The sequence below is a fragment of the Mya arenaria genome, chromosome 14, assembly GCF_026914265.1.
Source record: "Mya arenaria isolate MELC-2E11 chromosome 14, ASM2691426v1".
Taxonomy (NCBI): domain Eukaryota; kingdom Metazoa; phylum Mollusca; class Bivalvia; order Myida; family Myidae; genus Mya; species Mya arenaria.
In genome coordinates this window covers 33200921-33324236 of record NC_069135.1, presented here as the reverse complement: position 1 = coordinate 33324236, position 123316 = coordinate 33200921, and the positions used below count along the sequence as shown (strand labels likewise).

The 123316-nt window shown below is 34.1% G+C and overlaps 5 protein-coding genes across 21 annotated transcripts; 4 read left to right on the top strand and 1 right to left on the bottom strand.

Moving 5' to 3' along the window:
- Positions 1 to 18279: 18279 nt before the first annotated feature.
- On the top strand, positions 18280 to 24649 carry LOC128217971 (uncharacterized). 2 transcript variants are annotated; one of them, XM_052925453.1, is made up of 5 exons: positions 18280 to 18942; positions 19233 to 19321; positions 19761 to 19996; positions 21710 to 21874; positions 22218 to 24649. In XM_052925453.1, the coding sequence occupies exons 4-5, from the start codon at positions 21750 to 21752 to the stop codon at positions 22813 to 22815; spliced, it is 723 nt and encodes a 240-aa protein (XP_052781413.1). In that variant the 5' UTR covers positions 18280 to 18942; positions 19233 to 19321; positions 19761 to 19996; positions 21710 to 21749; the 3' UTR covers positions 22816 to 24649. The 2 variants fall into 2 exon arrangements, with proteins under 2 accessions (XP_052781413.1, XP_052781412.1); XM_052925452.1 differs by lacking the exons at positions 18280 to 18942; positions 19233 to 19321; positions 19761 to 19996 and having other exon boundaries at positions 21647 to 21874.
- Positions 24650 to 35254: 10605 nt separating this feature from the next.
- LOC128218283 (uncharacterized) lies at positions 35255 to 46336 on the top strand. Of its 3 annotated transcripts, none has more exons than XM_052925917.1 (4): positions 35255 to 35376; positions 37909 to 38494; positions 40497 to 40553; positions 41812 to 46336. In XM_052925917.1, the coding sequence occupies exons 3-4, from the start codon at positions 40511 to 40513 to the stop codon at positions 45645 to 45647; spliced, it is 3879 nt and encodes a 1292-aa protein (XP_052781877.1). In that variant the 5' UTR covers positions 35255 to 35376; positions 37909 to 38494; positions 40497 to 40510; the 3' UTR covers positions 45648 to 46336. The 3 variants fall into 3 exon arrangements, with proteins under 3 accessions (XP_052781877.1, XP_052781879.1, XP_052781878.1); XM_052925918.1 differs by having other exon boundaries at positions 35267 to 35314; XM_052925919.1 differs by lacking the exon at positions 40497 to 40553.
- Positions 46337 to 48347: 2011 nt separating this feature from the next.
- LOC128216928 (6-phosphofructo-2-kinase/fructose-2,6-bisphosphatase-like) lies at positions 48348 to 87586 on the bottom strand. 14 transcript variants are annotated; one of them, XR_008258156.1, is made up of 15 exons: positions 78125 to 78315; positions 76288 to 76413; positions 73515 to 73611; positions 70378 to 70441; positions 69712 to 69846; positions 69315 to 69498; positions 68636 to 68709; positions 67228 to 67299; positions 66655 to 66801; positions 65674 to 65778; positions 65160 to 65201; positions 64502 to 64589; positions 58766 to 58893; positions 51740 to 53857; positions 48348 to 51307 (listed from the first exon to the last, which is right to left on the bottom strand). XR_008258156.1 is itself a non-coding variant. In XM_052923645.1 (15 exons), the coding sequence occupies exons 2-15, from the start codon at positions 78171 to 78173 to the stop codon at positions 53744 to 53746; spliced, it is 1425 nt and encodes a 474-aa protein (XP_052779605.1). In that variant the 5' UTR covers positions 78174 to 78236; positions 79925 to 80041; the 3' UTR covers positions 51346 to 53743. The 14 variants fall into 14 exon arrangements, 13 of the variants coding, with proteins under 13 accessions (XP_052779610.1, XP_052779615.1, XP_052779611.1 ...); XM_052923645.1 differs by lacking the exon at positions 48348 to 51307 and adding an exon at positions 79925 to 80041 and having other exon boundaries at positions 51346 to 53857; positions 78125 to 78236; XM_052923647.1 differs by lacking the exon at positions 48348 to 51307 and adding an exon at positions 79966 to 80035 and having other exon boundaries at positions 51346 to 53857; positions 78125 to 78236.
- Positions 87587 to 100103: 12517 nt separating this feature from the next.
- On the top strand, positions 100104 to 105967 carry LOC128218500 (TM2 domain-containing protein DDB_G0277895-like). The gene is made up of 4 exons (XM_052926173.1): positions 100104 to 100208; positions 102559 to 102699; positions 103847 to 104032; positions 104966 to 105967. Exons 2-4 carry the CDS (start codon positions 102567 to 102569, stop codon positions 105292 to 105294), a joined length of 648 nt encoding a protein of 215 aa, XP_052782133.1. The 5' UTR covers positions 100104 to 100208; positions 102559 to 102566; the 3' UTR covers positions 105295 to 105967.
- Positions 105968 to 111112: 5145 nt separating this feature from the next.
- On the top strand, positions 111113 to 121491 carry LOC128218165 (neurogenic locus notch homolog protein 1-like). The gene is made up of 13 exons (XM_052925738.1): positions 111113 to 111269; positions 112714 to 112935; positions 113340 to 113428; positions 113827 to 113949; positions 114854 to 114952; positions 115280 to 115390; positions 115803 to 116011; positions 116414 to 116525; positions 116804 to 116946; positions 117174 to 117306; positions 118295 to 118525; positions 119660 to 119737; positions 119852 to 121491. Exons 1-13 carry the CDS (start codon positions 111184 to 111186, stop codon positions 120274 to 120276), a joined length of 2061 nt encoding a protein of 686 aa, XP_052781698.1. The 5' UTR covers positions 111113 to 111183; the 3' UTR covers positions 120277 to 121491.
- Positions 121492 to 123316: the final 1825 nt, after the last annotated feature.

The following is a 123316-nucleotide window of genomic DNA, read 5'->3' as shown; positions in this document are numbered from 1 at the left end:
CTAAACTATCAATCAAACTCTGGTAAAAGACCGATTGTTAGGCTTTGTAAGCGGCATGGCCTGTACTATTTCATTTGATAAGGTGAATAACTAGTTAAGTTATCTTTGTTTGAAGTCTTCATTCAAGGCAAAATATTGCCTTCCGACTGAGCATAAATGACACAATTTATCACATGGTATATTTTGGGGGAAACGTTTAGCTTTTGTTCATAGAATTTTGGAGCAATTTTTAGCTTTTGTTCATATGATTTTGGAGCAATAACTGGCTTCTGCTCATATTATTTGTACGGAATGTTTAGCTTTTGCTCATATGATTTGTGGAGAATGTTTAGCTTTTGCTCATATGATTTGTGGAGAATGTTTAGCTTTTGCTCATATGATTTGGGGTAAATGTTTAGCTTTTGCTCATATGATTTGTGGAGAATGTTTAGCTTTTGCTCATAGGATTTGGGGGAAATGTTTAGCATTTGCTCATATGATTTGTGGAGAATGTTTAGGTTTTTCTCATATGATTTGTGGAGAATGTTTAACTTTTACTCATATGATTTGGGGTAAATGTTAAACTTTTGTTCGTATGATTTAGCATGAATATTTAGCTTTTGTTCATATGATTTGGGAGCAGTAATCAGCTTTTGCTCATATGAATTAGGGGAAACGTTTAGCCTTTGTTCAATAGTTACTTTGCCCATGGAAGAGTTTCATGACACCTTGCTTAACACATGTTGGAAATTTGCAATGTCAGGGTCAAAAAGATAACGCAGAGGGATCTGTTTATCATGCATCTATTGAAGGTATATTATGAATATCAAATGTTAAATTATACTCATAATTGCAATGTTCAGAAGATAAGCAATATAATATCCCGCTTGTCTGCATATGTATACGCTGTTTCTTTTCTTATTTAATTTCAAGGATTGATAATAATTATTCTGTGTTTGACATAAATGAGATGAAATATTTGATAACATCCCATGCATTCGCTTGCTGGGCTGTTTCCTGTGTTTCCAATTCTCAAAATTACTTTGAAAGCGACATATTTCATTATCTTATTTTAACATTGGAGTTTATTTGACGAGTAAGGTTTTAACATAATAAGTGCTTCCATGCTTCTTTATTTGTGAAACACCATCAACAGTGTGTGTATACCACGTGATAAATTACGTCATATATGCTATGTCGGAAGGCAATATTTTGCTTAAAATGAAGACTTAAATCAAAGATAACTCTTCTTTTACAACACTATTTTAAATGAAACAAAATGCAGTCTATGCCGCTTAAATAGCCCCGCGTTTGGTGTATTACCAAAAATTGATAAAGTCATTTGATTCAACAAACACTTCGACAAACCTGTTTCCAAAATCATGTTTTGACAGTGCTCCGTCGGACGGCCGTATTGTGAAAAGGTTTTTCGAAGTGTTTAAAGAAACTAAACTCTCAATCAAACTCTGGTAAAAACAACGAAGGAAGGGCTCCGTAAGCTGCTTAGACTGTTTAATTTAAAATGGTGAAGAAAAAGTGAAGATATCTTTGTTTAAAGTATTTTTCAAATCAAAATATTGCCTTCCGACGTAGCATTTATAACGCAATTTATCACGTGGTAAACGCACACTGATCAACAAAATATAAGTCAAACTCGAGAAAGTATAGGTTTCTAGCTACTCGCCCAAATGTATTAATCCACTTCTAAAATGCCGCCCCTGAGCCTGTTTCAGCCTTAATGGCGCTTCTCCGGTCGCATTCGGAACTTCTCGGCAATATTATCGAAAACAACCTCGGATGTATGTGGACGGTTTACATACTCCTAAATCGGTATGCAAGTAGATCGCGTAGAAATTTAATTTAGCAGTTAAACTTAATGACTTAACTCTTGGGAATCTTAATTTTGTTTGCAAAAATACACTTCACTGGCAATCAATTTAAAAACTTAGATCAATATATACAAGCTGAAACACTACATTTAATTAATGATATAAATGAAAAAAAAAAACACAAAAAAACATACCAATTCATGAGTGTGTAAACCGTCAATATACATCCGAGGTTGTTTTCCAAAGAAATGGCCGAGGAGTTCCGACTGAGTTATGGTAAGGTAGTGCAGGAGCGACAACTGGGTTGCTTCTTAAATTTGGTCTGGATTCGTTCGATATCATCCTGTTTAAACTGTCTGCACCAATGGAAGAGTTTCGATGAAACATTGGATATATATTTTACCCGTCAATGCAACATTGCATAACACATGTTTGGTGTGTATACACCACGTGATACATTGCGTCATAAATACTACGTCGGAAGGCAACATTTTGCTTCGAATGAAGACTTTAAACAAAGATAACTTCAACATTTCTTCACCATTTAAAATGAAACATAGCGCAGTCTATGCCGCTTTATGGAGCCCCGCCTTCGGTCCTTGACTAGAGTTTGGTTGAGAGTTTAGTTTCTTAAAACACTTCGACAAACCTTTTCACAATACGGCCGTCTGACGGAGCACTGTCAAAATTTTATTTTGGAGACAGGTTTGTCGAAGTGTTTGTGGAAACTAATCACCTAATCAAACTCCGGTAATGAAACGAATGCGGGGCTCCGTAAGCGGCATAGACTGCATTTTGTTTCATTTAAAATGGTGTAGTAAAAGAAAAGATATCTTTGATTTAAGCCTTCATTTTAAGCAAAATATTGCCTTCCGACGTAGCATATATGACGTAATTTATCACGTGGTATACAAACACTGATGTTGGAGAGTCAAATTTACAATGCAAAGGGATGGCCGCGGACTATTTTTCATACATCAATCGAAAGGTATTGCACAAATTATTCTCTATAGCATAACCAGTGTTGAACAAGGTGTCCTTGCCATACTTCCATGAACACACTAAACGATGCGCAAATCCCAATCACGCAATCGTGTCCTTGTAAATATATTGTTTGACAGATTATGTCTAAAATCTTTAATCCATTAGAAATAGGTCCATAATTATGAATTGTGTTCGTAGGCTTTTTTAATGGTTAACGTGTTGATAATGTTAATTTTAGACAAAAGATTTGTTTTAAGATTTTCTGAATAACAGTTCTCTTTGGCGGCGGCTACTGCGACTTGCTGCTGCGACTTGCTGCTGCTGCTTCTGATGCTGCTACCGCTGCTGCTGCTGCTCAAATTAGTCTGTGGCGCATTACATAGATACCGTTGGACCGTCGTTTTGACTATCAAGTTGATACATGACCATGGCCTACATTGAAATATATTTATAGATATGAGGTATAAAAATAATAAGCGGCATCATATGGTTTTATTATAAACTCATCAAAAAGCCGGCTTCGCTTCATGCTCATCAGGGCAAATAGGAATCCTTGAACCGGTGCACTATTTCACTTTTTGATAGATGCGGTGATATGGGCTTCTTGACATGACATTGATTGCAAAGAAAATTTAATGTATTGTCGAAAACAACCTTTGTTATCTACGTAAACAGTATTGTAGTTGAAACATTCAGAAACTTGATACATGATATGCTTAACAAAAGTCCACCCGAACGTCTATAATTTCAATTATAACCAGAGATAAGTGTTATTTTACTGAGTTGTAATTTTAATAGAATTGTGAAGGATTGTTCCATAGCTGCGTCGGAATAAGCACAAAGAATTAGGGGTAGTGTTTCAAAACCTCATAACTTCGCTATGATTAATATATGAAACTTTCCATGAATAAGATATCAATGCTTATTTCATTTCCGATAGCTACCTGGATATTTATATACATGGCTTATTATGTAAGGTTCTTTATCCCCCTATTGTAATACAGGGGCGCGTCCGGAAATTTGTCGTTTGAGGGGGCCTAACTTTTTGACTTGCGCCCTTCCCTCCGAACCGATACCATTTGGTTGAAAATGTTGAAAGGGGGGTTGGGTGTATTCCCTCGAGAAAATTTTAACAATATCTAGTCTGAAAATGGTGCATTTTGAGCGTATTTTACTAACTTTGTCTCTTATATTGAACTTAAAAGTAAACTTGGACGATTTTAGTAGGGGCGAGCGTTCCATTGCGCCCCCACCCCACCCCTGTATCCGCTAGTGTAATTTACGTTCAGTCTATTACTACTGTAACTCTGTTTAATTACAGTATTGAAATAAATGATGAGAAGAATGTTAAGGTTAATTGATTTATTTGAACAAATCTTTAATAATGTATAATAGTGCATAAACGTTAACAAATAATATAACACTGATGTTCATGTATAAAAACATCAATCATTTCACAGCACAACCGGCATATAACACACAATGCACGTGAATATGGACCTGCATGTGCACGATATCACAAAGTTCTAGATATATCTTCATAAAGAAGGTACATAATAATGTAACTTAGGAATTACAGTACGTCCCTCTAATGCATGAATTCAATATATTCTCGTATTGTTATGCAGTTATTGATTTCTTGCACTTGGGTGACATATAATTTACTGTGGCATATGAAAAATGTGTGGTGTTTTAATTTTAGTACAATGAATATAATCACAACTGAACAGAAGTGAACAGATTATTTAGATACAAGCATATACAGATTATGGTCATCAAAACAATAATCATAGCATGCACAAAAGCATAGATGAATTAACGTATCCGATTCATTGTTTTGTGTAGATTTGTTTTATTGACAATTTAAGTACATGGCTTTCAACAATTAAATATACAACTATTTTAATACGTGTCTTGTTGCTTGGGATACTGGCCCCAATTTCTCAAAAATTATTAGGCATAACTCTCTTATTTCAATAAGCAAAATTACTAACTTAAATATGATTTTATAAAACAAAAAGTGGTTAATCTAAATGATCCCAAATATTATTTCCTTTACAAGCCTCTGAACTCTTTAAAGAACGAAAATTACATCATTCAAACAAACTAAAAGACAGTGAGCTTAGCGTAATCGTGTTATAAGGGGTTTGGGATGTTTCGAGTAATTGGTGCCTGACCATTACAGTTTGCACACCATTTAAACATTCCGGGGGATGGGGGTATTCTAAAAGTACGTCAATTATTTCTTTTTAAGACTAATCACATAAAAAACAACTGAAAAACGTCATACAAAACTGAGTCATAGCCGAAATTGGTATGTTGGGGCACTACCCATAATCATACAACAATCTGCATATAATTGCATACCATTGTGCAGTGAAATTGAACATAAAAACAATTATTTGAAACCAGCCAAAGGAAACGCATACGTAATTTATTTAATAATCTGTCTTACAATATTACGCCCAAATAACAATATGGCTGCAAACATCCGTCAACAAAGTTCGGCTAACATGGCTTTCTAATTCATTTACTGTTTATTTTAATTTTTGTATATTGATCAATTATGACTAAGCATACAATCTATCTTTTCTGAAATTGATGTTTGGTGCGATTTGAATCAGCGTTCTTTGATGGATATTTTGTGTATTAATGTGACAAAATGGCGTATCAAATGACTGCAAAAATGTAAACACGTATTCAATACCCCGAAGAAACACGATTAAGTGGTTACATCAATTTGAAAGGCAATGAATAAATTACATTTATACACATCGTTGCCTTATTTTCTTTGCAAATATAGACATCAAGGAAACTATTTCTAAAGATAACTCGTCTACGACCTTAAACAAAGTCAACAGTCTATATAGAATTAATTATTTTATATTCATGTCTATCTAAGTTTCAAATCATATACAGCATCGTAATATAAATCAACAAATATCGTCTATTGAAAGCATTGATTTTCATTAAGATAGCGCCAAATAAGCATTCTTCGCAGTGTATATAAGTAATTTGAATAAGAACTACATGTCCAAGAATATGTTATAATAGCTCAAAGTATAACAAATAAACGAACATCTGAATATTTCATTGTATGCTGAGTTGCAACTTTGTTTTACTTGTAAATTTAAGCTGTTTTTTAAAAGAAGTGAAATAGCTTAAAAATATAACTTGTTGTATACATCACATTCTTAACCATTCAGCCTGGTTATTATTATTATACGTTGTATTTTTGAATTACATGTTTATATTCACCACTTAGTACAATTAATTTTCTGGGGCGGTATTCATGAAACTTCTTAAGTAATTTCCTAACTTAAGTTAAATTCTTAAAATTTTCAAGGTCAAATGAAAAGAAATGTATGAGTGTTTTTAACATTAAATTATGTTTTTGGTTGTTTTTTTGCAATAAAGTCAATAGAAATAATGTATTTTGGAAATTCTTTGTTAGGAAACTTAAGTGACTTTAGTGACTTAAGTTAGGAAATGCTTTAAGAAGTTTCTGAATATAGCCCCTGATACCTCTAAGCTCTTGTAATATGTGAATAGAGTTGAATTCAAACTGTGATTACGATACATCAAATATATCTATGGTTAATTGTAAAACGTAAATAATTGCTTAAATTTACAAACCAAACATATTTAAAACGTCTTTACAATTATTTTTTTAAACAAATAGCTGTAACAATTGTCTACATAGAGTACATGTTGTCCTTAAAATGTTTTAAATCAGTTTAACACGACGGAATAGCATTTATACCAATACAAGGAACTTGGCACTTGTACCCAAACATGTTTACATCTAGCTTAAGACACGTGGTAATGTATATATGTACAGTGAACAAAGAGTTAAAAGGAACAGGATAAATGAAGAACAAGTACAAACATTCAGTGTTTAAATTGCTTTGTAGATTTTAAGGGAAAAGGTTTCCGTTTCAAACATTTGTATATAACAAGATGTATTTAAACTTGACTGAAATAAATTATGATCAATTTTGTTTGATTAAAATAAATCGCTCATTTGAATATTGAGCTCAATTTAATTGTTGGAAATGTTTACATTAAACAAATGATTAAAATACTAGAAACCTCAGAAATGACTGTTATATTTATTAATAGAATGGATACCTAAGCACAATTATTACCCTTAATGCACCAGTCAATTGTAACCACGCCCCCCAGCCCCGGGGAATAGCGGGGACTTTGAAAGCGGTCAAGCCAACCCCGAGTAAAATCCCCACCCTGCAGGGACGAACTGATGGTAAAATCCCTGCCAAATGCCCCCGCAACCCAGGGACCCTACATAAGGCCCATTCCCCGCTATTTTTTTCGCGAAGACAAAACCATCGCATTCACCCGGCTCTGCGGGGCCACCTGGAAGGTAAAAACACGGCCCATTTACCTCGGCTATCCCCGGTTTACCCCCGGACCGGGGGGGGGGGGGGATGTGTGTGGTTACAATTGACTAGTGCATAATTAAGATGTTGCATAAAAACGAAAAAAAACATGTCATACATAAACATAGTTCTAAATTGTTGTCATATTTATTTCTATACAGGTCAACTGATATTAAAAAAAATGATATTAACGATGTGTTCTAGTTTCGCGAAAATGTCAATAACAATAACAGAGGTTAATAGATATTAAATTTATGCAGACGTCGTAAAATGGATTCAAATGCATAGAGGAATTTAAATTATCCGAGGGTATACTATTCAAATTATTTATTTTGTTGTAAACCAGCGGAGCATAAGTTTCGAATGAGGAAAAATAGTTGTGGTGGCGGCTTTTAAAAAGGTTCGTACTTGACAACTGGTCGCGTATTATATACCGCGTGCTTACGGAAAACCACGTGACAACAAAAGAAACCATTGAGGAACTAGATAGGCGTTCTTTATATCACTCCTCAAAATATATTTTTTGCACTATCATCAATAAACCGAGAATGACATGATAATTACTGGGGTAATTATATGAAATCGGATACATCTGTTTTCGTTTATTAATGAAACTGTCTTGCGTGACGTTTTTCGTTGAAGGAATTAATATTCGTTTCAGTGTTTTTCTTCCAAGATAATGTTTTCTGCTAAAACAGAGCATTTCTCTTTTCTTAATACTGCGTAAAAGCAGGCTTTATTTCGACAGCGTTCCGTTCTGTAATTATGAATAGAATTGCCTGTTATTGTGAGTATCCAGCAAAGTCACCCTAATAAACGGTCACGTGACAACATCGTGTCAGCTTTTCCTATATTATGTCAGTAGCAAAGACATTAAAACATTTAAAAATGAAAGAACATTTTTACGAATACTTTCTTTACGATCGCAGTAGGGACTCGACACTCTATTTTCATAAATCTTGTCAAAACATTGTCAAAAACACGTGCCCTTTTTACCAAGTTCTTGAACAAAAACTAAAGTTTGGCAAGAAATAAGGGTTAAACAATCTCTTATGCAATATCACGAACATGTGTGCTACTTAATACACTTGAATGTACTATTTAACTATAAAATATTCCCGTACAATAAATAAATAAATTTTGAGTTGACATTATGTGTAGAATGACTTAGACTTTCATGAGTCCTAAAGCATACTTTGTAAATATTATCTTTGAAATGATTATTCATCAACTTTCTAATGTTTTACCAATGCACATTTGTGCTTATCTAAAAAATAAACCATGGATTAAAACTATGAGCATTTTGCATATAATGTCACTGTTAATGAGATTAACATTGTGTTAGTCGTAGCTACGATGACATTATGTGTTAGAATGACTTCGACTTTCATGAGTCCTATAGGCATATTTTGTAAAATATTATCTTTGAAATGATCATCTATACAATTTTCAAAAGATTTTCCAATGCCATTTATGCTGATGTAAAAAAACAACACATGAGATTAAAACTATGAGCATAATTTGCATATAATGTCATTGTTAATGAGATTAACATTGTGTTAGTCGTAGCTACGGTGACATTATGTGTTAGAATGACTTAGACTTTCGTAGTCCTATAGGCATATTTTGTAAAATATTATCTTTGAAATGATCATCTATACAATTTTCAAAAGATTTTCCAATGCACATTTGTGCTAATGTAAAAAAAAAACATTAGATTAAAACTATTAGCATTTTGCATATAATGTCATTGTTAATGAGATTAACATTGTGTTAGTCATAGCTACGGTGACATTATTGTAGAATGACTTAGACTTTCATGAGTCCTAAAGCATATTTTGTAAATATTATCTTTGAAATGATTATCCATACAATTTTCAAATGATGTATAAATGCACAATTGTGCTTAGCGGTTATGTAAAAAAAACATGGATTAAAATATGAGCATTTTGCATATAATGTCATTGTTAATGAGATTAACATTGTGTTAGTCGTAGCTACGGTGACATTACGTGTTAGAATGACTTAGACTTTCATGAGTCCTATAGGCATATTTTGTAAAATATTATCTTTGAATGATCATCTATACAATTTTAAAAAGATTTTCCAATGCACATTTGTCCTTATGTAAAAAAACAAACCATTAGATTAAAACTATGAGCATTTTGCATATAATGTCATTGTTAATGAGATTAACATTGTGTTAGTCGTAGCTACGGTGACATTACGTGTTAGAATGACTTAGACTTTCATGAGTCCTATAGGCATATTTTGTAAAATATTATCTTTAAATGATCATCTATACAATTTAAAAGATTTTCCAATGCACATTTGTCCTTATGTAAAAAAACAAACCATTAGATTAAAACTATGAGCATTTTGCATATAATGTCATTGTTAAGAGATTAACATTGTGTTAGTCGTAGCTACGGTGACATTATGTGTAGAATGACTTAGACTTTCATGAGTCCTTAAGCATATTTTGTAAATATATCTTTAAAATGATTATTCATACAACTTTCAAATGTTTTACCAATGCACATTTGTGCTTATCTCAAAAATAAACACATGGATTAAAACTATGAGCATTTTGCATATAATGTCACTGTTATGAGATTAACATTGTGTTAGTCGTAGCTACGGTGAAATTATGTGTTAGAATGACTTAGATTTTCATGAGTCCTATAGGCATATTTTGTAAAATATTATCTTTTAAATGATTATTCATACAACTTTCAAATGTTTTACCAATGCACATTTGCTTATCTAAAAAATAAACACATGGATTAAACTATTAGCATTTTGCATATAATGTCACTGTTAATGAGATTAACATTGTGTTAGTCGTAGCTACGGTGACATTACGTGTTAGAATGACTTAGACTTTCATGAGTCCTATAGGCATATTTTGTAAAATATTATCTTTGAAATGATCATCTATACAATTTTCAAAAGATTTTCCAATGCACATTTGTGCTTATGTAAAAAAAACACATTAGATTAAAACTATGAGCATTTTGCATATAATGTCATTGTTAATGAGATTAACATTGTGTTAGTCGTAGCTACGGTGACATTATGTGTTGAATGACTTAGACTTTCATGAGTTCTAAAGCATATTTTGTAAATTTTATCTTTGAAATGATATCCATACAACTTTCAAATGATGTATAAATGCACAATGTGCTTAGCGGTTATGTAAAAAAAATATGGATTAAAATATGAGCATTTTGCATATAATGTCATTGTTAATGAGATTAACCTTGTGTTAGTCGTAGCTACGGTGACATTACGTGTTAGAATGACTTAGACTTTCATGAGTCCTATAGGCATATTTTGTAAAATATTATCTTTGAAATGATCATCTATATAATTTTAAAAAGATTTTCCAATGCACATTTGTCCTTATGTAAAAAAAACAACCATTAGATTAAAACTATGAGCATTTTGCATATAATGTCATTGTTAATGAGATTAACATTGTGTTAGTCGTAGCTACGGTGACATTATGTGTTAGAATGACTTAGACTTTCATGATCCTATAGGCATATTTTGTAAACTATTATCTTTGAAATGATCATCTATACAATTTTAAAAAGATTTTCCAATGCACATTTGTCTTATGTAAAAAAAAAACCATTAGATTAAAACTATGAGCATTTTGCATATAATGTCATTGTTAATGAGATTAACATTGTGTTAGTCGTAGCTACGGTGACATTATGTGTTAGAATGACTTAGACTTTCATGAGTCCTAAAGCATATTTTGTAAATATTATCTTTAAAATGATCATCTATCAATTTTAAAAAGATTTTCCAATGCACATTTGTCCTTATGTAAAAAAAACAAACCATTAGATTAAAAATATGAGCATTTTGCATATAATGTCATTGTTAATGAGATTAACATTGTGTTAGTCGTAGCTACGGTGACATTATGTGTAGAATGACTTAGACTTTCATGAGTCCTTAAGCATATTTTGTAAATATTATCTTTAAAATGATTATTCATACAACTTTCAAATGTTTTACCAATGCACATTTGTGCTTATCTCAAAAATAAACACATGGATTAAAACTATGAGCATTTTGCATATAATGTCACTGTTAATGAGATTAACATTGTGTTAGTCGTAGCTACGGTGAAATTATGTGTTAGAATGACTTAGACTTTCATGAGTCCTATAGGCATATTTTGTAAAATATTATCTTTTAAATGATATTCTACAACTTTCAAATGTTTTACCAATGCACATTTGTGCTTATCTAAAAAAAAAACACATGGATTAAAACTATTAGCATTTTGCATATAATGTCACTGTTAATGAGATTAACATTGTGTTAGTCGTAGCTACGGTGACATTATGTGTTAGAATGACTTAGACTTTCATGAGTCCTATAGGCATATTTTGTAAAATATTATCTTTGAAATGATCATCTATACAATTTTCAAAAGATTTTCCAATGCACATTTGTGCTAATGTAAAAAAAAACACATTAGATTAAAACTATTAGCATTTTGCATATAATGTCATTGTTAATGAGATTAACATTGTGTTAGTCGTAGCTACGGTGACATTATGTGTTGAATGACTTAGACTTTCATGAGTTCTAAAGCATATTTTGTAAATTTTATCTTTGAAATGATTATCCATACAACTTTCAAATGATGTATAAATGCACAATTGTGCTTAGCGGTGATGTAAAAAAAACATGGATTAAAATATGAGCATTTGCATATAATGTCATTGTTAATGAGATTAACCTTGTGTTAGTCGTAGCTACGGTGACATTACGTGTTAGAATGACTTAGACTTTCATGAGTCCTATAGGTATATTTTGTAAAATATTATCTTTGAAATGATCATCTATACAATTTTAAAAAGATTTTCCAATGCACATTTGTCCTTATTAAAAAAAACAAACCATTAGATTAAAACTATGAGCATTTTGCATATAATGTCATTGTTAATGAGATTAACATTGTGTTAGTCGTAGCTACGGTGACATTATGTGTAGAATGACTTAGACTTTCATGAGTCCTAAAGCATATTTTGTAAATATTATCTTTGAAATGATTATTCATACAACTTTCAAATGTTTTACCAATGCACATTTGTGCTTATCTAAAAAAATAAACACATGGATTAAAACTATGAGCATTTTGCATATAATGTCACCGTTAATGAGATTAACATTGTGTTAGTCGTAGCTACGATGACATTATGTGTTAGAATGACTTAGACTTTCATGAGTCCTAAAGCATATTTTGTAAATATTATCTTTAAATGATCATCTATACAATTTTAAAAAGATTTTCCAATGCACATTTTCCTTATGTAAAAACAAACCATTAGATTAAAATATGAGCATTTTGCATATAATGTCATTGTTAATGAGATTAACATTGTGTTAGTCGTAGCTACGGTGACATTATGTGTAGAATGACTTAGACTTTCATGAGTCCTTAAGCATATTTTGTAAATATTATCTTTAAATGATTATTCATACAACTTTCAAATGTTTTACCAATGCACATTTGTGCTTATCTCAAAAATAAACACATGGATTAAAACTATGAGCATTTTGCATATAATGTCACTGTTAATGAGATTAACATTGTGTTAGTCGTAGCTACGGTGAAATTATGTGTTAGAATGACTTAGACTTTCATGAGTCCTATAGGCATATATTGTAAAATATTATCTTTGAAATTATCATCTAACAATTTTCAAAAGATTTTCCAATGCACATTTATGCTGATGTAAAAAAAACACATGAGATTAAAACTATGAGCATAATTTGCATATAATGTCATTGTTAATGAGATTAACATTGTGTTAGTCGTAGCTACGGTGACATTATGTGTTAGAATGACTTAGACTTTCATAGTCCTATAGGCATATTTTGTAAAATATTGTCTTTGAAATGATCATCTATACAATTTTCAAAAGATTTTCCAATGCACATTTGTGCTAATGTAAAAAAACAAACCATTAGATTAAAACTATGAGCATTTTGCATATAATGTCATTGTTAATGAGATTAACATTGTGTTAGTCGTAGCTACGGTGACATTATGTGTAGAATGACTTAGACTTTCATGAGTCCTAAAGCATATTTTGTAAATTTTATCTTTGAAATGATTATCCATACAATTTTCAAATGATGTATAAATGCACAATTGTGCTTAGCGGTTATGTAAAAAAAAAACATGGATTAAAATATGAGCATTTTGCATATAATGTCATTGTTAATGAGATTAACATTGTGTTAGTCGTAGCTACGGTGAAATTATGTGTTAGAATGACTTAGACTTTCATGAGTCCTATAGGCATATTTTGTAAAATATTATCTTTGAAATGATCATCTATACAATTTTAAAAAGATTTTCCAATGCACATTTGTCCTTATGTAAAAAAACAACCATTAGATTAAAACTATGAGCATTTTGCATATAATGTCATTGTTAATGAGATTAACATTGTGTTAGTCGTAGCTACGGTGACATTATGTGTAGAATGACTTAGACTTTCATGAGTCCTAAAGCATATTTTTTAAATTTTATCTTTGAAATGATTATCCATACAATTTTCAAATGATGTATAATGCACAATTGTGCTTAGCGGTTATGTAAAAAAAAAACATGGATTAAAATATGAGCATTTTGCATATAATGTCATTGTTAATGAGATTAACATTGTGTTAGTCGTAGCTATGGTGACATTATGTGTTAGAATGACTTAGACTTTCATGAGTCCTATAGGCATATTTTGTAAAATATTATCTTTGAAATGATCATCTATACAATTTTAAAAAGATTTTCCAATGCACATTTATGCTGATGTAAAAAATAACCCACATGAGATTAAAACTATGAGCATAATTTCCATATAATGTCATTGTTAATGAGATTAACATTGTGTTAGTCGTAGCTACGGTGACATTATGTGTTAGAATGACTTAGACTTTCGTAGTCCTATAGGCATATTTTGTAAAATATTGTCTTTGAAATGATCATCTATACAATTTCAAAGATTTTCCAATGCACATTTGTGCTAATGTAAAAAAACAACACATTAGATTAAAACTATTAGCATTTTGCATATAATGTCATTGTTAATGAGATTAACATTGTGTTAGTCGTAGCTACGGTGACATTATGTGTAGAATGACTTAGACTTTCATGAGTTCTAAAGCATATTTTTTAAATTTTATCTTTGAAATGATTATCCATACAACTTTCAAATGATGTATAAATGCACAATTGTGCTTAGCATTTATGTAAAAAAAAACCATGGATTAAATATGAGCATTTTGCATATAATGTCATTGTTAATGAGATTAACATTGTGTTAGTCGTAGCTACGGTGACATTACGTGTTAGAATGACTTAGACTTTCATGAGTCCTATAGGCATATTTTGTAAAATATTATCTTTGAAATGATCATCTATACAATTTTAAAAAGATTTTCCAATGCACATTTGTCCTTAGTAAAAAAAAACCATTAGATTAAAACTATGAGCATTTTGCATATAATGTCATTGTTAATGAGATTAACATTGTGTTAGTCGTAGCTACGGTGGCATTATGTGTAGAATGACTTAGACTTTCATGAGTCCTATAGGCATATTTTGTAAATATTATCTTTGAAATGATTATTCATACAACTTTCTAATGTTTTACCAATGCACATTTGTGCTTATCTAAAAAATAAACACATGGATTAAAACTATGAGCATTTTGCATATAATGTCACTGTTAATGAGATTAACATTGTGTTAGTCGTAGCTACAATGACATTATGTTTTAGAATGACTTAGACTTTCATGAGTCCTATAGGCATATTTTGTAAAATATATCTTTGAAATGATCATCTATACAATTTTCAAAATTTTTCCAATGCACATTTATGCTGATGTAAAAAAACAACACATGAGATTAAAACTATGAGCATAATTTGCATATGATGTCATTGTTAATGAGATTAACATTGTGTTAGTCGTAGCTACGGTGACATTATGTGTTAGAATGACTTAGACTTTCATAGTCCTATAGGCATATTTTGTAGAATATTGTCTTTGAAATGATCATCTATACAATTTTCAAAAGATTTTCCAATGCACATTTGTGCTAATGTAAAAAAACCCACATTAGATTAAAACTATTAGCATTTTGCATATAATGTCATTGTTAATGAGATTAACATTGTGTTAGTCGTAGCTACGGTGACATTATGTGTAGAATGACTTAGACTTTCATGAGTCCTAAGCATATTTTGTAAATTTTATCTTTGAAATGATTATCCATACAATTTTCAAATGATGTATAAATGCACAATTGTGCTTAGCGGTTATGTAAAAAAAAACATGGATTAAAATATGAGCATTTTGCATATAATGTCATTGTTAATGAGATTAACATTGTGTTAGTCGTAGCTACGGTGACATTATGTGTTAGAATGACTTAGTCATGAGTCCTATAGGCATATTTTGTAAAATATTATTTTTGAAATGATCATCTATACAATTTTAAAAAGATTTTCCAATGCACATTTGTCCTTATGTAAAAAACAAACCATTAGATTAAAACTATGAGCATTTTGCATATAATGTCATTGTTAATGAGATTAACATTGTGTTAGTCGTAGCTACGGTGACATTATGTGTAGAATGACTTAGACTTTCATGAGTCCTAAAGCATATTTTGTAAATATTATCTTTGAAATGATTATTCATACAACTTTCAAATGTTTTACCAATGCACATTTGTGCTTATCTAAAAAATAAACACATGGATTAAAACTATTAGCATTTTGCATATAATGTCACTGTTAATGAGATTAACATTGTTTAGTCGTAGCTACGGTGACATTACGTGTTAGAATGACTTAGACTTTCATGAGTCCTATAGGCATATTTGTAAAATATTATCTTTGAAATGATCATCTATACAATTTTCAAAAGATTTTCCAATGCACATTTGTGCTAATGTAAAAAAAAAACGCATTAGATTAAAACTATGAGCATTTTGCATATAATGTCATTGTTAATGAGATTAACATTGTGTTAGTTGTAGCTACGGTGACATTATGTGTAGAATGACTTAGACTTTCATGAGTCCTAAAGCATATTTTTTAAATTTTATCTTTGAAATGATTATCCATACAATTTTCAAATGATGTATAAATGCACAATTGTGTTTAGCGGTTATGTAAAAAAAAAACATGGATTAAAATATGAGCATTTTGCATATAATGTCATTGTTAATGAGATTAACATTGTGTTAGTCGTAGCTACGGTGAAATTATGTGTTAGAATGACTTAGACTTTCATGAGTCCTATAGGCATATTTTGTAAAATATTATCTTTGAAATGATCATCTATACAATTTTAAAAAGATTTTCCAATGCACATTTGTCCTTATGTAAAAAAACAAACCATTAGATTAAAACTATGAGCATTTTGCATATAATGTCATTGTTAATGAGATTAACGTTGTGTTAGTTGTAGCTACGGTGACATTATGTGTAGAATGACTTAGACTTTCATGAGTCCTATAGGCATATTTTGTAAATATTATCTTTGAAATGATTATTCATACAACTTTAATGTTTTACCAATGCACATTTGTGCTTACAAAAAAACCCACATGGATTAAAACTATGAGCATTTTGCATATAATGTCACTGTTAATGAGATTAACATTGTGTTAGTCGTTGCTACGGTGACATTATGTGTTAGAATGACTTAGACTGTCATGAGTCCTATAAGCATATATTGTAAAATATTATCTTTGAAATGATCATCTATACAATTTTCAAAAGATTTTCCAATGCATATTTGTGCTGATGTAAAAAAACAACACATGCGATTAAAACTATGAGCATTTTGCATATAATGTCATTGTTAATGAGATTAACATTGTGTTAGTCGTCGCTACAGTGACATTATGTGTAGAATGACTTAGACTTTCATGAGTCCTATAGGCATATTGTATAAAGATTATCTTTGAAATGATTATTCATACAACTTTCAAATGATTTACCAATGCACGTATGTGCTTATTTAAAAAACAACACATGCGATTAAAATGTAGAATGACTTAGACTTTCATGAGTTGTATTTGAAATGATTATTCACACAATTTTTGAATGTTTTACCAATGCACATTTATGCAGACTGGGTATGCAAAAAAACATGGTTTGAAACTATGAACATTTAGCATAGAATGTCACTGTTAATGAGATTAACATTTGTGTTAGTCGTAGCTATTGTGACACTGTGTGGAGAATTACTTAGTAGCTTACATTTTTACAGAAGTTCATTTGTTAAACAGGAATTTAATTCATTTCTATATATTGATATTAGCTTTTGAAGATTTCATTACAGGCCTGGCTGATGTAGGTGTTTGGGAATTTCAAACTCATTTTTTCATAGATATTTCTAGAACTTGTTGATTTTGCTTTTAAACTTTGATGTCCCAATTGTAACATGGTCAAAACAGTAAGTTAAAATTGTAACCCATATATATGGCTATTTCAGTACAGTTTCATTATATTTGTTGATGATGTGTTTAATAGTGTATTATTTCTTACAGCAAATATGTTTCATGTTACTATGAAATTATTTTTTACCAAAATGATGAAAAATTAGTTAAATAAAGGATCTCGGGTGAAAAAAATCTGAAATCGGAGATGGGTATTTCAAGTTCAAATAAAATTTCATTTAATTTGTGTTTATGTTTCCAGTATAAGATTCAAATTAAGAAATTATCAATCAAATCATAGTTTGAAATATGCTGCTTTTGCCCATTAGGGTCTTACTACCTTAATTCAGTTGTCTCCCCTTAACCATTTTTTTCAGATTAGTGTTTGTTCAGGCCATATCTTGGACATAACTAAAAGAATGGAAATGAAACTTCAAATGTAGATAGATGGCATTGAGAGAAAGTACAGTGCACAAGAACCATAATCATACCCTGCATATTTTTAGTTACCTCCTATTTACCTGATATTTTTCATAAATTTATGTGTACTTGTCCAAGCCATATTGTTGGAAATATTTAAAATTTATTGAACTGAAATGTAGATAGATGCTAAAATGAACTGCATTACCAAAGACACATAATCCTGCCCTGGATTTTTTTCAGTTATCTCCCCTTATCTGATAGTTTTTTAAAATCTTACAAAATGTAGTTTGTCCAGGCCATGTCTTCGGATATTTGTGAATTTCAATTGCTGCTTTTTCATTTCTTGAAAAATACTAAATTTTATTCTAAAACCTGCCCATTTCTTACCATGTTATGAATTCTCCCAACTGTTTGTAATAATACTACAACAATTTACCTTTCACCAGCACATTGTATAACAATTTCTGCCTTTTAATAGAAAATGGGCGTATGGCTTCTAGCGATATTCTTGCTTATAAACTAGGAAATTTTGGTCGTTGATAATGTTTGATCAATTCATATATTTTGGTTTTTAGATTTCGAATAACTCACCGAAGATGAATGTCCATTACTTCACCATTACCAGAAGACTTCCATGTTCCCACATGATAGAACTGTGTAGGCGATTCATCTGCTGGTCAGAAGGAGCACAACCTTCCTTAAATGTCACCAGGGCGGCAACTCACCTGACCACATATAATCATGACCACCTCATCTACTTGCTGCCTGACCTAAAGACCTTACCTACCTTACATCAACCCTTCTTGCACTGGCTTGATGTTGACAACTCCACTAACGGTAATTGAGAGAGGATGAATTCGCCAACTTTTCTGTATATTGCAATTTGTTGTTAATATGGCGAGCATTGTGAATATGATTATATGGTGCATTTTGTTAATGATGAGCATTGTAATTTTAAAGGATCATGTGCATTTTGCATATTATGAATACGATGTGAATGTCAGATATATATGCATTTTGAAAACAACAGGATGTCACTCTCAGTTACTGGTGACCATTGATGAGCATTTTGAGTATGTTGATGAATACATGGGTAAATGATTTCTTTGAAAATGATTCTATTGTAGTATCCCTGCAGCATCATGCATATCACAGACATCATTTAAATAGATGGAAAGCGTTGAAAATTCAAATGGAATGGGAAATGGACAGCGAGGTAGCAAAACATTCTTTGCAGTATAGGTTTGTGTTTAAACAGTTGTAACTTTAATAGTTTAATGCAAAGGTTATGTAAACCTTAGCAAGTTATTTATTTAGGGCTATCTTTCGACAAACTTTATTTATTTTTTTCAAGGATCTGCTGTTTTTTACGTCAATGCCTTCATTTGTGTCAAATAAGATAACTCACCATAGAACAATTCTCAATCGCTTGGAAAACTGCAAATCTCCTTAGCCATACAATATCAATTTTAGAATGTAAATATAAATGACTGCACTTCCCTGTGTGGTCAGCAGTCTTATTTCACTGGTTCCCAGATTTAAACTTGGCTAATGAATTCCAACATAAAAAAAAGAAAAGTTGTTTACACAGTCAATAGGTGAGAATGCAGCTTTAAAAATCATAAACACGGAGGTAAAAAATGTTCTTATTTTAGGGCATCTTGACTGCTCTCCTCCATCATGTGACGGATGAGCGTGAGTGACTTCTCCTGATTCAGGATGGATATTACAAGTGAAGTCATGGGCCCCAGAATCCAGAGAAGAGGAACAAACCGCTTAACAAGAAAAACAACAGTAGTACCCTTAAAGTCCTCACAGTCATTGTCCTTGACAAGCACCATCTATCGAAGATTGCATACTTTCTAGACTTCAGATAAATAAATTTAATGTAGTAAGCTTTGACTCTTTCAAAATCCAATATTAGTCAAAGTTTGAAGTCATACCCTGAATTTGTATTTTTATACTTAAAGTATTCAAAACAGGGAATTCAGGCTATTTATGTAGGAAAGCTGGAATAAGCATTTCATAAAGTAACTGCATCATAATTCATCAAAAGATTTGAATTTGGTCCCATCTTTGAGACATTAAGTCTGGGGCTCCAGCAAACTTTTTTTATTTCGTTCAGTGTGTGGAAATATTTATTTAGGTTTCTATTTCATCTTATCATTGTGTCAGTACGCTTAAACTATTTACCGGTACTCACAGTTAAAACCTGTGTTTACTTGCCAGTTGAAATCTGTTTTATTGACATAAATTTCAAGGTTGTGCACAATTATTACTTAATAAACACAGATAATGCTCATTTCTATACGCCCGAAGGGTCATATTATGTTATGGCCTCCATCGTCTGTCCGTCTGTCTGTCTGTCCGTTCGTTAGCAATTCCGTGTCCGGGCCATAACTTGGTAACTAATAAAGCGATTTTCAAATAACTTTATACAAATCATCAATACATTAAAAGGATGTGTCGCGCGCAATTTCCAGGTCCATACCTCAAAGACTGGAATCACTATGGGGTGCGTTAGCAAGTCCTGTCCGGGCCGCAACTTGGTCACTAATAAAGTCATTTTCAAATAACTTTATACAAAGCATCATTACATTAAAAGGATGTGTCGCGCGCAATTTCTAGGTCCATACCTCAAACACTAGAATCACCATGGGGGGGCGTTAGCAATTCTGTGTCCGGGCCACATCTTTGTTACTAATAAGTGATTTTCAAATAACTTTATGCAAATCATCACTACATTAAAAGGATGTGTCGCGCGCAATTTTCAGGTCCATACCTCAAAGACTGGAATCACTATGGGGGTGCGTTAGCAAGTCCGTGTCCGGGCCACAACTTGGTCACTAATAAAGTCATTTTCAAATAACTTTATGCAAATCATCACTACATTAAAAGGATGTGTCGCATGCAATTTCCAGGTCCATACCTCAAAGTCTAGAATCACCATGGGGGGGACGTTAGCAATTCCATGTCCAGGCCATAACTCAAAGGCTAGAATCACCAATGGGGGGCGTTAGCAATTCTGTGTCCAGGCCACATCTTTGTTACTCGTCCGTTAGCAATTCCGTGTCCGGGCCATAACTTGGTAACTAATAAAGCGATTTTCAAATAACTTTATAGAAATCATCACTACATTAAAAGGATGTGTCACGCACAATTTCCAGGTCCATACCTCAAAGACTAGAATCACCATGGGGGGGCGTTAGCAATTCTGTTTCCGGGCCACATCTTGTTACTCGTCCGTTAGCAATTCCGTGTCCGGGCCATAACTTGGTAACTAATAAAGCGATTTTCAAATAACTTTATACAAATCATCACTACATTAAAAGGACCTCAAGCCGAATCTTCTTCGGGCGTATAATGCTCCGTTTCGCGGTGCTCTTGTTCTAATTAATGTTAAGCTTGTGTGTATTTGCATGGGTGTGTGTGTGCGCGCACAGATGTGGGTTTGTGTGATCTTGTAAAATGTTTGGCCGGACGGCTATGTGTCATTAAACATGGTTTTATGTTTAGTTGTGACATTTCCTGGCAATTTTAGTTATATAAATGTGTAAGTTTATTAATTTATTTTAATTGCTAGTATAATGTATACTTCTTTCAGAAGTACAGCTGACCTGGAAGGCTTCAACCAGCACATCCTAATGTATTGTTTGAAGCGATTCTCCTACTCGCCACCAGTGTACCGCATGATGAACCTCATAGCAGCCATTGACCAGAACAATCATTTGGAAAGGGAAATTCAGCATAACAAAGATGTCTCTGTCAGGTAAGAACATGGGAGATTTGTCATACACCATGCTCTGAAGCACCACGATGTCAGGAATTTGATTAAGGTTGTTAAGAATATGCATAACTGAAACATGTGACCTCGACCGTAATCAACAAAGAAAGAGGAGGGGATAGAATTGTTTATCTTTATATAACCTTTCAGCTTTTGTTTTTAAGACTTCATGAAGTGCATTGATCAGATCTCATTTTGTAAAAAAATATTTTTTGTTTTGTTTGCAGACTACAGGTAAACTGTGTAATGAACAATAAAATTTTAGTTATATAAAGGGTTAAGGTTATTAATTTATTTTAATTGCTAGTATAATGTATACTTCTTTCAGAAGTACAGCTGACCTGGAAGACTTCAACCAGCACATCCTAATGTATTGTTCGAAGCGGTTCTCCTACTCACCACCAGTGTACTGCATGATAACCCTGATATCCCCAGTATACCCAGTGAAAGAGAAGAAGACCTATCCATACTTAGAGACGCTGAAGAAAGAGATCTTGATGTGTCACTTGATCGACGATGTTGGTATGAGTGGAAAGGATGTTATGAAGAAGCACAACCCTCGACGAATCTCTAGCCACCTTGGACCGTTATCTCCTAACCAAAGCCACGAATTATCATATACAGCGAGCAAGAATCTAGGTTTAAGAAGTGACATTTCTAGAGACTATGCAGCGAGCAAGAATCTAGGTTTAAGAAGTGACATTTCTAGAGGCTATACAGCGAGCAAGAATCTAAGTTTAAGAAGTGACATTTCTAAAGGCTATACAGCGAGCAAGAATCTTGGTTTAAGAAGTGACATTTCTAAAGGCTATACAGCGAGCAAGAATCTCGGTTTAAGAAGTGACATTTCTAAAGGCTATACAGCGAGCAAGAATCTTGGTTTAAGAAGTGACATTTCTAGAGGCGCCAATATTCATGAAACTTAATGACAGTGGTTTAACTGATGAAATTGTTGACTAGTTTGAAACTGGGTTACATGCGGTCAGAATGGACGTCACTATGTTGTATTTTCAAAACATTATGGAATCAAACCTTGGTATTGCTTGGCCAGATTACATGTGTTCAAACTTAATCAGAATTTTCACCTTGATAAAATGTTTGGGAGATTCAGTTTGTCACATACAGTCAAAAACAATGTCACTTACCGGGTAGTCAAATCCTAAAGATGCATTCTTACTCCCAGATAAGATTTACCACAATTAATAATATTGTTTAAATATTCCAAAAAGGATGAATAAATGTCGAAAACAATGGTTCTTATGAAGGATACCAAGTTAAACTTGAATGAATTGAGCATAAAACACAGTATTTCTACCTTTTGAAACTATAGTAGACCACAGTAAATCTTTTAGCATTAACCAATCATTTAACATATTTGCGCTTTCTGCGATTAAATACACAGTTACAATCTTGTTATAAATATAATTAATATTTTCCATAAATGCATTATTATGTCTCCCCATTGTTGGGGAGACATATTGTTTTTGCCCTGTCCGTCAGTCGGTCCGCCAGTCAGTCTGTATGTCACACTTCGTGTCCGCTCAATAACTATAGAACACTTAGACCAAGGAACTTCATACATGGTATGCTAGTTGGTCATGACAAGCAGATGACCCCTTTTGATTTTGAGATCAAGAGGTCAAAGGTCAAGGTTATCTTCAGGTAATAAGCAATATGTTGGCAGTGACCTTCAACTTAAAAATGGTTTCTGCTCAATAACTAAGGAACGCTTGTACCCAGGAACTTCATACTTAGTATGCTAGTTGGTCATGACTAGTAGATGACCCCTATAGATTTTGAGATCAAAAGGTCAAAGGCCAAGGTTACCTTCAGATAAAAAGCGATATGTTGGCAGTGACCTTCAGCTTAAAAATGGTTTCTGCTCATTAACTAAGGAACGCTTGCACCCAGGAACTTCATACTTAGTATTCTAGTTGGTCATGACTAGTAGATGACCCCTATTGATTTTGAGATCAAAAGGTCAAAGGTCAAGGTTACTTTCAGGTAAAAAACAATATGTTGGCAGTGACCTTCAGCTTAAAATGGTTTCTGCTCAATAACTAAGGAACGCTTGTACCCAGGAACATCATACTTAGTATGCTAGTTGGTCATGACTAGTAGATGAACCCTATTGGTTTTTAGATCACTAGGTCAAAGGTCAAGGTCGCCGTGACCTTGAGGTAAAGAAATGGTTACGCTCAGTATCTAAAGAACACTTTCACACTGGAACTTCGTACTTGGTATGTAAGTTGGTCATGACTAGTAGATGACCCCAATTGATTTTGTGATCGGTCCGTTAGTCAGTCAGTCAGTCCGTCAGTCTGTACGTCACACTTTGTTTCCGCTCATTAAATAAAGAACGCTTGCATCCAGGAACTTCATACTTGGTATGCTAGTCGGTCATGACTAGTAGATGACCCCTGTTGATTTTGAGATCAGTAGGTCAAAGGTCAAGGTTGCCTTGACCTTGAGGTGAAGAAACGGTTACTGCTCAGTAACTAAAGAACACTTGCACCCAAAAACTTAATACTTGGTATGCAAATTGGTCATGTAGATGATCCCTATTGATTTTGTGATCAGTAGGTCAAAGGTCAAGGTCATAATGACCTTGAGCTGAAAAAAGGTTTTCCGATAAATAATTGAATAACGCTTGCGCCCAGGAACTTCATACAATGCAAACTTCGTTTACATTTTCCAAGATTAATCAACAACACGTTTTTCTCTTCACTATTAAATAAGGGTGAATAAACCAAACTTCACTATTGGTTCGTCTCAAGTCCAAAATTACCATTTTTTATGTCCATCATTTATTTTTTCTCAGCTACAACCACACAATAGGGGAGACAAGCGCTTTTTCAAAAAAGCAATCTCTAGTTTAGTATAAAGTAGTTAAAGGTTTATCAGTCAAAATTGATGTTTGTTATACATGTGTATGTATTGATTTTTAATGTATTGATTTTGAATAAGAGTGTCCTTTTAAGAAATACTTGGGTTCTATAAGCAATATATGTACTCCAATCATGTAAATGTGTCTATATTTGTTCTCTTCAGCTTATTTAGGCATTCTACCTTCTAAATGTGAACACTTTTGAAGTATATATAAAGAATGGTTTGATTTTGTATTAAAGTGGATTGTTCTTTCCCAAAGCCCTTGGCAAATAGCGTATATTGAAAGCAAATCAGATACTTTGACTGTTGTACATTTTATTTTGATTTATATTTGATGATAATGATGACAATCATGGTGAAGTTCTCCAAAAATAAAGAAATGTCAAATTAAATAGTTGTTTTTCATGAAATAAATAATCTTTCTTTAAAAGAAAAAATAACCGCAACGCTAAGGCCTAACAAAGAAGTGTTTGTTTCAGGTAACCCAGCCGATCCATGTATTTTTTTTTAAAAAGAAACGAAATGGCTTCTGACCGTAAAAACTATTTTTTGTATGCATTAACTGTCATTAATTTTTGACATTCAATCATATAGCTCAATAACAACGTCAATATATAAGTGACACTTGCAAGAAAAGCATGTTGGTTTTTTTTAATAAAATCCCTACCTAACCTGCCTTATAATTCTGGGGATGTTAGCCTGAACAAACATTTTTAGACCATTTCAGTACAGTGTTGTGGTTGGTTCTTTTGTGGTGTAGCAAATTGAGTAGTGTTGTCAAGAAATGTCTTGTCCACAATTTTACAGTAGCCATACTATACATCTGTTTACATTTACCACTGATTTCAAAACATAATAAGCACTTCAGGAGCAATTGTCCCATACCAGCAAATCATACTTGCTGACCAACCCGAACAACTCTTCAGGAGCATACAGTGGCAGCTCTTCTTGGACTATCATGCTTGCACAATATATCATAACATCAATTTTGAGGTTTAATTCAAGAAGAAGTAAACAAACTGTGGGATCTTCATGGTTTTATTTCAGTTATTTACCTGTTGTTCTGGTGGGAAAGCTGTTTATTGCAAAAATTTGTTTTATAGTTCAGTAATGGCCTGGCTGTATCAAATTGAGCCTGCCATAAGTACATTGGATTGTTTCTAAACAAGGTTGACAAAGGTGTCAGGCACATTATAAACACAAATATTTTAAGTTGGATACAAATGGACAAATCACTTAAAGTATCATTTGAAAGAGCTTTTGAACAGAAAAGAAAATGTTAACAATAACATGAATATACATAATAGGCAGGTTTCCTGGCCTTCAAATTGAAATAAGGATAATAAGTTAATGACATTTTAGCAACCAAAGACATTACAAATATGAATTTAGAAAACAAGTCATTTACAATAATATACAAAAAATGACATGGTCATTAGCTCGACTATTCGAAGAATAGGTGGGCTATACTACTCGTCCCAGCGTCGGCGTCCGGTTAAAGTTTTAGGGCAAGTTGGGATTTTCACTTATAAGTCCAATACCCTACATTCAATGGACTTAATACTTCACGCAGTTGTTCAGGGCCATCACATGATGAGGTTAGATAACTCAATATTATTCTTTACACAGATTATGGCCCCTGATTGACTATGGAACTTAGGTTAAAGTTTTAGGGCAAGTTGGAATATTTATTAATAACTTCTATATCCATTGTTCAATTGACTTAATACTTCACACAGTTGTTCAGGACCATCACACAATGAGGTTACATAACTCCATATTATCCTAAATACAAGTTATGGCCCCTGATTGACTTAGGTTAAAGTTTTAGGGCAAGTTAAAGTTTTAGGGCAAGTTGGGATTTTCACTTAAAACTCCAATACCATTCATTCAATTGACTTAATACTTCACACAGATGTTCAGAGCCATCACATAATGAGGTTAGATAACTCCATATTATCTTTTATACAAATTATGTCCCCTGATTGACTATGGAACTTAGGTTAAAGTTTTAGGGCAGGTTGGGATATTGTTTAATAACTTCTATACCCTTCATTCAATTGACTTAATACTTCACAAAAATTGTTCAGGACCATCACCCAATGAGGTAACATAACTCCATATCCTTAATACAAGTTATGGCCCCTGATTGACTTAGGTTAAAGTTTTAGGCAAGTAAAAGTTAAGGGCAAGTTGGGATTTTAATAAAAAAACTTCTATACCGTTCATTAAATGCACTTAATAAAATTCAAAATTATTTACGACCATCTTACAACAAGAAACATAACCCCATTTTAACGCTAAATACAAATTATGGCCCTTGATTTTTTTTTGATTTTTTTTAAATATTTCATTTGAAAGGCATATTTGTATATTCTTAACCACATTTTCATAATGGGAAATCAAGTTATTTGAATGACTTGCGTTATTGTTTGGGCGGGCTGGTGGGAGGGCAGCATCAAAGTCACCTAATGTATCAAATAATTTTAGTTAGGTTTGACATAAAGAGACCAAACTTGGTATTATTACATCGTTATTGTATTCTAAGTCAAAGCGGCGTAGTCGAGCGCGCTGTCTTACGACGGCTCTTGTTTATATGGACAATACCCCTTGGCTCCATACATTATCAAAGTGGCCCAATTCTGGCAACGTCACCGACTGGTTGTTGGATATCACTTTGCGGACACACACTTAAAGGTTTCACAGTTTGTTCTGTCTGTAAGGAAAAGATACCAATCATATTGTATATGCCATAATTTAAACAAGAGGTCCACCAGGGACTTTTTTGATAATATATTGAACTCACATTCACCATACGTTTCATATAGGGCAAGAACTACTAAAATAATACACAACTCTCTGTAAAGCGTTGTTTTCCTTAGTGAGAAAATTATTTGGCATTTTAAGGTATCCAGTCATCCAAAGGCGAATCTGGCTGGTTTTAAAAAGGAACTGAGCTTTCATTGATATCTCACTACTGCATAAGAGCACATGCAGACCATAAAAAAACTTTGAAAACAAGAAGAGCTATTAATCAGTATGAAATTGCAGTACAAATTTCCAGAATGTCATGATTCTGTAAAAATACTGTTTTTGGTACAACTCTTACCAGCAATGTAAAAGTCAGTATGGCACCTCCTGCAGGTATGTATAGAGGTTGTCATGGCCGGTCCTGAGATCATCGATTCCTACTAAACAGTACGGAGCTACTCCTCTACTACAGCTACCTTTTTATTAAGATTGTCTAAGTATGTACTTACACTAGTAAATGATTTGATGCGACACATGTTGCGATGTCGCATAACCCTTTAATTTGTGCACATGCTAACAATCCAAAAAAAATAAATGTAAAAGTAAGAGCCGATTTAGGCTATTTTAAACAAAAAAATGATTATAGGATAAAACGAAGTATTATTTTTTTTATTTAAGCATTTTGGTTTGATCTTATGCCAATTATCAATGAGCATTTAATTGCATCTTCAATACGATACATATTTTTTTCTGAGTTTATAAGAGTTCTCCAGGTTGATTACCATGAAATAAACCTGTCCGAATCCGATGACCCAGATTCTATTTTAACCGATACTATCTAGCTCCCAAGCCGCGGCCAAAATGTAAACACAGATACAAAGATGTTTTTATTTTGATTCAGTACGCGCTAATTTTGAAATTATTTGCGTATTCTTCTTTTTATAATGCATTTAGCAAGCTACTTGATATGCAAAGCGCAGCTCCGTATCTATTAAAGCAGATTAATTGGTAACTAGGTAATTTAGATGTAAATGTAAATTAGGTCGTTTATCACTGCAGTTTTAACATCGCTTGGGTTGTTAAAATGTTATGTTGATCTGCCGATGGTAGATTCCGAATTACAGTCATAAAAATATGCAGGCCTTGCGGCCTAGAGCTTAAATATTATCTTGATATTGAAATTGATATGGTCAAAGGTAATATATTAAAATTAAATACAAAAAACATATATACATAAAAAACACTCATATAAATCATCGTATCTGTGACAATTCAGTACATCTGTACTAAAATACCTTCAAATAACCTTATTATAACTGATACTCAACAATTTGGATAGAACTGACTTTTATATATTGTAGTTCAAATAAATATATATTAGGTCAACAAGTTTTAGTTGTACAACTGGTATTGCTGCATCTATTACTACTACTACTACAACAACTATTGGTGATAATGATGATATTGATATTGCTGCTGCTGCTGCTGCTGCTGCTGCTACTGCTACTACTACTACTACTATTGCTGCTGCTGCTGCTACTACTACCCTTGCTATCGCTGTTACTGCTGCTGCTGCTGCTGCTACTGCTACTGCTACTGCTACTGCTACTACTACTACAACTACATAAATAATATTTATATATATCGAATCCTGGGCTGCGTCATAACATAATGACTCTTCTACACGAAGTAAAATGATACCGGGGAGTCGTTTTCTATGTGGGTCACCTTTTCTAAAGAATAATGATCGGAGTCGTGATTAAATAGGGGTCAAAATACTTCCTTGCACCGCTGAATGTAACTTTGCATGGTTTGGAAAGGCTGGAATATATGATGTTGATTTTAAATGTACGGCCATACAAACTACGAACAGAAATAACATTGACATAGAAACAATAACCTACAAAAGTATCTGATTTGCAAACCAGAAGACGCATGGAAAACCAAAAAATACATTCACCCAGAACAGCTGTAAAGGCATCCGTGACACAGATGGCGGTGATTGTTGTTGGCAATTTCTTCCAATCTCTATCAGTTCGAGGGACTAATGGACTAGTGATTGACAGATGATTTCGCTTCATACCTTTACCCTTGTTCTGTAGGGTAGGTTTCCTCGGTTGATATAAACTTCCTGATATGCAACTGCATGACAAGGACCTGTACACAACAGGTAAGGAATGTTTGGCAATAGCCTGTTTTCGATCTATACAGACAGTGACCAAACAGTGGAAAAAAGGTCCGTGATTCAGGAAGACATTGGATGGTTGTTTTGTAAATGCGATGGTAGTTATTTTGTGTGTGTGTTTTCCTCAAAGTTTACGACGTTTATTAAAAAATATTGATCTACGTTTTATTTGTGGTACTTATTGAGATGTGTGACATTTAGAAGCTAGCAGCCGGAGAGCCGGAAGAGTTTTCCGGTCGAAGAATAGATTTTCCGGTCGGATTCTATATTCTCCGGTCGGATAAAATATATTATCCGTCCGGATATTGTTTATCATAAGAACGCCCATAGATGTTCTTTGTGCGGTTGTGGATACGCACATAGGCTTCCCAATTAAAGAAGCACTCTTACTCCCAAATAAGATTTATCACAATTAATAATACAAAAAGGATCAATAAATGTCGAAAACAATGGTTCTTATGAAGGATACCGAGTTTAATTTGAAAGAAATGAGCATAAAACAGGCATTTTTACAGTAGACCACAGTAAATCTTTTAGCATTCACCAATCATTTAATATTTTTGCACTTTCTGCTATTAAATACACGGTTACAATCTTGTTCTTGTTCAGAATTGATGTTTGTTATACATGTGTATGCATTGATTTTGAATAAGAGTGTCACTTTAAAGTCATTACTCTAGTAACTAATGCGCACGCAAAATTTCCATAAAATCGACACAAAAACCGTCGGTCTGGTACTCTCTAGAGTGAAGTTTGCGGAGCACAACCTTGTAGGTGTTGTAGGGGACACATACACCTACCACCCCATATAGGCCACCACACTGGGAAAACTCGTTAACTCGTTTTAATCGTTTTCAAATATGCCCAAATTCCACAAAAAATCGACACAAAAACCGTTTTCGGTTGGGTTTTGTACTCACTAGAGTGAAGTAGGCGGAGTACCTCCTTGAAGCTCCTGTAGGGGACCGTGACATACACCTACCAGCCCATATAGGTTTCCATACTGGTAAAATTCGTTGTATCGGGGGAGATGGTTTCATAGCAATATTTTAAGCGGCAAACTTTACTAATATCTTGAGCGGATAACTTTACTAATATCTTGAGCGGCTATCTTACTAATATATTTAACGGCTATCTTTACTAATATCTTTAGCGGCTACTTTTTACAAATATCTTGAGCGGCTAACTTTACTAATATCTTGAGCGACTACTTTTAACTAATATATTTAGCGGCTACCTTTACTAATATCTTGAGCGGCTATCTTTACTATATCTTTAGCGGCTATCTTTACTAATATCGTGAGCGGATAACTTTAATAATATCTTTACTAATATATTTAGCGGCTATCTTTACTAATATCTTGAGCGGCTATCTTTACTAATATCTTGAGCGGCTATCTTTACTAATATCTTGAGCTGCTATCTTTACTCATTAGCAGTAGTCTACAGTTTAGATTTTGCTGGGTTTAATTTTTGCAGAGTCGTGATTTAAGACACTTGCACGCTATTAATTCGGGAATTTTAAATTCAAAAGAAATCGAATTTCTTTCAAATAAAGAAAAGGATTGCATACCGCATGTAACACTATCATGAAGATTTCCTTAAAAACTTCCTAAAGGTAATACTACTACTATGTTTTTAACTATCTAGATTTACCTTTATAGATTGCTCTAGAGCGTTTGTATAATAACAGTGATTTGAATGACCATTGAAGCCACATGTGACATATATAAAACATGATAAAAGACAGAAGTTAGAACCAGCTCCAGAAAAGGTCAAAGAACAGCTGTATTAACTTTTTTATGTACGCGGTTTATTTTTAAAATAGATGTTTAACATTTAATTGTTGCCACTGAAGAACGGTACGAAAAATAGTTCATGTCTTAAATAATTGATAAAAAAAATCATATACTTTTTAATATATACTGAACTGAATTTGTTAAAAATCGGTTAACATTTTAATTTATTAAATATAGCCGCACAGCTTTTCCCGATATTGACATGTTTTGCTTCGTTCGAAAGTTCATTTGAGGCTTCACGAAAATATAAATATGCTCGAACAAAATAAGACCATAATTCTTCATAACGGCCTCAAAAAATGAAATATTTCAATGTGAACCAAGCAATCCGTGACCAAGAATGTTTGTCGTCGGGTGTCTTGGCTCGTTATGTATATATTCACTTTACAAAACTTGACATCTGTGATTTATTGTTAACATTTACACTCAATTTCAATTCTCTTTAACAGCTTTCATAGAAGGTTATTTTTAGAAAATGAGGTTTCTGCTAAGTCATGACAAGTTTATGACATAATGAAATAATATATATTCTGCAAAACGATATCCAAAAATCTGCATAATTATCATTTAAAAAGCAAAATCCGGTTAATAGGACGTGTGTATTGCGTCTCGTGGTACTTGTGCAATACGATACATATCATTTATGGGCATATCTTGCATTTAGGCAGGATATATACAAGAAGAAGCAGATTTTATTAACTTTAAGCTTACAGCCCATGAGTTACATATAATAACAGATATGATATCTGATATGCTAATTCCTGTTGTGTTATAGAGGTGTACTTTACTTAATATTGTATCATATTGAGCCTTGCCTTTGTATACATATTTTGTATTTAACCATTAAATCAATTTGTTGTTTTTAAATATGATAGAATCTAAACGCAAATTTAAATATGATAGAATCTAAACGCAAAGCGCACTTCATTATTATGCTGCATAGTTTTGTAAATTGAACTTTAGGCATTATTAAAAATGATCGCAAAGACTAATTTGAAGAATAAAAAGAGGAAATGCCTTGCCATTTGTGATACAAGTGTTAATAGATTTAAGATTATTGAAGTTGACTTGCATGTATATCCTTTATTGAAACGGTCCCCTGGGCTTTAAGCACTATGCGTTTTACATGCTACTAATGCACCAGTCAATTGTAACCACGCCCCCCCCCCAGGTCCGGGGAATAGCGGGGACTTTGACTTTCGGTTCAGCCAACCCCGGGTAAAATCACCGCCCTGCGGGGACGAACTGATGGTAAAATCCCCGCCAAATGCCCCCGCACCCAAGGGACCCTAGGTAAGGCCCATTCCCCGCTATATTTTGCGCGAAACTAAAACCACCGCATTCAGGTAAAAACACGGCCCATTTCCCCGGCTATCCCCGGTATACCCCCAGACCTGGGGGGGGGGCGTGGTTACAATTGACTGGTGCATAAATAGGGATTACTTTTTTCAATCGCCGGTTTTGTGAAATTTAAGAGTCTTGGTTCTTTAAACCCCTGTCATACAAGGCCGCGTTCCCACTGCGTCCAAGAAAAAATCAGAACGACGATCTCTGCGCGCATTCGAAATTTAATATTTTTGTATCAAGGGCTTGAGTTTGAAATTGTGAATAAATTTACTTATCTAGGAAAAGTATTTAGAACTGGTGGGTCATTTAACACAACGTTTGACACTTGGTCAGGACAAGCTATGAAAACCTTTTACAAGCTTAATTCAGACCTAGTGAAATTTCCTTCTATAAGAACATGCCATTATTTATCTTTGTTTCATCAATAAATATATTATTATTATTATACTTACGATGTCTGGTTAGCGATATATACTATTCTATGGCGTAAAAGCCCCCCCCCCCCCCCCCCCTAAATAAAAGATAAAAAAATACCCTTAATGAACTCTTCTATTGACATCACAAAATTGCCTCCCTTGTTGAAGACCGTCTACTAGGTTCGGGTTGGGATGAACCTTTCTTACACGGAAGGCCATGCAAGATACAAATTATCATCTTACGTGGGAAGGTCATTTTCATGGTAGTCAATTTCTTTGTCAGTGCTTCTTATTATGCCCCCTTCAAAGAAGAGGGGTATATTGCTTTGAACTTGTCGGTCGGTCTGTCGGTCTGTCGGTAGACCAAAGCTTGTCCGAGTGATAACTTAACAATTCCTGGATGTATGGTCACCAAACTTGACATGAAGGTGATGCATGACCAGTAGATGACCCCTATTAATTAAAAAGGGTCATCGGGGCAAAGGTCAAGGTCAAAGCTTGTCCGAGTGATAACATAATTAACAATGTCTTGACCGATGGTCATCAAACTTGACATGGAGGCTGGGCCTGACCAGTAAATGACCCCTATAGATTTTGAGGGTAATGGGGCCAAAGGTCAAGGTCACGATGACCTTGAATGATAATAGGCTGTCTGAGTAATAACTCGACAATGCCTGCACATATGGCCCTCAAACTTGACTTAGAGGTTGGGCCTGACCAGTAGATGACCCCAATTGATTTTGGGTTCCTCGGGTCAAAGGTCAACGTCACAGTGACCTTAAAGGCAAACTTAACAATTCATTGACCTATGGTCACATGAATGTAGGCCCTGACTAGTAGTTGAACCTTTGGATTCTGGGGTCATAGGGCCAAAGTTCAAGGTCATGGTGACCTTTAACGCAAAAATGGCGCTCAGTTGGGGCATAATGTTTGACAAACATCTCTCGTTATTTCCTGGGTTTTTTTCTGGATAAAGATATTTTGACCATTTTCGAAGCAGGGGATTTAAGTGTGGGCAGTTTAATGGTTAAGCTTTGGAATGGCGATTTTGTTATTGAATGTAATCATTTCTTGGCTGTTGAATTTCTTTCACTTTGGAACATACAAGGAACGGGTTTGGATGAAGTGTATCTTGCCTTCCATTTATCTTTGTAAACATTTGGTGAAACAACAGAGGAACAATGAGTATTTGGAAGTCTCACTTTTATGGCATTCTGGCAACATAAATTTAACTTTTTCAAATCGATCAAATTGATGTTAATTCATACCATGAATAAGAGTTTTGGGTTGTATACATTCTCGTCACAATTACGAGAGCAACACAAAGTATACAATAGAAAAAATAAGCATGTTATGATACGTTTGTTAAGCATACCGATTAAACATAGTCGGCTTTATTTAGATGAGAAGAAGTTTACGTTAACGGCAGCACATATAACATTCACGTTTACAACATCATTTCTTGAAAATCTATATTAATTGAAAAAACTATAAAAACATTTAACGAACAACTTGTTTTATGACAGTAATGAGCAAAACCAACTTTTTAACGCATGTCTGATTTATTAACTATTACTAATAACTAAGAAATATGTACGAACAACGAATCACGGCAAACACAGCGTTGCATCGTTCAACAAATTTCCGTCGAGTTGAAATTTCGGCTAAGTATTGCATCGTTAAAATACAAGCAAATCTAAAATATTTTACACGTCTAAAAGCAGAAAATATCAAAGTCTTTTATAGGCTAAGAAATATTTTCCTATCTTTTCTCTAGAAAAAGGTATTTAGGAAATCCTATCTCTTACTGGCTTGTTTACATCGGTTTTGATCCGTGGTGACACATGTGAGAACCCCGTTGAAGTCAGGTGATTCCTCACTCTGTAACATGAGATAAGCATTTCAAAATCGTCTTACCTAATGCAATTGTTATTCAACGAACCATGTTATCTACCGCTTATATATTCAACATGCCCGTGTACATTCGTCACTGAAGTGCAAAAGAGGACCACAGCTGTCTAGGTTCTAACGACAAACGGTGCGTAAATGTGAAACATGTTGGAATACTTGTTAATGATTGGCGAAACACTGCATGATGAAGTAAGTTTACAGATTTGTTTGCGTTCTTTCAATGAAAGTGCAAAAAAACAATTAATGTCTGTTTGCAGAAATGTACTACTGCTTAGACTATCTTAAAACTACTTAATTACTTCTTTTTCAACCTAAATCAGATATTTTTAAAAAGGTAAAAGGGTACATAATTCATGCTATGTTGACAGTTTGCTAAAGCGCTTTGTAAGACCTTTTTTTTCCTCAGATCATATTCTTACCACCTAGGATCCGTTTCTTCACAGCTGGAAAAAATAAGTTCTCATTTGTCACACATTTCGAACATATATATATGTCACAGTTCCTGGGAATTTTATGATCGAAGCCGGGTTTTTTATGTACCATGAAATCACATTCCTCACGGGTCATAAGAAGTTTTTTTAGAACTGAGTCACATTTGTCACAGATTGCTTTTGTCAGTATTGCTGATATATTTTGTTGATATACATCAATGTGTGTATACCACGTGATAAATTACGTCATATATATATGCTACGTCGGACGGCAATATTTTGCTTAAAGTAAAGACTTAAATCAAAGATAACTTTTCGCTTACTTCACCATTTTAAATGAAACAAAGACCAGTCTATGCAGCTTAAAGAGCCCCACCTTTGTTTTATAACCGGAGTTTGGTAAGGTGATTATAGTTTCATCAAACACTTCGACAAACCTGATTCCCAAACAATGTTTTGAGAGTGCTCCGTTAGACGGCCGCATCGTGAACAGGTTTGTTGAAGTGTTATAAGAAACTAAACTCTCAACCAAAATTTGGTAAAAGACCGAAGGCGGGGCTCCATGAGCTGCATAGACTGAGCTATGTTTCATTTAAAATGGTAAAGAAAATGAAAAGCTATCATTCGAAGCAAAATATTGCCTTCCGACGTAGCATTTATGACGCAATTTATCACTTGGTAAACACACACTGTACATGTAATGCGTTTACTAGTCTAGTTATAAGAAATCGTTGATTATTTTGATGTTGTTATCTATTTTTGTTGTTGTTGTTGCTATTCTCGACTTAGCTGCAGTTGTGTGCGCATTTAACGTTGTTGTAGAGATAATTGTTTTGTATTTCTGTTGTTGTTGTTTTTAATGTTGTTGTTCTTCGGATATTATAGGTATAAATATGAATAGTATTGGTTCGTGTTGGCACCGTAATAGTAGGTGTATGCGTAAGAATGGTAGAAGGCATTGTGGTTTTTGTTGGGAATTGTGTTGGCATAGACAGATGCACTGGAAAAGTATTCCCAAAGCTTTCAACGGCGATTTTCGTGCAAGCAGTGAATATCGCAGTGCCAGCAGAGTTTTGGTTTAAATACAGCTTTGGTTTAAATACACTTCGGTTCCGAGCTTGGCTGATATGGTCGAGCATCTACGATAGTGTAACAATTCACCCTCGGGGACACAATCCGACCAAGACAAATATAGAGAAAACTTTCGTTTTAAGAATTGGTGTTGTTGTAAATTTATCATACTTTTATTATTATTATTATTGTTATTTTATTATTATTTATTTATTTTTATTATTACATTATTATTACCCTGTGAAGAACATGATCTGGGAATAATTAGGTCCTAACAGCGCTTCGTGGTATTGAAAAATCGCGCCAGTGCCCTTTTCTAACATGAACGCATCGTTATAACCTTAACTGTATACATTGACTGGATGAGAGCCGCCACGTGATGTTTAATTAGAACAGATGAAAAATATTTTTAAAAAACAACTTTATTGATAATTCGTTTGTCATTCATTGTTGGATTCATTTCCAACGAATTTGTTAACTTAACAAACTAATTCATGGCGCCCTTTGATGCTTTGCATCGATTGTCTATCTTCTTGAACATTTTGGAGGCATGTGATAAACTAAGGATTGGTTCGTAGTTTTCCTGCGTTCATGTTGGAAATGGGCGTGATTAATCAATTTTGGTCCATTTTTGGACTAGGGCACTTGTGGAAGATCTTTAATAGAAAGTTGCAAGCATTAATTAGTGGGAACCAAATGGGACATCACCTTCACAATATGTGAGAAGTAATATTGGAACAAATAAACAGGTCACTATGTACGCTGTGTTTCTGGTCCATGTATTGTCTATTGTAAACCTCACTTTATCCGAAACATAATATATACATATCGTAACGTAAAGATTTAATAAAACCTTGCAAAATGATGGTATACAATGTGAAATATACACGGGTAAGTTTTGTCCTAACCAGGTCATTGATGTGTATGGGAATTGAATTTCATATCTTATCATCGGTTAAATAAAGTAGATATTTATTCTTCAAATAACATTTATAAGGGCCCTGTAAAGTTTCGCGGGTGTCTCTAAATAATGATTTTGTTAACCCGTCCGTCCGTTCGTCTGTCTGTTAACATTGTGTTGTTTTTTTCTTAACAGTTAAAATGTATCAACTTCAAACTTCAAGGCTATCAAAGTTATCCCCACTTTATTCTTCAAATAAACATAATTATTTATTCAACAGAATAACGGTTTTTATAAACTGCATTATTTTCATTTCAGGTTGATGTTTCATTTTGATATAATGCATTGAACCACAAACATGTCTGACGACTTGTCGACAAATTACTTAGCAGTATTGTCAGACCCTGAATTATGCAATTGTATAAAATGCCATCTGGCATTGTCAGTGACCAGGGCGGGCCTAAAAGCATTTGTGAAAAAGACCATGAAAAGTATAAAAGACTCCATTTATAGCTCCACGGCTGCGGCTGCGTGTGAGCAGTGCTGCATAGAGAATATCATACCTTGTTATACGCAAGGTGTGTGCAGTGGTCCGAAAGCGAAGTGCCGATTCCATGCAACACCAAATCAAATGCATACATTTTGCAGTCACTGCAACCTGGTTTTTATTGAGATCGCGAAAATGCACCGATACAAAAAGCCGTCATGGAAAAATACCAATGCCAAAAAATGGTCTTCTGACTACTGGGAGATTGCAAAATGCTTTTTACCTGATCATGGATACTGTAATGTGAACAGCTTTGATGACTTAGATTTCAACGGGTATATTAATATCATGATAAACTGCAAGAATTTTGAGCAATGTTTTTCGTTTCCATTTGCTGAAGAAGATCTACTGCAGAAGGTATGGCCATATTTTTATCATCATCATCATCATCATCATCATCATCATCATCATCATCATCATCATCAACAACAACAACAACAACAACAACAACAACTGCAGCAGAAGAAGAAGAGGCAGCAGCAGCATTGCTGCAGCATTACCAGCTGTACTACTAAGACTTGTTGACATAATATATATGTTTGGGGGGGGGGTCACTTTTTGCAGACACTTTCTTATACCGACAGTGGCTTTCAAAACTGTTAACATTTATATATATATATATATATATAAGTCCGTTGAACAACCCCGGGCGCGATGTGGTTAATATAATAAAATGCATTAAATAGATAAATTCATGGTAAATATCGGGATTATATGTATTATGTTGATGTGTTTTTAAAAAACTTGATTCTTGGATGTAAATACAAACGTAAGTCCAGCGGATTGTTTGCTTAATGGGAGTGGTTACACTACCAGCGCATTTCTCTGTCCAAATTTACTTTTATGTGAATATCAAGTGCGCGACACTCATTTTTTATTTGGTGACCCGCCAGATCACCCAACTAGAAAAATAGATGACCCGTAAAGAAATGATGTGGTTGTCCTAAAAATCTGACACTCCTGGAACCCAATTCCACATCGCGAAAATATATGACGAAGTTTAAAATAGTTTTTTGTTGTGTTAAACTTCGGCCTCCGGACCATGTCTTTATTTTATTGTTTTTTTTTCATAATTTCATGGTACTTTTAAGTTAAAACAATGTTATTTCGTTAAGATCACTCAAAAAAATAAAAGTTTACAATTTGCTTACACCACTATATAATTAACCACAGACGTATCAATAAATGCAGCTTCCCAGTTATGGTGGAGCCCGGAGACCGGGTTTTAGTACACACAAATGTAACAAACAAAGGGATGACGTCATGATAGGTTTAATAGGAGTCATTCGGAGCTTCTCGGCCATTTTTATCGAAAACATCATGGTTGTTTCGATAAAAATGACCGAGGAGTTCCGAATGCAATACGAGTATGTAAGTAGGGACTTTACAGTATGTGACTCAACGGGATTTATTGATTGTGTTGGAATTCAAGTTTAAAGAGAGGCTTTTTATGGTGACATTGCGGAATTCCCAGCCGTTTGATTTTAATTGGTGAGCCTCTCAAAAAGAGTGTCTCGGGTCATCGGGTTACCGTCAGTGTCGTGCTCTGGAATATCGGAGAAAAAGTCATAAAATACGCTCAAAATGCCCCGTTCCGGACTAGAAATGGTTACATTTTTCAATCCCAACATCAACATTTTAAACTAATTAAATTTCGGTTCTGAGGGAGGGGCAAATGTCAAAAGGTTGTGCCCCTTTGTTACTCCCCTTCCAGCGGCAATTCCTGGTACCGCCCCACGACAAAATAATAAAATAATACTTAAATTTACTTATATTTTTGCTAATTTAAGCTGATGTTTTTTCCATACACAAACTATTGAATTCCATTTTATTCAGCTTCTATAAATGCATACATTTTTCAATATTATATATAAAATGTTTTTGCCCCAATATTTTTGCTCATTTAAGCTGATGTTTTTTCCATACACAAACTATTGAATTCCATTTTATTCAGCTTCTATACATTTTTCAATATTATATATAAAATGTTTTTGCCCCAATTTCTCGAAACTTCTTAAGATTAACAGGCTTAACTCGCTTATTTCAATTAGCCAAAATACATACTGAAAATGGATTTTGATAAATGAAAAATGGTTTATTCTGATAGTCATACAGCTTATTCCTACATTTTTCTAAAAATTCTTGAAGAAGTAAATATAACACATTTTATAGAACAAAAAAAAATAGTGAGATTAGCTTAATCCTGTTATAAGGGACTTAAGAAGTTTCGAGAAATTTATAAAAAGGGAGAATTATTGAGATATATGTAGTATATAAAGAGTGAAATAAAGATAACATGTTAAAAAAGGAGAGAAAAATCAAATACGTATTCATTACGTTTTATTTCATATATATTCAGAGATTTTTCCGGGAATGAGTGCAGACGACTATGTGTTATTTGAAAGCACACAAATGAGTAGGTACCAATTTCAGACTATTGAAGTACAATTTGTTATACGAGGGTCGCCTCAAAATGAAAATTGGTTTAAAATGCATCAGCCTAATGGTATGCATACCTTATAAGTACATTATTTTAGTATGTTTAACATGTTCAGGTTTGTCAGAGAGTGAAGCCAATTTAAGTAAGATGTATCTGCGACTTAAATAAAAAAAAATGTGCATTTCTGTGTGAGTGTACGCAGTTATTGAACAAGACATGAGAAAACACAATGTTCGTACACTTTAATCATCCCCAATACAAAGAGCATTCAGTGTGTGGAATTGAAGTGAGGATAATTTGCTGCAGAAAAGATTTAGAAAATTGTGCATTTTGATAAAGCTTAGCTAAACAATTCAGCAATTCAGCAAGAAATAAATCAATTACAGACTGTTATATATATTTTACTAGAGTAAAATCACTTGTATTCCTGAGTTTTTCAACTGCATTTGTGTTTTCAGTTTCATAAAGGTTTCACCATATACATTTTAATCAGACTTAATAGGTTAACTAGTATTGCTTATATTTTTATTTTTCACAGGTTTGTATTGTTTTAACGATCTCTAGCATGTAGGCCATGCTTCGACATTAAAGTATCCCTTTAAATCTTTTGACTGTTATCCGTAAACGTTTTTAAACTTTTATGACAGGCCATTTAAAAATTATTAAATGCTACTTTGTTATGATGTTTTACTAAAAAAAATGGTAAGGGTTGATTTAAGTGAGTACTACCCATGCACTATCAAATAGCTTTTAATGAATAAAAAGTTTTATTTTCTATTCCTATTATAAGTATCACAAAAATACTATGCAAAGTATTGCGAAATTGAAATATGATTAATATGATAATATTTAAGAATTTATCATACAGATATTACTTCAGGTCATTTTACTGACGTAGAACACAACCTCATTTGCGTATACATTGCCAACGCAAAATCCGACGCAATGAGTATGTATCGGATGAATGGCAGTAGGCGGAAAACTGCGAAAGTAGAACCTAAGTCTAGTTCTTAATAATTGCCTATTTGCAATTTCATTGGCAGATAATGTAGGTTGTATTCTGAGCCAGTTAGATGATCTGAAGTAATATTTTCTTGATTTGCTGCGCTCACTCCGCCCATTCTTAACCATTAAGTATTTACTTTATGTCATCTAACTATTACATAAAAATACCTGTTATATAATAATACAACAATTATTATAACTTATTCGTAAAATTGTATGTATTTTACAGGTTTCCTTGAAGATAGCATACAGCATTATATCAAGTCGTACGAAAGAGTCCATCTATTCCGACACGTTCAAGAATTTGTCAGTTTGAAAGATATATTTGTAAACCCATGCATTTACAAACTTATGCCTATTCAGATGATGACAACAAGTCTTTCGAGAGAAGGCGAAAAGATATCTTCTTTCAAAGATATTTTTACTTGTGAAGATAACACTACAACAGACATATACATATATGGTTCACCTGGAGTGGGCAAAACGACTCTTTGTAAAAAAATTGTTCTGGAATGGTGCTATAGAATGAGAAAGGTTTTTGAGGATCAAAAAACAACAACGTCACAAGGAGAAACAGGACTCCAACAACAACGTAGACATCGTCATGCATTTACTGATGTTGATTTTTTGGATAAGTTTGACTTCATACTTCCGATATTCTTGCATCGTTCACAGGGCTTTTGCGACGTTGATGAAATGATAAAGCATTTGGTAGTGGACAATTTCTCTAAATCATCTTTCTATACACAGGAATTCCTCCAAAGAATTTTGGACGAAAAAAAGTGTTTAGTTATTTTAGATGGACTTGATGAGTGGAAACATCTACATGAATGTTTAAAGGGACATTCTGACATACCGCATCGGAAAACACGAGGAAGGTGCACAATTCTTACAACGACCAGATATGAAAACCTAACAGTCACTGAGTCAAGCCCAAGATACGAAATGCAAATGAAAGGCTTTGACACCGAAACCTCCGAGCTACTGATTGAGCGCGTCTTCAGGGTAGTTGATGGCTCAAGAAAAGGTCTGAACAATTTCCAACACATGACGGGATTAATGAAAACAAACGAAACACGACACATGTTTGCAAATCCAACTATGCTAATGCAAGTAATTGGTCTTTGTTTAGAATCCGGACCAATTTGTAAATCTCGGTGTGAAGTTTATTCAACAATGCTAGCCATCTTATTAGATAATACAGAATCAAAACATCGAGAAACATTAGACATGAAAAGGTTGGAGAACACTGACCAATACAGGAAACTTTCTCTTCCGCAGCAAATGCTCGAAAACAAAATCCTAAAAAAGTATCACAATTTTGTCATAATGCTGGCGGAATTTGCCTTTCAAATTACTTTAGGACGTCAAGATACGTTTTGCTTTGATGAGCTCTTGTGTGAAGAGCTAAAGCTTCCACCTGCAGTGTTGAATATTGCACGAGTCTCCGGGATCTTTATTGATGTTACTGATCATAAGTCAAAGATACAAAGCATGACATTTATGGATAAATCCTACCAAGCGTTTTTCTGCGCGATATACGTGTGCAGTTTACCACAAGCCATCGAAAATGTGATCGAGCGCGACACAGCCATAACGACGCAGTCATTTGATCAGATTAACCGTAATTTCGCATCGCTATTAGGCGCTGTTGAAATGCCCCTCGTATTTGCTGCGGGGCTGAACGTCGAGAGCCATCGTTACATTTGCGATGCTTTATCCCCCAATTTGGAAGACACACTATTGAGACACTTAAATGTTGCAGAATACGTACACTCGTTCATTGCATTTTTGCAAAACGTTCAGGTTTTCAATAAATGTATTGTTTCTGCAAACGAGGAAAGTATTAAAAACCAAAGCCAACGCCCTTACCATATACAACATATTGCCAGTGCTGGTTGGAAATTCAAAACTGATATGAAGAAAGCCTCAGATTTAAAGAATAATGTAAAGACTGTATTGCTTCACGATGTCAGCTTAGATAATTCTAATTACAAGAGACTTATAGCAAAGGAACCCAACATCCACACAATATGGTTAAATGGGGTAAATATGTCAGAAATGCAAGAACTGCATTTGCCAGGGAATGTGCAAAGAATACTTTTGAACAACTGCATCCTTCCAATTGCATTTGACTGTGATTTCTCGAATTACAAAGATGTAACTTTCTTTCAAGCACATATCCTTAGCGAGTGTATAACCATACCTAATAGCTCATTGGAAGTTTGCATTGTAAAATACACGAGAACTGCAGCGGCAATCGAGTTTTATCCATTTACAAGTTTATTAAAGGTGCTTCAATTATCTGATGTTATACTGAATTCAAGTTTGGATTTATCGATTTGTATCAATCTAAATAGTATGCAACTTGATAACGTCCAATTTGAAGGTCAACTGAAAGTAAACACTTCACAGTTGGAAGAGTGTGTGCTCAAGAAACTATCCAATGATATTAGTACAAAAGTATGTTCCATTTTGATGTCGGCAACCAATTTGAAGAAATTGCAACTGTCTGATTTAGAAATGGACCATAAACCGAGAACAGCGTGTGTGACAAAACTGTTTTACTGCTGCTCCGGACAAACACATTTGAATTTATCACGAGCGTCCAAAATCTGCGATCTTAGTATGAACAATTTAAAAGTAACCAAGATCAGTATCAACGGAACTGCTCTTCAACGATGTTCTTTGTCAGACCTCAGAGCCAGCAAAATACAATTTACCACTTCATTCGGAACTATGCTTCAGACATACCATATCTCCAACCTTTCTGAAACATTATGCCAAGATGCTTTTCAATACCTTGATCCAAGTCATGTTCAAACTATTCGTATCGCTGAATCGCCTTGCCAGGCCATGATGATAGAACGTATAAATCATATGTCGAACGCAGAAGAAATTCATATGACAAACATAGACATTTCTAAAAAGTGTTTGAAATTCCCTCAAAGAGTCCGAGTTATTCGTCTTGAGTCATTAGTGGTAGACAACAACTCTGAGCTAGTAATACCATCTAGTACAGAGATAATTGAATTAATTTGTATTGAAAATGTTCCGTTTATTGACTTGAAAAACGCCAAACTGCATAGAATTGCTATTAGGTCTAGTTCCATTTCAAGGGAAGTTTTGGAAACGTTTGTGCAAGAAATAAGCGAAATGGGGATTGAGGTTGAATGCATATTTGATGCGTGTGCGCTAGAGGACGCCAATAGTGGAACACTAAACTTTCGATATCACAATGAAGCTTGGCATATGACATTCATCTGCTGCAGAAGCGAAATACTTCCTACGATAATTAGTGTTACCGATAAGATAGACACAATAAAATTTGACAACGTTGGTGATAAAGACAACCGCTTAATCGAAACGTCCGGATGTGGCGGACTGCGAAATGTGTCTGAAATTGAAATTGCAAACTGCAGTAATTTAGACCAATTTTGTAACGTTCTGAAAGATACTTCCAGATTAAAATCTCTTGCGTTCGAAAACATGAACTTGACAGACTATGTATTCCAGGGAGTCGAAAGTACTTTAAATCGAACCACAATGTTGACATCTAGAACATACAATATGTACTTAACGCCTTCGATAAGACATGTGTATTTGTCGAATTGTATGTTCACAGAGGACAGTTTTAAAACAAATGTCTTCAACATTTTTTTAATGGCACAACGTGTAAAGTTCACGCTTGTTGAGAGTTCCATTCGTATAGACGATAATGATACTGAAACATATCGTGTAATGAAATGTACGATTAATAATACACGCAAAAGAAAGTTTTTGAACATTAATGAAATCAAATACGGTCCCTGGCTGCAGAATCTACTCTGCAATTTGGACTGCCTTACGCACTTGGAAATTCACGAAATGGATCTCGAAAAGACGAAAATAACGCTTCCAAATGGTGTACGATCACTGAATTTCGATCATTGTGAAATGTCGAAGGACTCACTCATAATACTTAACGACAGCATAGAAGATCTGAGTTTCAAATGGGTGCTTGTTGTGCGGATACTGCTCTTCATAACAATCTTAAAACGCTACGTCTGTTTTATTGTGGATTAAGTGATCAAACTTATCAGTCGTTTTCACGGCACATGAGCCAATTACGCCAGCAGAGGGGCACAGAATACGGACAGTATATGACAGTATCGTGCACAGTTAAAACATTTGGTAGACCAAGCAATTTAAGAACATCTAGACTGACCCTTATCAATTAAGCTTTATGTTAAGCTTAATATTTGTAAAAGAGCTAGACAAAGTGGGAGGAATTTGCCAGATTTTAAATTGATCAAACGTTAAGTACGTACAAATGTAGTTTCTATAATAGTGTTGCAAATTTTGTTACTTTTTGTACACTAACCTTTATGTTTTAGTTAATTGAAGCACTGACGAGATTTCACAACATCTTAGATACAGGAGAAAAGCTATTGTATCACATTTCGGTCATACAAAAATCAAAAAGCCTTGGTCTTCCAGTGTCCCTCTAAGAAAACTTGTTTAATGCCCTGATTGCCCTAATCAGTAATTTAATTAACATAGCCTGATAGTACTGTACTTTGTTTGAGTATTATTTTCAATTTGATCTCAACTTAAGTAATACATACATCATGTTCATTGTGTTTTATATAATGTAATAAGTGATATAAATTATGTTTTATTGTTTTTGTTGAAACCGTAACGGATTTGCTTCTATGTCAACATCTCATGTATGTTATATGCTTAAAATGTAAATAAAAACTTGTACACTTGAACATGATACTTGAAACACCAGAGAAACGGCTGGAAAGTTCAAAAACGTAAATAATTCCATGTTTTATAAAAGGAAATTATCCTCTAACACATTTGACACTTCGATTCACATACACATGTGTATGAAACAAGTAAGCGTGTCTTAAACTAAGTAAACGAGGACGCATGTTAACAAGAGATGTTTGTTAAACATTTTGCCCCCCTGAGCGCCAAGTTATTAGGAATATTTGGACAATTGAATGAAATATGCATGGACCAAAATGACAGTTGATTTGTCCTAGACAATGGATGCCTTTGAGGCAGTTTTAAGATTATGACCATTCATAGCATGAGGATAGAAGGTACAGTTTTTAATCATGTTCAGATGATGACTGATATTTGCAGATAAAAATGTATCCTCTTAGCAGCAGGAAATAAGTAAATATGACATAAATTTTAATGATGACTCATGACCTTTGACCTAAATAAACATAGAGATCATCAACAGGTCACCCAAAATCTAAATGTCAAGTTTGAGGGCCATGGGTGCAGACATTGTCGAGTCAACACACAGACAAGCTTTTTGCGTTCAATGTCACTTTGACCTTTCCATTTGACCTGATGACCCCTAAACTCAAAAGTGGCCATATACTGGTCAGACCCAACCCCAAAGTCAAGTTTGAGGGCCATGTGTGCAGGCATTGTCGAGCTATCACTTAAACAACCTTTATGCGTTCATATCAAGTTTGATGATCATAGGTCCAGGCATTGAGGAGATATCACTCAGAGAAGTTTTGTTTCCCCTTTCACATTAAAGGTCACTGTGACCTTGACCTTTGGCCCGATGACCCTGACATCAATAGTGGTCATCTTCTTGTCAGGACCAAATATCAGGTCAAGTTTGATGACCATAGGTCCATGAATTGTCAAGTTTGTTTTCAAGGTCACTGTGACCTTGACCTTTGACCCAGTATCAATTTATATAATGATATTTTTAAAGTTATACTCTTAATTTTTAAACAATATCAAAGACTGAATGGCCATATTTAAGTGATCAAGCTATGTGACAGACACGTGTGGACCTACCCATTATAAGCATACATTCGGTACACTTTGTCCATCGAAGAACAAAATGGGATATATGCCGATACATTAGTAGAATGTGTTCATAAAATTTAAAAAAAAAATAGCTTGCTATTGGTCCCAGATAATAGTCTTAGTTAATTGTATTGCTTTAACTTGTATTTAGTATTTTTACTAAGTGCAAATTGATTGCCAGTAAAGTGTATTAGTGCATAAATAATTAAGATTTCCGAGACTAAAGTGCTGAGGTTAAACTGCTATATTAAAATCACTATGTGATCTACATGTACTTAGAGTTAAATGTAAAGCATTCTGACAGTGTGAACCATCCACATTCGATGTTGTTGTTTTTGGGAAAATGAAGTTCTTACAATTGAATAAGAATAGTGGTCATTAAAGATCAAACGTTACATGTCGCAATTTAGATTCCTTAAAAATATCTCGACGGGAAGAGATAGTTAAAACAGATTTCAGCCCAATGTCATCACGACCATTACCCTTGACCAACTGACGTTAAAATCAAGTGCTCATTTGTTGGCCAACCAGCCTGTCTACCAAGCTTGAGGTCGCTGGGACTAATCGTTCGCAAGTAATCGATCGGAAACCGTGGAGACGGACCGACAGTCCGATCACTCGATGTCGCTCTTCGGGGGCATAAACTTTAGACTTTCTGACATTTTTAACAATACGCGACTAGTACTTACCTAGGCAAACAAGTCATTCAGATTTTTCAATACACTTTGATGATTTCCACCACTCCTTATGTCTTAAAAATATGAAATATTTTAAATCAGTAAGGGTGGGTCTAGGAGCTACATGTTCTCACTGCTGCCAGCAAGATCACTGATGCTAAGCTGGGACCAATAACTTTAATCCTACTCCCAGTGCTAAGACAATGTCTTGCAGATGGGTTTTTTTCTCCCTAAATAGACAGGTTTTTAAAGAAATGAATTTCATTTTTCACATTTATTGGTTTTAAAAATCATATACACACATACATAGATTGCACCTTATCCTATTGTTAGCAAAACATCCTGAATAAGAGTTTCATGATAACATTCAAATACGCATCAACAGTTACACACATATATACAACAAATACATAGAAACTAATCATGTCCACACTAAACAGTGGTAAAAAATGCTAAGAATTTCATTTCATCAAATTGCTCATTCAAAATATTCACTGAAAATATTGAGCATATACATATAAACCTTAAATACCCGTTTTAGCCCGGTGTTTAAACAAGCAGGTTGCTGCAGTAGAGAAATATGGGGCTTTGGAAGAATTACACATTGTACCAAGCTGTGATGATCTTGAACATTATGTATTTGACAGAAAGTGTTAGGAATTGTTTTTAATTAAAGTAATTGGTTTCAACTGCCAAATAATTATGTAAGGTTTCTTAAAGTATTCTTAATCATATTTAACACATGCAAGTTTTAATCATAACAAAATTAAAAGTGAATTATCTTACGCATTTCATCTATTAAGACGCTGGTGCAGCACCCTTTCATAACCTTATTTGCATAGATAATTGAAACATTCTCAAATAAACCAAAATGTTTCTATTAAAAAAGGATAAGACAACATAAACATTGATAAAAAGCTCTCTGTTAAAAATGAATCAGGAAATATGTATTTATTTGACTGTATTTGAACTGTCTTTGAGTCAAAGATGTTTAAACATTGTTAGGTTAAGGACAATGAAAAATTGCAAAAATAAATATTCATGTGTACCAAGTGTTCATCTTTCAACAGTTCTCTATTTGACCAAAGGTAAAGATTTTCATGACACTGGTGAGATGGTGCCAATGACAATCAGTGGACTGTCTATGAAAAAAATCCACACACCAAGACAAGATTTAAAATGTGTATGGTCATGTACAGGCAAGACTAGAACACCAACACCAAACATAAACAACACTATGTCTAACAGGTTCACTACAGAAAATGTCTGTATGCAGGGGCATAGAGTTACAACCTTTGATCATTAACAGACTAGGGATGTCATAACTGAAGCAATTTCATAATACATCATAACATGATGATTAACAACAATGAGGATTTATAGTACCTGGTTCATCTTATCACAACCTTCAAAATATATAAAACAATTAGTATAAGATATAAAGGTATTTTTGTTGAAGATGACAATGAAAAACATAACATTACACAATGATACTTGGCTATTGGTTCTTTGACTCCTATTTTATTTATTGAGTAGTTTCGTAAGCAAAACCCAAACAGTTCACCAAGAGCACCACCAAGCAAATGTCAACACTTGCCTGTTGTTTTTCAATTATGACCAATGTTCAAGATTTTGCTCACCTATTACAACACAAGGCTATCAAAATAACTCAACTTTATATCTTCAAAATAAGGACAAATAATGATAACTAGAACTCCGCGAGTCGGATGTGTCGCCTGACGAATTATTTACTGTCGACATTATAGCTGTTAGATTGGCATTTTATTCATTTATAGACAATGATGTTGCCATTTAACTTTCAAGTGTAGGTGGCATTTGAACCCTCAATCAGATATACCTACGGAATAAGTTTTCAGGTTGAAACCTCCTATAGTTTACGAGATATGCCACGGACAAAACCTAAGCAAGAAAATTAACAAAGGGCAATAACTTTAAAAATATGGCAGCAAGAGTAACGGTTCTTGTGCACTGCACTTGCCCTCAATGAGATCTATCTAGCTATGAAGTTTCAAGTTGATACCTCTTATATTCTTCAAGATATGCCCCGGACAAACTTTAAGCATGAAAATGAACAAAGGGCAATAACTTTAAAACTAAGAAAGCAAGAGTTACTGTTATTGTGCACTGCACTTGCCCTCAATGAGATATATCTAGCTATGAAGTTTCAAGTTGATACCTCTTATATTCTTCAAGATATGCCCCGGACAAAACTTTTAAGCATGAAAATTAACAAAGGGCAATAACTTTAAAACTAAGAAAGCAAGAGTTACTGTTATTGTGCACTGCACTTGCCCTCAATGAGATATATCTAGCTATGAAGTTTCAAGTTGATACCTCTTATATTCTTCAAGATATGCCCCGCACAAAACTTTAAGCATGAAAATTAACAAAAGGCAATAACTTTAAAACTAAGAAAGCAAGAGTTACTGTTATTGTGCACTGCACTTGCCCTCAATGAGATCTGTCTAGCTATGAAGTTTCAAGTTGATACCTCTTATATTCTTCAAGATATGCCCCGGACAAAACTTTAAGCATGAAAATTAACAAAGGGCAATAATTTTAAAACTAAGAAAGCAAGAGTTACTGTTATTGTGCACTGCACTTGCCCTCCATAAGATCTATCTACATATGAAGTTTCAAGTTGATAACTCTTATATTCTACAAGATATGCCCCGGACAAAACTTTAAGCATGAAAAATAACAAAGGGCAAAACTCTAAAAATATGGAAGCAAGAGTAACAGTTCTTGTGCACTGCACTTGCCCTCAATTAGATCTATGTACATATGAAGTTTCAAGTTGATACCACTAATAGTTTAGGAGATATACCCCGGACAAGCGAAAATGGGACGCAGACGCCGCCGACGCCGCCACCGCCGACAAAAGTAACCCCTATATGTCGTCTTTTCAGGCGACACAAAAATCAGCAGTGTATAATATTCAACAAACAACATTTATATAGTCTGATGCACAATTTCATTTTGTAAATCTACATTTTAACCCTGGAACAAATTCACATTTGTCTTTTTGTCTATTTATACTATGAATCCTGAGACAATCACAGGCCACATCTGATTGGCTCCACTGCATCATGTGACCATAATGACTGGTTCAATCGGATTGGCTATTGGCTGGCCATTTTCATCTAATTTAGGCACAGTAGAAACAGCATCTTCTAATGACCTAGCTGGATCAACATTCTGAAAAAAAAATAAAATGTTATCACAATTTCTTAATGAGTTTAATTACAACAGTTTTAATCTTAATATTTTCAATTTTCATTGAAATTCCAATTTCACCAAAAAATGTAATGAATAGTAACTTTGGTTACAATGTAAATAGTACTAGTAGTTAATTAAAATACGAGTTGTAAGTATATATACATACATGGTGTTATAATAGCGAGTAGTGAATCCAAACTTATTACATATGTAGAAAATTGTCTGTCTAATATAGTCTAGGTTTTTCATTTTCATTGCCTAGGTTATTTTCTTATAGGTGTTATCCCATATTATACACATAACACTTATACTACAACAACGAAAACAAAAACCTTTATATCAATAAAGGCAATTTTGTATCACCTATTTACAATGAAAGTTACTGAGAGCTGTCTTAAAAACAAACCTCACCTTTGACAGCTCATTATGGCTGCATAATTCCTCCTAATGAGAATAGAACTTACACATAATTATGACCAATGAAAAACATACAAATATACCCAGTAACTCCTGAACAAGACATACAAGGATGCCATATATACATTAGAATAAAATACACAATTTATCTTTTTATATTTTAATACAAATACTATCCATTTTCGAAAACTTAACAACATCAATTTAATAATTCAAAAATTCAAGAAAATCTAGAATAAATACACTTGATATCTTTTTTTACGATAATACATTTAATATTGCCTCTGAATAATAAAACAAACACCATACAATCATTAAAAACATTCTGTAAAATTTTCATTCCCTGCACATCACTGTAAATTACTAGAAACATAAAGCATTTAATCTAAAAGAAATTTGTAAATAGCCCTAGGAATTAGAAAGTAAGATAAGCAAATTGAATTACATATGTATATGTATAGAATACATATTAAAATAATGAATGACATATGTTATATTTAAGGAGCAAACGCTATACTCTTTTGTCTTTTATTTTTCCAGTCAGCAAAACTTGATAATTATTATTCTTTGCTATGCCTGTACATATTGACTCTGCCAACATGTGTTCATGTGTACATGTGTACCAATTTGTATTTGAATATCTGTTGTTGAGTTATGGCAGATCTTACATGTTTGAAGGGCTACTGCTGAAAATGACACCCATGCTATAACAATACCTTGAAAAGCATGACTTTGAAAAGCAGATCAGCTAAGAATTACTTTAATTTTATGTTGTTGCTTTTTAAATCTTGGAATGTTAATTACAAAATACATCATATAAAAGGCTACATTATTCTTATACAATCAATATTTTCAAAATGTATTTTTTGACACAAGACATTGTTACTATTTTGTAATTGACATAAGACATTATTACTATTTTGTAATTGACATTAGACATTATTACTATTTTGTAATTGACATAAGATATTGTTACTATTTTGTAATTGACATAAGACATTGTTACTATTTTGTAATTGACATAAGACATTATTACTATTTTGTAATTGACATAAGACATTGTTACTATTTTGTAATTGACATAAGACATTGTTACTATTTTGTAATGGACATAAGACATTGTTTAACTTCTTTCCATCTTAAATAAATATGAGTGATCAAGCCAACACAACACAAGTAACACCTAATGGATACAGTTAAACCTCTATATGCAAATTCGCACAGGAAATAGAGTGACCAATTAAAAGACCTTACAAAGTAAAAGTTGCATACAGCTGATTAAAGACTCTTCAAAAACACAAGCAAATAAGGCTAACACTATACATATAAACACCTGTAGTACAAAGATATGTCAAAAACACATACATGTATATCTGATTAACAAGGCTGTCAGCCATTTGCCCTTGATCTAATTATGGACATATTTTTGACCTGCAATATTTTTTGACCTGCAATATTTCTAACACGATTTAAAAGATCTGTTTCAGCTTCACTTGTTTTATCTAGATATATAGAGCTAATATTACAAGGTAGTTTACTTAAAAAAATTGACAACATTGCCATTAATCTTGACTTTAACAAGGTTTTCAGCATGAAATAATTACGTTTGTCAAGACTACACACTCGAAAAATCCATGTGCAGTAATGCTGTCAGACACGAAATGGCCCCTCTACCATCCTGGTCATGATTTAAACTGATCTGAGGTCTACCTGGCATAAACATTGAACAAATATATGGCTCTTTCTATAACTTGTTTTTTGATACTGAGCCATATTTTGATATGATACTTTCTCATATTATGTACCATTTTGTCTTTACAAAAAGTTAAGGAAGTATTGCAATTTGGAACATATTAATGTTTTGACACCAAACCAGATTCCCAGACAACTTTTTGCCTTTTATATTCTAAACCACTGTCAATATACACAGCCCAGGGCTGAACAAAGAAACCGGCCAATAACCTTTAACACATTAATTATAATTAATATCTAATGTCTTTATGACATGGACATTGCACGATATTTGAACTGCTCCTTGGGGTGGGGGTGATGATGATGGTGGTCCGGCTCTTCTTCATCAGAGGTCTCTTGACCCTCTAAACGCTCTTTTTTCTGAAACACAAGGAAACCCAATCAGATCTGTATTCTGTTGAAGTAAACTAAAGTGTTTCATTTCCTTCCTTTAGTTTGTCATATTTTGTTTGTCATTTTTTAATTATACGGAACGGATGACATTATTATATGTAATGCTTGATTTTTTTTTATACAAGTTAATACATTATGACTTATTATGATTGGGTCAATTATAGAAAGGATGACATTGTGACTTGTTATGCTTGGGATTTATTATAGAAAGGATGAAATTAAGACTTGTTATGCTTGGGGTTCATTATAGAAAGGTTGACATTATGACTTGTTATGCTTGGGGTTCATTATAGAAAGGTTGACATTATGACTTGTTATGCTTGGGGTCCATTAAAGAAAGGATGAAATTAAGACTTGTTATGCTTGGGTTTCATTATAGAAAGGATGGCATAATGAATTGTTATTCTTGGGGTCCATTATAGAAAGGATGGCATAATGAATTGTTATGCTTGGGGTCCATTATAGAAAGGATGAAATATTGACTTGTTATGCTTGGGTTCATTATAGGAAGGATGGCATCATGACTTATTATGCTTGGGGACCATTATAGAAAGGTTGGCATTATGACTTATTATGCATGGGGTTCATTATAGAAAGGATGAAATTAAGACTTGTTATGCTTGGGGTTCATTATAGAAAGGTTGGCATTATGACTTGTTATGCTTGGGGTTCATTAGAGAAAGGATCGCAATATGACTTATTATGCGTGGGGTTCATTATAGAAAGGATGGCATTATGACTTATTATGCTTGGGGTTCATTATAGAAAGGTTGACATTATGACTTGTTATGCTTGGGGTTCATTATAGAAAGGTTGACATTGTGACTTGTTATGCGTGGGTTTCATTATAGAAAGGATGGCATTATGACTTATTATGCTTGGGGTTCATTATAGAAAGGATGACATTGTGACTTGTTATGCTTGGGGTTCATTATAGAAAGGTTGGCATTATGACTTGTTATGCTTGGGGTTCATTATAGAAAGGATGGCATTATGACTTATTATGCTTGGGGTTCATTATAGAAAGGATGACATTGTGACTTGTTATGCTTGGGGTTCATTATAGAAAGGTTGACATTATGACTTGTTATGCTTGGGGTTCATTATAGAAAGGATGGCATTATGACTTATTATGCTTGGGGTCCATTATAGAAAGGATGGCATTATGATTTATTATACTTTGGGTTTATTATAGAAATGATGGCATTATGACTTGTTATGCTTGGGGTTCATTATAGAAAGGATGGCTTGGGGTTCATTATAGAAAGGATGGCATTATGACTTGTTATGCGTGGGGTTCATTATAGAAAGGATGACATTGTGACTTGTTATGCGTGGGGTTCATTATAGAAAGGATGACATTGTGACTTGTTATGCTTGGGGTTCATTATAGAAAGGATGACATCATGACTTGTTATGCTTGGGGTTATTTTAAAAAGGATGGCATCATGAATTGTTATGCTTGGGGTCCATTATAGAAAGGATGGCATTATGAATTGTTATGCTTGGGGTCCATTATAGAAAGGATGCCATTATGAATTGTTATGCTTGGGTTCATTTTAGGAAGGATAGCATCATGACTTATTATGCTTGGGGTTCATTATAGAAAGATTGGCATTATGACTTGGTATGCTTGGGGTTCATTATAGAAAGGTTGGCATTATGACTTGTTATGCGTGGGGTTCATTATAGAAAGGATGGCATTATGACTTGTTATGCGTGGGGTTCATTATAGAAAGGTTGGCATTTTGACTTGTTATGCGTGGGGTTCATTATAGAAAGGATGGCATTATGACTTGTTATGCGTGGGGTTCATTATAGAAAGGTTGGCATTATGACTTGTTATGCGTGGGGTTCATTATAGAAAGGATGGCGTTATGACTTATTATGCTTGGGGTTCATAATAGAAAGGTTGGCATCATGACTTGTTATGCTTGGGGTTCATTATAGAAAGGTTGGCATTATGACTTGTTATGCTTGTGGCAATACAATGTGTAATGTTTAGAGTGTTATAGCAGAAATGGCATTATGCTTGTTAACATTATGTTAGTTAATGAGTGGAGTTTTTTAAATAATGTATGGCCATAAAACCATTTTTGGATGGCAGTTTCTATAGAAGTGATGGCAATATGACTAGTTTTAATTGGAGTTTTATCAAAGAGATGGCAATATGTCTTGCTATGTTTCATATTAATACAGAAGTGGTGGCAATATAACTAGTTTTAATTGGAGTTTTATCAGAGGTGGCAATATGTCTTACTATGTTTGATGTTAGCACAGAAATGATGGCAATATGACTAGTTTAAATGGGAGTTTTATCAGAGGTGGCAGTTTGCCTTACTATGTCTGATTTTGTTTACAAAAGTGATGCCAAGATATGACTTGTTTTGATGGGATAGCAATATGGCTTGTAACGATTGGATTCTTTTCTTCAAATGATGGGAATATGGCTTGTTATGATGCAAGGTTTTAAAGAAGACAAGGAAGTTTTAATAGGAGTGATGGCAATATGACTTGTAACGATGGGAATTTTTTTCATAAAAGAGATGAAAAGATGGGCTGTTATAACGCAGTTAAAAGCAGGAAAGGCCTCATGATTGACTATGTTTTGGTATTTTTATAAGGAATGTGGTATTTTTTATAAGGAATGGGTTCATGATTGGCTATGCTTGGAGTGTTTGGGGGATCCCTTGGTGAAAAGCATTGTTGGGAGTTTTATACAACTACTTCAGTTTGGGGATATACAGAAAATATTTCAATATTTTATAAATATAGGGTAAAGAAAGATAATAACAGTTTACAGATGAAAATAATTGGAATACCGTGAGAAATGATAATAGTTTTACATGTATGATAGAGGGAGCAAATCACTGACTTCAATATAAGCAAAGCAAAGCTGGACTAACAAAACTGCATGCATTCCGTTAGTGTAAGAAAATATTTTAATTGATTTACTGAAAATATTTATTATTATATTTATTTAGTCTTCACTTGAATACCAGACAGAGAATGGGTTTCCTGTGTCAAATAAACATGGTTTTACATTGTATAAGATTAACTTATTTATATGTTAACAAACAAGAAGTTTCTTTGACAGCTCAGAACAATTCATTTTTTACAAATAGTTCAAAAACATAATCTTACAGAGCTCTTTCATCTATCAACAAACCAAAACAACAATTGCAAAACAATACATTGAAAGGAATAATGAAAAAATATACATGTCTAAGATAATATTTCTACACAGCACACAAGATATTCCATGCAAATACAATCTGGAATGATATACAATTTACTGAGATATCTTTTATTAATAAGAAATGAAACAAGAGCTGTCACAGTATGTGACAAATGCCCCCGAATGTGACATTGACCTACGAACAAGGTCAGTACATGAAAAGTTGATCTTGCCTTTACGTGTCAAATACATATGGCAAGTTATTTTAAATTGCCTCTGAACATAAAAAAAATACCACCCATACTTGACAACCTACACTGTTATGTCCTTATATTCAGAATTCCCTTGTGAATAAACACTTAGTATATCTTTCACCTTAGAGGTAGGGACATGGGTCTTGCACACGACACGCTGTCTTCGTATGTCCTTATATGCAGCACTCCATTGTGAATAAACACTAAGTGTGACCTTCACCTTTGAGGTAGGGACACGGGTCTTGCACGCAACACGTCGTCTTGGTATGTGGAACACATGTGTCAAGTTTTTTTAAAATCTGTCCATACAAGGGAAAGTTACAGCCCGGACACGACAACCTATACTCTATGTCCTTATATGCAGCACTCCATTGTGAATAAACACTATGTGTGACCTTGACCTTTGAGGCAGGGACACGGGTCTTGCACACGACACGTCGTCTTGGTATGTGGAACACATCGATGTGGCAAGTTATTTTAAAATCTGTCCATACAAGAGAAAGTTACAGCCCGGACACGACAACCTATACTCTATGTCCTTATATGCAGCACTCCATTGTGAATAAACACTAAGTGTGACTTTGACCTTTGAGGTAGGGACACGGGTCTTGCAGGCGACATGTCGTCTTGGTATGTGGAACACATGTGGCAAGTTATTTTAAAATCTGTCCATACAAGGGAAAGTTACAGCCCGGACACGACAACCTATACTCTATGTCGTTATATGCAGCACTCCATTGTAAATAAACACTAAGTGTGACCTTGACCTTTGAGGTAGGGACACGGGTTTTGCACGGGACACGTTGTCTTGGTATGTGGAACACATTTGGCAAGTTGTTTTAAAATCTGTCCATACAAGGGAAAGTTACAGACCGGACACGAGAACCTCTACTCTATGTCCTTATATGCAGCACTCCATTGTAAATAAACACTAAGTGTGACCTTGAACTTGGAGTTAGGGACACGGGTCTTCAAAGGTTGTGTTAACAAACAACCCAGATATCTAATATTATCTAGCAACAGAAAGTTAAGAACTTCGTAGCATATCATTGCACTGTTGCTTATATGAACCTGCCTTAAGCAACTGTCAGTCCTCTCCAGATCATTGAATCTTCTGACCGATATGCACCACTGTGTCTACAGTTATCAAACAATGATAATACTCACCACAGATCATTCTTGGTGCATATTTACCATGGGAATATTTGGGCTAACTTGATATGACAACTAAATCTATTCACAGCATCAGTACCAAACACTGGCCATTCTGTCAGTGTAGCTTACAGCAGGAATATTGAGGCTAACTTGACACATACAACTCAGTTGTATCTATTAACATCATAAATACCCACCACAGGCCTTGCTCGATGTGTGTTCACAGCGGGAATATTGAGGCTGACCAGACATGTACAACTAAATCTGTGAACAACATTAAGTACCCACCACAGGCCGTTCCCGGTGTGTGTTCACGGCAGGAATATTTAGGCTGACATATTCCACTCTACAGCCATAGGCCACCGGCGTGAGTTTTATCACGGTGTGAAGGGGAACCTTCAGATATGGAAGGTCCTCTGAAATATAACACAACAGTAAGGACTTGATTGTCAATGTTCACTTAATGTTAATATGTAATTGTCGCTTTTTTTATTAAACAATATTTGTTAAAATGACAAATTTTTAACCAAAATTCAGTTTTTAAAAAGAGCCCAAAAAGCATCTCATCTGGTTGTCTCAATCCATTGAGAGAAATAACTGTCCAAAGTATTAAAGTCTGAGTAACGGTTTTTGCAACATATGCTTGTCAATAAAATTCAATAAAAGATACAACATAATTATTCATAATCTAAACTATCCAATTAACACATTAAGCCTTAACATTTTAAGACATAGAAGTATGGCACATTTTTTAGTTAAGTACGTTATAAAGACGGCAGAAGAGTGCCAACACTCATCTATTCTTTTCAGTTAAAAAAGACAAGCTCAAATCTTTGCAAAGCCATATTAATGGTACAAAGAAATTCTGAAAAACTTTCCTCATATTTCAAATTATTACTGATACAAGGAATAAAAAAAAGAACAAAGACAACATGGAACTCTGTTACAGCAAACTAAAATTATCAGTAACATGTAAGTAGTATTAAGAGCAATAAGAATCACATGAAATACGAAAACAATACTGGGTGTAAAGCATTATCAAGATATCATAGTGTATGGTGAAATATTACTGTTGGATCTGCAATGAAATATAAACAGTGCACAAAACAGGATTGCATAGGATTTAAAACAAAAAACAATAGAACTTTCTCTTATTTACACCACTGACATTTAACAATAAACTTTCATGTATCCACCACAACAGCTAATACAATTCAGTTGTTCCTAGTAGTGCATGTTGTTTAGCTGCTCCTAATAGCACCCAACGTTCAATGTAATTCAGTTGCTCCTAATAATTTTGGAACTGACAATCATGTAATGTTTATCAGTTGGTCCTAAAAGCACACTGAAAGGCCAATGAAACCTAAATCATATGAATAGCCAAGGTAATTTAGTTGCTTCTAATAGAACACTGGACAGCCATGTAATTAGGAATTTCCTAAAATCATTTCAACACAACAGGCAATACCTTTTAGTTGCTCCTAATAGTATAATGGACAGCCAATATGAAATAATGAAGTTGCTCCTAAAATCATACTAACTGATCTGATTTACAATAAAAATATGATAGTTGCTCCTAAAATACTCACTACCTTCAATATAGTTATGTTGTTCCTCATAGCACACTAACAATCAATGTAATTAAGTTGCTCCTAAAATCAAATGGAAAGCAAATGTAAAAGCTGCTTCCCCAGCCAATATATTTCAGGATACCTTCAGGATATCTCTGTACAAGTAAAGTTACATAAATACTTTGTATACAATAGAATTCTGACATTCACTCATGCAAGCCAGGAAATTCGGAAGGTATTTTTGTCAGTAACAGGAAAATATTAAAAGCTTTGACAATATAGACTTTAAAAACAGAAAACTTCAGCTAGAAAAGCCATCTTTTACACAATAGCTGGATCAAGTGAAACTACAGCGGTCACAGGATTGATAAATACCCCACATGCCGCCTTGACACATGAATGGCTACTTAACTTCCATACCCTTTTGGCCCCATTTTCTTTAAAAAGGGCCATCAAACATTGGTGGATTATAACCAAAGTCAAATATGATGTGTACCTTATAGTTTATAACAAATATATCATTGTTTATTTTTAATCCATTTCACCAAGTCATTGTCTGGACACTGATTTTATTTGTTGTAAATTCTAAAAAGGAAAAGAGGACAAAGTTTAAGTTGAAAAGGGCTATGAGTCCATCAAAATTGGTAGTTTCTCACCAAAGTTGAACTAGACCTGTATTAAAATTCCAACCGACCGACTGACATGCTGACTCCTATTTACCCCTTCCAAAACTTTGTTTTGTGGGGTATAAGTACATAGCTACGAAACGAGGTGTTGCAAAACTATTACCACTACGAAAGTACGTGAAATATGCACAAGTGTTGATTTAAAATCCTACAAGAATATCTGGATGAAAATGTGAATTTCTCATTTTTCCTTTAGGGACACTATAAATCTATGCATTTGTCAAAGCGCATAAAACACAAGATACCGTTTTGCATGTTATTTTGCACACATTACTGGGTTAGATGATAGCACAAGTTACTGAAATGAAATATTATTTTTATAACAAAAATATAAGATTTTCTATCTGTTATATATATTACAGAAACATAAAGTTTAAAATTAGAATTCCATTTCCAAGTAACTTGGAAATTCAAGTCAATTTTCTAGCAATTTTAGTAACAAAAGGTTATTATTATTATTTGTATAATGTACATGTATATAGATTAAGAAATGTTCTGACTAAGCTAAAATGAAGACTATTTTTTAAAATATCTTAATTTTCATCTATTTTAGCTCTGAAATTGCAATATTTTTAAAATAAAAACAAATGCACGAAAGTATGAAGTGATATTGTGACAAACTTAACATATCCATTTTACAAGAGTATTAAAATCATTTTCATTAGTATCTATCTACTGCATCCAACACAGAAAAGAAATGCATGAAGACACCAGTCTGGTTTTTCAAGGGGCATAACTCCACAACTATCAAGGCCTGAGTTATGGGTGTTGCTTCTCATACTTGTCACAGGTCAGTGATAAAATGTGTACTATGTTCAAAGTGAATTTTTTTTCCAGGATAACATGTGTTATATGTTCAATGTGAATATTTTGACAATAATAGTGACACTAAGACTATGATGATGCCTTTTCTATTTGAGAAACATATGTCATACGCACATACAATACTGTGCAAGAAGAAAATCAGATTAACAAATTACATTGGAAACTATAAGATGGTTTTTCGTCCATTTCATTACCATTTAACATAGTCGCAAGTTCATGACTATAGCCCCAAAAGCAAACACCTTAGCACACTTAAAAATAGGTAAAAATCATTAAAGTGAAAATGAAGGGGTGGTGAAATGTCAAAATGTGTTCTACTACAAATAGCTATATATTGGCAGACTGGTACCATGCAATTTTTTTATAAGCCCATCTAGGCTTTTACATCAAATATTTTGTTAAAAAAAATATATGCATCACAAGTCCACAGTTTGAGCAAATGCCAACGCTAGTCATTTTGTTTGTTTTTCGGTCAACTAATGGCCTAAATAGACTATTATCAAAGCCAGACTTATGGGTTTTACTAAACATGTGTGTATTGTCTCTTGCAACATGTGTACTAAGTTTTATTCCAATATCTTGAACAGCTTTTGAGTAAGGCCAAGGTTAAAGTTTTTCACCACAATGCCTTCTCTGACAACATCAACGAAACCAAGACTATTATAATACCTTGTTGTTGTTTTCTTCAACAAGCTCAAAAGCTTAAAACTTGAGAAAGAGCAAAAACTGTGGAAATACAAGGGCTTAAAAATGGTAAAAACATCAAAAGCTTTGATCCAGATATTCTTGCAGTCTGAATACCTGAGAAGGGGGATAACTCTATTTTCACATTCCCCATTTCCGGTCATATTCATAGCGACCAATGACTCTTGTGGAACTGGCACATACGGAATCTCGACTGTCACACAGGTACATAGAATTGGGAATTATACATGCAAAATGTACTTCTTTATCTCATTTATTATCAGACGGTATCAAAATAGTTTCTTATATTTGTCAAACTCAAAATGAACCATTCAGAATCATAATTTTTTTATGTAATGCAGTAAAATATGGTCTCAAGTATCATAAACCATACATGTCTCTTGGTTATATCAATAATTATTTTCTTCAGATTGAGTTAAATAAATAAATTCATGAGAAACTGATATATAATACCGTCATGACATTTATTTAAAATATGAAACAAAAGTTGAACTCTGTTTTTAAAGTTTTACTTCTACAGCAAATAATAATAAGTTTTTCTCATGAACTTACGTTAACTGAAGCCAATGATATCAGATTATGAGAAATTCACATTTCATTCCTGTGGTATTTCAGTAAAATACTTATTACTGCAATCTTATTTACAATATAACCATGTTATCAGTTAACCTCTGAATTTTGTTACAAAAACAAACTTTACATACCCGGTATACATGAATACATACAAACTACTTAATCGCAAAACAGATTTTCTTGTGCCAGAGTAAATCAGTAAGTACATTATGGTACCATTTCTTTCAGTTTAGTAATAAATGTGAAACGGTACTGGAATTGTGAGGATTTTTCAAAGATTTAGTAATGCGCTATAGTATCATCCTTGAGTTGCTATTTACAATACAAAATTATGAAACAATTTTAGGAAAAGTTCTTATAGCAATTCTTTGGCGAGTGTTATAACATTTGCGTAATAAGTTCATAAGAGGTGTATTATATGGAAACAAATGTTAGGATTTTTATTTATCACATTCATCGCCAATTTTTTTTATATATGCTTCAGTAAAAAGTTTGCAACTAAATTTGTAGGGTAAAATGACATCAATGTCCACTAACATAACCATGGGTGAAAGCTGTGAAAACTCACTAAACTGAAAAAATGCTGGGGGCTGCTAAGGAAACTCTTGAAAATTATGTTTTTTGAAAGTCATAAACAGCTCACTCCAAGTGCTTAGTAGATTAGTTTTGAATCAATCTTTCCTGCCTAATGTGTGATGAAACACAGATTGTATTTAAAAGTATTGGGTCCTGTGTGGTGAAAAGGAATTGAGAATGTGAATCTGTTCCAGCACTGCTGTTATACAATTAGTAATTGGTAATTTTGAGATTCACTGTCTCTCGAAAGGTCTCAAATATTTTTTGCCTAGATTAGGTGTGAAAGTCTGTTGTTTACATTTTGTTGTCATAAAGCATTCATTAGATGTTGCAAGTATGATGATTCTGAAGTGTAACTCTGTAACAACAGCTCACCTGTTACACCCTGGCTATCGGGAAGGAAATTTTACATAATCTGAAAACATTTTGCTATTATGCTAAGTTGCTTGCTGGCGATGGAAGAGTTGTTACGCTTGTTCTAAGGATTATAAACGAACGGATGAGTTTTGTTCATTAACAGCTGATAATCTGATAATGGAGATGTTCCCCCTTACCCTTCACCCCCCCCCCCCCCCCCAGTATAAAACCCACTGGATTACACAGTTTGTAAGAATGAACCCCTACAACATTTCAAAAGGTAAGTCAGGTATAAATAGGATCACTTTCACCCATGCATTACATTAGTGTGATATAAAACAAATATGTTATTATTGTATCACACCTACAGTAAGATGTAAGACAATTAATGTCATGTTAAACTCATATACGTAATTTTTCAAAGTAAATATATGAACATTTTTTGTTGCAAAGGCTTTCAAACAGATACCGGTAAAAAAAGCAACATTAATCGTTTTTTCCCCCAGCATTTTCTAACATTGAATGAAAGAGTGAATTTATATAATCAAAATGTATTTTTTTGTAGTCATTGGCTAATGCAAATATCTTTTGGAAAAACTGCACAATTTTCAATCTATAACAACAACCTTAATCCTTTAATAAAACAATTATCACAGTACAAACATTGAATAATCCCCTTAATCAAGCACCCCTTAACCCTGGTAACAGGAGATATGTCCTCTCTCTCTCACCTGAAGACTTGTCCTGAAAGTAGGCCAGAAGACATCGGGCCACGGCCTGGTGACACACAACCATTACATTCTCCTGTCTCTCCAACTCCTGAGATAAGTTACAGTTCACAATTTAAGTTAAGTGTGTACTTATTTATTTCATTTGGCATGATTGCATAAACAGCTGGAAGCTGATATGAATCACTCTTGAGTCTGATACATTGGTAGAAAACAGTACTGACTCCATTCAGGGAGGCCATTAGAAAGCACCCCTGGTGTGGATCCAACCCACAACCTCTAGGGTGGGAGGCAGACACATTTTTAATACTTTTTGCGCTTTCTGTATACACGGTTACAATCGTGTTATCAGTAATTAATATTTTCCATAAATCCTATATTTAGTAAGTAGTTAAACATTTATCACTCCAAATTTATGTACGTTATACATGTGTTTGTATTGATTTTGAATAAGAGTGTCACTTTAACATCTTTGTTAGTACTTTTCATAAATATAAGCATTTTCCCATATTGATATTTCTTTTCATTTAACTCTTTTTTACTTTTTTTAATACTAAAACAAGTCGGTTTCATATTGCAAACAGTCAATGCATATAATTTTATATCAAAAGATCTCCTGCTTAGTGAGAAACATTAAACATAATGAACATAAACAACAAACCATTATAACTGGTTCCAGTCTGGCAACAAGGTCTTGGTACGACTGAAATGAAAACAAAACAATGAAAATGTGCAGTGGGGCCAAAAAAAAAATGGTTCGACTAGGGTTACATGTTTTTTAAAACAGGTAGGTAGGGTTGGTAGGCTTTTACATTTTTTTTATTATTTTTTTTATACATTATGTAAGAGCCTTATTGTCATTATTGAAGAATGGTATTACAATTATCTACAGTAAAAAGATTCTTAAAACGTTTTAAACTACATATTTAAACGCACAAACAGTAAAATAATTATATTTTTATTAGTGTTTTCAAATGCATTACCATGAAAAAAGAACTAAAGGTACAATAGTCTGAATGTAAATTAAAATATCTCAATCCTGATTATATGATTAATCCTGATCTTTAGAACCATTGTGAAATTCGTTAAGCCAAATCATAAAGATGGTGAATCAAGCTTGATGCGTTTTACTCATATTCTCATTTAATTTTATATTCATCACAGACATCACCCACCTCGCCAGTAGGGTATCTGTAGTGGTATTTATCCTGGTCTCGCTTGGCAAACTCCTCTGGGTACTTTTCTGCAATCTCTTCATATGTCATACCCTCACATATACCCTGCAGGGAAACCATTGTATGAGAAATACCCATTATTTAAATCACATTTAGGAACCAGCAACTGAATGGCATTCAAACTGTTTCCAACCGATCAATATCTGAACATCTGAAAATATAGTAGGTTCTGTTTTTCCAGACCTGTCTTAATGTTGGCAGACTTCATTTGTATTGTTATGTTGTCTTACATAACACTGTGATACATACACATGCACACATATGAATTAACATGTAAGAAAGAAAATCATGCATAACTGGAGGTTTCTTAATTGCTTCCCATTAATATGACACTTGTTATTTTAAGCTTTATTATCATTAGTACAAGCCTGTCACAGAATCGATCTCATTAAAAGCTTTCTAGGCAATTTCATCACAAATAGGAGTTTTTGCTTTTGTGCCAGGGAAATATTTTCAACATTGCGATGCTAGTGTTGAAAATGTCATCCATATATGAAATAGCTTCTGATGAAACCGTCTCCTTGTATACTGTGCTGTTTGTATGGTTGAGTAATCACACTAGTCCTTATTTTATAATTTGAACACAAAACTTTATACACTTGAAACCAACTTACAGCAGCAATTTCATTCATAGATTTCAATGAAAATTTTGAAGTGAGCGGAAGGAACCTTTATATAATATCAAATTTACATGTTCTGTATGAGCTTTCTGGTCCAAATCTGTTAATGTATAACAATATAAACCTCACACTGACAATACACCAGTACACCTTGGCATTAATCTCATTTAGTGCCTTCCAGTCCGCCTAAGGAGCCTTGATCTAATGTATAGTCTTAATTTGTTTGTGTTACCTTGCTAGTTCTTATCAGTTCTAATGAAACAATATAACCCCAAACTAAATAGACTGGGAACCAACTTACAGCATCAATCTCATTGAGAGCTTTCCAGTGGGCCTTTGGTGCCTTGATATGCTGGGCTGTCTGTATGGTTCGTGTCAGCTCACTCGTCCACACCTTCAGGTTCGGGATCTTCTCCTGGTCGACAAACTTCCCCAGCTCTTTGGCATACTGAAGACAAATGGTCATTAAGATTCATTTGAATGTCAAAATTTAATGTAAAACTTAGTGAGATACTGGTTGGTTCACAGTAGTCATCTTTGAACACAACATGTTTTTGTATAAAAGCCATCATCAGTATTATGTGAAAATATATATTCTTCAAGAAGAAAGGGATTTTCATTTTTTCCCCCATATTTTGTGACTGACAATCCGATTGTACCTTGTGGCCCCTCAAAAGCTCACTATTCCCCCCTATGTACCCCTAAACCTTTACATTCTAAGAAGCTACCGATTAATACCTCCTTGCCCCGGGGAGAAAGTTCAGAATCCCTGTCCTATGTGTCCCTGGAGATATATCATGCCCACACCATGGTGAAGAGGGAGCCTTCTAACATACACTTACACTTTTTGAGTAAAGAAGCTACCCATTCTTACCTCTTGGCCCCTGGGGGAGAGTTCACTGTCCCCTCCTATACGCCCCTGGAGATTCATCATGCTCTCACCATGCTGCAAAGAGAATAAGAGGAATAATTATTACCATAAGAGTTTCAACAGTATATCTTTATAAGTAATCTTCCCAGTTTGAAGTTTAGGATTAAATCTGAACAATTAATCATTGTTCTGCCAATACTTGACATGAGGATAAAATCATGCAAAGAGGAGGTTGATTATTTCTTAATGCCTTTATTTTGAACAATTGAAATCAGTCATACTTTGGCTTAAAGGAGCATTCTAGGCTTTGGCAAACTGTTTTTATTGAGATATGAGGAAAGAAATAGCAGGTTAAAATTGGCCTTTTAAATACTTGATATAGACCCTGAGAAAAGACCCATTGTTACCCTGAGAAAAGACCCATTGTTACCCTGAGAAAAGACCCATTGTTACCCTGAGAAAAGACCCATTGTTACCCTGAGAAAAGACCCATTGTTACCCTGAGAAAAGACCCATTGTTTTAATCTTGGTGCAAACCAAAACACGTAATTGTAATTTTTGCTCCTCCATTTTTTTTTGGTTATCTGAATATTTATGAAACTAATTTCATCTCAAACAATCTTACCTACCATATTAAAGGGACTAGACACCAGATGATACAACTGAGAGAAAGAAAGAAAATTGTCAAAAACTTACATAAAATTGACATCGTTGTGTATAAACGCATAAACGCATAAAAAAACAGGAAACCATTATGCGCTATTTTCAAATGGGGAAACACAGATGAGACAGCAACATGATTGTTGCCTATATTATTTTACATCATGTAAAATGATGTATTATCCGCCTCCTACTTGCTTCCATTGACAATTCTAGGCTTGTTTTGAGGAAATACTGTATTTGTCGATTTTTGGACCATCTGGTGTCTAGTCCCTTTAAAGCCCTGTAAGCAGCACCGTACTCAAATGTTAAATAGAACTACAGATAACATTTTACTTAAAGTGTATTGTACGCCCACATGTAATTTTGAAAAGTGTAACGTACACATTGATTTCAATCTACAGCCACAATGAAGTGCAAACATTTATGTATTTTACAAACATGATCAGCTTGATCCTAAAAGAAGAACTTCGTTCTTTAAAATACCCGACAGTGCTTACTTCCCTTGGCTAAGCATGAAAAACAAATCACAATGCTGGTCAAGGGAAGTCTCGGCGAAATTAATGAAGTGATTCTCAGCGGTTTTGCGCCAATCCTTGATTTTTTCAAAAGGGTTGTTAATTTGCTGATAAAATTCAACTTGCTACATTTTTGTTATGTTGCACAAAACTTGTCATGATTAAAATATACAATCATTTATACTAACTATTACAATGCTTCATCCTTCATATTATGTACACTATACACTTACCCTGGTGAGGTAAATAGTTCTTGGGAGGACATGGATATTCATCAGATAGTACACAACTCGACTTTGTAGATGACCTGAAACAGTAATGAAAACAAAAGTTTGAACTGTTTGCTAGGTTAGAGCATCTCTATCAGAAAATGAAATCTGAACTGCTTTAGCAATACGCTGCTTAAGCTATTTGTTTCAGAAGTCCATTCATCATTTACAAGAGAAAATTAGACCACATTGATGAGGTTTATACCATCTAAGGAAAATGGTTTTGATAAAATCAAATGATTGACAAAACAAAGGAATTAAACCACACAGGATTGTCTTTTATCAAAGTCTGTGTTGTGAGTGGTTGTTTTATTTCAGCAATCTGCCTATTGAAAATGTAAAATGAATTTTTAAGAGGAGCTTTTTGATGTCAACATGAACTATTTTTTACTATGTTTCATAATGGTCAGTAAGTTAGGTTGCATGTTCTATTAGTAATTTGGAAAATGAACAGCCAACTCTTACATGAATGGATAATTTAAGCATCAATTTTGTGGTGACAATCTGAATCAAACAATTCTATTCTTGTTAACTGCTTATGTGCATTCCCTCAGGTCAGTATTAACAATCCCGACCCAAAACACATGATATATATATTATCAGTTTACAGTCGAAGTAATATCTTTCAGCCAATTATACAAACCTGCTAGTTTGTTGACTAGAAATCTCTCCCCCTGGTTGAAGATCTGTATAAAGGAGAGGGTCTTGTCGAGACTGTAGTCCAGGGACTGGTAGTTCAGGCTGTAGTGCTCTATCCTCTTCATGAAGTCCTTTACAGCTTCATTCTTGTCCATCCCCAGGTAATCAGGGCTGCAAACTTTTACCTCCTAAAACCATTGTTAAAACAAATAATTCCACCGGATAAAAAATATCACTTAATATAAATGACATAGCTATTATGTGTTTCTCCCTTTCCCTCAAGAGATTACCGCTACATAAAAACCCCATAGTTAATGCCTTTGTTACATAACTTTTGCAAAGAAAATGCTGATGTATGAGGCTATGGATAGAGGTTAAACAACAACCAAATGATTATTTACCAGTATGTTGGCCTCAATGATGGTCTCGTCATCACAAATGGACTCCACAAAGAAGAGTCGGAACCCAAACCTATCACAGATGATCTCCGCCAGAAGTTTGCGTCTTTCCCTGGTAGTGTTGGTGGCATCTATCACCTGTAATATGAGAGTATCAATATTGCAATGTCTTTATCTTTCTTGAAATGCAAAAACCAAGGGAAATAACATTAATAAATTGTCAACTTACACATTATAAAACAATGTAGCTTACACATCACTCTTTAATTCTTTTAATATCTTAAAATGGAACCAGAATATCAATTAAAGCATAATCTCTTTTTCTTCATTGCCAATTTACGCACTTCTTTCAAAAAAGGACCAAAGCATTGCTGCCACGCATTCTTTTTTATTTTTTTGGCAGGTATGTGATCTTGCGGTTAGACACTTGATTGTGAACTCAGTAGTCGCAGGCTTAAACCCTGCCTTACCACTAAAAATACCTATCATTCCCTGGGTGGGACATAAAATGGGACTCCCTCACAATGGTACTAAACCCTGGCACACGTTAAGGAATAAGGGTTACATTTTGTATGCCTCACACCCTAACAGTCTATTAGTGTCAGGAAATGAGAATTCATCTCCACCTATTGCAATTTTCTCAGGCACAATATTGAACAGACAACTTACAGCTACTTCTCCCCCTCCTTTGAGAAAGCTGCAGGCATCGTCAATCGCCATCAGGGCACATTTCCTGTAGAAAATGGCGAACATGATTGGGTATGTTTTCTATGACATAGTGTGTCTGTCTTAATGTAATTCATACATGAACATATCATGGCTTTAGAAGTTAAAAGACAACTTTCAACTTGGAGAAATTATCATAGTTTTTGTTATTGGTAAATGTAATTTCTTGGGTGACCTTATAACCTTACAAATTCACCTGATAATTCAAATCAAATGTAACAATAACTTGATAAAAGTATAGCAAACAGTAAGAACAAATTCAAAACATTGGTTTATACCTGTTTCAACTGACTGAAATATTTGATAATATTATACCTTACATAAATGTGTCCCTTCTTTGTTTATATAAAGTTGATTGGTCCATATAACAATGTATTTCATCCAGATTTAATGACGTCAGCGGTCCATATTATGTTTTTGGCCGGTCCAGACCTCGCCAATAATATAATATCGACCACTGACGTCATATAATATGGACCACTGACGTCATAAAACTGCTGAGTGCTGTTTGCAATTTTCACAACAACATTTTTTTCGCAAGTAAACATTATTAGATTTGTTCAATAAAACACATCAAAGGCGTTTTAAAATTATGAAATGGTTAAAAAGTGTTCAGTATAATATACGAAAAAAAACACACCACTTCGGGCCAAATGGCATTATAATTAGGACTGGCCAGTCAGCCCCCGAAGGTGAATGGACCTCGGCTAACGCCTCGGTCCATATACACCTTCAGGGGCTGACTGACCGGTCCTTATAATGTCATATGATCCTCAGTGGTGTGTAATAGTTCTTAATTAAGAAGTCTTGGTTAAAATAAAAACTTACTTCAAACTTTCAAAATACATTCAAGTGATTAATGATTAATGAAATGATACACATAAGCATATAAGCACAAGAAAAACAGCCATTATTGTATAACTTGCACATATTTTTATAAGAATGGCAGCCACAGGAAAAGTCAATTAATAACAAACAAAACTACAATTTTTCACCCAAATCGACCAGCACAGCTTAGAGGATTTGCAATGCTTATTTAAAATGTAACCTAGTCAAGCGATTGTAAGAAATTCAATCTTAAGCATTAAAGACAGTACCAATTGAGCAGGAAAGCTAATAATAAATCAACAATTTCTATTATAAATTAAAAACAATTCTATCTATATATTTTTGAAAACACAAAGTCGCTGCTTTGTTTACTTAAATTAAAGCATTAGTCTAAGAAGGTTGTAGAGTGTTTGACAAACTCTGTCCTTCTTTTGCTACAGTCTAACGAGGAGTTAATCAATAATGTCAGTGGTTGAAATTAGCACAAGCCCGCAAGCCCTGCACTGGTAAAATGTCTTTCGGGCTTGCTCAAATTCTGAATTTTATATAGCAGGGCTTGTTCGAAAATTTGATGCCAAGCAATAGTATAATAATTCGGGCTTGTTGATCCAAAAGTCTAATTTTAATGACTGTTATGTAACAACCATTTTATCAATGCGATGCATTGACTGAAAGGCAGGTCTAAAGCATCGACACACTTCGTTACATTAGGTCATTTATTTTTTGGTAGCTTTCATCTTGGCCAAACCTATGTCTGATATCTCTGTTTTCAAACTAACTTTTAAGGTCAATTGCTGCCAGCCTTAAGTTGTATTTCAGTCATGACATTAGGATAAAGAAGGGGCAGCAATCCATAATAAAAAATGGACTAAAGGGAGATAAATCACTTTTAAGGTCAATTGCTGCCAGCCTTAAGTTGTATTTCAGTCATGACATTAGGATAAAGAAGGGGCAGCAATCCATAATCAATAATGGACTAAAGGGAGATAAATCATCTTAAAGTCCTTGAGCTGATGATTGTAGATAAGATGTTTTAAAAAAAAGCTTGTTTAACAAATTTGTATCCTGTTTCTGACCACATTCCAACATGTTATAAAATACCTCCTTTATGTTATCTGTTTAATAACACAAAAATTGCCTTAATAGTTGCAAAGTTTTCATCACAGGAATGGCTAGATTGAAAAAGTGTGTAGGCTTGTCATGCTTTGGCCAGGCCCAGCAGATCAGATTATCTTAGGGGGTGCGCCCCCTGATTTTCAATATTCTGAAGTGCATTTTGAAGTGCCAATGCATAGATGTCTGAGACATAAACTCCCCATTGTAAGGTATGGGAGAAATATTTCTGGCATATTTAAAACTAAAGAAACACATTTTGACAAACTTATGCACATGCCTGGGCCTTCAATACCATTGTTCAAGCTATGCTACAGTTTCACGCTACTTTCTTTTTGTAGATTATTGCATCTTCATGTTACAGTATGGTGTTAAAAAGGAGCGGATACATTGCATAGTAGATACCATGCCTAACAACAGAAAGTTGGAGGTAAATAGCTGTACAGAAGTCTAACATTATGAAATATACTTCCTCTTCATCTTCATTTTATCCAAACAACATCTAAAAGAGTTTGCCATTCTTAAAGTTCCAACCTGTCAGATCTGTTATTGTTCAGTTGTATATTTTGTTAATTATGTTTCTACCCACTGATAATTTCGGGCAATACACTGTTGATAAATCTTGGACCACTAAAAACATGCAAAAACAGTCTGAAACAGCCCATTTAGTGTTTTGATATTATTCCAAACAATTGAGAAGAAATAATGTTGATCTGTTAATGATCTGTTAACACGATCTGTTAACCATCTGACAGAATGATCTGTACTGTATTTACTTTGAAGGCAAATTAACCTTTATACCACTATGTGTTTGTTTTTATTCCTTTCAATTAATGTTGTATGAACTTTATAAAAGACTGGAGTATATATATACTAAAACATTTTTTATTAAATGAACCAAAACATAAGAAAACAAAACTACCAGAACAAAAACAAAATTAAAACAAGTAACTGATGTGTAACCAAAGTGTTTCTGACTTTATAATGAAAGAATTAATAAGGTGTAAACATCTTGAAAAAAACACGCACCCTTTGCGAAGGTTTAAATACGCCTAAAAGGAAGAGGTTAGTATACTTCTTTCAACTAGCACTAGCATGGCAGATTTAGGTTCTTACATTGTCTTGCTGTGTGCACTTACTGTCTTATGGCTAAAGCTTCGGAATTGGTCGTATCGAAAAATACATGACTTCGATATTTGTCTGTGGCTGCCCTTCTATACTCTCCAACATTGAAAACTGGAATGACAGTGTAAAATCTATTTATGAACTTTGGGTTTTTTCAATTTGGCTATTTTTAGCAAACTGGGTTTTTCCAGATCTCAGATTGAGAGTTCTTGTTTTCTTGGTAACATTATGCTGAAAAAAAAGTACTAAGTTATTTCATGCTGCAAACTGCACACAACACTAAATATAAGTCAAGTGCAAGGCTAAGTGGAGAATTAGGCCATACCAAATTGATTCTAAGATTAGCCACAGGTTCCAATTTAAAAACCTATACAGTGCAGGGGAAATCAAACAAATCGCCTTACAAAAACAAACATTTGTTTAGTTTTTTTAAACAACTAGCATTAGTTTAGCATGAAAACTTTATAATGATAAAGTCATATTCATCATCATTTAGTACACTCAACAAGTTAGACCTCTGTGAACATAGTTCTTCGGTAGGCTGATCGCCTCCGAAGGCCAAAATTCCAAATTCCGCGAAACGCAGACAGTCTATAAATTTAATGAGTTGGAAATGGAAAGTGGGTCTAATTCGTTGAATTTACTGTCCATATTGGACAACTTTACACAGTAAACAGTGTTTTCCATGGAACTCATTCTATCATTACTAGCTCCTTAAATCTGATTAGTTAAGGTCATTTTTGTTTTTTGATACAATAAAAAAAACTACCCTTAACATAGAACCAATCTGGGAGGCCCTCACAACATCAATTTTTAATTAGCAAAACAGTCACAAATTTAGATAAAAATGATATTCTTTTCAATTAATATTACACTGGCTTTGCACAAAACAAACATTGTAGCATTTTGTGTATCTGTGATGATAAGGCAAGGCAAGCGGGATACAATCTGTCAGCATTACTCACGTTCTTAAATTTTCCGCCTCTGGATTATCATGTCTAAAGAAATCGTGCGAAGTCAGCTTGGTAGCCGCTCTCCTGTACTCGCCAACATTGAATGCTTTAAATAATGTATACAAATTCAGTTTGCTGGAAATCGTTGGTCACAATAAACTGCTATGTCAAAGCTTCTAAGATATTAGGATGAAGCTTGGCTGTTACAAATATTGTAGTAAATATGATTGAGCCAACTTTTCTGGCGTATCGAACATGCTTTTCCGAGATTTTACTGGGCCTAAAAATTACTGCCTTACACTCTCCAAGTTAGATGACTGCATGCATCTACACACTATTTCAGAATAATATTTTAATAAATAATGATATTAGATTTAAAATAGAATGATTAAGAAGAGCCGAGTCAGAAAAATCAGCGATGTCAATCGGGAACTATTAGACGATTACTTCAAATTACTGTGCATCATGACATTGGCATCGGCTTACAACTATGCATCCGAAATTTGGTGGAATATCTTAAAACAACACTAACACTGTCAAAATTGCATTATATTTAAATTTTCGGTATGCACGAAAAGTACCTTTCATGTGTATTCCGGGCACATTAGAAGTGACCCTTGTGAGGATTGAACCCAAAGCCTCTTAGGGGAGAGGCAGACATCCAAACCACTCCCACCCTCAAAATATTTACTCGAAAAAGTCATCATAATGTGTTGGTACATTATATAGCCCTTATGAGTATATGAAAACAATTCATGGATACATGAGAAAAGACCAAAGTAAGAGTATGTATGATGATAAACATTCCAATGATTTGTATAAAATAAACTGCATCAATGACTTTTATGATATTCCTTCCAATAAAGTGGTATCAAAAATAATGATCATGTTTGATACTCAAGTTTTTACTAAATTTTACCGAGCAAAAAACTTGAGAACACAGCAAACACATTTTAATGAAATGATATTTCCTTGTTGTTTCAATTGGACACAAAATCGATGTTACCATGTTACATCATACATTGCAAATATCCGTTTAGCGTAACATGAAAATCAAATTACGAGGGTATTTCTTGCCCTGTTTACATTGTTATGAGCTGTGTTGTTTTACAGTTGCCTATAAATCAATGGAAAGAACAATCTTTGTCTTAAGATATTATTTTGTCAACCTAGATATGCCATTGTGAACAAGCATATTAAAGCTGCCCTCTCACAGATTGAACGTTTTAACCACTTTTTTTAATCTTTGTCTTGGAACGAGCCAATTTATGCGAAAATGCATTTAAACCAGTCATATAATACTGCTGACAAAATAGCAGATTGCAGTTTTTATATTCAGGTTAAAAAATTGATGTTTTATGATTTTTTCTCAAACCGTTAGTAACGCCTTTATAGCAATAAAACATTAATTTTTCAACAGATATATATATATAAATCTGGGATCTGATATTTTGTCAGCAGTCTTTTTTCACTTGTTTGCAGATATTTACACAAAAATTTGCTCATTCAAAGACAAAAAAATATAAAAAAATGTAAAAGCGGTAAATCTGTGAGAGTGCAGCTTTAACCATACAATGTATTGTGTATTAACAATCAATACTCTCTTTGTTTAAACATAACTTTTTCAATGAAAATACATCAAGACACATGATTATTATACATGTATCATAAGGACTGAGGAGATAGCTGCAAGCTAATCTTGTTACCTTTATCTCAAATACTAATATTTCAAAGACAAAAATGCAGCAGTGTATGAAATTAATAATGCCAGTCTGGTGCCATGCACTGTCCATTTCTGGGCATTATAAAACAATTAAAAATCTATGGAACATACCTTTAGTTCTGATGCCGATCCAGTTGAGGTATCTGGTCAACTTCTTGGACATGTATGTTTTCCCGCGGGCCGGTAATCCCACCATGGATATGACCGTCGGGGCCTGCACCATATGGGGACATGATGCTGAAAATAGAAACAATGGGCATACATGTACAAAATAGAAATGAAAAGTACAACCCACACTATTGTCAACATCCATGTAAGTTTGACCAGAAATCCAACCATGGATATTACCACTGGGGCTTGTGACCATGATGCTAGAAATTATAATACGGAGCAGGCAATTATAAAAAAAATGATAAAAAAAACATTGAAAATTCCTGCAAACAATGGCTCTGTGTGGCAAAAGTATGCAGTTGTCTGATATTGAAAGTCCCTGCTTCAATCTGCTAAACAATCACTCTATATGGAAGAAGATCATGTGATATCCTTGGCACTCGATAATGCTTTGCTACATCACATAATGCAGGGGCAGATGCGGGATTTGACGTTAGAGGGTATGTTACTTTGAGCCCCTCCCTCAGAAGCAAAATTTGAACAATTTGCACTGGGGTTTTGGGGCAGGGGAGGGAATATATCCATTTCAATTAATTAAAAAAAAAAACAGTAAACTTGTGTGATCCCCACACACTCACACCCTGGATCTGGTAGTGTAATGTGAGATATTTGAGTACAAAAACATTGTTTGAAGCAGAGGAAAAGGACCAAATAATTTGGGTAGAGATATGAGACTTGCTAGGCATGTGCATATTGACATAGTGTACAAGTTTCATGTAAATATCTTTTTACATTATCGCCAACATTAAAGTAATTGCAAAGTGCCATACAGATGAACACAAAAAAACAAAAACACAGAAAAAAAAAATTATTGCAATGATGTTAACATTAGACCTTCATTCTAACAATATTTTAAGTACACAAACTTGTACATCTTACAACTATATTCTATAGGTAAAAAATGCTTTATATATGTCACATATTTTTTCATTTACTACAGCTAAATGCAACAGGGTTTATGGGAGATTATATGATCAAATTGTTCATGTTTCTTTTTTCTCAAAGGAGTTTTTGCTTTCAAGACTTTCATTTCATACTTCAGGTAATAAGCAAGAGCATAAATTGGTTCATTATACATTTTTTGAACATGTTTACCAGATGACTATCATTTGCTGTAACTGTCCAAAAGTCACTTCTACATAAAAAATTAATGACATTAACACTCTAAGAATTTCTCCTCTAAGACATTCTATTGGCACGATGTTCTTCTAACCCTTTCAGCAAGAAGGCCAGATTATTGCAGACATAAATTACGATTGTGTGCTTTCCCGAGGTAAAATGTTTTCCTAGTTTATCACATTGCCAAATTCTGCTGTTTCTAAATTCCTATGAAAAAATACAGATTTAATGCAATGTTTTGGTATAAAAATTGAGGCCTGCAGTAAATGGCAGGCCATAGCAATTAATGCAAACCTGTTTTCAATTAATGCAAATTTGAAATACATGTTAGTGTATTGATGTATGAAAGCGCAGAATTATTACATTTAAATTGTAGCTCATTACTTAATAAACAACTGAATGTAAATTTTCTTTTTAACAGGAGGATAGGACCTCCTTCCATTAGTTACGTATACAAGTATGACATAATTTGTAACATTTATATGTGCTGAATGCCGAAAACCACAAAGTATACTATTCATGTACCTTAAACAGCTATGCAGCCCATTAATTCATGTGATTAAGCATTTAATGAAATAGACACTTTAAATTTATACTTCTAAAACAGTAAAATCATGCAATTTGGAAGTTTAAATTTATAGAATTCAATAGATCTCACCTGAGCCACATCGGGAATGGCCATGAGCTGGTTTAGGTCTCTGATCCATCTTTGTATTTGTAATCTATTTCTAAATCATATAAATTGTGGTCTTAAGTTGATTTTTCAGTCCCTGGTTAGAGAAAGTGCATGTATACATGTATGAGCGACATTATATCTTGCTGAACAATCCACCATATCTTCCTTACAAACTGTGAGTAAAACTTAGATTTAATCTGCAGGTTTAAAAAATAACAGGATCAGTTTGCATCACAAAGTTTTATATTCAGGATATACTTATGCAAAAAGAAGAAAAAACAAAATTGAACTTTTGGCCATCCTTAAAATACTGTTTGCTTCAGGTGGCCAACTGCATTCTCAAATTGCCCTATTTCAAATAAAATTGACAACTGCAGTATGCAATATGGTGTACATTGCAGCATACACTTCTCTTGTCCAGTGTTTAATCATGACAAAATTATAGAAAAAAAATCCTAACTTATCTACCGGTGCTCAAGTCTGACCACTGCAAACAAGTTTAAGTACTTTTTTTTGCAAAATGAACTTTGCATTTCAAGGTTTTGAAGCATTGTATGATCATAACTTTAAGATCTCGTAATTCCATCATGTTTCATTGGTTTCACTTCAATTAAAATAGCAGTATAAAATAACACTCACAAGAACGTCAAGGTGACAAATGAAACTCTTTGAAGTGATGGATCTGACTGTTGAAAGCCACTGTTAGAATGGTACAAACTGACCACCTCTCCTGATTGTTTAACTGATTGCAAGTCAGGTTTTCTTTAATAGTGTATTTGCAAACAGTAGTATTTTTAAGGATGGCCTTGTTTTGTTGATAGCAAATGGGAGCTTTACAGTTAGTGAACTTTATAGGTGTATCACTGTATGACGAAAGAGCATTTTCTACAGAAGAAGTAAAATTTTGAATTGCATCATACAAAAATCACTACATATATGATTTGAAACATGCCAAATTGCTATTTTCGGTAAACTTAACAATGATTTAACTGTGTTTGTGTGATCAGATCACAGTGCTTGTATTGTTCAATTACAGAACAAATCTATGATATGCTAATATACAACAATCACTGCATTAAATAAGTTATACTAAATGTCCTTTTTGTTAAAAACAATAGTATCACTTTGAATAAGAGCACAGCCAATCCACTGAACTATAACATAACTGTTCACTTTCAAAAAATGATCAGAAAACACAAGAGTCTGAATTCTATAGTATGCGAAAACATCCCATAAAATTATCAAACTTTACTATTTTATTACTGTACCATCCAAAATTGCCTTGCTCTGCAATTTTTTTGTAAATGAGCCATAACCTGCCAGTGAATATAGAGCACTCCTAATAGTACATTTCTATACATATCAAGCCTAAATGTAGGTGAACCAGAAAATGATTTCACTGCTTTGAAAAACCAGAATGAATTCAAAATCATTAGCCTTCATATCATGACATGTATTCAATAAAAATATCATGAAAGTAATGTATTAAGATTTTATCAAATGGAACTGTAAACAAAACTGAAACAGTTAAATGGAGCTGTGATTTTTGTAAGAAGCATTGTGATAAACATTATCAAGTATTTATTGTCATTATCACTTGAAATAAAAATGTCTTTCTCATTTACATTCAACCCAGCAATTGTACAAGTCTGATATAATGCCAAAACTTAAAAATAACTCCTTTAAACAGCCCAAAAATACCATAAATGTCAACACCTAGACATTAATAGTAAAACCAAAGTAGAACAGTTTTTAAGGCACATATAAACTTAGTATCCATACATTTTAAACTCATTGTTCAAAATATTATATATTTCCTTAACTATTTTGCACTATTTTTACACAAACAAAACCACAATCAGCTGTTTTCTGCCCTGAATGATTGTAAACATATCCTATCCTTGACATTGTTAGTTAGAAAATAAGGGAAATAATGCATAAAAGCCTGACCTTCATGCTTCAGATTCCTGAAAGACAGGTGCAGTAAAAAAAAAAAAAAAGTAATAGGTAAGGGAGAAAACTCAACTTCAAAAGACTATTGATCAGTATTGGTTACTTCCCTTGTTATTATTTTGCCCTTTTAAAATTGGTCAGTGCTGTGTGTAAACTGTCCAGTGGACTGTCCTTGTTGCTTTAGAATGCAACTCTGGGTGCATCAGCAGTGGAATCAGGAAAAAAAAATGTTTAATTCATATAACTCTTGCTTTGGTACAAAAAAAACCTCACTATATACTGTTTTGATGACATAATATATACTGTGAAATCATTAATGTTCGTCGGCATGAAATTTCGTGGTTTGCCGAAAAAAAAAACAATTTCGTGGGTACTTAAATTCGTGGATTTTCATTTTTGAAAAAAAAATCGAAGATGCGATTGTCCTAGATCGTCTGCATAATATCCACGCGCTGGCCCGTGATAACCGTCTTCTACGTCACTCGGTTTATGACACTCGCTAATGTGGTACGACATGCCAATTAGTGCATATACCCAAGTCACTTATCGATTTAATTGGGAATAAAGGTAATAAAAGAAGATGTACCCTGATCATAAATACAGATAGGGGAAGCCATTGAATGCCAATTAAGAATTTTGCAAACTGTGAAAAGGTGCGTATATTGTCACGTTCGGTGCTTAGTAACCTTCAATATACTAGTAATCGATTAATAATTTTATTAAATAAAAAATCGAGTATGGACACTCATCACGCACATCTTGTAAACTTGGAGATTTTCATTAACAGCACACGTTTAAACACGTGCTTATAACTGTCATTTTCTGCATAAAACACATTTAATTGATTTGGTTCATTATTTGTTAAAGGCACTTATAATATATTAACAGAATAATGATCGTAAGTTATACAGTGAGACAGGTTTTATCACTGTATACTGCGACCTCTGTAAAGAATATACTAGAGTATGTACGTAACAAGGCAATTGAAAAAGTGAATAAAGGGTTTATATTTCGTGGGATCTTGAATTCGTGGATCATCTAACCCACGAAAACCACGAACATTAATGCCCCACGAACATTAATGATTTCACAGTACATGTAAACATTCCTGAAATAAATTCCTTTAAACTGTAGTAGGATAAAGAAACATGACTATCTTTTAGGGATGCCAATATTCACCTTTTTTGGTGTTTTATGCACCAGGTAAGTTTTTACTTGAGACGTAACAAATTGATTCTATGTGTTACTGTATATTTAAGGGACTGGACACTGGATAGGTAAAAAAAAAGCAAATCAGTATTACAACAAAACAAGCCAAGAATTATCAATATGAACTAGTATGAGGCCTATAATACATCATATTACCTGATTTAAAAAACATTTTGTCCCATTATAAATAGAATAAATAGTTTCCAAGTTTATATAAATGTGTATATTAAGCATGTGAAAGACACGCCATTAGTACACATACAAATACTGACACTATTTTATTTCTTTTTTGATTTACGTGGTAGTCAAACCCAGAAAATTTTGAAATAGAAAAAATATAAAAAAAACTGTGAAACATGGATGAGTTGTAAGCAATGTGATACATCAGTAAGTAAGATTCAATGCTTTGTACACAACGATATCAGTTTTATGTAAGTTTATGACAATTTTCTTTTTTTCTTCTAAAGGTATCATCTGGTGTCTAGTCCCTTTAAGAGTCGGTTCCGATTTTAGAACCTATCTAGGTATTTGTATCGTTTAGCAGAAATAAAAACAACAACTTCATAAAACTTCACAGGTCCACATACAATGAGAATTTTCCTTAACTCATGCACATATTGTTTGAATAACTTGAAAATTCATTTTTTTGTGTGTATTTTTTTATTTTTGGTGAATTTATTTTTTCTGCTGAAAACCTAACTGCCTCATGACACCAAATGAGAATCAAATTTCAAATGGTCTTCTATGTCCAACAAAGACAACAACACCACCAGGACCATGACAATGGGCTGACTTGAACTTTGTTAACGTTAACAACATGATAAATGGCATCATTGTGAACTTTTAGAGGTGAAGTATTTAATGAAACAGCCATGTTTTTGAATTCAACATGTGAAGTTGAAACAGGTGTCTCACATCTTGTTAGAAATACTGCAGATCACGAGTGTATCGATTAACTTCCAGAGTAATACAGATTTTAAAGTTCACAAAGATGATGATAATAACATTGTTTTCTTTAACACATTTCTGACCTATCAGCCCAATGTCTTGACTTTTTTTTATAAGAAAATCAGACAGGCTAAAAATATTAAATATATTTCTGCACAGTGTGAAAATATTCTGAACGTGCTACTGTTTAGCTACAGTCTCATTTGAGGTTGTGGAGAGTTGCTGAAATTTTTTGTTTTATTTCCAAGCATGATTCCTATGATGCACGTTTCCATGCAGGTGCAACAAAAGAGAATGCATGTAAAATCAACTCTATACTAAGAGCACCAGGGGTTCAAGGTTTCAATTCTATGAAAGATCAACTTACCAACTCCCCCAAGTGAGTGACAAGGCATGGTTTATTTTGTCTTTTTTATGTCCTCTAATAGTATCGTGTTTCACAAATTTCTATCTCCTTTTTCCATTTCAAAAGCAGCTTCAATAGCGACAGATGTGTGACATGTACACTCTCCTTAACTGTCCCATTGCCTGTTCACAACTATCAACCATCAACAACACAGTTCAGTAGAACTATTGACTCCGTTACTAATATGTTGGCACCACTTTTGTTGCCTACTAGTCATGTACTGCTTGTTATAAGCACATAGAAAACTGTCAGATAGCAGAAGCCATTCATTAACATTGTACTCTACTATCATGCATCCTTTAATAATTACTTATTCTGCTCTTACAGATTGTTGTATTGGTTTCACAAGATAATCATATACCATGATATAGATGCTTAGTCTTAGATATGCACACTAATCAGCTATTTAAATATTGTTTACGTTTGACAAATAGCAGACTTGTTACACTGCTGCAGAGAATTCTGAGACAAACAATTATTTCTGGCTGCAATTTGATATGCAAGAAAACTGGAATTAAAAAAACGAAATCAAGAAATTATTAACATCAACTGCTCTTATCTTCCCACAAACAGTTTATTGAGTTTTTTATTTAGGTATATTCCACTAGATAATATTTAAAATGACTCCATCTGAATTTTCAACACTGTATTAAGATACAAATTGTTTATATACCCTTTTAAATCTCCTTCAAGTGACCTTTAAAAAATAATCTCAGCCCACTGCCGATGACAATGTTGGGAATATTTGCATGCTTTAATCAGTAAATGAAAAAGAATTCCATACTCTTTTCATTGACAAATTTGTACTACAATTACACCTTAAGGACTGGCGTACTTCCAAGTTATTGAATAAAATGTCTACCGGTATATAGGCCATAGGAGATTTAATGATTGGTCTATTATATCACAATCAATTTATTTACAAAATGAGCCTCTTGTCTTCGAATTTACATAAAAAATGTTATTTATCATGCTTTTTTGTAGAACCCTTAATTTAAATTCGGAAGATGATTTATAAATAAGTAATATTTAAACTTAAGAACAAATTTTTCATCAGTTTTCAAGATAAAATAATATCAATTTTAAGTGTTGTACAAGTAATAGCTTTTTATTTCAAAGAGAGAAAAGAGTTTATAATATATGGGCAGAATTGAATATAAGAATCATGGTAAACTCACAAACAATTTATTATAATATGCACACATATATACATACACACGCACACACACACGCGCACACGCACACGCACGCACACACACACACACGCACACACACACACACGCACACACACACACAAACGTGTATTTATTTATGCAATTGTTTTTATAATTTGGATGATATTTATAATTTACAAAAATATCACTTTTAAATCATTTAATTCCTACTCCTACCACTCTTGACCTAAATAAAGTTTTTGTAAGTGTCATAACAAATAAAATGAAAATGAATTAAATGTTCATTCAAAAAGAATTCATTGTGCAAAAGTTTGTTTATGTGTGATTTGTTAGATATGTTACTATTTAAAGATTTTTCTGATATTCCTGATTGAAAGTGACTGAGGTAAAACATGCTGGTTTTAAGAATTCTTGCCTTTTATGTGTAAAAAATGCTGACAATCAAACATTTCCTTAAAATTCAGTTCAAACCCAATTGATTAAAACAATAAAAAATATATGTCACTCCTACGAAAATTTACTCACTTATTTTTGAAGGATTAATCATGCATCAGACCGGAAGACAGCAAGTTCTAATTCCAGCAAAAGTAAAATCTCTGAGACATATTTGAATTTAAAATAAGAAAACTATGAATAATGTGCATCAATCCGACACAGACAAAATATCAATCATTTTTAATCTTAAATATAGAGAGGGCATCCTGGACCACATTCTGTAATTTTGGCTTTATTTTTAATGTACCTTTATAAACTTACAAAACAATTATTTCTTATAAATAATGATAAAAGGCTTTGCATTTTTCACCTTTTTGTAAAGAGTCCCAGTTTAAATGGTTTAACTTGGTATGGAAGTATCCTGTAGTATCCTGTGACATAACCTGATGCTCGTCTTAGTACAAGTTCAAGTTTGCTTATGTTGAATGGGGTAAATGGGTTGCTGACTGGAGAACTTACAGTTGAAGCAAACTCCAATATTTCAAGGCTTAAAAAGCACATTTCTTTCATACATAATTATGGTGGACAGTTGTGAGTATTTCTTCTGTAATTTGCTTTGCTTTTTGTGATGTTTAAGTGTCAATTCCAGGCAAGGTCTGATGAGAATTTACTCTCAAAAACTTACCGTAATAGTGTTAACTGTGTCTGAATTTTGTTTATGAAAACTGTATGTTGTTACATTAGATTTTCTCTCTTTCTCTCTTATTCTGATCAATTCCCTTATGTCTGTGATAAAGATTATTTGCCACTTTTATTGCCAATTTTCCAAATTTTTCTGCTCTTGATGAAATTTGGTAGCGTCCCCAGTCAAATGTGTATTCCTGTACAAGAGACATTCATTGACAAATAACCTAGTAGAACAGAATTAAATTCCAGATGGTGTTTATGTAAATGAGAAATAGCAGCTTCCCTAATACTTCCACTGTGGCATTTCAGAGGTCATGGGTAAGCTATTCTATTGCTGTCCTTCCAGATAAACTGACTGTGTTAAAAAGGTTTGCAATAAAGCTAAGGAGAGACCTGTGCATGTTGAAACTTCACAATTGGGCTAAAAATATTGGTGAGGCACCTGGTCAAATGCCTTACTAACTGTAAACATCAAACAGAAAAGTGTCCGCCTTTGTTCAGACTGTTAGCCAGATCTTCTATAAGGAGAATTAAACCTATTTGGTAGTGACTATTAAAAAGTATTACATGTGTTTTGTTTTTAAAAACTTGACAGTGAATCAAAGTATAGATTTTATCATATCAGACCATTGGCTACTTTCTTGGTGGCCACAAACCATACTCACTTGTCCTTGGAATTGAACATTGGTCGCCTACGTGAGAAGCAAGTGGAATAACCACTGGACCAAACTTTCAAGTCAATTTTTCTTCCTACATGATGTTCGTGGAACAGTCAACATCAGTGTTACTTAACATTCAAATCAGTCAATTCACTACAGAATATATAAAAAATTTACCTAACACTATGCAGCATTTGCCTCCCGTTGCAATACATAACCAAACAATGTTTATTACTGTGAACACATGTATATCGCCCGATGTTTTGAAATGCTAAATCAAATACATTGTCATTATTTTCATAGTCTCTGGTCCAAGGTCCATTGCGATCCTGGAATAAAAACTCATTCCTGGTCTGTATTCCCAAAATGTTTTGTCAACAGGAAGAACAAAATGGCTGCTTGAATTGTCAGTGGCCTTGGAAGGGTTGACCTTTGTGCATATTGTGCAGTTGAAGATTGCGAGAGATCCGGAATTGAGAAAAATATACAAGACTGCTTAACATATCTGTATAAATTGCAGAACAGGTAGAAGAATGCAATTGTCGAAAGGTTGTATGGCAAAAAGTAGACCCCACTCTGAACAAAAATTGTGTTTTGTCTTAGTTCTTCTTGGCCAGTCTTTCTGTCTTTGTTGTTTTTGAAGCTGAATGATTTGTGATATAAAAAAAAATGCTGAACTTCTGGATCTAATTGATCTAAACTACCAGCCACGCAACTTTTGCAGAGTCTATAGATGCCTTGCTATCTTTCCTTACCGCAGACATTTTCTTTAAATCTATTTTTCACCATATCCCGTAATATAAGCATTTGGCACACCGCCTTCATGTTCAATATTTTGCCCTGTGCCCTCCCTTCAAGTCAACGCTTAATGCAGCCTTTCAAAGAATTAATTGACTGTAATTAAGGTAGCTGTTTTCATTTTTCTGAAGGCTATTTCTTTGTTCCTATCCTATAAATATAATTATTGCCTGGTAAGCATAGAGGCAAAATGACACATGCATGTTTTTAGAAGTCAGTGGTAGCAGGAGATGAACACAGTGATAAACCTACCAACCCGGTATTCTTGTCGAGAGAAACAGTATACGACGAAAATGCGAATAATCACAAGCGCTAGCCAGACATTGTTCTGTCAAAATGACATAGTACCCGGCTCGCCTTAATCGATTAGCGAAAGCGGCCGAAGGGCGGGAACCACCGGAACACTCAACTCTTTTCCGATGGTTCCCGTCCTTCGGCCGCTTTCGCTATTTGATTAAGGCGAGTCGGTAACTACGTCATTTTGACAGCATAATGTCTGGCTAGCGCTTGTGATAATTTGAATTTTGAAGCATTTTCGTCATATACTGTTTCTCTCTACAAGAATACCGGTGTTAACGTGTGTATATAACGGGCCACTGCATCTATGAGCCAGGTATTTTGTTTGTAGCTTACGAAGAAGTTATAATTTTCAACGATAACGGTCTTTGTTTACGTTTTCGCCGGGCGAACATTCTTCACTTGTTTCATATTACAGTATAGGGTTTTGTTGTTTTTTTTAAATCTCATTTTATGTTTATGGCAATGTATTATATTGATAATATACATGTTCAAGTATGTATAAATTATAATTTTGGCTAGTTGGAATTATTTATTGTGACTTTAATGAGCATTTGTCATCAAGCCACTGTGGTTGTTATATGTCCAATTACGTGCATATCATCATGAAATGATGAATTACACATTCTGGTATTAGAGGTCTATAACCTTTAGTTAAATTTAATGAAAATAACCAGTGTTCAGATAATTATAAAAATATCAGGCATATTTTATGTCATGCAAGATGACGATAGTTTAAGAAAAACTTACAAATGTTGGGTGGTTGATAACTGGAACCGTTTTCTTCCATGTTTACGGTCAAATCAATGTCAACAGACGATTGTAACACGTTCACTTTCAAAAACTTGTGCCGAACTGGACAGAACTGGAAATTCAACAACAATGGCTTTAATTTCTTACGCAGTGACCTCCCTTGATGTGCCAGATAAGATATATGCTGTCACGGTCTTTGATACTGTTCAACAGATTGAAATAACTCTGTGTTTGTTCAGTCACATACAGTATATTTTAAATAATCTTGGATTGTCACAATAATGTTGTGGATGAATAATAATGCAGAATCATCTGTTTCATTGCTTCATTCACGATTATTGTCAACTAAAGACTGAGTGCTCAGTTCACACATAATTATAATGAACAGAACAGAACAGAACAGAATTTTTATTACACGTAAACTATACAGTTTTTTGTGTTTCATATACATATTTTATAAATTACAATTACAATTATACAATGTAGTGTGAAATATTAAATAAATATTATAATTAATCTATTTTTAAGGATGAACTGGAATAGAAAACACGAATCAATCAAACTATAATAGTATACAATACAATAACCAATAGTTTGCTTTTTATATACTAGTATATGTTGGAACAAATGATACAATTGATCAATTTCTAACAATAAAACAGACTCACATAGTATATATCAACATAAATAGTAACCAATGGTTACAAATGTTAACAAAGCATACCACTGCTTGAGATAAAAATGTGTATCAAGGCTTATAATTATTGATTCATTAATAAAGTAGAACGCACCTTAAATGCTTCCGATATATATTTGCTTAACCTAAATGTTTCAGATGTATTTTGTGTATTAAGAAGTTGCACAAGTTTAAACATACTAGGTCTTATTCTATAATAACCTTTAATATAAGTTTGTCTTAATTGGACATAAGGTGTACACTTAAATATAAAATGAAATTCGTCTTCTACTTCGTTCGAGTCACATACTTGACAAAGACGTAAGTGGCGTTCTAATCTATCATATCTGCCAGTATGAACTCTTAAATTATGCGAACATATACGTATTTTTGTGATAGCAATTCTAAGATTTCTTGACACAATATTGTCTAAATAGGATTCAAACTCGAATGCAGTTTTAAGTACTCTATAAACTATTAAGACACCATTTTCATTAACACTTCCATGCCATTGTTGTAAATATTCGTCTATCAGACGCTGTTTAAAAATACAAATGAACTGGTTTTCGTTTAGCTGTGTATCATTACACCATACATCATAAAAGCCATATCTGGTGAGAAGGTTCTTAACCTTATTGAACCAATTATCCTGATTGTTATTAATATTCAACATTGCGTCTTCTATGACAGATTGAGTAATTATATTGTCACTTTTCTTAAGTTTGAACCAGTATTTTACAATACGTACATATCTATTTATATACAATGGGTATCTACCCAATTCACCGTAAACAGCAACATTTGAAGACGATTGTCTGACGCCTAGTACGGCTTTGCAAAATTTTAAATGTATCTTTTCTAGCTGTGTAGACTTCGTAAATCCCCAAATTTCACACCCGTATGTAATTATAGATGAAACAAAGGCATCAAATAATTGCAAAGCTACCCTAGGTTTACATTCATACTTTTTAAGATTTGACAGCAATGTGTTTACTGCTTTTAAACCCTTACCATATAATGTTTGGGTATTAAGGCTAAAATTGCCAGTATAATTTAAAGTTACTCCTAGATAGTTAAAATCATTTACAACGTCAACATCTTCGTTTGCATACAACCATTTTTCATTACGTTTTGTGCCACCTCTTTTGCGAAAAATTACAATTTTAGTTTTAGCAATATTGACCTCTAAGCCCCAGGTATTACAATAACTATATAAACGGTTTAACGACAATTGTAAGTCTTCCGGGGTTTCACCAAGAACAACCATGTCATCCGCAAATAACAATAAAATCAAAGAAATATCACGTAAAGCTAAACCACAATCGTTTCTATTTTGTAAATACAATTCTAAGTCTTCCACAAATAATGAAAACATAATCGGGGAAAGTATCTCTCCTTGCCTTAAGCCTACTGCTATATTAAAAAAGTCTGAATAGCTATTACAGTGTTTTACACAGGACTTTACTGACTGATACATATTGCGTATAATACGTAATATTTTACCATCTAAATTGGATTTATACAACTTTAACCATAGCGCACTGAGATATATGGAATCAAAACAACGTTTCATATCAATGAAACAGCAATACAACCGTTTATTTAAGTTAACGTATTTTTGCACAATTGACTGAAGAATAAACACTGCATCGATTGTAGACCTGCCTCTTCTAAAACCAAACTGTGCATCAGAAATTACATTATTTTCTTCACACCATTTAGTTATTCGCTGATTAAGTACACATGTAAAAAGTTTTGCAAAATTGCTTAACAATGTTATACCTCTATAATTTTTAACATCCGATTTATCACCTTTCTTATGTAATGGTACGATTATACCCTTAGTCCAGGCGACTGGAAAATTCCCAGAGTTTAAAATAATATTAAAAATTTCTGTAATATATCCTCCCAATATGTCACATGCTTCTATAAAATACTCATTTAGCAATTTATCTTCTCCAGGTGATTTATTCTTCTTAAGCAATTTTATAGCTTTACAAACCTCATCGTATGTTATTTGGTGATCTAGGTCACCGAAAACAGTACTAAAATCATTGAAATCATGGTTGTTATTAAAAATTTCAGCCTCCTCATTTATTTCATGGGTAATATCCGCAAACATCTGCTCGAAATGATTTTTAAAATCTTCCAAGGGTACATTTAAATTCGTATTACTTGACTTTTGTGAATGGAAATATCTCCAAAAATCTTTAGGTTTATTACGTTTCAAATTTTCAAACTCTTTACAGCGTTTAAATTTAAAAGCTCTGCGTTTCTTTGACACTGTAGTTTTATACACTCGTTTCAATCTACACAGTTCTAATCTATCTATATCTCTATGTGAATTATTATAAATATGTAGAGCATTTTTGTACAACTTTTTAGTATTTCTACATTCTTGATCGAACCATTTGGCCGAATCAGTTACAATACATTTTTCGAAACATGGAAAATTTATGATATGCTTAACAAATAAAGGGTCTGCTACCTCACGTACAATGTCAGTGAACTTATTTACAATATGGTCAACATTTTGTGCATCACTATTTTGGACTAAATTGTTAAAATCATTTACTCTAGTAATCAAATTATTTCTAAAAGCATCCTTCTCCTCGTCATTCCATTTCAAAAATTCACCCAAATATGGTTCTTCTTTCAATACATGTGTGTTACAAACAATATCAAAAGACAATGGGGCATGGTCACTGAAATCATTAAAATGGCAAACAGTGAAGTTTTGAACAAAATTAAAGTTATTTTCATTGATTATCAAATAGTCAATAACACTGGAACCTTTAGTATTAAAACATGTATATTTACCTACGCCACAGTCTAAACCAAGGCGGCCATTTACGATTCTTAATGCAGTGGCTTTACATAAGTCCAATAATTTATTACCGTGAGAGTTACTGCCCTTGTCCATCGAGTATCTAGGTATCGGAATATCGCATACATAATTTTCTTCATCAATATCCGGTACATAAGTGTCACAAATAATACTATCGCTTTTACTTGAAGTTCTGGCATTAAAATCCCCAGCAATCATAACAGTGCCTAATGAATTATGATAATTTATATCATCACCGAGGCATTCGAAGAGATCAACGTCAATCAAATTTGCGATAGGCGATGAGTCAGCCCACATATACACTGCTGCAAGATATATGTCGTTATCATTATTAAAAAAATGTTTATCCATTTTTAGCCATATAATAGTATCATGTGTATTTTTAACTATAGATATGCCTTCCTTAATGTTATTTCGTACATAAATGACAATGCCACCACTATTGCGTTTGGCGTGCCTATGCCTATATTTCCTATAATAGTTAAAACAATGGAATCCTGAAAGATCAATTTTACTGGATTTACATGTCCATGATTCAGTCAAAATAATAACATCATGTTGCACAAGAAAAGAAATAAAGTTTTGGTCCTCGCGCTTAGAAGCGCTTAAGCCATTGCAGTTCCAAACAACATATTTAAGCCCATCCGGCCCGTCCTACGCATCCTTAACCGGCCTCCCGTCCACATACAAAGTGTCGTATGACACCCAGGCTCTCCGCCCGGCCTGCTTTTCCTCTTTCACTCTCCTAAACAGTCTCCTCCTCTTCGCCGCAACTTCCGGTGGGAACTGCTCCGTCACGAAGAATGGCGTGTCCCTTAGATTTCTACTGCTACCACGGACCAGCTCCCGTTCGCTGAAGAAGGAGAATTTGCACACGATACTGCGGTGGCGCCGTTCGTTCCCATTTCCGTTGCCTGCTCGTTCGGCTGGCTCGTTCTGTCTTTGGCCCATCCTATGAACCCTCTCGAATCTCATATTAGCAACCGTTTCCTTGGCTATTTTAAGATTTTTCTCAATGAATTCCCTCACGATTTCATCACATTTTGCTGGAGTTTCATTGACATCTTCTGGTATATTCCCAAAAATGAGATTATTCCTCATAGTCTGCGATTGCACATAATTCATGTCATATTTTAACTTATCCTTGTCTCGCTCCAGATCCGCAATCCTCTTCCTAGCCCCCTCCAACTCAATATCCACCGAGTCCACTTTATGTTCCACTCGATTCAATTTCACACTGTTTTCTTTTATGGAGCTATCAATATGTAGCCAAAGCTTCTTAAGTTCTTTGTCAAAATTATCGACCTTCTTTTCCAGCCCGTCTAGTGTTTTTAGCCGTGTATCCATGTCATTTAGTTTAAGGTCCATTTTCCCCAACAATGCGATAATATCGGAGTTTGTAGGTCCCCCTGTGTGTTGTCCCGAACGGTCCTCCATAGTATCTGTCGATTGTGAGCAATTATCGTTCCAGGTAGTTAGTGGTTCAAACAAATTGCTTGTTGAAACGTTAATCTCCTCGTCATACAGAACTGAATTCGCCTCGCCCAACACCTGGCTAATTGACTCGAAGCCCCCCGGCGATTTCTGTGTATTTATACGTTTATTTCCACTGAACTCATCGTCACTTTCACTCCTTTTCTTCTTATTTCTTCTATTTTTCCCAGTCATTTTAAATCCATCTTTAGTTTATGTAATGTCCATGAAAAACTCTTTCTTTTGGTATAACTTTCACGATTGTATTCCAAATAGTTCACGTTAAAATCTCAAAATTTAGCCCCGTCCCTAAAACACGTCTGATCACTACAAAGTATAATCCGACACCTATAATGGATGAGTACGTTTGAGTTTGTATCATAATTAAAAAAGGAAGAAATATATTATATACTTACATGTAGGTTATATTATAAAAAAATATATAACTAAATTATAACAAGTTTTAAACTGCTAAAACGATTTTATTGCAGAAAAATGTTATTGACGCATGAACTAAACAACATAGTTTTTGTATTATGTTTACATTTTTCTACAAGTTTGATAAATTTTAGAATACTTAGATTGCACCAATAGTATCGCTTAGTATATTTTTTTCGTTAATCATAAAATGGAAATAAGATGTATGTAGAAGCGTAAAACAATCTCTAACTCTCAATTTAAAGATGTGTTAAAATATTGTGTATATACAGTATCGTCGTCAAATTCCGATTAATACACAAGAAACAATTATTGGGTGTCGTCTGCCACATCACATGAGGCGCCAAGTGCTACCAGTTAGTGTAATTTTATTTTATTTATTTATTTCAGTCTCATCAATGCATTACATTCATTCATGAATAAATGTACATTCAACAAACAGTGCATATCAGAACATCTTTATACAGATATGAGCAAAATACCGTGTAATGCACAAAATAATGACATCAAATTATACCATCTGTCAAAAATATAGACTAATTTAATAGATAAACACATGCATTGCGTATGTGTAACGATATTTATTTTTCAATTGACATATACAATATGCGACATTTAAAGAGTGGATAAAATATAAAATGATCAACCATGATACATGTTTAGGTTTCATTATTGTTTTAACCTGCTATCTGTTTCCCATAGACATTATATGCCTTGAACTTTCATTGCTCAACTTTTTTCATATGCATGCTTTATAATTTTGTTTTTACAAAAATGATTAAATCAAAAGAATAACTGATTACACTGTTCTACTAAAACAATTCTCAATTAATTTTGAAGGAAACAAACCATACTATTTAAAAACAAAAACAACAAGAAGTACATTAGCTGAATTGATATCCCCGCCAGATTAGGCAAAGTAGATGGCATGGAATTCATGTGTTGGTGAAATATTCCAATCGAAACATTCAATACGCATGCAGATTGATTGACTCTTATAACCATATGAGATATGAATTTGTTTGCAACTGTTTGAAATAGAAGAATATCGTAAATAATAAAGCATTTAGATTTGATATAGTAATCTAGAATTTGACCAGTTTCAAACTACTAAAATATTTAATCAAGGTCATATTGGCCCGGAACTATTACAACAATATAGCCTCTAGAGTGTTAGTTGCAACTGTTTGAAATAAAAGATTATCATTTAAGGTGAAGCATTTAGATTTGACCTAGTAACCTATATTTTATCCGCACATTGCCAAGCTTCAAACTTATATAAATATTAATTCAAGGTCGGATTGGATCAGAAATATTGCAAAAATAGTCTGGAGTGTTTCCAAGATTGTTTACAAGATTTGATCTTATGTGACATAGTTTCAAACTAAGCCAAGATTTCACCGAGGCAAATTCTTATTCAAAGTTTCATGGAGAATATAATATTGCCTCTGTTTATTTACAAGTTTCTGTAAAAGTTACCTAGTAACCTAGTTTTTGACCCCATGTTACCCACTTTTAAAGTATACCTTTATTATAGAAAGGGGAACATTCTGACCACAGTTTAAACAAAGTTTGACCAATCAATACCAATATTTGATTTTAAAAAATAGGCCCTAGTGACCTAGTTTCTGACCTCATGCGACCAAGTTTCGAACTAGTCATTGATTTCACTAATGACAGTTTTATCAATATTGGACCGGACATGTTGACTCTTGTATGTTCAATGATTTGACCTAGTGACCTTGTTTTGGGCACCAGATGACCTAGTTTCAATTCTAGTTCTGGAACACTTGATTCGGTGGGGGATAATGAAAACAGGAAAAAGCACTGACAGAGAGTAATCGGCATTACGTCAAAGATTTCTGTTTCTTTCAGAAACCGGGACGCGCGATTACCAGCGTAGGGTTTATGGTGTATTTCCCTGAGCTCAAATATTGTCAAAGAAATTCCACCTTCGAGTGTCCAATCACAAACGGCATAGTCACTATTGAATGTACTCGCAATAAAAAAACCCACCACAATCACAAAATATGTATACACAATATAAACACTTAAACTTTCAAACAAAACGACGTAGTATCACTTGTCAATATCGAAGCCAGTTCTAGGGGTTTCGGATGAATAACAAAATGTGGTTTAGACGCGATTTTCTGCGTTTTCTGTTTATTTGAAGGTTATATTGAAAACATCAATACGGCGAAAGCAATAAGATTTACGGAGCATTACGTCATGCTGTTTCAATGGTTTCATTTCAATAGTCATAAATAAAAATCAAGAGCAATTATTCTATGTCAGGGAGAGACAACCGAAACATTTTTTACCTAATAGGCCCTAATAAGTTTATAACCTGGTATTTATTAGCTGAAAGCGCAAAAATATTAAATGATTGGTGAATGCTAAAAGATTGACTGCTATCTACTATCGTCTCATATTAAAGGTAAAAATATAGTGTTTTCTGCACCTTTCTTTCAAATTAAACACAGTATCCTTCATAAGAACAATTGTTTTCGACATTTATTAATCTTTTTTGGTAAATTTAAACAATTGTATTAGATATGGTAAATCTTATTTTGGAGTAATTTTGCTTCTTTAAAATGTATCCAGTATCATTCAAGATCGCCCGCGAGATGGCCGAGAGCATCCGGTTTGAGCGGGTGCATCGGTCACCAGGCGCGCCGGTGACGGGGAAGATCAGGAACATTGTGGCCAAGTTCACTTTTTTCAAGGACAGAGAAATGGTTAGGAAATCGTGGAAACAGCTGGATGGGACCGTGTTTCGTGTTTTCGAACAGTTTCCGCCGGATGTAATTCAGAAGAGGAGAGTACTAGTTCCGAAGATGAAGGAGGCGAGGCGGCAGGGGAAGCGCGCGTACCTGGCCTACGACACCCTCTACGTCGACGGAACCGCAGTACGTGCGTAGGGTCACGAAGGCGGTGAGGTTTCGGTTTTATCATGGAACGTACATGGACTCACTGATTGTAAGAAGAGTTCTTCTGATTTTATTGATATTATTAGTTCACATGATATTTGTATTTTATATGAAACATGGACAAACTCATCTAGTAACATTGATCTAAATGGTTATATTTCAAAACATTATTATAGAAAATTTCAACATCGAAACGCTCGTAGAAGCAGCGGTGGTGTTTTAGTTTATTTTAAGGAGCATTTAGAAAACGGTATTCAAATTGTCAGAAACCATTATGATTCTATTATTTGGCTAAAACTAGACCATAATTTCTGTCATACTGAAGAAGATGTGTATATATGTGCAAGCTATATTTGGGGAGCTGACTCTCCTGTATATAATACTATAAATGTTGATCTATTCGATATTCTAGAAAATGATATAACATATTTTTTCTGAAATTGGCAAGGTATATATTGCTGGCGATTTAAATAGCAGGGTTGGTAATAAATGTGATTTTATTGTACATGATAATGTAAACACTGTATATGATGATATTGATTATGTTCCAGACTACACCTCTGTTAGGGCCTCACTTGATACGGTTAACAATAGTCATGGGATCAAATTGCTTGATCTTTGTAAATCTTCTTGTATACGCATTGTCAATGGTAGAATTGGCGATAGTTGTAAACATACATTTTATTCTCATAACGGTTCTTCCGTTATTGACTATGTATTGACCAAGGAATGTAATTTTTCATTGTTATCTAAGTTTACTATAGGTGATTTTACTGAATGGAGCGATCATGCCCCGTTACATTTTTCATTGTATTGTAATAATTATTCACCGAGTTATGAGACATTCAGTGATGTTAAATATAAATGGGATAATACGCTACGTGAACAATTTCGTTCAGGATTAATTACAAAATTGCCTGTATTAAACGATATTGTTGAAAATATAGACTATACAAGTAGAATGTCAATTAATAGTGTTTTAGATAGGTTTACAACGACTATCCGTGATATTGCAGATCCGTTATTTTCTAAAGTGTTTAGTTATAGTAATAAACCATCGTTTGATGATAATAGTTGTATGAAAAATGCTGATTGGTTTGATAACGATTGTGTTGACGCAAGGCTATTATACCAAGAGGCTTTACTTAACTATAGCATAGACAAATCTGATGTAAATATGATTACTCTTTGTTCACGAAAGAAGTATTATAAAGATTTAATTCGTAGAAGGAAACATTGTTGTTATCGACAGAAAATGAAGGAAATTGAAAATTTAAAGAGAAATAAGCCAAAAGATTTTTGGAAATTTTTCAAGACAAAAAATAAAGTAAATAATCATAATATTACTTTGGATCAATTTAAAGATTTTTTCGAAAATCTTAGTAATAATACTTCTGATAGTAATAATAATGAAGCAGAGGATTTCTGTTCAAACCATGATTTTAATGAAGATAATTCTACATTTCCAGAATTAGATCAACCTATATCTGTTAATGAAGTACACATGGCAATTAAGCATTTAAAACATAATAAGGCTGCTGGTAGCGACTGTATACCAAATAAATACTTTATTGATTGTGTCGATATTTTATCTAGTCATTTATGTGATGTATTTAATGGTATTTTATTGTCTGGTTATTTTTCTGAAAAATGGACTGAAGGTGTTATAATTCCTTTACATAAAAAAGGTTCTGTTAATGATGTTAATAATTACCGAGGAATTACACTTGTCAGTTGTTTTTCCAAAGTATTTACTACTATATTAAATAAGCGTATTGAAGCATTTTGCAAATCTAATGATACTATTTCTGATGCCCAATTTGGATTTCGGAAAGGTTGTTCTACTGTTGACGCCATATATATATTGACGTCCGTTGTAGAAAACTATTTAAATGAAAATAAACGTTTATACGTTGTGTACGTTGATATGTTGAAATGTTTTGATAGTATTTATCGCAATGCACTATGGTTAAAAATGTACAAATCTGGTAGTAAAGGTAAACTGCTTAGAATAGTAAAGGATATGTATGAAAATGTTAAATCATGTGTGAAATCATGTACTTCTTACTCAGACTATTTCAGTTATGCTGTTGGCTTGCGTCAAGGGGAGGTAATGTCCCCAATATTGTTTTCTCTATTCGTAGAGGACTTGGAATTTTACCTACTGAATAACACTGCGCCTGTTTATTCAGGTTTAAATATTGATGATATTGTGTTAATTTTATTACTCTTTGCAGATGATATGGCCATTTTAGGCAAAACACCAGAGGAATTACAAGAACATTTAGACAACCTTAATTTATATTGCAATGCATGGGGACTAAAAGTAAACACGATTATACAATTATACAATTAAACAAAGATTATGGTATTCCGTAAGCGGGGTAGAACACGTCAAAATGAGAGATGGACTTATAATGGCCATAACATTGAGGTTGTAGATAATTTTAATTATTTAGGTACTGTTATTAACTATACTGGTACTTTTGTATTGAACCAACAACATTTAGTTGGAAAAGCCCTCAAGGCTATGAACACATTGTTATATAAATGCAAGCAATTTGATCTTAAACCTAAAATATTTTGTCAATTATTTGATGCCTTTGTTGGTTCTATACTTAATTATGCATCCGAAGTATGGGGTTTTAGTAAATCGAAAGAAATAGAACGCATCCATTTGAAATTTTGTAAACGATTGTTACAAGTGAAATTTAATACATGTAATGCTGCTGTATATGGCGAACTAGGAAGATATCCTCTATATATTAATAGATATGTACGCATTATAAAGTACTGGTTTAAAATTGTTAATAGCAATAATATTATTCTGAAGTCTATGTATAATCATGCACTTGATGATCACAATAATAAGGGTTATACCAACTGGGTTTCAAATGTGAAAACTTTGTTAAATAATTATGGTTTTGCATATGTGTTTGATAATCCCAATGCGATACATGTTAGTACATTCATTAGTGAATTTAAAAGTAGAATTGTAAATACATTCAACCAAGAATGGTGTGTAACTGCTGGTAATAGTCCAGTTTTAGATATGTATAGAGTGTTTAAACCAACTTTAGATTATGAGCATTATCTAGATATTGTACCTAGAACTCTACGATTGTATTTTGTTAGATTTTAAGGATTTCTGTACACCCTTTAAGAATTCAGACAGGAAGGTATGCTCGTATTAATTTACCTCACAATGAGCGTTAAGGCTTATGTTGTAATACTAACGATATAGAAGATGAATACCACTTTATTTGCATTTGTCGTTGTTATGCTCAATTACGAAAAAAGTACATTAAACGTTTGTATTATGTTAATCCATCTGTATATAAGTTCCATAATATGCTTACTTCAACTGATAGGTTGGAGGTTATAAATGTTTGTAAATATATGAAAGAGGCATTTGTTATTAGAAATACATTAATTAACATTGTGACTTAACTTTATGCAGTTTTTTTTTCCTCACTGCCTATGTTAAAAATTGATCTATATACTATTTATTACTCATACATATTAGGTTTGATTGAATGAATTTATTTAATTAGTTCTTTTGATCTATAGTCTATTTATTATTCATAAATATTAGTTTTACTGTTTCAAGTCATGGAAATTATTTCTTTTGAAAACTATGATGTTTAGACACGTGGCATTGATTTGTGTATACTATTATATATTAAGACGATATACTATTGTATAAGTCTAATAAACTGTCTGTTCTGTTCTGTTCTATCATTTCACACCACCATCGGGCTATTACGGACCAGGTGTGCCATTATGGACAAAACGGCACACCGGCGCCGTTTTTAAACCTATTTATTGCATAAGTTTTTTTTTTCATTTTATAAGAAAAAAAACATATCGGCGTTTACTATACTGTCTACAGTTAGTTTTCATTGATTGTTTAGTTGGACAATTATCAAAAATCGCGCTGATTAACCTGGGACGCAGCTATTGCATTCATGACGTCATAAGAGCCATATTGTTTCTAGGTCATAGATTTTTCCTTTCTCTGTATGGGTTCCTTTTTAATGAGTATATAATTTATTGTTCACACGGTGTCTTTCCAAACATTATTAAGTGTGTTTTGTAACTTATATATTTAATACATATATGTCATAAGCTGTTGATTGTTGTTATTAATATGATTTGGTACGGAAATGGCTCAGTCCAGCCAATCTTTTACCCCCAATCGAAATTCTGATGACTTCCGAACACTTGTGTTGTGTGCTACTTCCGTTTCTTGTTGTTCATTATTCCGGTAGAATAGCGTCCCTTATATCAAAGAACGTCATTTGTAATATTGTTTTGGTTTAGGATGCCATATTATGATTTTTATTGCGTTGCATTAAATTACACTGTTTCCTGCTCCCAGGTAAAAGTTTTAACGTATAAAATACTACATTTGTCATTATTAATTAATTAAAAATACCGATGTGGTTTGAATTATTCACAGCTCTATATATGTAACTATGTATCAAAGCCAAAACTGACTTGGGTCCAACGTAAGTTTTGACAAAGATATTTAGTGGAAAAGTGAACGACAAACGGTAGTATTTTATAAAGTCGTGCCACACATTTAAATACAAATAATTATTACATAAATTATATATTTTTTTATTATTTTTTTTTAAATAACTGTGTGACGATAAACAAAAGTTGAATGAAATAACCACGTAAATTTACTCCTCAAGCAAATTCATAAAAGCGACATCAGTCAGTCAAAATCTAAACCAATGTAAAACTATGATTATTTTAACTGCAAAGCGAAAGACATATAGTGAAACTAGATTAGAAATAAGAAACAAATTGAAAGTAGATGTCTTCAAGGTATAATAATTAAAACAGAAGAATCATCAAAGAAAAAAATCGAACATGAAACAACATTGCTTGATTGAGAAATGCTAATAAGCCATGTTTTAAGCCTGAATTTGAGGAATGTCACACCTTTTTAACCTAAATGAGGTGATAATTATAAATGGCACACTTCTCACCTTGTTCAAGGGTTACAGTATGACCAATTGTTTTTTTAACAGTTACAAATTGACAACCACAATGGTAACAAATTGACCGAGATTGAGTTGTTAAGAAAAGAAAAGGTTATGAAATGACCACATCCTAATACTCTATATCTCTCACAACGCTATATCTCTGCTATGTTTGAAATTTAGATTTATCAACATATTATACTTTATGAAAATGATTAAAAAATGTTTATCCTGTTTTGAACTTGAATGCAGTGTTTACACTGTTTTAGAATACCCATCTTATAAAATAAGTTACTTTAAAAGATACTCAGGGTTTCCGGCCAGGATTTTTCAAAGGCTTGTCGGGACTGAGTAGTGGTTTAGGAGGGTTGTCCCCTGCCGGCATCAATTTTTTAATTATTGTAGTGCAAATGGTGTGATTTCCTGCATTCTTAGCTAAACTTATCTGCTATATAGTCCAACTATAAAATTGATGTTTTTCATATTTTTTGGTATGCCTCAGAAGTTTCTTTATGAAACAATTTCACATGGTAGTGAGTAGTTATGTTTATATTGACACCAGTGACGTACCGAGTGAAATGTGTAAAACGAGACCTCCCTGGAGTCTGCTGACCTTGTACATAATGATGCGGGGATCAGGCTATCGTACACAAATAACAATAATTAAACGCTATCTGTATCATGTAATACACCTAACACTCAGTCATTCAGATAGGAGACTATCAAGTAGAAAAGAAATACTTCTTTATTCTATTATATTACGACAATGTCGCGAGCTTCATTCACCTTCACGCCAGGTTACATCATTTGCATGTGCATGCATGTATTTTCTTGCAGAACAATGAGACTGCCACACTTATAGGAGGCATGAGGAGTTTGTGTTTAGATATGTTGAAATTCTTAGACGGAATGATTTTTTTTTTTTTCATGTTTAAAACATCAATCAAAATTTCAACTTATAAAATTGGTGTTCTTGATTTCTGATTTTTCTGTTGTTTGCAATGTCAGAGTGAGGAATCACGTGACTTCAACAGGGTTCTCACATGGGTCACACTGATGTGAACAAGCAAGAAAATGACATTAATTTCTTAACAACTTTTTTTCACACAAAAGATATGAAAAAATTCACTCTATTAATAACTACACTATTTTCTGCTTCTACACGTGCGACATTAAGGTGAGATTAACGTGTGTCGGTAATTAGCCTCACTTTATGAAGGGATGTCGGCCCGACAAGTCATAAAGGCCTGGCAGAAACCCTGGGTACATGCTAGTATCCATGCATATAAACATTTGAATTTACAACACAACAATTCACATAACTCTTGCATCAACATTCACATGAAAATTAATCATGCAGTTAGGTATGAACAGTGGAATATATTACTGATTCATTTAAAAAAAATAAGACATTTGTTTCAATTATTTTTTCTGTTTAAATGGATTTTAATATCATAAAAGTTAACTTAAAACGATTTGAAAATGAACACTCTTTCCAAGTTTATTACAAAATTGAATCATTTGTATACTGACAGAAAAGACACATTGTCTCTTGTCACATGATACTAAAAGTGTTGTACTCAGATATTAAATGTTCCAGTTTAAAATTATCTCAAAATTTTGAGGCATACAACAAGTTGGAGAAATCAATTGAATAATTCTAAAAACAAAATTTTGATACCTGATAATGTATTATTTGTTTTCAAAATAATATAAACTAGCTGCTTTGCATTACAGCTTCGACAATGGGTCATGGAGATGGTGTTGGCGAAGGTGCGGGGAACGCCCGTGGGAAAACTAAGAGGATAGCTGTGCCAGCCATGCCTATGCCAATAGCTGTGATATGCTGTATACTCAACTTCCTTGTGCCTGGTTTTGGTATGGTTAATGTACTATTATGAATAAAGCATTATGTAAATATTCTGTATGGCCAAAATGTGGTATTACATTAACTACTATTAGGAATATATTGTGTTGTTGTGAAGTAAAGAATCTGACTGCTACCATAATCTGATATCTTTTTATGCCCCCACAAAGTGGCGGCATATAGGGTTGCCCTTGTCCGTACGTACGTCTGTCTGTCTGTCTGTACGTACGTACGTCCCGAAGATTGTTTCCGATCTAATTCTTGAAAACTGTTTGTCCAATCCTCACCAAACTTTAAACACATGTTTGTGACCATAATATCTTGATCAAGTTCGATAGTCATGGAAATCGCTTAAGTCATTTAGGAGTTACGGCCCTTTTTTGCCAAAAATACTTCAAAAATATATGTTTCCAATCTAATTCTTGAAAAGTATGTGTCCAATCCTCACCAAACTTTACATACATGATTGTGACCATAATATCTTGATCAAGTTCGATAGCCATGGAAATCGCTTTTGTCATTTAGGAGTTACGGCCCTTTATTTGCAAAAAAAGACTTGAGATTATCCTGAATAATCATTATGGCTTATTTTCTGTGACAAAAAATCGAAGTGGGGGCATCCGTGTCCTATGGACACATTTCTAGTTATTCACATGTCTTTGCTCTGTAGAATTAAAGATGAATAATGCATGTGTGATCATTATATCTAAAAATTAAGTGTGAATTGCATGAAATCTTTAGACTTTGCGAGTCTGTTAACATTTCATTATTATACTTGTGTCATTTTATTTTATTGCTTCACCTACAGGAACCATGTTAGCAGGGTTTAGTGTCTGCTGCTGCTATTTGATCATTTTGCACTTCTGCTTTACCTACAGGAACCATGTTGGTAGGGTTTAGTGTCTGCTGCTGCTATTTGATCATTTTGCACTTCTGCTTCACCTACAGGAACCATGTTAGCAGGGTTTAGTGTCTGCTGCTGCTATTTGATCATTTTGCACTTCTGCCTCACCTACAGGAACCATGTTGGCAGGGTTTAGTGTCTGCTGCTGCTATTTGATCATTTTGCACTTCTGCCTCACCTACAGGAACCATGTTGGCAGGGTTTAGTGTCTGCTGCTGCTATTTGATCATTTTGCACTTCTGCCTCACCTACAGGAACCATGTTGGCAGGGTTTAGTGTCTGCTGCTGCTCTCGTAATGAGGATATGGACTGTTGTTCCAAGTTCGGCAGCTGCATGATGAGTGTTGGTATTGGGCTGCTGCAACTTATCACCACGGCCTTGTTGCTGCTGGGCTGGATTTGGAGCTGTTTCTGGGGTGTTTTCTTCCTTGGGATGTCAAGTATGTTAAAGTGACACTCTTAGGCCTAAAAAAAAAATTTGTTTGGTTAGGGTTACATCCTTTTCAAAAATAGGTAGGGTAGGTAGGCTTTTTTTTAATTTTTTTTTACTTTTTTTTTTATTAGGCTTTATATAAGAATGTCATTTTCATCATTGGAGAATGGTGTTAAAGTTATCTTCTATATAAGCAATTAAGGTTTTAAACTACATATTGATTTTAGTTTTTCATTTTTTTTTTCAAACTGACTATAAAAACGTTAGGGTCGGCGCCTATTCCGTAGGTAGGGTCGGGTAACCCGAACCAAATGTATTTTTTTTTTAGGCCTTATTCAAAATCAATACATATATATGTATAAAAAACATAAATTTGAGTGAATAACCTTAATTACTTACTAAATTATGTATTTATGGAAAATATTAATTCCTGATAACAAGATTGAAACGGTTTATTTAATAGCTGAAAATGCAAAAATAATTAAAATATTTAATGATTGATGAGTGCTAAAAGATTTACTGTGATCTACTATCATTTCATAAAGCAGAAATACCATGTTTTTTGCACCTTTCTTTCAAATTAAACTCGGTTTTCTTATTAAGAACCATTGTTTTTTTACATTTATTCATCCTTTTGGGTATACTTAAACGATTGTATTAATTGTGCTAAGTCTTATTTGGGAGTAAGAGGGCTTCTTTAATAAATTATTATGTAATGCTAATTGCTATCAATTATGATCATTATCATTCAATGATGTCAGTACAACCAGTTTTTTTGTTGGATGTGTATGAATGAATAAAGATTGCTTTGATTTAACTTCAAGCAAACACTGTTTTGCTCCTTTTTATGCAATTCATCCTCTTGAATAGCCTTGACGAAGGTCTTGATTTACTTGTCATGGTGTTCTTAATAGTGGTTAATATCTAAATAAATTTCCAGGTGAATATTACCATGACAACCCACCAGGAGGAGGCACAGTGATTCATCAGCAAGGGCAAACTCAGGCGATAGTTGTGCAGCCCGGATCTGCGAACTATCCACAAGGCTACCCAGTTGCCCCCCAGCAACCCCAGGGATATCAGCCCTCCCCTGGGGGCCAGTTCCCAACAGGACAGTCATACCCTCACCAGCAGTACGGGCCCCAGCCCGGGGGATACCAGGGCTACAACCAGGGAACTCCCCAGGGACCACCAGGAGGGTATGGGGAACCCCCGCCCGCTTACACGGAGAGAGACACATTACCTAGTGCTCCCCCACTTGAAAAATAGTCAATAAGTGATGTGTTATCATCATTGTTTGATGTTAATCAAATGTATTGGTGCATTTTATATAAACTGCTTACAAATATATATTTGTTTAGTACTATATTAAATGTCCTGTTTTGTGATTGCTTCATTGAAACAAAAAATAGTGTTTTAGTATTTGTAAGTGATTACCATTTATGTTTGGCATGAATATTATGTAATTTATATTTTATCCTTTAATATTAATCTTTTACAACTTTTTTAATACAATTGCATTTTTGTTTTAGTCTATTTTACTTTTTCTGTTTTTATATATATTTTTGTACTTCTTTTAACACTGATTGCTGTGATCCACTTGCGTGATTGATATCACATAATTTATTGATTGGAATACTGTATTTTTATACAAGTTCCTACCATTGTCAAAAGAATAGCCTGTTTTTCAATCCTTCATTGTGTTCTCAATATTGATGTATGTTTTTTTTTTCAGTAAAATTTGTACATAACCTTTTCAACTAAAAAACCTTTCAAATGATATCAGAATAAAATAGGGTCTCTAGGCATCCAATATTCACATTGTTGTTCATCAAATACCTAAAAAAAAGAGAGAAATAGTTTGCTGTTTGTTATTTGGTAAGGGCTATTCCATTTACCAGTAAACATATAACCCCATTCATCTACTATTAAAATAATTGCCTCCCCCCCCCCCCCCCCCCCCCCCCCCCCCCGGGTTTATATGTTGAACTGAAATAGCCTTCAAAAGAAATGCTCAGAATTACGCTCTTTATTTGCCATTAACTTGCCAATGTTTTAGATTTAAAATAATGATTTATCACATCAGATCTATTTGTTACTGATTGTGTTCTTTGGCAATCTGTGCAAAATATGCTTTAACTTGATTTTCAAAACTAGTAGACAAGTTCACATACTTTTGTTAGTGTGATATCATTTCTGACTGGTGCCTTTTGTAATATATCTGTCTTAGATACAAGTGGTTATAAAAGTGTTCATTACAGATGGAACTAAATACTAGCTAATGTGATAATATATATATATATTTAGATTATATTAACTTAATGTGTACAGGTTGTATATTTCTTGTTATTGCCATGCATGCTGTGTAATTCTCAAACAGACTTTAAAGTAACTCATTCACTGATTTTACGTCGGCATTTCTTTTTGTAAAATTTGCTGATATTGAACTTTTTACTTACCATTATGAACAAAGACCTAATCTAAATGTCTTTAATACAAACCTAAAATAATTCAATTTTCAATAGCATTACAATATCTTTTTGGCAACTTATAACATTTTCTATAACATCTATAAATAATTATGACCAATTAGAGTTCTTATTTCATTTTTTAACATTGAAATAGGCAATTTGTTTACACTTTACATAAATTTTGGGATGCCTGACCAAATAAGAAGTGAACCAGTCCCTTTACATGCTTTAGATGCAATGGGCCAATAGTTCAGAACTTTGTTTATGTGAACAATGTTGTTATAAATGTCATCGTTGTTAACTTCCAAATCTTTTCTGCTATGGAAGTTTAATGGATACCCTTGTGATCTGCAGTATTTCTAACAAGATTTGAGGCAATTGTTTCATCTGTGCTTGTTATATATAGAAATATATCATCACCCTTTTTATGTCAAAAAGTTAAAAATGATGTTTATCACAATGTTCTGGACAATCGGTCCAACATGTTTTGAGTATTTTAGCATTTAAATAATATAATTGTACAGTTATAACCATATCTATGTTTATTATGATAGCACATTAATGCTCACTTTTCTTTTCACAAATGTGTATTCTTACATTTTTTATTGGGATTACGGTAGGAGATACTCTTAATTGATTGTTTTTGTTTTAAAAACTGCTACAACCTTTGTATTGGTTCCAATGTATGCCTCACAAATATATGGGTAGATTAATACTTAATTTTATCTTAATTTAATACTCTGTACCTTCCTTGGTCAAGTTATGAATGCATTAAGTTACGGAAACAGGTTTACAGTCTTTCAGGAAGAGTTTCGTCGGAACCATTGATCTGAATTATACATGAGGTTGATTGTTTATAGGAACTGCATTTGAAATATCGTGGATTTGTTTCATTTAAAAGTTTATTAATCTTTATGCTGTAAAGCAAATGAAAGAAGATTTTGATTAAGTTTTACTAGTCATATTATTGTTTGAAGAGTAACCTATTTTATTTGTTTTAAAAACTATTGATATGTTTTACTTCGCATTTAATTATTTTTATATTTTACGATGTTTCTACAATTTACCTATAACCCATACATCTATATGTATATTGATTAATAATTGTATATTTTGCTTAGTTTAGTTTAATGTATGTGGTATGCACATCTATCAATGGTAGAATAGGAGCCCCTGTTTTAGCTCGACTATTCAAAGAATAAGGAGAGCTATACTACTCACCCTAGTGTTGGCGTCCCACCTTGGTTAAATAAAGTATTGCATGTAAGCACAATTAAGTCATTATTTCAGCCATCCTACATGTAGCGACTTACATAACCAATTTAGATAACTCTATTTTGCATATAATGCAAATTATTGCCTTTTATTATTCAGAAATAATATATCAATAATTATTTATATAATTTAATAATATAAATAAAAATAGAAATAATTATATCAACCATGTATCGTACACAGATTCAGGTTAGATAACTCTGTTTTGCACATGATGCAAATTCTGGTCTTTTATTAATTTAATTAGAAATTCTGGTTATGGTTTTGCGTGTAATCTAATCTGACAGTCATCAATGCATGTTTTCACTAAGTCCTGAAACATAAAACTAGTTGAGCGCGCTGTCTCTGTGACAGCCCTTGTTCTTATTTGATATTATATCATTTGAAATACTTTAGAAAATGGACCAATATGCATGTAGGGAAAAAAAGTTAGTTTATGAAACAATTGGTAAGACTTTTTCTCTGTGATTTATTCTGTACACAAAATGTTATAAAGTTAATTAATAAAACTATATACTCGACTCTGCTTAAATGATTTCTTGAGTGTGAGATTTTGTCAGATATCATGTATACATATGTACTAAAACTTAACCTGCCAGTTCTAATGGGGTCTTAGCAAACCTTGAATGATTGAAGAGGACCAAGGTTAATATGTCTGGCTTATTACCCGAACACTCAACTGAAAGGTCAAGGTCATTAATATGCTTTAAAGTGACTTATTCAAAATCAATACATACACATGTATAACAAACATCAATTTTGACTGATAAACTTTTGACTTAACATAAATTTTGAATGCTAAATCTTTTACTTCTTACTAAATAATGCATTTATGGAAAATTTTAATTACTAAAAACAAGATTGCAATTATGTATTTTATAGCAGAAAGCGCACAGATATTAAATGATTGGTGAATGCTAAAAGATTTACTGTGGTCTACTGCCTCAGCAGGTAGATATACTGTGTTTTATGCTCATTTTGTTCAAATTAAACTCGGTATCCTTCATAAGAACTATTGGTTTCGACATTTATTCATCTTGTTTGGATTATTAAAATAATATTATTAATTGTGGTAAATCTTATCAGGGAGTAAGAGTGCATCTTTAAGCTTAGGCCATTGGATTACAGCCCTGGACCTCATTTCGCATCTTAGTTATGTCTGTGTATCTACACGTATAATATTATGTTTATTAGATTAATACATGTTCAAGTTATTTTGCTATACCTTTTCCACGAGTACATATGCACTATTTTTGTCTGCTTCCGCGTACTTGTTGGGGGGAAGGGGGTGCTACTGAAGAACCATGTGACATTGTATCGTGGTGTGAAGGAGGTGCTACTGAAGAACCAAGTGACATTGTATTGTGGGGTGAAGGGGGTGCTACTGAAGAACCACGTGACATTGTATCGTGGGGTGAAGGGGGTGCTACTGAAGAACCACGTGACATTGTATCGTGGGGTGAAGGGGGTGCTACTGAAGAACCACGTGACATTGTATCGTGGGGTGAAGGGGGTGCTACTGAAGAACCACGTGACATTGTATCGTGGGGTGAAGGGGGTGCTACTGAAGAACTACGTGACATTGTATTGTGGGGTGAAGGGGGTGCTACTGAAGAACCAAGTGACATTGTATCGTGGGGTGAAGGGGGTGCTACTGAAGAACCACGTGACATTATATCGTGGGGAGAAGGGGGTGCTACTGAAGAACCATGTGACATTGTATTGTGGGGTGAAGGGGGTGCTACTGAAGAACCAAGTGACATTGTATTGTGGGGTGAAGGGGGTGCTACTGAAGAACCAAGTGACATTGTATTGTGGGGTGAAGGGGGTGCTACTGAAGAACCAAGTGACATTGTATTGTGGGGTGAAGGGGGTGCTACTGAAGAACCAAGTGACATTGTATCGTGGAGTGAAGGGGGTGCTACTGAAGAACCACGTGACATTGTATTGTGGGGTGAAGGGGGTGCTACTGAAGAACCACGTGACATTGTATCGTGGGGTGAAGGGGGCGCTACTGAAGAACCAAGTGACATTGTATCGTGGGGTGAAGGGGGTGCTACTGAAGAACCAAGTGACATTGTATCGTGGGGTGAAGGGGGTGCTACTGAAGAACCACGTGACATTGTATCGTGGGGTGAAGGGGGCGCTACTGAAGAACCAAGTGACATTGTATCGTCGTGGTGTTAATAGATGCTGTTTTACCAACTTTAAAATCGGCGTAAAAATTCCATCTTTTAATCCATTTTCCAATTTTCAAATGCGTTCTGTCACCAGTTATACAATTTGCCGATTGTTCAAATTTTTTGTTGACAGTGATTTGCGACATCGTTGTTTACTTTTCAACGTAAACTATTTGATGATGTGCTCTTAGATTTAAATAAAACAAGTACATGAGAACAGTTGTCTCAAATCTTGTTGGAAATACTGCAAATCACACGTGTATCCATTAAACTTTCAGAGCAGTAAATGTTTGAAAGTTAAAGACGATCCTGTAAAGAAGGTTGTTTACATTAACAAAGTTCTGAACAATCGGCCCATGGAGTGTGCTTCTGCTATATGCAACCTTAAAGATGCACTCTTACTCCCAATTAAGGTTTTTCACAATTAATACAATTCGTTTAATATACCAAAAGGATGAGTTAATGTCGAAAATAATGGTTCTTATAAAGGATATCGAGTTTAATTTGAAAGAAATGTGCAGAAAACACTTTCATCTATTAAATACACGGTTATAATCTTGTTATCTGTAATATTTCAATAGATGCATTATTCAGTAAGAAGTTAAAGATTTAGCATTCAAAATCTATGTTTGTTATACATGTTGTATTGATTTTGAATAAGAGTGTCACTTTATACGTTGGCTCACATAATCTTGAATATCAATAATGCAAAACTTTCCTTCGAGCAAAGCATTGATGGTAAAAATTGCTGAAATAATTTACTGTTTGAGTGTTGTACAATTATATACATATTGGTTTTGTTAGAGAAATGGTATAAATATAAGTTTTTGTTCCTTCATAAAACATATTTCCTGAGTCTAGACTTCGACCTGGGATTGTTCGTAATCGTGGCCCCTTACTTTGTACGCCTCAACTTTATTCGTTTAAAATCTGTGGACCCAAGGGAAGCTCAGGGCGATGACTTAGGGACGCTAGCAAGAAATGTGTTGTTAGAATCCCCTAATCAGTATATATACTGATTTATCACCGGGAAGTTGCCGATATCTCGTTTAAAATACATTGCCTATCATGAGACTAAAAAGTGATATCGTGATTTTCATAACAATTCGTTTTTATAGAAGAGCACTTGAGCGTCAAGTTTCAAATTTGCATACCCGAAGCATACTAGATTCAATTTGAAGTTCATATAAAGGGTTATGTCACTGTAGCGCGCGGTTGTGATATTTTCGATAATGTCGTCTGCTGCGGGAATTGCGTTTCTGCTGTTGGCAACGTTAGCGGTGTCGCCTGCGACGGGGCAGTGGTGGTGGCAGGGACTGTAAGTAAAGTTGTTATTGTCGTTGTTGTTGTTATTGTTGTTGTTGTTTGTATCAGGCGCGCGCGGTTTTTGACTGTGTGCCAATGCCGTCTGTTGTCTGATTTATGTTTCTGCTGCTGTTGTTGTGTCATCTGCGACCGGGCAGTCGTGATGGCAGACGTTTTCAAATGGTTACATGCGTGTTGTTGTTATTTACTTTTACTGTATTATTTTGAGAGTTTGAAGTAATATCGCGATTACAATGTTCTGAATTACGTAAGTCAGGAAGAGTGTATAACAATTTATTCCTTAATTTGGATCATAATATCAAATTGTGTGCGGTGTGCGAAAACATTTGGTTTAACCAGTATTTTTATAGAATATATTGATCAATGTAAATAAGCATTTGAAATACAGAAATGCATAACTTTTTTTGGCAAAAGTAAAAAGTTATTATAATTATGTTATACAAGCAATTTTTATTTGCAATTTACCATCCGTCTCCATGATATTGATCAAAGAAATTGCGGGGTTTTTTTGCAAAGCGGAAACAAAATAATTTGTATAAATGGCGCAGGTTGTTGTTAAAAGTAGCAATTTGTATCCTGGATGCATTTAAAATTCACCGATCAAGCTGCAAAATGTTGACTAACATCGTGACAGGATATTTCTAAATATAGAATATTTTGAAACGCTTCAACCCGTGTCGATTGACTGTATCTAGAGCTAACCGTGACATTGCTGTTTTATATAGGACTCTCATGCGCCAATGCCGGCCTTGGTTATATCATAAACTTATTTCAATCAATTAAATAAACAAATTGATCGAAAGAAGTACATGGGAATATAAAAGCATATACAATTGCGCTTTCTCTGGATTACTTCAAATATTTTCCCCAATAATAAAAATAAATGACCAACCAAAATTGGCTTGGCCACTCGTAGACAATAATTCAGACGGACAGATGGGCGAATGAACATAATAACTAGTCTAAAGTAACAAAATTGCATGAAATGCAGAATTAATCAGGACATTATTTTTGTGTGGCTGTACGCATTTTTTTACAAACCGATTTGTGAAATTCGTTAACACATATTTTACAAATTTGTGAAAATCGATTTGTGAATTTTCTGACCCAAATATAACCATGAACGCTTTAGTTTTAGTTTGAAGTTTATTACCTTTGTTCAGCTAACGGCAAGTGTTCAATGTTCAACCTTAAACTATTGTGTTTGTCTGTTTTGGTTTTATGGCAAACTGAAGCATTGGTGACGATTATTTGGTCAATAAGGTAAAGAACAGCGACTTCCATGATGATTTTAAAGTTGCTTGCTTTTGGGGACCTTTTACTTATAATGGCAGTGTATTCTTTATCTTGATACTGCTAGTATAATTAAAACTACCAATAAACCCGTTATAGTAATGTAAAACTTTTGAAATTAAAAAATCACATCTATTGTTTAGGATATGGAGCGAACAGCAGCCAGAGAGCTGTCCGTCCGTCAACAACGAAACGCACGTGTGTCGTTCCCTCCATTCCGGAAATTTCACGTGCGTCACGATCGCTTGTTGTTCGTACTTCGAAGATCACGAAGATTCAGTAGAATATGATGGTAAATTTGATGACTCGGATGAAAATGATGATGAGTACAACATCTACTACGCAGGAAGCACGGACAATTGCCCGTAAGACACTACATATTTCAATTAGTATACCATTATGATTTTATAATTTTCTAAATGCAACTCAACCAATTTATCTCAACTCAACTGGTAAAATGACACACAGCGGGGGTGGGGGATTAAGATATATCAATGGGGCCCCTGGCACAGTAGTATTGTGAAAAGCCCTGGGGACGGGAATGGCATTGTGTCTGGTATCAATAAGCCCGGCAGATGAAATCCGGTCTAGCCCTTTAAACAGATAAACTGTTCGGCAACTCATGATTAAATATTGGTATATCATTGGATGGTGTCCATGTGGGTGACTGCCACAACAGTTATGTTCGTCGATTAATAATGACGATATAACCCCGCCCACCGAAACCTTTAATTTAATACTGTCCCTCAGTTCCTTGTATATGTTTCAGGGTTTGTTACACCGCGAAGAACTGTTCACTGTACCGCTGTTTCGACTTCTGCTGCTCTGGTTTTACACGGGACATGTTCGGGCGATGCAGTAAGTGCCCATTTAAGTGCTAGACTAGATTTCTCATTCTCATTTATCAGAGGTTTGATAATGATAAATGTGGTAAGCATAGCATCGTCACTCTGGTGAACGAGAATCAGATTTCTAGGTGTAGTGATTTTCTGACAGGTTATTTTTTTTGCGGAATACAAGTATGGCTTTACAAGCATGAATACACAGTTCCGAGTGTTTGGTATTTTGAGTGAAAAGAACAACAAACAAAAATATTGACAACTCACACTGTATAGGTGTTGTCCGCCGCTTACTGGCGAGCGCTTAGGTACGAACCACACCAACGGCATAATTTCTCGGGTAAACTTGAAACGGTCTTAAGACGGATATAACGGGGTTTCAACTGATTTAAAAATATAATTAAAACTACTTTGCAGACAACGGAAGTGGCGAGGTGCAGTGTGAAAATGGCGGCTCTCTGGCGCATTACCACCACCACCACCACCACCAACCCTACTGTAACTGTCCGGAGGGGTTTAGCGGCATCGCATGCGAAATACGTGAGCATTATTTTCTTGCTGTTTTGTGCCAAATGACCCGATGACTACTGTCTGAGAGGTGAATTAGTTTTTTTTTAAAGCTGCACTCTCACAGATTTACCGTTTTGACACCTTTTTATTTTTTTGTCTTGGAATGAGCATTTTTTTTTTAGTAAATATCTGCAAGCCACTGATATAAGATTGATGACTTGCAGATTTTCATATTTCTGTTCGAAAATTAATGTTTTATGGCGTAAACCCTTACTGAAGGTTTAAGAAGAATGCATAAAACATCAATTTCTGAACATAAATATAAAAATCTGGGATCTATTTTTTGTCAGCAGTCTTATATATCTCGTTTCCATGGATTTTCGCAAAAATTGGCTCGTTCCTAGACAACAAAAAAAAACAACAAAAAACGTTCAATCTGTGAGAGTGCAGCTTTAAGACGTTCAATATGTTCTTCTGGACTGCAATGACGACTTCAGTATTTTTATGTCAAGAAATATGATGCCATCTATTCTCGTGGCCGCTTTGATGTCGTCGTCCTCAAAAACTGTTCCAAGTTCTTCTCAAGGGACTTAGAACACATGTAAACCGTGTTTATACGCTCATGAATAACAAGGCCAATAACTCTTGTTTTAATAATGAACGAGTAACTGCCATCTGCAAAAACGTTGACCACAACTCAGAAACTGTTCCAGATATATATTCAGATTGAACATAGAACATACATAACAAGTTAATTTTTGCAAGCTCCGGATTAAACATGTTTCGAGTTATGCCTCTTGTCATTTTAAACATACAGATTTAGTTGGCATCCAATTGTAACGCGCAAGTTTTTTTAGACTATATGCAGAAAGCGTTTAACAAATTGAAGAAAAATAATTTTAGTTTTTATTCAACAATTATTTGTACCATTCAGCGGAGTGCGAATGTGAGAATGGAGGGGAATGCCGTGCGGCGCACGGACAGACGTACTGCGATTGTCCTTTAGGGTTCAGCGGCTCCAAGTGCGAGATTGGTGAGTGCTTCTGATCCCTTATGAAAATGATTTTTAACTGTTTATTTACCGTTCATAAACTAGAAAAGTCGAACGGACGGACGGACGTACTCCGAATGTCCGTTTGGGTTTTCCGACCAAATTGTTAAATAGGTAAGTGCGTCGGTCCATATTTTCAAACTATTCCTGATTGCATAAAGATTTCATTTATGATTCTTGTTTGCATAATTGTATTACATGTAATATAATATACCAATACCTGCACGTCTACATTATAACAATTACAAAACGTAACATATCAAAAAGAGTTTTCCATTTCAGCATTTATATGTTCATACTATTTTACAGCGGAATGCAGCCAACTTGCCTGCCGAAATGGGGGGTCATGCATCCGGAACGGTACCCAAGAGTACTGCAATTGTCCGCCGGATTACGTCGGCACCCATTGTGAAAAAAGCTGTAAGTTTAGCATACAGAATTAAATGAGAAATATTACACGATAACACGATAGCAAATTAATTTGGATGATGTTTAAAATATATTACACCGATATCATTTAATGCTCCCCCGTTTTACTCGCTTGGTAAGATCGCAATATAATGGATATATGCTGTTTGTTTTACTTGCTTGAAAAAATACAATATCTTGTTGCTGCTGATTCCGTTGTTCTCGACGATAATAGCATAACTGCAATCGACAACGACGACGACGATGATGATGATGATGATGATGATGACGACGACGGCGGCGGCGGCGATGATGATTATGATGATGATGATGATGATGATGATGACTTCAACCGGATATGGACGTTATAAATGATGATAGCGAACTACATGTATTATTAATACATTTTCTGTGTTTGATATAGTCTACCAGCCGGCAGAGTGTCCGAAACCCAACAGCTTTGATGGCGTGTGCGGGGAGCAGTGTACCGAAAGCAATGACTGTATCAGCGGCAATGTTTGCTGTCGCGAAGGGTGCGCCACTGTCTGTCGCCGGACCGCCGCCAACCACTGCACCGTCGAGAATGGACGAACACTGCAGATTGGGGATATACATCGTCCGGATTCATGCACGGTATTCTTGTAGGACTGCCGCGATTTTTACATGTCTGTATGACTTTTTCAATCCTAATTTGGATGGTATATTTAAGCAGACATACGTCAAATGTGCTGGTTTTCATCGGCTAGCGCATTCGGCGTAGTCTACATCGATGTTTCAGGAAAATGAAGTTGGGTCAGTATTGAGGGGTTACAGGTTCATGTACTTCCGCCGAACCCATATGCGTACCGAGGACTCATTCATTTTCAACCCGAATTCTGCGTGACAAAAAAACTCCTTTGAACGTCTGCATATCGAATTATGACAATCTTTAGATAACTCGTACGGCGCGCCACTCTACTAACATTAGGTCTCTTAAAAAAAAACCTGATTGAATACACCCTCAGTATCCAATGATTCACTAATTTATTTTTCCAGACATGTGAATGTATGGCTGACGGGGAGGTAGCGTGTTCGGCTATGACTTGTAAAGCTCCTAAATGTGATAACTTCGTCGATAAACCAGACCAGTGCTGCCCCGTCTGTGAAGGTGAGTCGGGAGCACGCTCGGTTATTATCCGAGGTTGTCGGAGATGGCCGACTTGTTACGAGTGGCGAAAATACTGACCAAAATCGGTTAACGATAACCAAAATGATGATAAAATGTGCATCAATAAATCAACTTTATAATTGTGGAAAGTCATTCAATAGAACAAACCATTTACTAATTTTATTATTGCTAATTGCCATTTGTTGGTTGATAAATGTTAATTTCCGAATGCTTATTGCTATTTCCATTTGCTGTTTACTTGCTTCTTTTCACTAAAGGTACGCAGACGGATCGGGAGCCTATAATAAGGTGTCCGTCAGACACGATAAAGGTTAACGTCAACGCCGGAAGTATGTGGGCCACCATTAATGACAGGGTTTCTGGCATCCATGCCATGGACGGTCAAGGCGTTCGACTGCAGGTGCTAACATTGATAAAATTTACTTAGGTTATAATTAGACTGCACGTATTTTTTCACTATAATCCAGAACACGAACATATGGAACACTATCCCGTCGGATCCATGTAGTTAAAATTAATGAAATAAAGATTCTATGGGCCCGGGAATGCCATCCCGCGCCTGATAAATTGATTCTTAATAGACTTCTTTAGCAAATAAACTCTAGATTTCATATCATTTCCTTTCAGGTGACCTATCACCCGTCCTTAATTCCACATTGTGAATGTAAGGAACGCTGGAGTAAGACCGCCAGTGTTCAAGCAAGCGCAATTGACAAATATGGTCAAGCGGTATCCTGTGAATTCAAAGTTGCTGTGGAAGGTGAGCCATTTTAAGATGATAGCAATTGACATGTTTTCTCTATACCAAAGGGTAAATATTTTATAGATGCATGCAATAAAACGCATTTATTCTAAACTAAAACTTACGTCATTCATTATATAAAAGTTATGTTCATAGTTCACCAACACCTTAAAGCTGCACTCTCACAAATTGAACGTTTTGACAACTTTTTTTTATTTTTTGTCTTGGAACGAGCCATTTTTTGCGACAATCCATGGAAACCAGTTATATTATACTGCTGACAGAAAATTAGATCGCAGATGATTATATTTAAGTTCAAAAATTGATGTTTTATGCATTTTCTTAAACTGTTAGTAACGGTTTAAGCCATGAAACATTAATTTTCGAACTGAAATATGAAAATCCGCGTTCTGTTTTTTAGTCAGCAATCTTGTATCATTGGGTTGCAGATATTTACGCAAAAATTTGCTCTTTCCAAGACAAAAAATAAAATAGTTGTAAAAATGGTACATCTGCAGCTTTAAGCTGATAGCAATTGACATATTTTCTCTATAACAAAGGGTAAATATTTTATAGATTCATGCAATAAAAACGCATTTATTCTAAACTAAAACTCACGTTATACATTATATAATACTTATGTTCATAGTTTACCAACACCTTAAAGCTGCACTCTCAAAGATTTACCGTTTTTACAAAAAAAATCTGTCTTGGAAAGAGCAATTTTTTGCGTAATTATTTGCAAACCAATGATATAAGATTGCTGACAAAAAAATAGATCGCAGATTTTTATATTTAAGTTCAAAAAATGATGTTTTTGCATTTTCCTTAAACCGTTAGTAACGGTTTAAGCCATAAAACATTAATTTTCGAACAGAAATATGAAAATCCGCGTTCTGATTTTTGTCAGCAATCTTACATCATTGGGTTGCAGATATTTACGCAAAAAATTATAAAAAAGGTAAATCTATGAGAGTTTAGCTATAAGCCTGTTTTACCACAACAGACACCCAGCCACCAGTGTTCTATAACTGCCCTGGCGACATCTTCATATTTGAAGACGAAATACCCCAGTGGGAGGAGCCAAGGTTTTCCGACAATGTGGGCGTGGCTGAAAAGAGCTGTTCCGACAGGCAAAAGACTTACCGCCCGGGGAACTATCCTCAGATATACAGGGTTTTCGATTTCGACAGAAACGTGGCTGAATGCAGATTTACCATCCACGTAGAATCCAGAGGTGCCAATTAATTCTTGGTTTTATTTCGTGTTCGTTCTTTATTGGAACTCTATGCCTCGTTGCTAGCTTCCATAAGTGCCCCCGGGTTTACTTTCTGAACACGAAAGATACTTGCATCAAACTTTATTACAAGATGTGTGTCTATATCACATACAAACAAGTTCATTACGTTGTACACACGTAGGACGAACCTAAGATGGAAGGACGCGAATAGTAAAGTCGTATCGGTGCATCCGTCTTTTACCTAAAAGGTCGTGGACCCGAGTCCTACAAGAGATACGACCCCCTTGATCAGAAAAAATGACTTCAGTACTGGTGTTTCCCATGAAACGGACTTGACAGTGATTCATATTAGCTAATAGCATGATTCACAGTCGAGCTAAATAATTTAGAGAATACTTTCATTTGATTGTTGTCAAACTTCTGACCCATTTTCCACACACCTATGACATGTATATGATACAGCTTCTAGCTGGATTCACAGTCAAGCTAAAATAATTTAGAATATACTTTCATTTTATTGTTGTCAAATTTCTGACCCATTTTCCACACACCTATGACATGTATATGATACAGCTTCTAGCTGGATTCACAGTCAAGCTAAAATAATTTAGAATATACTTTCATTTTATTGTTGTCAAATTTCTGACCCATTTTCCACACACCTATGACATGTATATGATACAGCTTCTAGCTGGATTCACAGTCAAGCTAAAATAATTTAGAGAATACTTTCATTCTATTGTTGTCAAATTTCTGACCCATTTTCCACACACCTATGACATGTATATGATACAGCTTCTAGCTGGATTCACGGTCAAGATAAAATAATTTTGAATATACTTTCATTTTATTGTTGTCAAATGTCTGACCCATTTTTCACCACACCTATGACATGAATATGATACAGCTTCTAGCTGGATTCACGGTCAAGATAAAATAATTTTGAATATACTTTCATTTTATTGTTGTCAAATGTCTGACCCATTTTTCACCACACCTATGACATGAATATGATACAGCTTATAGCTGGATTCACGGTCAAGATAAAATAATTTAGAATATACTTTCATTTTATTGTTGTCATATGTCTGACCCATTTTTCACCACGCCTTTCACATGTCTATCAAACAGAATCGACATTCGAGAGTCTACCACAGGGCCTACGTGAACGCTCAACCGGGGCTCCCCGCGCCAATCTTCCCGTCATACGTGAGTCAGCTTTCATATATTAAACGATTATTCATAGTATTTTGACGAAAAAATTGTAAAAGGAGATATAACAAGCTGTTTTAAAGTTGTTTGTAAACACGTGTCGTGTTTCAGTGGGTTCCATCCTTGGCGGTCTCTTCTTGCTCGCCGTTATATCGGTCCTTGTCTTCTGTTGCTGCCGTCGTCGCCAGCATAAGGCTAGAGAGCAATCACACAATCATCACGGTCACCATGGCATCGACAACAACATCTACCACGTGCCTGCTGACGTAAAACTCCCACCCTATAGCGAGAAGGCGCCAAGTGTCGGCCAGCCGCCGGCGTATAGCACCTTTGGATCCATGAAGGGCATGGAGTATATGTACCACGGAAATGCAAGATTCGATAACCCTGGGTACTCCAGGGCGCCGTCTAGAGCACCGACTGGAGCGCCGTCCGTCGTCAGTGATGGACGAGCGTCAGTTCACAGCCAGCGGCGGGCGGATACAGCCTCTGTTCGCTCAGGGTGCACGGATCACACTTATGCAACTCTGAATTAAATCGGACAATGTGTGTTCAGTTTGGCGCGCCGTTCCTTTTTGTGGAAATGAGCATGTGTTGAGATAGGCTATCCCTGTCCCCTCTATACCGTCAAATGCTCGTGTTTTTTTACTAATAACGCAATTCTGTGTTGTTTCTGTGTTGTCGGCTTATTGTTAATACATTATGTATTTTTTTATTCTCATCCCACAAATTGTGGCCATGATTGAAATTTCAATGTATCAGGCACTAAATATGTGTTTCACTACAAGATGTGAACTTCTTTTGTTTTTCTTATACACCGCGAAGTAGCTTTAATCAATGCACTTTTATAGGAAACAAAAATAAGCAGAGTTTATTTTGCGATTGATATTAATTGTAATGTTAGATTAATCATTGCGTGACTCTAAATGCATTCAAATATCACTGTTTTCGTGTTTGCTTCGAATTGTATGTAAACAGATAGTATATATCTTCTGATACTGTATATGCCGATTTTCTGTCATATATCGAAGATGAGATTTCTGTTATCAGTGATTTTTTGGTGCAGTTTACTGCCTTCTAAAGGTTGTTTCCCCTTGCGAAAAAAATGTCCATTTTGCCCATCAAATTTTGTTTTTCCAATTTGATAAATGCAGACCATGATAATAAATAAAAAAGCAATGAATTTCTTGAAAAATAAACACAATCTTAACAAGACTAATTCTTTCACAGCATAATGTATGCATACAAAAGTGAAAACATGTATACTTGCCATTATATTAACTATTTTGGCATAATTTGGTATTATTCCCAAAGTCTACTGTTTTCCCAATTTGCAGTAAAATTAATTCAAAAAATATCACTGGTTATATAATGCCTATTATTTTATCCCTATATAATGTTAATTTGTGATTTACTTTTGTGTTTGTCTTACCGCTTGTATATTGCTTAATGTACACAGTTTTCATATACCTGAAAAATATTGATTGTTTTTTTGGAAAGAAAAATAATTGGATTATTTTCTCTGAATTCATAATCTTTTTGTCTACGATTTTTTCTCGACCGCAGCCATATTCTGTGAATAAAGAGGTGAATTGTTTGTTGATATCTGGAAAACACATTTTTTAGGGCATTTGGCAATATTCAAGTTGAGTTATTTATGATATGAGCTTGTTAAAAGTCTAAGAGCTGGCCTCTTTTAGATGTAATTTAAAACTTTTGTTGCAATCTAAAAAGAAAGATCATCATATTTACCGTGTGTTTGTTTCTGTTATTCGCCAATTGGAAGGGTTTATACAATATTGTATTTTATTTTATGTCATTTATTTGCATTATATTTTATACATACAATTTATACATCTCACAAACGCCGAGAGACCCATCGCTGTTGTTTTAATTATTCAGGGAATGTCAAATTATTATTCCTCGTAATCAACCACTATCATGATTACCTTAAATACATTTTGTTTAACAGTCTGAAAAATCAAATTCTTTATAACGACACTCCAGTGCGTATAACAAATGAAGCTATCACGGCGAACGTTTAGTACACGATAATTTCTTTACAAGCAGTTGTAGATCACTCAATACGAACACGGCCAGCACGGCGACCAGAACCGCCACGGCCGTTAATCCCATCGCTCGTGAAGTCTGCCGCGTGTCTGATGCGCTCCGCAGCCGCCTGCTTGCCCTCCCTGTCTGCCGGCTGTCAACAGCGAGTGTTTCCGAAAGTAGTGTGTAGTTGATGCCCATCTTAAAAGTTTCCCAGTTACTTAAAATCGCGGAGATGTTTGTAGAACGTGAGAGATAAGAATGGCAAAATCTGGAAAATGGTGACACCGCAATGTCAAATCCGGAGCTGTAAGATATTTCAGCATTTCGAGAACTTGAAGATGTTTGTATTTCCGACCACATTCTTGTTAAGCCAATGGATGATGACGACAGAGAGTGAATGTCTGTTTTTATAATATTCGGCACAGTTAAAATCATCGGTGAACTAGTTGATGCGAGAAATGAAGACGTCACTGTTAATGAAAACGACGGCCGAATATGAATGGTAGTACTATATATCGAAGATGCAGAATCCGCCATCTTTGTCGGTGACCATGTGTCTTTGATGTCTGAGACTGCCGACAATCTTGTTTTTGTATTGTAGTCCGATGTGAGTAGACTCAAGAACAGAGCAGGACCCTGACAGATGTACAGCTGCTTCCGACTGCATGTGATGTTCGTTATTAGCGTCGGCCCGCCAGAAGCAACCACCAAACTTGCGCATATGTACCTGTCGTCTTTTATGAAAGTGAAAAGAAACTTGCAATATACTAGTAGTTGATGTGGTCACGGACCTATAAGCCTATGATTTATAGGTCCGTGATATGGTGTTTTTACAAAGAAACAATGCGATTATAAGTAGACAGTATTCGTGTTGCTATACATATATGTTGATACAATTTTAAACGGGAAACAACATTAATCAGTCGTAATTACCGTTTATCCAATAAGAAGTGTTAATGTCAAGCATAAGACTCTGAACGACATTGTTCAGTGGGAGTTTTCGGCGCTCCACCATCATCAACTTCCGACCCTGAGCGCCACAGAGCTCTCCCGCCGTCACATGGTCCACCGTCACATCTGTTGGGGCCCGGGCTACGTAGAAGCTGCCCCCGGAAGCCTGTCTAACTTCCGCCACCATACCGCTCATACAACGGAGCACTAGATATGTTGAATGCGAAAAGAAAATATACATATTTTCGCCGGTTCATCATAAAACACATTGTATGGATAAAATGTTTTCATATCACAAAATTAATAATTTGACTGGTGTCATCACTACGAAGCTTGTTCGTTTTAAATTATCAAACATAAAAAATCTTATTACTTGTTATTAAAACGGAAAATTCTTCTAACATACCATTAATATAATGGTAGAAAGGATTTTACTTATCAATTTTCAGACTTTATGTAAGTTCTTAAAAAATAGACATTCTATACTCACAAATAACCAGAACACGCCATTTGTTGTTCATTTTTACCATGGTCATAAATCTAATCGAATTTCCATCTTGAATTTTAACGCAA

Coding starts and splice junctions, on each gene's coding strand:
- LOC128218500 (XM_052926173.1), top strand. CDS start 102,567: ATGGGTCATGGAGATGGTGTTGGCGAAGGTGCGGGGAACGCCCGTGGG. Junction 102,700..103,846: donor CTTCCTTGTGCCTGGTTTTG/GTATGGTTAATG, acceptor CCTCACCTACAG/GAACCATGTTGGCAGGGTTT. Junction 104,033..104,965: donor TTTCTTCCTTGGGATGTCAA/GTATGTTAAAGT, acceptor ATAAATTTCCAG/GTGAATATTACCATGACAAC.
- LOC128216928 (XM_052923645.1), bottom strand. CDS start 78,173: ATGGATCAGAGACCTAAACCAGCTCATGGCCATTCCCGATGTGGCTCA. Junction 69,847..70,377: donor AAGGAGGGGGAGAAGTAGCT/GTAAGTTGTCTG, acceptor CTCATATTACAG/GTGATAGATGCCACCAACAC. Junction 65,779..66,654: donor CTCTCAATGAGATTGATGCT/GTAAGTTGGTTC, acceptor GTTTCCCTGCAG/GGTATATGTGAGGGTATGAC.
- LOC128217971 (XM_052925452.1), top strand. CDS start 21,693: ATGTATACTTCTTTCAGAAGTACAGCTGACCTGGAAGGCTTCAACCAG. Junction 21,875..22,217: donor AACAAAGATGTCTCTGTCAG/GTAAGAACATGG, acceptor TACTTCTTTCAG/AAGTACAGCTGACCTGGAAG.
- LOC128218283 (XM_052925917.1), top strand. CDS start 40,511: ATGAGTGCAGACGACTATGTGTTATTTGAAAGCACACAAATGA. Junction 40,554..41,811: donor ATTTGAAAGCACACAAATGA/GTAGGTACCAAT, acceptor TGTATTTTACAG/GTTTCCTTGAAGATAGCATA.
- LOC128218165 (XM_052925738.1), top strand. CDS start 111,184: ATGTCGTCTGCTGCGGGAATTGCGTTTCTGCTGTTGGCAACGTTAGCG. Junction 111,270..112,713: donor CAGTGGTGGTGGCAGGGACT/GTAAGTAAAGTT, acceptor TCTATTGTTTAG/GATATGGAGCGAACAGCAGC. Junction 112,936..113,339: donor GGAAGCACGGACAATTGCCC/GTAAGACACTAC, acceptor TATATGTTTCAG/GGTTTGTTACACCGCGAAGA.